The following is a 124,362-nucleotide window of genomic DNA, read 5'->3' on the forward strand; positions in this document are numbered from 1 at the left end:
ACGGAGATGAATTTACTTTTGCAATAGCTTCTTAGCTGCTATTGTTAAAATAAATGAAGGTGACTGGGCTTAAATCTGGAAAACATTTTTAACTTTATAAAATAATTTAACAAAAGTAACAAAGACTTCTGTTTTTTAAATCCAAACAACATGTTTTCAGGGAAATGTGTTTTGAAAACCAATAAAAAAAAAAGACAAAAAAAAAAACCAAACAAACCAAAAAAACCCTTTTCCATCTGAGGTTATAAAATAGCAGGCCACTTGGTTCTGTAAGTAGATTTCCTGCTTGTCTCTCCCTCTCTTTTTTTCTCCCTCTTTCCTTTCCTCCTGTTTTCCCATATTTTCTTCACCCTCCCTAATATCTTCCTTCCTTCCTTCCTTCCTTCCTTCCTTCCTTCCTTCCTTCCTTCCTCCTTCCTTCCTTCCTTCCTTCCTTCCTTCCTTCCTTCCTTCCTTCCTTCTTTCCTTCCTTTTTCCCTCCTTCCCTCCCTCTCTCCCTCCTTCCCTCCCTCCCTCCCTCCCTCCCTTCTTCCCTCCTTCCCTTTTTCTCCCTCCCTCTCTTCCTCTTTCCCTTTCTCTAGACAAAGCAGTCTAGAATGAATTTAATGAATTGAAAACTAAACAATTCTCTAGAGTTAAACTGTCTTAAAATGTTTGTGAAAATTTTGCTTTAGGGATAGATTTGAGAAATGGTTCAGAGTGTTGCATAATACAAGCTTAAGAAACCTGGGTCATATCCTCAGGCCTCTATACGGTGGAAGAAGAGAACTCATTCCCAAAGTTGCCCCCTGACCTCCACATACACACCATGGCAAATGCATTATCCCTACACTAGGATGTATACATGATATAAATAAATGAATCACAATAAAAAAAATCTAAGGAGGAAAAATGTTACAACAGCAAACGTTTAATGATACAATAAATGTATACAGCACTATGTGGGAAACCCCTGAAAATAAATGGCATAAAAAGATTAGTTTTGCAACACTTCTCCCTAAACTCTGGGTCTTACATTGTTTGTAACCATCCCTTTAGTATTTCCTGAGTTTTAGTGCGGATATGGGGAATTATATTATAAGGGTCCAAAAATCACTGAAGGAAGACCCCAGACTCAAATAGTATATAAAGACAAAGAGCATTTGTTTATTCTACAGAAACATGTAGCATGCAAAGGTTACCATTGTTCAGAATAGCAACATCCATGGAGACGTTAGAGTTCCTTTTATATTAGGACTGCTTAATTGCTTCTGAGAGAGCAGCAGACTTCTAAAACTTAGGGCATATTCCAAGGAGTTACAGAAACCATTAACTGAAGGTCATAAAGAAGATGTACACCACAGGCCTCCTCCCACTGTGTCTCTTTGAGGTGCTAACTGGAGACTGCAGAAGCCAGCCTTACAGCACTTAGTCAGGTGGATCAGCTGCAGAACTGCAGAAGCAGAGTACCTTTCACCCAAGACAGACAGCAAATGATCCATGGCCTGGTTTCTGAGTGGAGATAAAATAGGATATGAAAATTTGACTCCTCAATATATTTCCCACTTAAGGCCAAGAGATCCACAGCCATTTTATTCATTCACCACGTTCACCCATTAGCTATAAGTCTCTGTATTAAACTCCATCTGTTGCAAAAAGAAATTTCTTTGACAACAGTTGATATCAGCACTAATCTATGGGTATAGATGGAAATATTTAGACAGTTTGAAACCACATCCATTAAAAAAAAGCAATAAAGGTAGTAGCACCTCCCCTAGGGCCTTTGACCTTCTCATCCACAGTGTCTTGGCCAGGCATGAGTTTGCTTTTCTGAAACAGATCTCAAAGTCCGTCAGAAAGCACTTGGTTATTCCCACAATAGTTGCCACTATTGTGCTGCAACTCATGAGGTGCACAGCTCGGTGGAAGTCTAGATGATTTTTCAGCCCCAGCAGCTCACTTGGCACTTTCTGTCACCATGAAAACTGTCACCATGAAAACCGGCAAGCAGGGAGCAGAGTTCTAGTTCTCAATGTTTTGAAACTCAAGTATATAGTGTCTTCAACCATAAGGTTCTTAAGACCTCATTCTGGTGGGCAACCAGGAGCACTGACAATAGTTTATCATGTTTTGTAGCCTCTTGGGCCTTCCTGACCAATGAGTTAAAGGTAGGTATCCCACACCTGGCACTGGGATTTTCATTAAATGATCCTTCATTTGGAGGAGGAATATGCCAGGAGAAAGTACCTATGCAAGACACCTCCATTCAGAACCTTAAAAAATATATGTGGAGCTCTGAAGGAGCTGGTAGTTGCAGGCTGTTGGTGTTATTCCTTGCTGCTGTGCAGTGAGTCTTTTCTTGAAAATGAATCTGGAAATATAGCTTTGCTTACCACAATCCACCCCTCATAAATATAGATTTATTTTTCCTTATGCTTGGGAAGCAGTTTCTAAAGAATTTAAAGGGCCTTTTTTTTTTTTTTCTTGATGGGGACTTAGGAGGAGGATCCAAGGACCAGCTTCCATGCTGGGTGCTGCAGTCAGGATTGTGTACACACTAGAGGATGTGGAGCTTGGATTCCAGTGCTACCTCTGTAGTCAGGCTCAACGAGGCAGTTGGTCCCTCACTACACCATTAGTTGTTTGCTTCCCTCTCAGCATTAGTTCATTGTCTTCAGCTTCCGTTGGTGGCCACCGTGTAACTCACACCCTCCCTCCCTCAAAGGCCTGAGTGTCAGGCTACCGTGCCCTTTTCAGGATGGTGTTGTCATGCCAATGGATTATAATCCCTGCTCAAGTGCAACCTTTATTTCTTACTGTCCCCATTATGAACAAGACTCTAACCTCCTTGTGTTAAGGTTCAACCATCCCTGTTGTATTTGTCAGGGTTCTCTAGAGTAACAAAATTTATAGAGTGAATCTCTCTCTGTATATATAGAAAGGGGATTTATTAGAGTGACTTATAGGTTGTGGTCCAACTACTCCAATAATGGCTATGAATGGAAAGTCCAATAAGAAGTTTCTCAGTCCATGAAGCTGGATGTCTCAGCTGATCTTTGGTATATGCTGGAATCCTGAAGAAGTAGGCTCTAAAGCCAGTGAAGGATTGGACTTGGTACTGAGGTGAGAGCAAACAGACAAAGAGCAAAAGCTTCCTTTTTTCATTCCTTATATAGGCTTCCAGCAGAAGGTGTGGTCCTTGTTAGAGGTGGGTTTTACTAGCTCAAATGATCCAGATTAAAGATGTCTCTTCCCAGCTCAAAAGATATGGATTAAAGACTTCCTATCTCAAAGATCCAGATTAGAAATAGATCTTTCTACGTCAAATTAAGCAAAAGTCCCTCAGAGGTGTGGCCTCCGTTTTGGGGTTTGAGTTAGTTTCAAATGTAGTCAAGTTGACAAGCAAGAATACTCATCACATCTGTGAACATGGGGGGACACAGGTGGCAGGGGTCTTCTTTTCTTGTCTGCTGCTCTCTGGACACAAGGAACAAGTATCCAGGAAGGTGATGTAGCTTGCAGCTTTTTTTTTTTTTCAGAGTTTTGGCCTGTTGTCTAGCAAAAGTGTGTCTTCTTTGAGATCAAGCCCTTGCATTGTGCACAGTTCAAAGGTGGGGGCTTGCTCTGAGGTCATCACTCCCTTTATTCTGTTTAACATCAGGCCTCTGTTTAACCTGTTTATCCCCTTGAGCCCAGGACTTAACTCCTCCCACTTCTTGGTGCCCCTTTTCGCTCCAATCTGTACATTTTGTACTTTTACTTGCCCAGCTTGCTTTTTTTTTTCCATTATAGCTCTTCATAAGAGTAAAAAAAAAAGACCATGTGACCAGGCTGTTTCGAAATTTCCTGTGCCAATGGAATAAAAAAAAAATTCTTTGATTTAGCCTCAGGCAGATTTTTATTTTTTATTTTTTGGACAAGGGTAAAAAGCACCCAAATTCTTTGCCAAAATATCAGAAGAATAGTCTCTAGGCCACATACTAAAATTCTTCTCCTTTGAAACTTGAGCCAGGCCCCCATGGTTCAAATCACCCTCAGCATCACTGTCTCCCATGTTCCTACTAAGATGGCCCATTTCTTTCCTAATCTAAAGTCCTATCCACATTCCAACAAATAAAAATCATGCTCAGGCCTATCACAGCAATACATACCCTAAACAAGAACTTCAGTCTTATTTAGGGTTTCTATTGCTGTGAAGAGACACCATGACCACAACAACTCTTTAAAATAACAACATTTAATAGGGGTTGGCTTAGTTTTCAGGGGTTTAGTCATGGCGAGAAGCGTGGTAGTATGCAGTCAGACATGGAGCTGGAGAAGGAGCTGAAAGTTCTACATCTTGATCCATAGGCAGCAGAGATTGACTGGAGCTTCACTGGACATAGCTTGAGCATATAATACCTCAAAGCCTGCCTCCATGGTGACATATTTCCTCCAACAAGGCTACTGCCTCTTCTGCTGTGTTCTCTGAACTATAGATGCAGTAGATGTGTTATAAATATATGTTGGGGCTGGCCTTCCCAAGACCTGTTATCTCTGCATTGTACTCAGCTGTGTTTTTTGATGATGGACCCTACTTGCTGTAAAGAGAGGCTTCTTTAATGAGGGGGTGATAGCTACACTTAACTGTGGGTATATGGATAAGACTTAAAATGTTATTAGGAATTATGCTGGACTAGCAAGAATCTTTAGTAAGGTCCATGATCTCACTAGCCCCGGGAAGCTGGCTAGGTTTCCAGAACAGGTTTAACTTCCTTCCTGTTGAGTGATGTCTTTAAGTCCGTGTAAGCGCTATTTATTGCATCTTTATGCACATCTCTCCATGCTGGTAACTGCCATGGTTCATGCAGGACTGTTTAATTACTTTCATCCATTGGTTGGTTGCTGGAACCATAGAAGGTAGACTGCAGGAAAGGCTGTTAGGTCAGACCCAGTGCTAATCAGCCCAGTCCTCTTTCTTACATGGGTGTCATCATCAGCAATAGGGGTCCATCCTTAGCTCCAGGGAGGCATCTATTATCTATATTGTTTGGGGAGCCACTTGCACTACCTTGACTATTTGAAAGGCTTCCTGTACAAGGTACTGTGATTCTTGTGGAGAACATTGTCAGCCCAGTTGGTTTAACTCCCTTTAGGACAGGGCAGGCCTTGTGCACAGCAATAATTGGCAAACACAAAACTGGCTCATGTTTGCTGTTGTTGGCTTTTTGGAGGAAGGGAACATATGATAAAAATGTATTGTTTGTACCTGTCCAGCCACCAGCAACCTGCAGAGCTCTCCAGGGCTTCAGCTTCCTTCAGTTGTCACCTATGTTAGGATGAGTTTTTTGGTGATGTAGTTGCTTTTGAATCATCCCTGATCCTGTAGATAACCACCCATCCATGCTCTTATTAGTAATCCCAGTAAAAGTCATTTGCCCACCAAGACCACTTTGGTCTACCATGGTCTCTGTTGCCAAGACTTCTGTGATCTTCTGTTACTTTTCCATGGCACATGTTGTTCAAGTCTATTCTCAAATATGCTACATTGCAAATACCTCCAGAGAGATCTTGTGCGTTCCCTTTCTGTGGTTACTCAGCAGCAGCATGGTTCACCCACTTTTCATTTGGGCCCCTGGTCAGTGTTATTTTTCACAGGAGCATTCCTATTTAACCAGTATCTCTCATGTACTAGTTTACTAGTCAGTGTGTTCTTTTTGATTTGTTTCAGTACTTAGAATTCGGTATCCTATACTGATCACCTACATGAAACTTTAGCATATAGCAGGCACCCTATAGTTTTTGGAGAATGAATAAATCTCAAAACCTCCTTCCACTGCCCTGATTCTCTTCCTCCTTTTGGGATTTCTCTTTCATCTTTCTAAAATGTCCTCCAGATTTTCCTAAGCATCTTCATCTCAAGGATACATAAAACTTTGAGACTGTGTATATCCAAATCAATCGACTGCATGACTGAACATGAAATCCAAGTAAAACACTGTACACTTGAGTTCTGAAGACATCACTGTAGTCTTTTGGTTTGTATTGAGACCTTCCATGCATGCTGACTTTGCCCTGCCTGTGGCCTGCTGCTTGTTTAGGGTAAATTTAACTATGTTCTCAATCCTTGACTAAAATTCTTTGCCTTAGCTGCTGCTGCTGCTGCTTTCTTCCTCTTCCTCCTCCTCCTCCTCCTTCTTATTCTTCTCGTTCTCTTCTTCCTCCTCTCCTTTCTATCTTTTAAGGATTTGTGTAGTGTTTTAGGAATTTAAAATTGCCCCTTACAATCCCCATTCTCTAGAACACCATTATTCTAATGAACCTCCTGGATTAATCCTCCATCTTTTTTTCCTTCTGAGAGATCTCTTAAGTAGCAAAACAAAACAAAGCAAAACAAAAAAACCACCAACCTTGTACAAGATTTAGAAATGACCTTTAGAATTGAGTGTGCTGTCTCACACTTATAACCCCAGCACTGATGAGGCTAATGTAGAAAGACTGCTGATAGTTCAAGACTAAATGGTGAGTAGTGATTTCCAGGCTAGCTTTAGCTAGAGTGAGATCCCGTCTTACAAACGAACAAACAAACAAACAAACCAGCTATAGCAAAGAGAGCCAAAACTGTCTTGTTGACTAGTTAGTTAACTCTAGTGACAAAATTACTGAATAAAGATATTTATTGATTGACATTGATCAATCAACTGAGGGTATAAACATAGCATTCGAGTCAAATTTCTCCATGACACAATATCCCATCATAAATATGTAGTGACTACATAGTACTTACCATAACCAACATATAAAATAAAATTGTTTTCAGAGTCTCAAAGGATATGAAAATGTTATGGTTAAAAACAATTTGGAGGGCTGGTGACATAGCTCAATAGGTAAAGATGCTTGGAGTTCAAATCTGACTTCAATCCCCAGAATCCACATGAAAGTAGAACAGACTCCACAAGGGTATCCTCTGACCTCCAAGTACACATGCTAAGGAACATACCTTCACCCTTGCTAATCATACACATGCACACAATAATCATAAAGTTTTTTATTAAAAAAATTTGAGGGCTTTGGGTTCTCTCAACAATCTCAGGAAACTCAAATAACCTGAATATATGAACTGATTAACAGAGTATTTGGATTTTCCTACCACCTGATGTTGCTTATTTTTTGTAAACTTACCACTGTTGTGTATGTAGTCTCCAACCTTTTCCAACAAAGTGTTTAGCTAATCAAAGCACTGACCTCTTTACATTTCAGGTTGCTGTGTATGCTTAATTCAGTAATTTGCAGGTACTCCACGGTCTCAATTACAACTTGTAACAAGGCTAACATTAAATATTTAAAAATCAGAATTTTCTATTCTAATATTTTATCTTCTAACTTTTCTATTGAATTACTTCAGCAGTTCTTCAATTTCTAGGATTCTTTTTTAACTACATACTATCAAACTGTATTTTTAAATAAATCCGTTCTTTCTGAAGACAGCCAACTGTCTGTTTCCTTTGTTTGCCACCTGTCTTTTCCTCTGTATTCTGTGCTTTTCCTCCCGTTTTTCATGTGAGGACTGTATCCACTGTCTGCTGATAAATGAGTCTTACAAATGGGCAGTGACTGTTTTTAGCTGTGGTCTTCAATTAAAGTTTATCAAATGATTAGCAATACTTTTCATTGGAGCCAATTAACCATTAGTACCTGAGACCAAACTCTGATACATCATCCTTCCATAATGTGGAAGACATCAGTTTTCCTAGTGTATCTACTGTACTTGTGACATTTGGGGAGATCTGGAGGAGGCCAGCTGTTAGTCACTCCATCACATAAAGCACTGTAAGGACAGAGGCTCACAGAGATGGGTGGCATACAGGTGGAACTCAGTGGAAGGAGAGGACAGGATTTGGGATCAGAAATGAACTTTTTTTTATCAAATAAAATGTGATCATTAAAGATACAGCTGAGACAAAGACCAAATTAACATGGCATCAAAGAAGCAGCCAAGCAAAGTCTCTAATTCTTCTTTAAGGCTTTCAAATGGGTTGAGAAGGACCTGTCACTAAGCCAAGACATGTGAGAAAAGTGATGAAGAGGCTTATGAAGCTGAAGACTCACAGGGCTGCAGCCTCCCCCAGTAACTCCACCTTTAGGAAAGCCCCAGTTCCTTTATTGCACTTGTTTAAAGATTATGCTAACACTTTAAATGATGTCTGCTTTTCTGACCAAATCCCACCTAAACTAGCTGGCTTCCCTGGAAGAGTTGGAGGGTAGATTAAATTTGTAACTTTATTAGAATGCTCCTGGGTGGTAAAGCGGGAAGAAGAGAAACCAGCGAGGATGAAAATCAAATGCAAACTGACAAATTCCTGGAGAGCATCTGCTGTTGTGGCATGGAGGCCATGAAGAGACAGTGCCAGTCTCTTGGCAAGCGCACTTGCCTAACCAAGTGGTCATGTCAGGATGAGCAGGCTTAGTGCCTAGAAACAGTCTTCTGAAGGGAGAAGAGTTTATGAGACATGTCTAGGCCATTGATCTAGTTAGTTTCACTAATACTACAGATTACTTTCCAAAGCCCTTTAGGCAGCTGCAGGGAATCTTGCAAGCCTGCTGTGCAGAAGCCCTGCAAGTACAAAAAGGAGCTAGGACAGAGCCTAAGAAATAATGGGGCTAAAACCCTTCCTGGATGTTTGAGCTGCATCTGATTCGGTGCCCACAGATAGGCTGTCTACTGGCACAATAATGCTGTTCAACAGTTACATGCCAGTGCCATAATGCACTCTTTGCTCACACGTCAGGAATCAGGGAGGTGGCTGTCTTGTCAGTTGATGGTAAAGGCAATCTTGTATGCTCTGGCAGGCTAGCATAGTCGTGTATGTTTATATGTCAACAGCCAAACCACAAAAATAGAAATACAGCATCTTAGAAATGTTGATGATGCGAGTCAGAGTGAGAGGTACTTCAAAGTAACAAAAGGGTTCACGGGCCATGACACAGGGAGTCTATCACACCAAAGAGGAATAAGACAAGTACAGCCAATTCAGTATGTTTACAGGCATCCTCTGCTTTTAGGAAGGACTAGACTGACCACTCTCAGCTGAAGTATGTGGGCCTTCCTCCTTGTGACCGCCGTGGGACGTGCAAATGAGTAATAAGACTATTCCCTCCTCTTTTTCCTTCAACCTTGCAACCGTTTTGATGGTTTGAAGAGCTGGGTAAATGGCAACAGATCTGGCTCAGGAAAGTCTGACCTTAGCATACTCCTCACCCTGCCCTAATCCAGACTTTGCCCTACTTCAATCAATTCAAGCTTACCTTTATTTCTAGATGCATTTTAAACATGAATTTTAACCCCATATCACTCACTCTTGAAAAATAAATTCCATCTCCTACAGCATCCCTCATACATCAAAACAGACCTGGTCCTGTTGGGCCATGTGACCCCTTGCCAAACAGGGTCGTGCGTGGCAGGACCACGTGATGCCACAGTTCTCTCCTAGAGCAAAGGCCATGTAGCAGGAGAGACTGTGGACTTACAGAGACAGCACAGCACACTCACCTCTGCCAATTCTGTCACCAACTTTAAGCAAATTACGGTTTTTCCCCCGAAAAGATTCTAACTTCATTTAAGTCCAAAGGTAAGGGTGAGTATAACTAAAAAGATAAGATTCTCTTTAATCACATATAATTACAATCACATAAATGTAACACAGCATATTAAAAATGTATAGTAAAAATAAGATATGCCAAAACTGAGCAAACAGCTTCTGGTCTATGTCTTTCAATCAGGATCATCTCTTAAAAATTGCCAAAATTCAAATTTTCCTTTAAAAAAATATGATAAGATGAACAAGGCTGGGATCTTCCTGAGTCCTCTCGTGGGCATCACGCATGAGCAGTACCCCAGAGTGAACACGGCTCGGCGGCACGCTCAGCATCGGCAGAGCACCAGCGGGGTGTGCACAACTACTGGATGAGCTTCGCTCTGGCCTTCTCTCCAGAGCCTCTGGCATTCTTTATCAAACGGTGCATAAAAGAGTAGAAGAACAAAAGGTTGTCATACTGTCCTCGGTACTTCTCTTTCCGCATGGCACTATGGTAGTCTACTAGGAAGTAATAAATGGCTTCAATTGTGGAAAGGAAAGTATCTGGCTTTCCTTTTTGATGGCGCCAAAAGCAAGTTTTTCTTGTTTTCAGTTCAACTTGTAATAACTCTGCCAAACAAACAAAAAAGGGAACATTTAAATACTTCTCAATCACATTATTATTGAGAACAATTACAATAACTGGTACAATAATATGTGTTGATAAACAAGGATGACTTAATTGCTTCAAGGATTTTTTTAAAGTACAGTAAGTTCCTTCTATTCCAACTATAAACAGTATTATTTTAAATGCATGGAGGTACATACAGAAAGGACACATGCATGGCACAGAATGGGACTGTGTACATACCTCATCTCCCAGAGACTAAGACCTTATATGACACATTTAAAACTGAGCAGTCTGGAGAGGCTTCTACCTCACTGTTTCTCTTCTGCTATTTTCTATCTAACAGCTTCTTTTCAAGTTTGGACTTGTTGACAGAACTTCATTATCCATTTGCACAAAGGATTTAATTTATTGGATAAAATGGTTTTATTCCTGAAATTGTCATTTTTATTCACTCTTTTTTTTTCCTTTATATTTTGTTACAAGCTCTCACCAGAGAGGAGGAGGGAGATAAATGCAGACATGGAGGGAGGAAGGCGAAATGACTGTAAGGATGTCTAAACAAGTCAGTAGGTATATACATACATACTTGATATGAAATTTTCTTACCTGAGTTGATAATGCTCCCTCCGAGAGCCAAAGATCCTACAAAGCCCAACATCAGGCAGGAGAAGCCCACTTTTAAGTTGTTGTTGGTAAATGTGTCTTTGTTGGTAAATGTGTCTAAGAGACTCAAAAATGTTATAGGTATTGTTACTGCCTTTGGCGGCTCCCCAGAAGCGGAAGGTAAGGCACTATTGCTGAAGACACCATGCACTTCAGACACAGAGCAGGCCTAAAAGCTTCTTCCCTGAAGACTAGCTTTCATGGTACTAGGAGGCACCATACAAGCTTCCAAACGAGTGAGGCAACCAACAGTCCTACCCAGCTATGATGTCTACGAACTACAACAACAACCAGCATAGCACAATAATCCTAAAGGTACCGTGGTGGCACCCATATCCTGGTGGTAACTAATAGCTATCTAATCAGACTTAACTAAGCCCACTAAAGAATCATCCTGATACTTAAAACCTAGTCATCTTTCCAAGGCTAGTGAAGTCATGGATCTTGGAGGAAAATCTCTTTACTAAACCAGCATATCCCTTAACTATTTTCAACATGCCTTTATAATAAAAGTCCACAAGAAAGTAAGAACAGACAGAACATTCCACAATATGATAAAAGCTATATATGACAAACTAACCAACATACTAAACAAAGAAAAGCAGAGCAATTCCTTTAAAATCTTGGACTAGGGTACCCATTCTCCTGATTCCTATTCCATATGATTCTGGAAGTTTTAGCTAGAGCAGTTGAATTAGAGAAAGACGGAGAGGATGAGATTTGGAAAGAAGAAATTAACCTATTGCTTTTTACAGACAATGTGACTCTACACTTGAAACACTGCATGGACTCCACTAGAAAACTTCTGGGTCTGATAAATACACTCAGCAAAGGATACAAAACCTGGTAGCTTTAATATACACCGATAATGGACTTGCAGAGAAAGAAATCAGGGGAAAATATTCCACTGTAATTGTCTCAAAAACCACACCAAAGCAAAGCAACTCAGATATCTAGAAATAAATTAACTAACCAAGTGAGAGGTCTCCACAAGGTGAGGAGTTGAGGGGAAAACCTTTTATCCATTGCTGGTGAGAATGTAAACTGTGTAGTCACTCTGGAAATCACTGTGGAGGTTTCTCAAAACACTAACAATGGAACTAATGCACAGCCTCACTACAGCAGCCCTGGAAATAAACTCAGTAGGCCTCTTATCACACCAGAGTCTTTCGGCCACATTCATCACTGCTGTTTACACAACAGTGAGGAAATGAAGTCAGCCTACATGGTTATCAACAGATCAGTGGATAAGGAAAATACAGCAAGTATACCATGGAATTCTATTTGGCTATAAGGAAATAATAAAACTTTGAAAACTGTAGAAAAATACATGAAATTGGAAAACACTGTATGAAGTGAGTCCTCCAATTATTCCTGAGGAGGCAGAAACTTAATTAGGACCTGTAGGGACTTGCTTTTCATGGTTATGAATTAGCACAGAAGTAAAATGCACACTTTATGAGAATTAGGGAGGAACAACAAATCTTTTGTACAAATCTCATTTTAGGCAAACCTAAACAAGCTGACTTTGAATAGTAGCAGAATAATTCTATTTATAGAGTTTTCAAGGACTTTTACTTGCATTCTTTCATTTGAACTTAGTAATTACCATATAAGGTAGTAATAAGAAAACTATCCCAGACAAATCTTCAGACTGAGGAATGACTCGCTGTAGTAAGGGGGAGAGGGGCTGTGGCAGCTTGTGACTTCTTACTCATCCACAGCAGAGGGCAACACGGATCATCTAGTAGACAGCAACATTGAAGTCTTCAAAGTCTTAGGGCCCACAGGTACAGACTAATTAATGAGGTAACAAGTTAAGTAAGTCACTGAAATGTACTTTGTATTTCCTTTGTCTTGGAAGTGATTAATAAGTTGTGGTACCTCCTTTCTTGAGGGACCTTTTGGCAGCCATGCATTACTGAGTGCTTCTCTTGCCTTCTGATCATGAAGCTGTTCAATAACTGGAAAGATCTCAAAGCTTTTAGAGAAACCACGGAGAATGCTTGAAGCACAGAGGAAGTTACAAAGAGACAACAGTAACAGCATGAGCCCCTGGACTGCATATTACCAGCTGTGTTACTCGGGCGAGTAAAGGAACTTAAACTGTTACTGACAGCTCAGTTGTTACTCAAGTGGAAATGGCATCCAGGGCTAGAAGATGGCCCAGTGAGCAGCACAACAGCCTGGGGGCCTGAATCAATCCCAGAATCCAGGTAAAGGCAAAGGCAGAAACACCGCTACAATCCCTACCCCTTTGATGAGATGGAGGTAGTGACTGGAGGACACTCAGAAGCTGTGAGTCGGCTAGTCTGGTGCAGTGAGCTAGAGGCTCTGTCTGAAGCACAGTGGGAGGCAAGGGATGACATTCAACATTATTTATTCTCTGAGGATCACATAGAGTCAGTGGCATGCATATGCCTACATACACAAACACATGTACATACACATATGCACATGCATCATATATACATATAAACAAGTAGGCATGTGGAATTTTTTCTTATAAAAGACATAGAAATGGAAGTAAAACAAATGAAATTCCTGTAATATTAAAGGGAGTTGAAACTACCACTGTGACCTCACAATATGCACACCTATGTATTTCCTTGGCTCTGTCCCCTGAAGAAATGCCATATAGTAATCAACTGACATAACTCAGCTTCTAATATCAGATCCCAGTAAAATGAACCAGGGGTCTTTAAGAAAATGATGAACCCAAGTTTGTGGCAGGAAGAAAGTCAAAGTAGGTTTAAGATACCCTGCTGCATCTCCTAAGGCCAGTACTACTACAAACTCCTGAGGCCAGTGGTAAAAGGGCTAATTAACACATGAAGAAGTAACATGACTAAACTGTCACCATATTTTGCTTCTCAATTTAATGACTGATTGAAGCAATGATCCATAAATACAAAGCTCTGTTGAGAATGTCTTTACCCTGGAAGCATTATTCCTGTATATTAAAGGAATAGAGATTTTTATGGTGCAAAGATCTAGCCATCATCACACTAATAAAGTAGTTCTTGTTAAATCAAGTAATCCAGTTAAATAAGGGGACAGTTTGTTGTATGTCTCCTGACTGAATGCAACAGTAAGTATAAAACTTGAATTCAACATGCATGATGTGCTCGACTGAACAACTAATGAACTGACAGGGAAAGGACCTACTATCAGTAATGACAATAACAACAGATGCAAACTGGACAAACCTGGACATATTCTTACTTTAAAGTATCCTAACTATGAGGCTGGGGAAACGGCACAGTAGTCAACAGCACTTCCTGCTCATGCACAGACCCAAGTTTGGTTTCCAGTACCCACATTAGAAAGCTGATAACTGCCTGTAACTTTAGTTCCAAGGGATCCAATGGCCTCTTCTGCTCTCCATGGGCTCCTACATGCACATGTGCACACAGACACACATACATGCGTGAACATTTTACATAATCTAAAAAGTATATGAACCAAAATATCTAGACTGAGTTTATCATGACGAGACACTCAGTCAACCAATCTGACCATGTTACCAAAATTTAAATTAAAAAAAAAAGGAAACTGCTCTAGTTTAAGAAACTAAAGATATACAAGCATCGAAAAATCTGAGTTTAAATGCTGTGTCAGAGGGGAAAGTGCTACAAAAGCCATTATTATATTGATTGGAGAGATGTGAAGACAGGCTGTAGGTTAGATATTGTACAAGTTCTGCTAATTCTCTTAGAAGCGCCAATGGCATTGCATTTATTATGTAGGAGTGTCCTTATTTCTAACATATCTATTTAGTATTTAGAGAGCCGTTTTGCAAAGCCTACTGCTTACTTTAGAAGGGTTCCACCAGCAATGGACATAGATGCATAAACACACACACACACACACACACACACTACAGAAAGGGAGAAGAGGAATGGAGCAAATGTGAGCATTGAATAGAACTTTACTTTGAGGGAGTCATAGTTTTTCTAAATAAAGGTTGGCAGGTGAAGACACCATCCTTACCCCGTAGCCGCTCGTCAGAGGCGATCTGGTTTGTCTGGTTCCAGGTGCTGTCAATAAAGACAACTCTTTTCAACTCTGGCCCTTTGCACATGCTTTCACTCAAATCAGAGCCTTCCTCGGCCTTAGTCCTCTTGAGTTTACAAGGTGGCACATCAAGGTCGTCAGCTTTGTTTCTACCTTTGCTTTCAATCCTTTTTTGTAGATGGAAGGAGACTTCTTTTATTGAGATAGACTGAGGCCCAGGAAAAACAAGTACAACCTAAAACAAAGAAACTCAAGTTAGCTACATGCTACTGTGTTCTTCAACAAACTCTGACTTAAAACTCTAAGAAAAAGAGATGCTGAGTGTCTAAAGGAATAAGCATTAGGTTGACTCTGGAATTTGTTTTCTTACATATATGGTAGAGCTTTTGCTCATTCTTAATAGCATATAATCACATTATACTACCTGGAGAAGTTACTTCAAAACAAGTTTCTCACCAACTGCAAAGCCAAGTTAACAGTATGCCAAATTTAGAAACAGACAAACAAACAAATGAAGACTCACTTCTGTGACGTGGTGCTACACTCCTATAATTCTAGAGATGTAGGGACATATGATCAGGGCCAGTCAAACAGACAAAACACAAAATATACGATACTTTTTAAAAGCAACCACTGAAAACTGCTCAATGAATAAATACCATTTCCACTTGTATAAAGAAAAATAAAATGAATAGGCAGGAGAGGAAATGGTATGACAGCTTTCCCAGCCATTAGTGACGGTAGCATAAAATAGTACACTAGAGTTGGGTCTGTGAGCCGTGCTTGACGGCCATGCTTGACGGCCTAATATCTATAAGGCTGAGAAAACTAGTGTGGACCACACAGGAAAACTGTCTCAAATTACACAAGACTGTAACAGTGTGTTCTATTTAATTAAATAAATGGTATTTAACTGACCAGAGAAGGATACACGAACACATTACTAGACCAAACTCAGATATTACTTATAAATATGACTTTCTAAATAAATTTAAATGATATAGATATAAAGTAATATATATCAACATATATGTATATATTTGTGCATTTAAAATATTAAATAAAATATATTTTTAAAATATTAAATAAGAAATATATATATTTATATATTGTTCAAAAAAAGTAAAATGGGTTTACATGCTTGTTTTTGAAGCACCTAAAGACTAATTTTTTGAGATCTATTACAGTTAATTTTTTAATAAGAAGGCTACTAACATCCCACCAAAATGACAATTTTAACTAGAATATGAATTAAGAATCTAGGTACGCCCAAGGAAGACACATAAGCAACTATAAGAAATATCTCAATGGTGAGAAGTTCTAAAAACTCCTCTGAGGCGGTCTTTTTCTTCTTCTTTGCAGATATTCCAATAGTTAACTCAGATTCCCAGTCTGTATCAAATTAGACTATGTACAAGCAATAGAGACAGGAGAATTCTGAGGGGGGAAAAGGAAAAGCAAGATACTGGCAAACAATAGAAACCTATTTAAAGGTAAATAGCATTAAATACACACAGCAAGAGATTGCTAAGAAGATATTAAATCACGTTCAATTAAGTTCTCATGAGGAGGTAAGTGCTGAGGCGCCCACCTCGTGATCCTTCCCTTCGTACTCCGGAATGCATGGATATGTGTAAATGTTCACAGAGTCGGGCGCTAAGAGCTTTGCGTGCACAGCTGTGCTTTTGCCGTCTGTTTCATTTGGATGCTTGATGATATCAATCTTTAGTGGAAGCTAAAGTGAAGAGGCAAATGAACAAAGTAAGTATCACATTATGATGTCTTGTGCCAACATAACCTCTGAATAAGCACACCAAGCTCACACTGAGTTCCTGTGAGCACACTTACAGTTGAAGGCCACACTGTGTAGACCAGAGATAGTAAGTGATTCACCAAATGCCAATCACTCCCTCAATGTGGATCACGTACCCGAGCAATGACTTCACCCACACAACGTGCAACCCTCTCAGAGCACCGACCCAGGGATGCTTTACTTAAGTCATACACGTACTCAGTTCCTCACATCCATGCCAAGGACATTTTAAAAAAAATTCCTATGAACTCTCGATTTACTTTATGCTGTTTTCAAAAGAAATGAAAGCTTAAATGATACTTCAGACTTAAAATTCAAATTTAAATCCTGTTCCTCATACATTTTTTTAAAGTCAAAGTTACCTGAAATTTGGTGATCTTTGGCAATATATTTTCACAGCACAAATTAAGCTATCAACAGAGAAGCCAGAAACAGAATAAACCTTAAAGGGCTTTATCACAACAAATAACCCCACTCAAGTTATATTTGATACAAGTTGTATCTCGAAAATACCTGCCCAATATTTTCCTTACATATTATGTCTTACTTATGTTCAAAAATAACAATTATCTTGGATTTCTTGAGCTAAAATGTTTTTACTATTTAAGTTTCTTCAATTCAGACTCTGTTGTTTGGTAAGTACATCTACTATCTCCAAGACTCCCCACTTCATACAAAGAAGGTAAGATCTCCATGACCAGATCCTAGAAGGAAGCCATTTTACTCTGGAACATAAAAATGTTTTTCTTGTTTTAAACCACACATGTGCTTAGTCTACATTCTATTAGGGTTTAGCAGATATTATACCTGTGAACTAGCTACCACAATCAAGATAACGACCCACCACTATCCAAAGGTCGTCTAGTTTCCCATCTGCTTCCTTTCCCACAGGCTGGCTGTCACTTCAAGTTACTTTTTTTGCAGTGTGAAGAACAACAGAGGGCCTAAAGGAAGAGGCTGACCCTGCGGGTGCCCCAAGGCTATTTTTTAAAGGAGCAGTTGCTGTACACTAAAAAGTAAACCAAGTTTCCTTTCTTTTTCTTTCTGGACAATTCGAGGACAAGATGGTATAAACATTATACCTCAGAGGGATGCAGGCACAAAGGCACACCTCCAACAGCCCCTCCCGCCATCAGGACTGCAAACACCACCATTCTCCTTTCATCTCCACATACCCAGTCACCATTTAGGTCATAGGGCCAATGACATGAAACCAACATGACAACTTCTGAGGCCATAGAGCCAATCACATGAAACCAACATGACAATTTCTAACTGAGGCCATAGGGTCAATTACATGAAACCAACATGATAATTTCTGACTGTAGGAAATTTACCATTTAAATAGGCCGTTCGGGGATTATTTTGCACAGGTCTGCTCCTGAATGAGCACTGCCCTAGACTTTGCTTACAGCACTGCCTCAGATACCATTCTCTTCCCTTTCCCCTGGGCCTCTAAATAGCAGGTCAGCTTTATCTTAATCCCTGGGGAGCAGGAAAGAAGAATGACAAAGATCAGGACAGAGATTTCTACTCCTAAAATAACTATCTAACAAACTAATGAGTAGAGTTAGAGTATTGGCTAACATTAATACTTCGATCAACTTTACATCAAGAGCACAGAACTGATTTTAAAAAGAATAAAAAACAAACAAGACCAAAAAACACAGAATTAAATATTATTAATGAATTTTTCAAATCATGTAGACTAATTTTAAGTGTAATAAAAAGTAAGTTTTATGGACTAAAATCTCCAATTATAAGACAATTACACAAAATCCATTACCTCAGGACCCAACCTAGAATATCACCAGTCCTCAAGGAGTCTGAGGCTTCTGGCAGTGTGATACCAGAGCACACCAAACAATGGGAATTTACATTTGTGTACTGGTTCATATACATTTGACAGGAAAATCATATTAAATACTGACATGGGAGAGTAAACTCTACAGTACTGACTAGACCAGAGGGAAGTCTGGAAGATATTTTACTTTGAAATATACAACAGGATGACCATTTGTACTCTGATGGCCGAGTTCCTGCTAAGAGACTCAGCTATATTAAATCACCACTAGCTGGAAGGCACAAGTGCTTGCCCCAAAGCAAAGTCTTCAAACAGGGCTGCTGAGGCTGAGATTTTCTTTTCCCTTCTGATGTTTTCTTTTTTATCTTTATTCAAGTCTTATAGTTTTCAAATTCTGCATCAAATAAAGATATGTCTGATTTACTCTTGTCTTAGTTACTTTTTATTGCTGTGGCAATACACCATGACTTAGGCAACTTACAGAAAAAGTTTATTTGGGGTAACAGTTTTAGAGCATTAGACTCCATGACTATCATAGCAGGAAGCATGACAGCAGGCAGGCAGGCAGGCAGGCACAGTTCTGGTAGTTTAGTGCTTATATTCTGATACACAACCAGGATTCAGAAAGAGAGCACTGGTAATTGTTCTTTTGAAACTTCAGAGCCCACCCCACAGTGAAACATTTCCTCTGATAAGACCACACCTTCTAATCCTTCCCCAAAAGTTCCCTGGGGACCAAGTATTCAAATATATGAGTTGATGGGGCCATTTTCATTCAAATCACCACAATGCTCTAGACAATTTTAGGATTAAGAAGGACTTAATCCTTACTCCCAAGCAGGATATCTGAAAGCAAATGCTGAAAGTTTATTTAAAACTGAAGTAGAATTTAGAAACAACATTGTCTAGATTTCCTATTTCTCTTAATACATATTAACATGTCAAATTTTTATAGGCAGGCACTAAAATACACTTTAGGAAACTATACATTTGCTCAAATTCTTTCTTAAGTACTTCTAAAATGGTTGGCCTTGCCACTGATTTAGAAAATAATCCTGTTGTTAATTTTCTATCAAAATAGTAGCTCTATAAATACAACTCCTTTTTTTCTTTCTGATCTACATTCCTTTTTTTTTTCAGAACATTAGAGTCCGTGACCATCATAGCAGGGAGTATAACAGCAGGCAGGCAGACGTGGTGCTGGAACAGTATATATATATATATGTATACACACATATACATATACATATACATATACATATACATATACATATACATATACATATACATATACATATACATATACATATACGGTCTCTTCTTAAAATGCATTTTTTTACTTTACCTGCACGAATGGGATCTGCTCAGAGGGCACATTTTCCACTGGGACACAGCATGTGTAGCAGTAGAACATCCTTGAGCCACCACATTGGAGACACCGTGACCTCCCACTTTGCTGAGCCTTATGAAGAACTTCCTGAGACGCTAAGCATAAGTTCTGAAGGGGGTCTTCTGAAGCAATGGAAACAGTTTGTGACTGTTTTGTTTCTACACAGTTTGCATTATTTTCTTCACTTTCTTGAGGAACTACAGATGGACTGAGAGCCATTTTTTCTTTGAACTAAAACGTTCTGCTTCTAAAGCATGTATCATAGGTACACTGCAAAAATTAAAGTGAGAAGGAATAAAATGTCAACATTGTACTGTCATTACAAAGAAAATTGCCCAATATAAGTTATACTGTTAGGTTTAGTACTTATCAACAAATATTACTAAGTTCAAAACTCACTAAATTGATATGCTTGAGAATACAAAATTAAAAACAACCAACTCAAAAGAGCAATTTCAGTTATTCTTTCATTAAAAATGGAAATATCTATATTAAAAATTATTGCAAAAATAAAATTTAGACACTGATAGTACCCACTTTGATAGTACCCATTTTGTTCCAAATATAACAATTTTGATTTAAAAATATTAAGAATATAAGACTTTCTGTTATTATTATACAGAAATATATTCAACTATGGACTCTAGCTTTGAATTGGCATTCTATGACACTCTCATGGTGAATCTAAATAAAAATATGAAAGGCTGTAGTGGTATGAGTAAAATCAGTTGGGTATTATGAATACACACACACACACACATCTTTTCATTTTTCCCGATTTCTGGTTTGAAATTCCTTTCCTCAGGAGGGGTAGTAGAAAGTTCAATTTTTAAATTGTTCAACTATAATAATAGATGAACAAATACTCATTTCAAAACGGATTCTGCCTTATACCTTGGAGGGAGGAAAGCCAAAGAACCTAACAGGCCCTGATGATTCCCTTTCACTCTGTTAGCAATTAAGTCTATAAAACACTCTATAAAAACCCAAAGCAGGGCTTCCCAGAGCTTCTGGACAGTTTACTATGCAGGGGCTCACACAAAGACGAACTAATTCACACACTGTAAGGAAGCACACCTCAGCAGCACAGGGAGGAAGCACCTGTGCTTGAGTCCCTTCCCCATTTCTACCTGCCTGTATATTTAAATCTGTTAAAATATCCTTTATAATAACCATCAAATACAAGCATAGTGTTCCCTGAGATCTGTGGGCCACACAAGCAAGCCAAATGCATCTGAAGAAGGGATGAAGGAATCTCAGCTTGTAGCTAGTTGGAAGGGAATTCTGAAGGCTGAGCTTGTGACTGGGAAGAGGCTGGGACAATCTCTGTGACTGAACTGTCAGCCTGTGGATTCTGACACTGTCTCCAGTAGTGCCAGGACTGAATTTAATTAGAGGACATCAGCTGGTGTCCACCATACAATTACTTGCTTACTTCCTGCTGGGGAGAAAATCTCCTCACAAGTATTCTTTGTGAATATGGAGTGAGAGTAGAAGAAAATCAAGACATTCTTTCCTCCTAACATAGATATGTTCCACAAGGTATATTCCTCTCCAACTTAAACCAATAGTCAACCATAACACATCTGCTAATGCTGAGACAGCTACTGACAATTGTATTTGTAAAATATTCCATACAGTGAAATATTTGCTCTTAGACTTCTAAATGATTCAAAAGTATATACCCTTCAGATTCTTTCGTAAAGATAAAATCGTGTAAGAACTTTCACACTAAATATTTTATGTACAGGTTACATATGTGTTTGTGTGTATGACAACAATGAGAAGGAGGATACAGAAGCATGTAAGTATACCTATACTTAACATCAAATACATGCTGGGAGATGCAACTGGAGTTGGCGGGCAGGGGTTGGAAAAAATTATTAAACAATGGTGATTCCTAGGGAACTGACAAATAACTAGCATCTTGATGGTCTACTCTGCAACTTGGGCTGAAAAAATTTTTTTTTTCTACTCAATTTCTCTAAAAATAATGATATTCATGCAGCTTTATCCTGTCTACTTTGCACATAACAGCTATTTTAAGGCTCAAGGTCAGACTCTCAGTTCCTTATTAACTCACACAAAGACAATCTTTTACACTTCTGACTGATTATCACTGGGTCCACATATTTAGTAGACAAACGTGTTGATTTAGAGGCACTTTTCAATGGGGCTTTCCTCTGGCAAAAGTAGAATTCTTTTTGATTTACCTGTTCTTGATTTTTTTTTATACTTTTAGATAGATTCAAATACTTGTCAACTAAATTAAAACCATTCTGTAAAAGGCATCCAGGATTTATCTCTCTACTCAACTTTGGGGCTTTACACAGCATGACACAAGGCTACCTTTTCCACTACACTAAGCTGATTTGCCTTCCAATGGAACATTCCTTAAATTTCTCCTATCTTGAACTGTGGACCAGATAAGATTGCTTTCAATATTTGTTTGTGAAGTACTAAGAATTGATGAAGTACAATATCAAAAAAAAAAAAAAAAGCACCTTACAAGATACCACCGCCATTTTTTTTTTTTTTAACACAGAACCAGAATTCCTTCTCACAGAACACATTATATGACAAGCAGAATCTTGTAAAATTTTGCGTTTGGAGTTCAATCATTAAACAGCCCTGAAATGCTGCAATCTTAGGCATCACCATTCTTACCCAACCTCGTGGAACTAGCAATGCAAAGTGTTACTATACTTGTCTGACACTCCCAAGAAACAGACACAAGAAATGCTTCTGCTTATCGGCTGACGGTAACAGCACACATCTGTTTCCCTTCTTCGGCGACCACCCGGAAACCACTTCAAAGCCTGAATTACAGATCGGCGCTCACAAAGAGCTGGCTGTGCCAGAAGTAAGCAACGCCGACTTGGGAAGCCTAATAAGGATTCATTTAGGCCCCAGACCATTCGCATCTTTTTTCACAGGCACACCACACGCCGTGATCGTCCGCAGTAGGAATTCCGCTGGGTCGGTCGGGTCCCCGGCCCCAGCCACCCGACCCGAGGAAAGGCCGACCGTCACCACGCCGAACTCTCGGTCCGTAGCGCCTCTGCTCCACGCGCCCCGCCCGGAGCGCTTTCCGCAGGACACCAGAGGGCGGGCCCTGGCGGTTGCCAGGGCTACGGGGAAGCTGATCACGGCGCATGCTCAGAGGAAGAATCCCGTAGGCGAGCTAGAGGAACTCGTTTGGAAGTCCCGCCTTCGCTTCCTCTGAGAACAATCCTAAAGGAACCGTCCGCTTCCTGCTGTGCCGCCCGTTGTGGGCCTCTTGCGGAACTGGGAACAGTATTTTCGAAAGTAGTTTCTGTGAGTTAGTGAGGAGCTAGTAACTCCACTTTGCCTCCCCAAATATTATATTTAAGAGATCTCAGATTTGTAGCTTTAGGTGATTGTTAGTTCATGCTTGGTAGACTTCTTAGGAAAACCGTTTACGCATTGTTTGTTTTGCGTACAACACACAGACTTGGCACCCACTACATTTTTATGCTTTGAAGTCTAATATATGTGGATAAATGATTAGATTATTTTTCTATGCCCGCCTCAAAGAAGCCTAAACAATAGTTGTTAAATTAGAAACAAAACTGTCATATATCAAGCAATTTATTTAATGAGTGGAGAATTATGAAATTAGCTAATGGGAGAAAAAGAACAGCCTTGTGTGGAATCACAGATGACAAGCCAGTACACTGATATTTACCACACCAGAATTTATATAAAAGTTTTAATAGAACAGAAGACAATGGTCAACGTGAATTCTCCGGCTCACACCCTGAGGAGGGAGTAGGGCCCATTTCCAGCGGTTAAAAGGAAATGCCTGGGCATGAGTGGCACCTCATGCTTGAATGGAGCTTAAAGGGGGCTGGAGGCGAGCCTCATAACAACGCTTCCCCTCCTTTAGACTGCTTGTTTGAGGTGAGGTCCCAGAGGCTATTAGCACCAGCAGAAAGGGAACACGTGTGTCCAATGGTGCCCCCTACATACACACAGAGAGAGACAGAGACAGAGACAGAGACAGAGAAAGACTGAATAGTTCCCTTAATGTTTTAGAGACCTCAGCTCAAGCCAAACTGGTATTCCTGATTTGGATACAGAAAAGGAATTTCAGAACTAGTGAGAGTGAGGTAGAAGGAAGTCGTATTATAAATATTTGAATCTAGACTTTAAGCAAAAAGGTTGCAAGAAACAGGCATGCAGAACAAACACATTCTGAATGTCAGTAGTCCACCCTATACCTTCACTTATCAAAACAGAGAGGAAAAAAGCTACCAGCCTTTTGAAATGCAACGTGAGAGCCACCAGAATGATATTAATATATGTTGAATGCTAAAACAGTTGAGAGTCTCCTTTGAGACCCACATTGACATGTCTACCTGCCTTAGGGGTTAAGCTTTAGTTATGTGTGCACTATGTCACAGGTCACTAAGTTAGGCACCAAGCAGTGAGGGCCTGAACATCAGAAAAATGGGACATTTTACTTTTAATTATTAGCCCTTTCAATTTTTAGCATTGTTGTTGTTGTGGCCTTTACACCTTGCCTTGGAAGTGCTTACACTGTTAAGCGTGGGTAGTACAGGAAACATTATAACCAATTATAGGAACCTCGAGAGCCTGGGGGAGTCTATGAAGCCACATCCTGAAGGGTGGTTAGAGTACGGGAGGTATTTGCAATTGGGCAGGATGTTGCATAGGATATGTTGTTTCACATCTTGACCTATTTATAAACTTAAGTTGAATCTATACTTAAAATAAAAACTTAAGTTGAATCTATACTTTAGAGCTAGCAGTGATACCTCAGATCTGTACTGGGGAACCAAGAAAATCAAGAGATTGAGACCATCCTAGCATACATAGTAAGTTTAAGGCCACTCTGGACTGGGGAAGACACTGTCTAAAAACAAACAAAACCCCATACTTTTTAAATGAAACTACTTTTTAATGAAATTACTTTTCATTAATTTTTTTTTCATATCATACTTTTTAATGAAATTATTCGGGGCAGAAAGTCATTATACTTAGTAAAGTACTACACAATAGAACTTTCAGCTGCATGTATGTACATATATACATATGCTCATATATACATATATATGGCAAGCATTCCTATTTACCAATGTTCTAGGTTGCTATGTCTGTGTAACTAATTACTCCAAAGTACAGTAGTTTGAAACAACCATGTGGTCTAGTGCATAGTTGGCTTTTTCTCTTGTAACTCACATGGAATGACTGGGTATACTATCAGGATGCCTATTAATAAATTCACTATGCAGCCTCATCTTCCTCACAGTGAGGCAGGAGAGTAGCGACTTATTAGCTTAGGCTGGGAGTCTGTCTTAGAGTTTCTGTTGCTGTGATAAAACCATAACTAAAAGCAACTTGGGGAGGAAAAGAGTTTATTTGGCTCACATTCCAGTTCATAGTCCATTGATGGAAACCAAAGCAGAAACTCAAAGCAGTAACAAGACAGAAGCCGTGGAGGGGTACTGCTTCCTAGCTTGCTCCCTATTGCTTTCTCAGCCTGCTTTCTTATACAGCCAAGGACTGCCTATCTGGGGTGGGGGGGCAGTGCCACCTGTGCCTACCCACATCAATCACCAGTCAATAAAGTATACTACAGACTTGCCTACAGACAATCTGATAGAGGCATTTTCTCAGTTGATGTTCCCCCTTCCAGATAACTCTAATTGTGTCAAGCTGACAAAACCAAACCAACCAAAAATAAAACAACACAAAACAAAAAGCATCAACAACAAAAAACCCACAAAGAACAAAACAAATAAACAACAACAACAAAAACAACCAGGACAGACTCCAAATGGAATGCTGCAAAGCAGAGTGAAATTGGTTGTCCTTTTTGACCCATCCCCCCAAAATAAGTGTTACCTCTCTCCTATTCTTTTGCTTGCAAATGAGATTTTATGCCTGTTTAGATATTAGGAAAAGGAACATAATTCACACTTCCAAAAGGATTATCAAAGAATGTGTAGCCTGTAAGATAAACTAACATAGTGAACTTTCAGCTATCCCAGGAAACCACAAAATATCAATGGCTTAATATGACAAATCTTTCTGATAAAAGATCCATATAACTGTTCCTAGTTAGAAAAAAATAATAGGCTCTGAGTCACAGGCTTTTTATTTTCAGTTTTTTGAACACCTTTTGGATATGATCAAAATGCATTGTATGAGATTCTCAAAGTAATTAAAATGTTATACTTAGAAATGAGCTACCGAGGCATGAAAATCCTCTAATGCACGTTATTAGCTGAAGGAAGCCAATCTGAAAAGGCTGTACACGTGTGACTGTGTTATATCACCGTGTAAGCATTACTCGCATTTGTGATGATGACGGACCAGCCATGCACACATGCCACTTACCCAGTCAGTAATGTATGCCAAGTATATAGCAATAGTGTGTGCTAAGTACCATCCTATCTAGCTTTGTGTAAGCACATGCTGCTATTGGCATGACAGATTACTTAACTGGTGCATTTCACACAATGTCGCCCCATAATTAAGTGACTAATAATTGATGCCTGGCTCTTTCATGTGGTGATACATACCTGTAATCCCAGCTACTTAGGAGGCTGAGGCAGGAGGATCATGAGTTGAAGACCAGTTTGGGCAGCATAGTAAGTCCTTGTCTCAAACAATACAAAACAAAAAAACCAGATAACCAACAAACCAACCAACCAAACAAACCAAAAACCAAAAACCAAAACCAAACAAAAGGCAAAAAGGCAAAAGGCATTACTGAATCTACAGAGATATTTTTAAATGCTAGATTCTTAGCAAAAATGTAGTTTGTGAAACTTTCACACACTTCTGTAGAAAATAAAAATCAGTGTACAACCGTTTTTAGAAGTCTCTTTGGCAGTGTTCACTCCAGCAGACCTTGCCATCCCACTATGAGTTAGAGATTGTATGCCAGAAGACATTAACAAGAACGTTCATGTTGACATGAGGGGTAACATATGAGTGGGAATTGACTTGAGTTCCCCAAAAGTGGAACAGACAAATAAACTTTGAAAGTATTATACACTACAGTATTACTCAACAAGAATCATATTCTTTCATTACATGAGACATCATGGATAGATCTTATAGTTATAATGTCACATTCAGAAGCCCAAGGCTGTTTATTTTGGTTACTCCAGTTCCATAAGTCTATGAGGAAAAGTTTATTCAGGATGGTAGGAATTAGTATGACCATGATGCATAAAAGAAGAAAGGCTAACCATGTATCATTTGCCCAAGAGTAGAGCCTGAATTATTCAGAAGAGCTTTAATCTCTTATTCTAATCCAACAAAGCCTAATCTAAGAAATAGAGTCATAGTCCTGAGCAAAAGGTGTCCACTTTCTGTTTTGAGACAGTGTCTTACTAAATTGCCTAGGAAGACTTCAAACTTGGAATTTTCATGCTTCAACCTGCTAAGTAGCTGGGATTACTGTTCTTTACTACCAGATCTATCTGAAACACTCCATTTCGTCACGCACTGTTATTCAGCCTATACTATAACATCCTTAATATATTTGTACACTAGTTTTTACACCCTTGTCTGTTTACCAGATTTATATTGGCAGCATTTACCCTGGATTGTGGATCCTATTCTTCCTTAGGTTATTCTGTAATTTTGTACCATTGAACATTATGTAACAGTCATTGTGGAACACTGAGATTTAGTAGTTTTTATTTTGGAAAGCACCAGCCTTTTTCTTTCTTTGGCTTTTAGAATAAGGGGTTGAACAAAACTTTCTTAGAATGAAAGGCTGCTCTAGAATCTTCTTTGAGTTGAGTTGAGTTGAGTTGAGTTGAGTTGAGTTGAGTTGAGTTGAGTTGAGTTGAGTTTTAGGGTTAGCTCTAACTTTAACTGGATTGAGTTCATTTGGGATTTATTCAACCTCCAACCACTTCTAATTACTTCTAATATTTTCTTGATGTTTAAGCTAGAGGAAGTTTGAAGTGAAGTTTGATTTTTAAACTGTAAGAATCAATCAGTCTGTCTAGTTTTCCTCTGTGTACACTCTTCCTCCACTCTGGCTTTGTTGACAAAATTCACAAGTGAGGCTTGAAGGTGATATGGGGCGGGAGGGGGTGTTTAAGTCATCTGCCTTTGCATTGGGGTATCTTTCCAGTTTTTTTCCCTAAAAACATACTTAGATTTAAGGCACAGCAGATCTCTCTTCATCTCCACATTTATTTCATCATGGCAGGTCAAGGGAAGATTCAGTGGATGGAGACACCTGTCCCTCAGGTAAGGAAGCTGTTGTGGATCTGTGCTTATTTATAGAGTATGTTTTTTTCCAGATTTCAGGTCATCAGCTGGGCTGGCTTCATGGGCTTGCCCTGCTGTTGACCTGAGCCTGGTACTGATAAGCTGTGCATGGAGTTTAGAGCTTTAATAAGTTTGGAATGAAGCATTATAAACTTGCCCATCATTGTTATCAGTATCTGTGGACTTTCATTAACACCTAGAAAAGAATGCTTTTTATATGGTCTGGCTTTTCCTTATTATTTCCACAGAGAAGCTCTCCCCTTCTATGAGAACAGATGTATGTCTACCTCACATTTCTTAAGTCCTTTTCATATGAGGTAAATAGACTGTGAATTTCATATAGAGGTTGACTAAAAGTTCCCTACGCATGTTTCATGCCTTCCATTCATTTTCTCTTTCCTTCCAGTAAAATGTGATATTATTTTCAGGTTATAATTGAAATAGTGGGCTGGAGAGATGGCCATTAAAGGCTAGGTTCATAACCAAAAATTTAATTGAAATAGTTTGATAACCATTAAAAGAAAAGAAAACATTTAAATTTATTTCATTTATTTCTAAGCCTCTTGTATACCCTACTCCTCATGTCTCTTTCTTTATCTGCTTAGCCCCAGAGTTCCATTTTTCCTTAATATTTGACTTCATCTGTTCTTGATATTTTATATGTTTTACTATCATTGTTAAATGCATGTTTAATAATATTCATATATTTTAAATAATATTAAGAGAATGACATATTCTATTTAACTCCAAATGTGTAATTAGTTTTATAGAGTATACTCCTGTGATTTTATAAACTGGACCATTTAATAGGTGAATATACGTTAAGTGTTTTAGTAAACTAAAATATGACAATTCTTTCAGCCATTATCAATGTATGTTAATTAGTTATTAAGGACTTCCAAAGTTTTCTCTCTCCCTCTCTTTGGCTCCTCCTCACTACATTTTCATTATCTGGACATGTTATTATTTTTCAAATATCTAGATACTTCTCCCATTTATCTCCTTACCTATTCATAAAGTGACGCATACAACAAGACTTACATGCTTGGGACAGCTGCTGTGTATAACTTATGGGATTCAGTTCTGATGTACATAGTCTCTCTCTCCCTAGAGACAAGAATCTGCTCAATATTGCCATGAAGAAACTTGTAAATTTGGAGATTGAAGCCTTTTTAGAAAAAAAAAAAAAAGCACCTGTTTTTGTCTTTGTGGATGCTTTGTTTTAAAACAAGTCTTTCTGGGTAATCAGTTTGGTCTTCAATTTTCAATCTTCCAATTAAAAGTGACTTTTAATTTGATAGTTTTGAGAGCTAAATAGGCAAAGAAGGACTTGGGAAGAGAAAGTTTTAAACAGGGAACTATCTAAGCTGAAGGAGGATTGCGTGCAAAGTCTCCACGAAAAGGACTCAGATTTATCTTGATAAAATTCATCTATGGTTGAGTAGATTTTCAGTGCTCAGAGAAACTACTACACAATACAAATGGGACTATGAGTTGTTAGCCTGGAGCCTCCAGAGTATTCTCGAAATTTGACTACTGTGGCTTTTCTGTCACCAAGGTGAATATTTATTAAATTTCTGTTTCTGGGTTTATTATAGATACATTCCACAACAACTCAAAAATATCTTGGAACTTTTATTAGAATTGGAAATGAAAGCATTCAGCAAAATTACCTCTATCCCTTTTCAAAGTGTGTGGACTTTACGAAGTACATAAATGGATGTTTTAGAATATCTTACAAATTCTAAAAGTTCTAACTTAAATACCATATTTTGCTTTAGTGGGCTATGTGTACAATCAGATTTAATGCAATTGACTGATTTTGTTCATTAGAAAGTCCAGGAGCCCCCTACGAGCTTTGAAGAATTCTTAAAGTCTCAGAACTGGGTGAGTAGGACTTCCTGTTCTCATTTCTCTGCTGACACACATTTTAAAAATATCAAATGTGCAAAGAAAAATGAGATTCAAGACTGTTTCAATATGGGAAATGTTTGCACCTGTTTGTTTCCTTTCAGTGGGCTTTATGTCATGTCCAGTTTATCTCAACAACAGTGTTTGACTGTTAATCCTGTTAACCCTGTGCATACAGTTAGGTGAACTTCCGTAAGATTTCTGTCTTATTTATACCTTAGAAAAATCTGAGAAAGAGAAAAGAACTGATAAAGCCTTATTCAAATAAAATTTTATTTTGAAAAAAAAAAAAGAAAAAGAAAAATCTGACACACTATTTTATAGGAGAATGCTTTCAGTTTTTGGTTTTTTTTGTTTGTTTTTGTTTTTTTTACAGATACTAATATATTTAAAGGTAATGTGTCATCAAAGTAGTAACTTATGCAAGTGATTCTCAAAACGTGTTTTTAGAAATCTCTTGCAAATTTTGTGAGGTTTTTGATTATTTGAAATGTATTTTTCAAACATTTAATAAAAATAATGCTGTAGAATAAATTTCAATTTTAGATCATTAAACTCTTTGATTCGAATGTGTTCTAGATGATGTAAAATGTGTATTTCTGCAGGATTATTGGCCCAGGGATGTTCATTATAGAGATGATGATGCATGGGAAGACACTCTGAAAAAACTAGAAGAGGCTCTTTCATATACTTCTATTTATTCTTATTTGTGGACCAATGTTCCTCGACTCTATGAAATCGTTGACAGCCTGGAGTCAAAATTAAAGGAATCTTCACGTCTTTTGCAACACCATGCCTCCAGATTATTTGAAAGTGACAGAATGATTTCCAAGAAATGTAAGATTTATTTTTTATGTGAATAAGGTAAATGGTCAGTGATGTGTGTGTGTGTGTGTGTGTATGTGTGTGTCTGAGCGTGCGTGTGTGTGTTTGTGTGTGTGTGTCTGTCTGTCTATGAATGCTTCTTCTATGTATGTTCTCAGAAAGAATGAAATGCCAAAGTTTAAATATTTTAAAACTAAATGTTTAAAACTCTCATCATCCAACAGAACCTAGTAAATATTTTTAGATAGACCTGAGTATGAGGTTTGAAAGAAAGCATTACTAGAACAAGCCTAAGACAGTTAAAAACTTTGTTAAACTGGAAAAGAGGTAGCAAAACGTCAGGATTCAGAGAAGCAAGATGTACCAATTGATGATGTAAGAAGGAAGCTTCAATCAATAGCAAATGTAGAAACCAGAGCAACCAAGGGCTCATCCACATGGTCAAGGTTAACCCATGGGTATATGTAGTGTTCAGTGTAGTAACCGAGAGCTGATCCATATGGTCAAGGTCAGCCCATGGGCATGTTTAGTATTCCGTGTGGAAGAAATGAACTGTTAGATGTACGTCCTCAAGCAGTGGTCATTTTTCCATCCTTAGTATTTGTATAACATTTTTCCTATCCAATTGAAAATAAGAATTTTTTATTTCTCTTTTTTTCTATTTCTATGACTTTTATTTTTGTCTCTGTCTGCATTGTACTTCAAACACTGTATTGAGCAGAGAGAGTGGAAACTCTTGTCTTATTCCTGATTTTAATGGTAAGGAGTTTTTCTCCATTTAGCATTAGCTTTCCTCGTAGGACTGCCTTCATTGTGTCCCATAGATTTTGGCATGTTTTGTTTTCAATTCATTCATATCTATGATTCTTTTTCTTTGTGATCCTTTTCTTGTCTAATTATCATTCAGTAGTATTTTTTGAAGTTTTCTTGAGTTTGTGTACTTTCTTTGGTTTCTCTTGCTGTTGATATCTGGCTTTATTCCACTACAGGCAGATAAATACAGGATGTTATTTTAACATCCTTCTATTTGTTTGTTTGTTTTTTTTCTGATAGGATGTGTTTATATTTACATGGTACAGTTCAAAGCAATGGCTACATTGGTCATACATATTAGAAACCATAAAAAAAGTTAAGAACTAAAATGTACATCATACACTTGTATATATATTTTTTTACAGAGGTAAAAAGGCTTATTATAAAAAAAAATCAATACAACAGGGGTTTTAGTATACAGGTAAATGAGTTATGCTTCAGGCACTTTAATCTGTTAACGTGAGCGGATAGCTTGGGATGAGTCAGGGAAACTTCTGAACAGGAAACCTTTTGGTTAGGTTTTATTACCACGAATATAAAAATAAAATCTGAATAATTTCTCTTAAATGATTGACGTCAGTATGGCAAAGCTGACTGGGAAAATACTACACACCGTTCAGCTGCAGTGTGGCAATGAAACATATTTACATAAATGTCCCCATGGCTGTCTTTGTGCCCTTAACCGCTGCCTTCACAAACCAAAAAGACGATGATGCGCAGAGTAAGATCCACTAGAATAACTCTCAGGAGGGTGGGGACCAGCAAGGGAGGAAGGAAACGCAAACAAGGACAGAGGCAACGCCACTAGGCGGCCGGGACATGCATTCTCACTGAAATAAATAGGGGCTCTTGAACCGAGGTCTGAGGCAACAAAGATTAGTGTTGTGCTTAGTAGAGAGGCAAAAGGGCCCAAGGAGAGTGCCTCAGGCCGGGGACAGTCTCTCTACAGCACTGGAGGCTGGCTGGAGGCAGTCTAGAGTCTCCTAGCACAGAGACCCCCACCATCCGCCATGGTGGAGATGGCAGCTCTCCGCATCTTTTCTACAATAGATAGCCCCAACCAGTCATCCCAACGAAGAAAAACACCTCCCAATTAACGTATAAGCATGCTGATTATCTACACTGATGATCCGGCTAAAGAAACACGACAGGCTGTCAGGCGAGCAGAAAACACTGCCAGGAAGGTCTGCATGGCGAGCATTTTCCCAGTATGATTGACAGACTGGAAAAAGGCCTTTTCCTTTAAAGACTGAAGTCCATGTGCAATAAAGGGTGGTGGTGGGGATTAAAGGGGACCACCTCTGCCCTCCACCGTTAATCACCATGGGAAGAACAGCCAGTGGTGACAAATCTGTCCCCTACAGTCCCCATGGAGTTCTGATTGTACTGTGCTAGGTATAGATAGCCGCTTTCGCTTTTCTTTTCAATAGTAAGATCTGGCTATTCCATATATAGTCCCCCCTGCGTTATGCCTGTCGCTGAGCCATGCAAAAGGCTTCTATTTGTTTTGACTTGCTTTATGATTTGTCTTCTGATGAATCTTAGAGAGAGCTTGTGGGCTGCTGAGAAGAATCAGTACTCATAGTGTTGGGTTGAGTTGGTCTGTAGATGTCTGTGGGGTTCACGTTATTCGCCGTGTCATTTAACCCCAGTGTTTCTCTGTCTGGTTTTTCCTGGGGAGGCTTTCCACAGATGTTTGAATGTGGCTTACAGAGTTTTCCACTTGCAGCATTATTTCGATTTGAGTTTTCATCAGCAGTGTCCTCTTTATTAAATTCTGTATTCTCTTGTCTTGGGTTGGTTTCTGCATTTCATTCTTCTCTTTGTTTTGTTTTAAGTACCAAATCTAACTAGCTGAACTATTTGAAAAACAATGTGACTTGCTTGTTAGATATCAGTTAAGATAAAACATTAGACACAGAAGTATCACAGACATGTAAGATAGAGCTTGATATTTTGGAAAAACAAAAGGAGACATGATAATAGTTTCATTACTTATTAAGGGTGTGTGGCTTGTCAAAATTTCTAGTTCATTTTCAGCTAATGGTTTTGTATATGATTTATTGAAATTATCTAGAATGTCTTTGGTTTTTGTCTTGTTTTTTATTTCATTGTTGTCAATTTCTTTTTCTTAAAGGGCCATATCCAAACCTGGAACGCTACAAGGCATTTATAAAAGAACACTATAGACCAAAGAAGATAGCGGTATGAGCTTTGTGTTTTTACTATCCCTCAAAAGTGTACTTTCATAAAAAATATAAATGCCATAGTTTACAGTTAAGAACTGATAATGTTTTTATAAATGTCCTTTTAATCTTTTGTGAGTAACATTTCTGTCTTGAGAATCTAGAAATGTATTTTTTGACACACAATATTGGAGCCTTGATACTGTCATATCCTCCTAAGTCATTTGAGATTGATTTTAATGTATCTATATATTCATTCCTTTGATTATTTAATGAATGAAATATGTGAACTAATGCTTTATTAATTATTTTGAATTGTAAATATTTTATTGGGTTTATCAGAATTTTATATAAAAATCCTTTAATTTATAATTTTAAATAATTTGTTTTGAATTTTTCCAGCTTTCAGATCAAATGGAGACAGAGAAGAATATAGAGGTATTTCAATTTTTCTTACTGCTGGATTATATATCAAGTATACTATGTAGGGCCAAGAAAATGATTATAATGCTATAGATGTAGATATAACTATAAATTTGTGCTCTAAGAAAGAGACTTGGGAACAGGCTTTCTGTGCTACCCTATTCTTGTTTCTTTATGCATGGACAATCTAAAATATTTGATCTTATGATTATTTGCCAAAATATGTTCTGAAATATGATTCCATTATGTTTAAAATATTGGCTCACAAGTATGTAGAGAAATTTAATTTCTCAGAAACAAAATATATTAAAATAATTTTTCTAGGAGAAATACATGATTTTTAATGTAATAACATAAAATAGCATAATTGCATTGGTTAAGTAATAGTTAAATATTTATTTGTCTTCTAAAGTATATGTAACCACTATACTAAGAACAGAATTAATTTTTGTTAAACAACATTTTCTCTTTTTTTTCCCTAGGGTTGCACCTTTATATTCAAACAAAGTGAACCGACACAATTACCCAGACATTTGGATGCTAAACAGATTTATCTTTTTGTTTTAAGAACCTATAACTTTGAGGTATATAAGCATTATTTATTTTGAACCTATAGTAAAATTTGAGAATATGATTTTAATGGATCAGACCTTTAAACTATAAGAAGTTAGATGTTAAACAAAACTTGATTCTTTGAACATTAAATTTGAAAGGAAACATTAGTGATGTCTAACCCTCTTTCCCAGAAGAGAATGAGTTTGTGTCTTAGTTACTTTTCTATTTCTGTAACAAAACACTATAACCAAGCCAACTTATACAAGTGTTTAATTGGACTTATGGCTTCAGAGGGTTAGAGTTCATAATGACAGAGCAAAGACATGGCAGCAGGAAAAGTTGAAAGGTCACATCTTGATTTCCAAGCAGAAGGCAGAGAGAGCTAACTGGAAATGGTACCAAGCTTTTGAACCCAAAAGGCACTCCCAATGACACACTTCTCCAATAAGGCCACACCTCTTAATCCTTCACAAACAGTTCCACCAGCTGGGGACCATGTTTCAAAGATAAGGGCCTATGGGGACCATTCTCATTCAAACCACCACAATTGGTGTGCTGGTATCTCTAGGGTCTTGATGCTAGTGTCTACTGGCTGGGAATGTGACTATGAAAGGTCTTTCTTCTCTGTTTCCACTCTTATTAACTCAGGCACCTTAGCATTCTGTTTTTACTCTGAAATAACATATGAGAGCTCTAACAGATGTGACTTGTGTGTTCTTTTAAAGCCTAAAAAATGTCCTGGCATACTTTTGTGTTACATCCTATAGTATAACTGAATATAAAACAGAAAGTATAGGAGTGTGACTAGTTCAGTGGCCAGTGATCATCAGGGATGGAATGAACTTAGAGAGTAGGTATTAATAAAGCTGATCATTATTGCCTTTCTGTCTAAATTTCTATTTTCCATGTTTATATATACTATGTGTGTTCTTTGTAATAAAAAATTGCAAAGTATAAACTGAAGCTATTACCTGAAATATTATATTACTGAAATATCGTTAGTTCCCTGTGGAAAAGAAGTACTCTCATAGAAATAATTATAAATAATTTTCTTGTTAAAAAATTTGGAAGATTTCCTTGTTGTTGACTTGCATCTGAGGAACAAAAACCCCCAGTATTTATGGATTTTCCCAATGGAATTGTTGAATTATATTGAATCTAATATTTAAAAATTCTTGTGAGAATTGTAGATAGGTTTGGATGACATTGAAAAGCTTCTGCATGGCAAGAAAAATAATTAGTAGAATCAAGAGATAGTGTACAAGGATAGTAAAAATCTTTGCCAATTAAACATCTAAAACAGATAAATATCTAAGATCTATAATTAGCTTCAAGAATTAAACATAAAATATTAAAGTCATCCAATCAATAAAGCAACAAATGAATTAAATATATATGTCTCAAAAGAAGAAATACACATGGTCAATATATATTTGAGAAAGTATACAGTATCCTTAGTCACCAGGAAAATGCAAATTAAAATTACTTTGATATTCCATTGCCTTTCAGTCAGAATGGTTGTCAAATAAAGCAAATGACACCAGCATATCCAGTCATGGATGAGGGAAGTAAGAGCTTACATGCTCTTGGTGAGAATATAGCCTAGAGTAGACACTGTGAAAGTCAGTATGGATGTTCTTCAAAAATATAAAAATAAAACTTCCATATAATCTAGCTATGCCACTGCTGGGTACATCACGAAAGGATGTAATTACATTACCACACAGATATTTGCCATGCATGTTTATTACTGTACTATCCAAAATATCCAAGATGTAACTAGCCTAAATGCCTATCAATAGATGAATTAATAAATAAAATATTATAGATATACATATAACACACACTATGGGATTTTATTCAATAATAATAAAAACTGAATTTAAGTTATTTGCATGAAAATGGATTGAATTGGAGGTCATCATGTTAAGCTAAGCAAATAAAACCAAAAAATTGTTTCTCATATGTGGGGTGTGTGTGTGTGTGTGTGTGTGTGTGTGTGTAGAAAGGGTGACTGAGTTGAGTGGTATCCTAAATGGAAGAAAAGGAGGCAACAAGGGAGAGTATTGAGAGAGATCCAGATAAAATATTACTTGTTTTCTCACATATGCAGAATATAGATATATTTAGAAAAAGAAAAGGGACCAATGGGATGCGAGAGACTGGCTAGAGGGAAACTGTGTGGTGACTATGTGCAAGACACGTCTGTAAGGAAACATCTGTACATAATCTAAGAAATTCATTTAAAACCCTTGTGAATAAGAGCATAAAATGGTCTATTGAATCTACTTAACTAAGTAAAAATTTATAGTTTCTAGTATTGATGGTAAATACACTTAACTTTAGGTACCAGCTTTGGCGAATTGTCTGCTTATGGGAAATGTTTAGATAAATTCATGAGAAGATTTACTGAGTTAAAATTCCATGTCTAAGTGGATATTTATCTTAAGTTTTAAAAAAAGGTGAGAAATACAGTATGTTTCCTATATTGTGAGTGCGCTTAGTTTAGTCTACATCATCCTTGCATTAGGTACTAGCCATGTGTAGTTTGAGAGCAAATAAAATGTGGTTGGTATGACTGATAACTTAAAATTTTCATTCAATTTATTTTAGTAGACTTATATACAACTATAAAACTAATATTTAATCATTAAGATAGTTATATTTGGAATAAAATTGCAACATACATATTATGATTTTATTTTATGTAAACATTCCAGTCTACATTTATATTACATTTATTTTATGTAAACATTCCAAAATACATTCCATTGTTTTCAAATTTTAGCACTAAAGATGTAAAATATTTAATTAATATTATTAATTAATTAATTAATATTAATACTTTATCAATAGTAACACTTTAACTTGTTATCCGTAGGAGAAGGTGTTTAAAGTCTGGAGAACCCACGTTCTCTCAGACTGCTCCATTGCTCTTTTGCATGACTCCTTTTGGTGGTGGTTTCTACATAAATTCAAGGTAAATAGTATTTTAAAACTGTGTAAAACATTGATTTGTAACACAATTATTTTTTCAGTACTGTTATTGTTAATACAATTTTTTACACAGGTGATTTTTTAGCATTGCTCATAGACTAAAGATCCTATATAAACTTTCTTCTTTCACAGTGGTTAAGATTCCAATAAAGATTTCAAAGGACTCGGTTCTTCGTCAATCAGAAAAAATAAGGGAGACCCAATACCATAGTGATTAATAAAGTTGAAGCTTTACATGGTATTATATGTTGGTAACCTGAATGTAACATCTACTACAAGTCAGTAACATTGAGGATTTAGAAGAGAACCTGGTGGTCAGATAGACAGAGAGCCTTTATCTGATTAAGAACGGTGAGGATCTGAATCTAAGGGGGGGAACTAAAATTCTTGTAGTAGCACAAGAAGCACTGTTTGACCAGCTTAAAGTTTGTTTCCCCAAAGTGATGTAAAAAGCTAGAAGGTGGCCCACACTGTGACCCCCAAGCCACCATCATCTGAGGACAGTGTACATGACAGTACAAGCCCTTCACTGGTAATACCACCCCACTTCCAGGATCAAAGCTCATATCAGAGGACTGTGTACAGTATTCTGTTCATCACTCTTCATAGGTTGCACAATCATCCCTATCTAATTCCACCCTGGGAATCCAAATCACAGCTGTTTAAGTACCATATTCACAGCATGTGTAACACAAAAAGAACCTCCTACCAAGCTGCAGCTTTCCCTAACTAAGCCTGAACCACTTCTGATACCCCAATTACACATCCCCATGTGTCCCCAAGACTGAACCTCAGGCACCACTTAGCAAGTTCAAAGATGAGCCAGGTTTAGCTAAAAACAAATAGAAATTCTAATGTCTACTCAACAAAGGTGGATCAGATATTCAAACCACATAGTCAATAACACTACTCCATATATGCAATCCTAACACAAAAAAAATATGAAACCAAAAACAATGTGTTTCTTCAAAAAAAAAATGATACCTCACAGTAATGTTCCCCAGGGAAACAACTAAGATGACACACAAAATCAGGAACTGAAAGTAGCAATCTTAGATATGTTCAAGGAACGCAAATGGGGAAAAGAGTAAGTGCCAAAATGATGACTAGAAAACACAAGCTAATGGTTAAGTGAAATAATTAAGACAAAACAAGATATGAAAATAGAACAATAAAGAGATATAAATCCTGAAGAAAATCAAAATGAAATTTGAAATGAACAATTCATTAAGTCTAATAAGCTCAGAGGAACACCTCACCAAAGATATAAATTGAGTGGAAGAGAGAATATCAGAGCTTGAAGACAAGGGAGAAGAATTAGATCACTCAATCAAAAGAAAATGAAAAATCTTTCAAATGCCCTATGAAAGGGGCACTCAGGTACTGTGAAACATAAAAAGACCAAGGTTATGGACTATAGATAGAGAAGAAGGAAAAGAAATGTAGGTCGAAGGCACATCAAGTATTTCCAACAAAATCATAGAAGAAAATTAATCCATTCCACAAGATGGAAATTATGTCTGGTACCATTAACTAGGACAAGTACCCATGCCTGGGTATGTCATAGACCCTAGAAGAGAACTTAATACCATTACTTTGCTAAATGGACAAAGTATTAAACTGCTCAATAATGTATATCTTTATACCCATAGATTAGTGAAGCCTTCAACCTTCATCAGAGAAGCTTCTTTTTATAGTAGGTGACTGATATTTTGATTGGAATGGCCCCATACACTCATATGCTTGAATACCTGGTTGTCAGTTGCTGGAACTGTTTGGAAAGGATTAGGAGGTGTGGCCTTGGTGGAGGAGATGTGTCACTGGGTCGTTTTGGGTTTTCAAAAGACTGGTGCCATTCCCAGTGTTCTCTGCCATTCCCAGTGTTCTCTCTTCCTTATGGGTGAATTTCAGTATGTGAGTTCTCGGCTGCTACCTGCTGCCATGCTCCCTGTCATTATGATCATGAGCTCTAACCCTCGCAAACCGTGAGCCCCAAATTAAGCATTTTATTTTATAAGTGCACTGCACATATGAACTCAGAGAACTGTGACTGTGTGTACAAAATCAAGCTAGGCATTAATGGTTCACTGAAATAGATAGCCTTAAGGCGGATGATCTGGAAATTCATTTTAGGTTTAAGATCCTATGTATCTATAAATCTCTATTTGTTTTGTTTTCCTTCTTTTGATCCTGTCTGTTTTTCTTTTTTCTTTCTTTCTTTTTTTCAAAAATTTTTTCTCAAATCATAATTCACACGGGTACAAACACAGAAAGGCAGGATGTGGGGAAGGGAATGACACTGGAGTGTGGGTGTTCAGGGGGAATACAGATATCTTCAGAACCGGGTATCAGCTGGATGAAGGTTCAGGGGACAAGTTGTTTTGTTTTCTAATGCCATGAAAATTAGCAATTTTGTATTTTTACTTTTTATTGTTGTTTTTACAGCTTGTATTGTGTGTTTGGACTCCCTAATTCATCTCCTGTACAGTGAATTTAGATTCTGATTATTGTCATTACTTCATAGAGAAAGAAGCTAGGCTTGGAATTTTATTATGATATTGCTGATATTAAATCACTTTAATTATGCTCTTGTTACTGATAAGCAGAGTTTACATTTTTATGGACAGTAACTGAGTTGTTGATTGTTTCCAGCATAGTAGCTATTATCTTCACTCTACAGATGTCTGCATGCTTTCTGTGCTCTAGACACTATGCTGAGGGTTTGAAATACAGAATGATGTAAAATGTGGTCTTGGCCCTAGTATAATTTTACTACTCTTTTTTAGATATGACAGATATATATGACTGTCATCTAGGAAATTAGGCTGTAATCCTGTCCAACGTAGTGCAACTAATAAATGAAAGAGCTGCCATTAAAACACTACACTGTAATGCTGAAACAAATGGCCTCTCGCATTATACTACTTGAACTACCCTTTAAGAATAGTATATAACATATTCTCATATGTTATATACAGACTATATTACATGTAATAATATACACATAACTTTCTAATATAAATTGTAATTGGCACTAATTTCATACATGCATCTTCTTTAAGCCTGACAAAAGAGATCAAGATTTCTTGTTTGACAGAATCGCAGAAAATTATGTCATACTTTTCATAAAAATACCTCTAAGGAGAAAGGATGCATTCTTTCAGGTAAATGTAAAAACTTAACAGATACAATAATTACCTTCATAGTGTATGAAAAATATATTTTGTTTAAATATATGAACATATTTTGATTACCTTTCAACAAAAATTTGTCTTATGTAAGTAATGGAGATATTTTTAAGTTTTACCACCATGACCATTACCCCAAATACTGTGTTCTCTTGACTCGTAATCATAAAATCACAGTAGTTCCATAGTTACTTTATTAGGAAATTGGTGACTTCTTTGTATATTCTTGGTTTTGTTCTATTTACCTATAGACTATCATTTTTCTTTTACTTTATAATAAATCTTTTAGTCCATTTAAAAGAAACCAACTAGATTGTATTATACACAATGAATAAGCTATAAACTAAACATTTATTTTATATTATATTAATAAGTAAAGTTCATTGAAATAATGTTACTTTGGTAAATTGAGAAAATGTAGAGAATTTTAAAAAATATTAGTAATATCAAATACAAAGTAATATCCAAGTATCTTATTGCTTTAGCAATCTGTAAATCAGAAGTGTATAAGCATTTTAGAGTTTATACATGTTTTCACATTGTTGGACAGAACACAAAATATCATTAATGAAAATACCAATAACTCTAAATTTAAGGATTTTTCAAGTATTTACATTCAATGTTGGTTTATCTTACATATAAGTAAAGTGTGGTAGGGGAAAACTATAGTGGACTGGGAACTGAGTTTGAAAGACTTGTCCACTACTGGCAGCACTATCCTATTGGCTGCTATCCTAGAATCCATAAAGTGAAGAAAGGACCAACATTCATCTTTTACTTCTTGACTGTGGGTGCTATGTGACAAGTTCCCTGAAGCACCTGATGCCATGTTTCTTTTAAGTTGCTTTTATCAGAATATTTATCATAGCAACAGGGAAAGAAATTAAAGCCATCTTTTTGTAATCACTAGGAGGTAGCATAATTTTACATACACAAACACACAAAAGACTTGATAAGTCTCTTATTCTACATTGTTAACATTTTAATTTTAACTATTAATAAAACTTATGTTCCACTGATAATATGTGATCATTTGAGTAATGAAGATATTCATGGCTCACTGCATAAGACTGGATACACTGATATGTTACAGAATTCTTTGTCTCACACATCCATCTTCCTGCCACCACTACCCAAGTTAAGGATGCCCTAAAAGGAATGTGTACCAGCAAATTTGAGTAGTATTTGATTAAAATAAGCATATTAGTTTCCTACAAACATTATGTGTTATAATAAACTTAGTTACTGAAAGCAATAGAAACTCATTTTCTTAGTTACAGATGCCAGGAACTCAAGATGAATAGAATATGAGTCTAAAATGAAGGTATCAGCAATGTTGTTTTCTTTAGAAATCCCAGGGAGTTGATCCTCAATTTCTCTATGTTTCTGGTATCAGGACATGACCACATTCTCTGACCTACAGATCCATCACTGCACGCTTGCTTCTACTGTCACACTGCCTTCTCCTCGTCTGGAGTCAGTCTGCTCAGCTTTCCTCAGAATGATACTAGTAATTACAGTTAGAATCCCCTAGATAATCTAGAAAGCTCTAATCTGCCAAGCATCTTCAGCTCTGTCCTGACATTTACAGGTCCAGGGAGTAGAACGTGTGCATCTTTTGGGTCATTAGTTGGTGCACGACAATGATCACTAAGGACTTCTAGATTTCTAAAACTTTATAATCAAATGGAGTCTTAGTTTATGATTATCAATTGTTACCTGAATTCAGTGATATCACATGTCTTTAATATAAAAGTATGGTCTCTCTTGATGTTTAACTCTCAAGGAAAAAAATGTAATAGCTGGAGTATCTGAAAGCTAGGCTGTCAAGTAGGAGCATGGTTTGAGAGGGGCTGGCCAATGGATCATCTGAAATAGTAGAGAGAGGGAACAGTGCTGATTGACAAGATATAAATCAGTAGAGTCTCTTTGGATAAGCCAGCTCATTCGGACCCCAGCTGCAGGAAAAAGACACAATAGCTAATAACACTCCATGCTAGATAAGTCAGATCAAATCAACCATAGACTTCCATTCCAGAGAAGCATGTGTGGATTGGTGCTATCCTTCTTCCTAAGGAACTTTTCAACTTGAGGGGTGCCTAACCCTTTATAATAGTCTCACATTTTACCACCTTGTTTCTACATGTGTGTGTAAGAGTGTGGGTTCACATAGCTCATGCTGAAGTGAGAGGCTGTCTTTCAGAAATCAGCTCTTCCTCCCCCCCATGGCTTCCAAGGGTCAAATGCTGGTTTTCAGGATGTTACCCACTAACATATTTCACCAATCAATTATTCCTGCATATTGTACATATACCTGTAGCAGACTTAATTCTGGGTAAAATGGGCTTCCAAGCAAAGCATAGCCATTCCCTAGAAGTGCCAACCCTAGAGGAGGCACTAGGGAGGGAATAATAGGGAGAAGAAGCCCACGTATCCTACGCTTGCTAGGATCAGGTGGAACTGCTAGTCTCACTGTAGACTGCTCTTCTGAAGAGTATACCCTGGTTTCTGGTTTGCTCCAATTAAATCTTGACTGGTTTACTACCATGTCCCTTCTGACTTCTTCTATAGCACAAGAACTAAGAGAGCTGCTGGGGTTGCGACTAGAGGAAGATAGAGGCCTCCATAGAACCATGGAAATGTGATAGTGCTGGGATTTTGTTGATATCTGATTATAGTTTTAATATTTAATATTGATATGACATATAATCTTACAAATATTGAGTAACAAATATTTTAAAATATGCTTTTCATTATGCTCATAAGATTAAATGAAATCAATAGCTAGTGAAGACAGTTACTTATGACTGGAGTTCTCATAGACCCCTAAACCTACTAAAACTTCCTAAATCCATATAATTTCTAACTGTATTCTGAATATACCTCATACCCACAGATAAATGCAGCTCTCATTGCTCATCAAATTAGTTTCTTTTTGCAGCAAACAGAAACAATTACAGAGATAAACAACTGATCAAAAACAGACAGTAAGTGACCATGTAGTATCTACCCCTAATTGTTGCATCTGCAATGCAACCCTGCTCCTAAGGCACAAGGAAAGTTTGTAAAAGCCAGACGACCAGGATACCTGCTGTGAGACAGTGTCCTCTAGACATGACAGAGAAGGGAAAATGATGGAGTTTCACAAGTAGACATACCAGTGTGGACAGAGACATTCTTACAAGGCTCTACCCCTAGCAACAAATAATCAATGACTGTTGAAATGGAGAACCAGCATTCTCACGGATGCATCCCCTGTGATAGGTTATCCAATCCCAAGTGATTAGTCTTGAATACAAGTACGCATCAGCAGCACTAAACAGACTCAACAGGTAGTATGTATATTTGAGAGGGAATGGGAGGGGACACAGGAGGAGTTAGAAGAGAGGAAACAGTGATGGAGATTATGTAAATACATTACTCTGGTGATATTCTAGAAAAAATGTTGAAATTTACATTTTAAAAAAAGAAGTAGCTAGTCAAACTCTGCCCAGCTAACCTTACCCTTTAGTCAGGAATATCTGCAAAGTGCTACCAGACAGACTCAGTTTGTAACTGATTTTTGCTCATGTTCCTCAATTAGAATCACAAAAAAGCAATAAAATGACTAAAGGAAAGCCATAAGAAAAACAGAAAACATATATGTCACAAACTAATCATACTTTGACCTTGTTACATTTGTTATACATATATTTGTGTGTATGTGTGTGTGTATACATATACATATATATCTGCTAACATGGTTCTGTTGGGCAGATGTATCCTGACTGCTTGACTCAAGCTATCTACACAACCTTCCAGGAATCCTTTCCAGAATCCAGCAGCTTCTTCAATGATAACTTCAAAGAAGACCTAGGAAATACTATTTTTCTTTGGTTGTCAGGTATGCATATGTCATTTAAGTATGGATTATTTGATTATAAATTTTTTAGATTGCAGGATTTGCTCCAACCAAAACATTGGTGACATATAAAACATGCCATACCAATGTCTGTTTTTAAGTAATCATTACTTTATTCTTAAATTTTCATTGTCAAAATTGTTTATTAACCTTATAAGCCAAATCATTTTTTGCTTTGTTTTGTTTGAGATGGGGGTCTCTCTACATAGCTCTGACAGTTCTGTAACTACTATGTAAACCAAACTGACCTAGAACTCACAGAGATCTACCTGTGGGATCAAAGGTGTATGCTACCATACCTGGCAAGCCAAATCATTTTGAAGTGGTGGAATTATTATAAAAACAAGAATTTCCTTAAAACTGACATTTCCGTGTGTGAGGAGGCAGGGAAGAAATGATGTCAGCAAGATTGTAGAGAAGGAACTATTGCTATCATCTAACAACACAAAATAGCTCAGTTATGCAGTCATAAACAAAAGTAACCTGAGGAAAGGTTCAAGAGTCACATTAGAGCCTACAGTAAAACAGTAGAGAAAAGAAGAGGGAAGGAGGAGGAGGAGGAAGAGGAGGAGGAGGAGGAGGAGGGGAGGGAGAGGGATGGGGAGGGGGAGGGAAGGAGGGGAAGGGGGGAGGAGGAAGAATAAGGGGAGGGGGAAGGACGAAGAGGAGGAGGAGGAGGAGGAGGAGGGGGGAGGAAGAAGAGGAGGAAAAGGAGGAAGAGGAAGAGGAAAAAAAGAAAGCAGCAGCCTAAGAAGTCAGCATATGTAAAACATATGGAGTACTAAGAACCAATGAGAAGGGCAGAAGCCTTCAGAAGCATTATGTGGCAGCCAGGTAGTCCTGTGGTCCCCATGACCTGACTGGAGCAGTCTTTGTTGCCAGGCACCTCAGTAGCAGTCAAATTTTCCCAACAGCTCTCCCAGATGTTCCCTTAGTACTCACCAATACAGACCTCAGTAGCCTCTTGCACAGACGCATTAGTGACTTTTGCCATTGATGTACATGTTACTGTTGAGGACTTTCCAGAGAGACTTATGTTAAGCTGCCATTTTTAACGAGACACTATTGTGCTGCCCTGAACACCATCTCCCAAAAACCATACATGCCCTAGAAATTGGGATACTGCTTCTATGTTCTCACCATTACACCAGACCCCAGCTATGTCAGGCAGTGTGCTTCCACATACTTCAGACATAACAGACACAACTATAGAGAACTAACCACATTGGACCTTAGAGCCACTGATGAGTTAGCTGATGCTGTCGGTACCAGAGCCACTGCTAATAATAAATAGCAAATATATCTGCAATCCAGACTTCGGAGAAGCAATAAATCTATATAGCTATGGACTCTGGAATTTAAATCTTAGGGAACTCCAGAGGCAGTGTCACACTGATCCATAACCTTGATCTTAGGTATATAGTTCTTTATATATGTACACTCTAGACCTCATTTCTGTGTACTCCACAAGTAACCTGAATCACACACACACTATTACCAAAGTTGTACCAGGGCTATTGCTCCCACACACCCTGAGATCTCAGTTCCCTAGACTGCTACTATCCTTTGACATCTTGACCCAGAGCCAGTGCTGTAGTACATGGTCCTCTAGGGGTATACCTCGTAGTACACGGTTCTCAAGGGGTATACCTAACCATTGTATCTCTATAGTCCCAGGTTTTTCTATCACTGTGGCGTGCTAGACCTGAGCAATAAGTCCTGCTAGAACCTAACCCTGGACTGCTGAAGAGCCACTCCAGACTGCCTCCCAGTCAGTGGTGCACAGAGCCTTTGAGAACCTGAGAAGACCTCATAATCAGTTTCCTAACAACGAAGAGAGAAATGGTTACTAATGCAATAGTACTTCCTGGCACCTGTGCAGTGCATATGTTAACCACTTCTTGGGAATGTTAGCTAACCAGAGACATCACAAGGTTTGAGTCCGAGGTCAGCCAGTACCATGCTTCCCAAGAATCAAAGCCTTGCCTATAAACTATGCCACCCACTCTCCAGGCAAAACAGTTACAGATCCCCCACCCCTTCTGAACTAAAGTGGTACCCTCAGTCTGAAGTTTTAAGATACTCCACATTCCCAGTGAGTAGTGGCATTACTATTCTGCCAGAAAAGGCATCAATGAGGGGTGACATGTGTAAGAAGAGAAGGAAACATGACACCACTGAAGAAACAGAATGATTCTCTAGTAACTGGGTCCTGAAAAACTAGTAATATATTGCCAGAGAAGGAAGTACAGATGATCACCTTACAGAAATGCAGTGAGATTCAAGAGAGCACAAGGAGAGAAAATTTTTACATGATCACAGTTCAAGTTTGAGAAGGGGGATACAGGAGAAGAAAATATTCAATGAAATGGTTACGGAAAACATGCCAAGTCTTCTTACACTTGTATATGCATGAATCTCAAAGGTCCACTAACCGCTGACCCAAGCCAATGAAGATCAAGAGTGAAACAATGTATCAAATACAAGGAAATCTCCACTGGACTCCAGAAGCTTCTCAAAAGAAGTCTGTTTGCTAAGAAAGGGGTGATAAATTTCAAGCAATTGAAAAAAATTCAACCAAGAAGAGTTTACTTGGCAACACTGTCCTGCAATAATGGAGAAATAGCTCTTTAAAGACAAGCAATACCGAGGTCCTTTGTCACCCAAAGACCTGGCTCACAATAAATGCTTTAAGGAATGTCACCTGCAAAGTTGAAGGCATAGTGCGTCCCTCACAAGGACGAAATCCTGAACAGTGAACAACTTCCAGGAGTACGGATTTATTTTAGCACATGGTTTCACAGTGACAGAATACATGGTGGCTGAGGCCCTGGGCTTGATGAAGAAGCTTGTTGCTGGTCATCAGAGTGAGAAGACAGAAGCAGGGAAAGGCACAGGCTTGTAAGTTCACCCCCAGCCACTTACTTACACCAGCCAGGCCTCATTTCTTACAGATTCTACCTCCTAAGATAGTACTACCAGCTAGGGACTAAGTATTCAAAGATGTCAGCCTGAAGGGACAGTATATATTCACCCTATGAAATTCTGCCCCTACCTCCCATAGAATCATGGCTATCTCTTAATATGATAATGCATTCTGTTCAACCACAAAGGTTTTCCCTAGTCATATACTTCCAGAATTCTTCAAAGTCCACAGTTTAAAACCTCTTAAGACTTGGAGCCCTTATAAAATGAAACAATAGTTACGTGCATCCAACATATAATGGCACGAATGTCCCCTCCCTCAAGGGAAGAATGATGGCACAGTGAGAATGATCGTGCAAAAGCAATACTAAAGCTACTCAGGGAAAATGCTGCACTTCTCTATCTGACATCATCTGTTCTCCAGCAGCCTTGACTAGCCCCACTCTTCTATCTTATCTGTGGTGCATGTGGCCCCTCTCTTGAGTTGACTCCTCGCAGCTTTCCTAAGCAAACACCTAACATTTCAGCACTGCTAACATCCCAGCATCTCTGCTGCGGCTTAGGCTTCATCTTCACAGTTTTGTGTGATTGTCTCTTGGAGTCTCCTTGCAAGGAATCCAACCTGCCACACAGTAGCACACAAGCTGCCTCAGTAGCTTTCTGGGACACAGCACAAGTTTCCATGACCCCTCCCTCACTCTTGAATCTTGCATCCTAAAGAACCAGTCCCTTGTGGATACTCACTCCACGTGCTACTGACAGTTATGATGTAGACTGGCTCCCTTCTGCCATACCTACTGTGGTCTCTGCTTTTGTGGCTGGAAAAACACTTTCTTAATTGATCATTTTGAGCAGAAAACTGAGGTGTCATTCTCTGTTTGTGCTCTCTCAAATGAGTTTCATTTTTACAAGCTAGAACCTTAAATAGATAGAGTCTTGCCTACCTGTCAAGGCACTTTCCCCCTTGTCCTGGTGCAAACTGCAGCACTCCTCATCTCGTTTCCCAAGAATAGAAAAAAAATAGTTTATTAACAAACAATGGGCATAAGACCTTTCCTGCTGAAAGTTACTTTGCCTATAAGTTGATTGCATTCTCCATTCAGAACACACACACAGTGGCTTTTAAAAGAAAGAAGAAAAGGAGGAAAAGGAGCGAATAATAAGACTCTAGCTTATGCTACCTATGACACACCCTCTTCAGCTTTGTGGACAGACTGCTGAAAGCAGGATTGAACATATCTGTGTGAATGCAGGCAAAGGGAGCAGAGTTGGCTACACTTACATCAGATAAAGCAGAAGACAAAAGAGGTGAGTGTATCAACAGAACATAATAACCAAACTCAAAACCTCTAAATACATAAATCAAATATTAATGAATGTGAAAAGACAGCACTTCTAACACTGTGTATTACAGCCAGACAAAAGATTAACAGGGAAATGCCATGCTTGCATTATACCTTAGATCAGATGGGCCTAAATTGCTACCTTGTTCAGGAGTTCTACGGTGCCTGATCACGGTAGCCCATGATAGCTGAGCCTGGTGACTATTTAACCTTACTTCCTAAAAGAAGGGGATGGCTAGGGTTATGAGATACTTAGCTAAGTCCTCAGACACCCTTCCCAATCTGCCATATGCAATTCTGCCCTAATTGCATGAGGCCTTGGGGATCTGGGGGAGGAGCTAGAAGATACAGATAGGAAATGATGAGGGGAGGGGCGTCCCCCCTATGCAGCCAGGGAGAAGCCATCATCATTGTTGGGTGCAAACCTTCCCATGGGGCTGCTTTAAGGTCACCCACTCTTCCGTTTATAACTGCTCACCCATTGCTCTGTAAGCAAACCTGATACATCCTTTAGTCCCCTGAGTGAATTTTGGTAGAGTCCTACCTTAGCTTGTTGACAGACCTTTTCAAAGGCCCTTAGACACACCATATGTATCACCCAGGAAAGGAATGTTAGCAGCAAAAGCATAGACAGAAAAATTTGCACCTTAGATTGGGACATAGTTTCTCAGATGTGAATCAAAAATCTTAACTTATAAATGAAAATCTTGGTAAATTAGATTTTATCATAATTAAATTTTTGTCTATTCAGAAACTATTCTAATGGGATGGAAAAGCAAGCAATGCCTAGAAGAAATATTAATAAAACTCAGAGGGGAAAACTAACAAAAGAAAGAAAATCCCTCCTATTGAAAAGTTGGCAAGTCAAGTGAGCAACTGTGTACTGCCTGCAGTCTCAGCATGTGTGTGTCCCAGCAGAAATGAGCAATTGTGTCATTCCTGCAATCCCAGCACATGCGTGTCCCAGCAGAAAGATCTCAAGTTTAAGGTAGGAGGGCTACATGCTGGGATGTAGTCCAAAATAAATAAAATAGATGAAATATTCTAACAAAATGCAAAACCAAATCATTTACATGAACCAAGTTATTGGCATAGCTGCTGTAATAATTCAGAAAAAATAGACAGCTCTCCTAGTGATTGAGAGAAGAAACAAGCAAAAACCCAAACCAGGGAAAGGTATAGCACCATGATGAACAGTGTGGAGTAATGACTATACATAACACTGAAGATGAAAGATGAAGATTACTTTCAAATACAGAAAGCATTTATAAAATCTCTCTCTATAGTAAGCCAAAAAAATTAAATGTTTGTACTCACACGGGCTATAAATTAAGCAGAGCATGTTGAGTCTTTGGATAGAAGGCAATAAATTATACACATGACCAAGTCAAAATGCCTTTATGCATATAGAAAATAAGAAATATGTGCCCAATTTCACAATAGCTGAAGTAACACATCAATCATGATGAACCCCAATGGATGAATGGATAATAAAAATGTCATGTAGTTATAAAAAGAATCTATAAAAGAATCACAGCCATCCTTTCAAAAATGAAATGCTGCCATTTGCAGCAGCACAGAGGGAACTTGAAGTCAATAGGTTATTGAAACAAGCCAGATATAGAACAACAAATGCTATATGTTCTCATCCATTTACAATGTCTTTGGAGCAACACAATAGAATGATGGTGACAAAAGTCTGGTAAGGGTAGAGAGGGGCTGAATCAGGAGCATCAAAACCAGAATGAAGAAGTCATATCTAATTCCTCCTGGACTCAGTAGAGAAACTACTGGTTAAAACAACATATTATCTATTTCAAAATTACTAGAAAAATATGAAATTCTCAACATATAAAATTAACAGTTGATTAGAAAAAATGTTTTTAATCATGATTTATTATATATTGTATACATGTATTGAGTTATGATAATGTACCCCATAAATATTTCCAAATTCAAAAACAAAAGAAATATATACTTAAATAATCCACTGCTCAAGAAAAATAATGTAAAGGAAATTAGAAAATAACTGACCAGAGTTAAAAACAAAACTAAATATCAAAAAATATAGGAGAGCAAATTCCTATGGGGGTAATTTCTGGCCTTTGATGTATATTCTAAAGAAGAAAAGGAAGAGGAAGAGGAAGGAGAGGAAAAAGAGGAAGAGGAGGAGGAGGAAGAAGAGAAGGAGGAGAAGACAGAAGAATAAGGAGGAAGGGGAAGGGGAAGAGGAGGAGGAGGAAGAAGAGGAGGGAGAGGAGGAGGAGGAGGGAGAGGAGGAGGAGGAGGAGGAGGAGGAGGAGGAGGAGGACAATGTCGACGACAAGGAGGAGGAGAAAGCTGGAAAAAACCGCCATGATCTAACATCTATCTTCATGTGGAAAAACTGATCCTTCATCTCTTCTATTTTTAGATTCAGTTTCTATATTATATTCAAAAAGAGAATAGCAAAAAAAAAATCCAGAAAAGGTACATTTTAAAATTCTCATATTTTAAAAGACTTGACTTTCTATTTTGGAAGACATTAGGACAAGGAATGGAATAAAAACCCCAGAGTGTTGCAGATTTTACTGTGAACTCTCAAAACCTTGAAAACAAACAAACAAACAAATGCTCAAAACTTCCAGAAAACAGAGAGATCAAAACAGAATGTCAGTAAGCTGCTGGTGAGCAGCTCTGAATGCTGGGATACAGTAACAACTTAGCAACTTGGAGTGGAAATTACTCATAACTTAAACCCAAACAAACTGTCAAGTGAGGCTAAGAATGAAGTCCGGGCACTTTTCAGATGTGCAAATCATTTTAAGAAAGTTACTTTGAATTCACCTTTTTCTTATGAAGCTATTGTACAGATACCCAACAAAATATCAGATAAACTAAGAAAGAGGAAATGAAATTCAAGAAGCAACGGATCTAATTCGAGAGAGTGTCAGTTCTCAATATAACAGAGAAAGGAACTTCCGGGATAATGTCTGTCTGTTAAATCTAGTGAAAGATGTTCAGATGAGAGCACATCTGCTTTGGAGAAGAATCAACACACTAATTCCTTCTACATTTTACACACACACACACGCACACGCACACATGCACATGCGCGCACACACACACACACACACACATGCACATGCACACACGCACACACACATGCACATACATGGTAGTTTATCCCAGAAACAGAAGAGTAGTTTACCACTAGACTGCATTAACCATTAATTGTATATTTTACATTTTATATTTTAACACCTGAGGATTGTACCCTTTTTGGGGTCAGACCGTTTCTAGATACAGCAAATAGTTACAGGGATAATTATTAAATATAAACGAACCAACCTAGAGCCCTGGCTACAACCACCCTCTCCTTTACTGAATTCTTACCCCAAATTCTTACATCCTAGAAGCCAAGCAACTGGGGTGGGTGAGCCTTGAACCCTGGAACTTGCTGGAATAATTGAATGATTCCCTAAAAAAAAAAAAAATAGTAACAAAGCAGTTGCTGTCACCTTGGTGCTGTTTTCTCCTGGCCAGTGTCATTCTTCCTGATATGGTCCTCTGCAGTATGGCATTCTTCTCTTGAGAGCGCAGAAAGATAAACAACCCTACCTTAATCAGCTACCTGTTGGCCTTGCTATACAACATTCATACCTAATATTTTAAAACATAGGAAATCTGTCAAGAACACTAAGCAAATGAAGTACAAAGCATTATATTTTATGCAATGGAAACTAATAATTAAAAAAAACAACTGGTAGCTATATCTACAGAGATGTAGAAAATTCTCCTTTGTTGGTCAAAATCTGATTGGCTAATTATGCACATTACATTAACAGGTCTAAAACCTGACACTGGCTTTTGGACCCACTGGAAACTGCCAGACCTCTGCACAACTGCCATTCATGGCAGCAGGCGTGTACCTGTGAACTTGAAAAAGAGTATCATTTCTGACCAGGAGCACACATCAGCCTGTAAGTAATGTGACAGCTTAGGTGTGAGCAGGTAGCTACCATCAAGTATGCTAGGCCAGTTATTTGTCTGTTTTTCTAATTCAATTCAATTTAGGGATGATCCTAGAATGTTGTTTGATCTACAAATTGCTGTCATAGTGTGTCTTAAGGTTTTTTCCTGTCCACTGCTGGAACAGGCTTATGTCAATTTTTAGGACTACGTACGGATGTTCTCACTTAGGCTGTGTGGCTAACTAGATGGCAATGTGTCTTGCAACAGAGAAGTTTAAACTTTTTATTTGGTACACTCAAATCATATTTTCATTAGAGTTTAAGTCTTGTTGCATTTTGTCAAGTCTTAATAAGGATATCAAACTGCTTACCTGTGATTTTTTTTCCTAAGTGCTTTCTTCTTGCTTCTATATTTGACTGACTGACTGAATCTATTTGGAATTTATTTTGTGATAAGGAATATGATTATTTCCCCCACCTTTTCTTTTCAAAATGACGAATTTATTAAATAGGAAAGTTGAAATATCAATTTACTTTGATATATCTTTGTATTTTTTCCTGTCTTGAATTCTGTGCCTCAAACTGCTATACAAAAATCAAAACTCCTATAACTACTCTCAATTAATGAACTTTTAAAGGCAAGTTAATTTCTCTCCTATTTATACTTTGACTTACCAAACACAGCCTTGATATCCAGGTTTCATTTCTGACCAGCTCGATCAGAACGAAGGCTTTTCAATTGAGCACGATGTGGAGAGAACTGCCGTCCAGTGTTTCCTTTAGATGTGCCAGGCAAGAAGGGCTGACCTTTCGTCTACTTCTTGACTAATGTGTGATGCTACAATTATTTAACTAGTTCATTACAGCTTTTCAGATCTGTACACTTGGAAGTGATTGATCACAAATGGAGACATGGCTTCCTACTCTTAGCTGTATAAATTATCACAACACATGATTCCTATCCATTAGTAATTATAGGAAATTGCTTGTTTGCTACTGATATCCTTTAGTAAGCTTTCTAGAATGCCATACATAAACCAGAAAGGATCCTATATGCTAGAAGTCAAGGCACAAAAGATATGCTTTTTAAATATTGTGCTGTAGCGCTAGCAAGAATCTGCCATTCTACCAGGTAAGTGATATGAAAGCAGAGTTCCTTCAAATCGGGCAGCTGCTGTCATCTCACACTTCTACACAGCGTTCCCTTTCCAGGTAAGTTTTGCCACTGGAGAGTTAAAGAAGTCCATCAAGACTCTCTGTGTGCATTCCTATTGTCCATTTATTTGTCCATCAAAATTTTTCAATGTTTCTTCCATTTTACAGATTTTGGGGATAATAGGATTTTTTTATAATATGAATTTTTATAACATTCATTTTTTTGATGCTTAACAAATATCTAACTGGAAGAAGATAGGCCAGAACTAGCTGTGCTTCTCTTCTGGCATATTCTCTTTGCAATAGATAGTGATTAATACAGTGACCCACAAGCAGTCAGCATGCTGAGAGCAAGAGCCTGTGGCAAGCTCTAAATGAGATATCTGTGTCATGCCTCACTCAAAGCTCAGCAGCATCATGGAAGATGGGGAGGAAAGATCCCAAGAGCCAAAGAGAGGAGATGTCTGGCATGAAATGTATCTCATTCATGAACTCACAGTGACTAGGACTGTGTGCCCAAGACTTGCACAAGATCAAGCTAGCCAAAATTCCAGCAGGAATAGTGAGGAGCTATAGGAGAGGATATTGGCAACTGAGGGCTCCTGGGGAAGGCAGTGTCAGGTTTCTTCAGGGGTGTGGCCAGCAGATGATCCCAGGCCCATGCACCCATGGACTTACAGGCAGCACTAGATGCACTCTGTGGTTATTTAAAGAGGGATCAGGTAATGTTGGAATGAAAACGTTTTGGTGAGTAGGGTGAAGGGAGAGAATAAAATTATGGATTTTAGCAAAACATTATATATAAAATATTTTTAAATGTGGTTCAATATTTTTAAATAATGTAAACATAAAAATATTTAAAATCATATCTACAATTCTCTCAGATAATTAAGACAATCTATATCAACGTAGATAATACATAAACATGCAGAAGATAATTCACAATGGTAATAGATTACGAAAAATACAGCTCTGTAAAAGAAAAATTTAACCTTTTTATAGTTTGCTTTTATTTTATGTGTTATCAGTGGGGTTTTTTTCTGCATGTATGTATAAGTACCAAATGCATGCCTGGTGCCCTAAGGGACTCCTAGAACTGGAGTTACAGACAGTTGTGAGACCCGGTATAGGTGTGCAAATTGATCCTAGACCCTCTAGAAGAGCAGCCAGTGCTCTTAACCACCAACCCATCTCTCCAGTCCCCTAAAATTTCAAAAATTTAAAAGTATTTTTGAGACAGGACCTTACTATGTAGCCCTGCATACTGGAACTAGCTACATAGAGCAGGCTGTCGTTTAACTCAGAGGTCTGCCTGCTTTTGCCTTTGCTGGGTGCTGGAGTTAAAATTATGAGCCACCATGCCTACAGAGGCCTTGAAGAGGACATCAAATCCTCTGGAGCTAGTTTCATAAAGTTGTGAACTGTCCAGTGTGGGTGTCCTCTGCAAGAGCAGCAATTATTTTTAACCAGTGAGCAGCCTCTGTATTCTTTTTAACCACTCTCCAGCACCAGTATACTTTTTTAATATTATTTTTAGAGTTAATGGATATAGCTGACTGGGTTTTCTCTATCATGAAGCCAACACTTTCCTCTTTTCATCACTGGGAAACATCATAAACACTGGACAAATTAATAGTGAAGTCAGTGATATATACAGTACGTACTGTATAAAACACATCAACACTAAATAATGAGCATCACTAGCCAACAACATTTGAAGTAAAATTGTAAGAATAATTGTTGTCTAGCAACACACTGATAGAGAAGAGAACTGAGGAGGGGGAAAACTTGGGCAATATGAGATGATCTTGTGAAAGCCTATCAACAAGAAGTTCTGGGCCTAAGAGACATTCTTTGAAGCAGAGAGCACCATCGAGCAAACTGCTTCAAATGCTTGCTAATGGTTCTGTCTTTGCTGCCCTGGAGCAGAAGTGCTGCATGCTTTCTCACTGTGGCTCGCAGCACTTGATCAGAGGGTAGACATAATAGCTGCTGTGCTTGTTTGCAAATGTACTTTTTAAAACCAGGTGTAAGTGACAGACATGAGACACTGACCCTTGCACAGGAGAAGGTAAGAGTATTTTATATGATCGTGGTGACATGCCTAGAAAGAACTTTCCCAGACATGTTATCAACAGATAGCCCATAATAACTTTCTGGCAACTAAACTCAAAGTAAAAAAAAAAGAGAAACTTGATGAGGTGCCTGATAAGATATTCAAAGGATTGATTCTAAGCAAAGTCAGTGAAACATGAGCAACTACAAAGAGAAAATTAAATAAGAAAAATTTCCACTAATTAGAAGGAGAGATCTCCAGAGTAGCATGTAGAAGAACCAAATAGAAACCTTGGAACTGAAGGACTTAGCAAGCCAAATAAAAATACAGCTGAGAGACTTAACAGTGTAGTCTAAAGCAGAAAAAAAAACTGCACTTGAAGACAGCTTTTTTGAATATTCCAATCAGATGAAAGAAAAAACAGAAAATAGAAGAAAAAAGAGGAAAGACAAAGAACATCATCAAAAGCAAAAATAAAACCGGAGACATGTGGGCACCATTACACAAACAAATATCTGAGGCTTGGGGGTCTTAGAAGAAGGAAAGTGTGAAATATGTGTAAAACAATAACCCTAGACATTCCTAACCTTGAAAAAGATATAGCCATTAGGGTTCAGGAGTCCCAAAAGACCTAAGCCATTTTGGTATTTTTAATGAACTAGACAGTTTCTGCTCAGCAATCCAGATACATGCTTATGGATTTATAGTGTTTTGCCTGTTGTCTTGTCCTGCCTAACCAACAGCAACATTTTCTACCTTTGTTGCACTGCCACCATGATGACCTCCATGCAATTTAAGATTGTATTCTGTGTGGTGTGGAAACCAATCACAAATTTGAAAAGAGGGATTTTATCATATCTAATGCATGTTCTTTTTGAGAATGGACTTTTATGTACCTTATATTCCATAAGGACTTCATTGTCAGAATGATGACAGCTCCTTCTTTTGTTGGTGTTTCTTCTGGTGTTAACTGTAAATAGAAACATGGTGGAAACCTGGGCAGGCAAGGAGTAAGACCTGTCACTGTGTTAGAGGAGGCAATGAGCCAGGACTAGGTTAGAAAGGAGTTTACTTTGGTTTTTAACTCGTGTCTTGTTAGTTCTCATTGCAACAAGAGCATTAGAGATTTCTGGGGAATATAAAAATGACATCTCCCATACCCCATTCTATATTCACTGATAGAGCTGACCTAGGAAGAAGCCTGTGCCTCATTGTCTCAAGAGGAGAAGTAAACTCCCGAAGGTGACTCCAGTGCACATCCTGCATGGAAACCAATAGCTTTTGGTTCTTTTTAGGTTTTGTTTTGTTTAAAATAGTAGTTCTCAATCTTCCTACTGCTCCCTTTAATACAGCTCCTCATGTTGTAGTGAACTCCAACCACAAAATTATTTTGTTGCTACTTCATAACTGTAATTTTGCTACTGCTATGAATCATAATTTTAATATCTGTATTCTCGATGGTCATAGGTGACCCCTGTGAACAGGTCATTCAACCTAAAGGAGCAGAGAACCACTGACTTAGATGGTCATGAACAACTATGAATGCCTAAGCGCCTCTGTGCTCTGGGACAAAACTCTTAATGCCTTAAAGGAAATTCAAATGACATCTATGATCTTATTCTCTTAAGGTAGTGAAGTTAAGAGGAGAATTCTTTTCAGGTTGAGTCTCAAGACATGATGATGTCCTTCTTTGGAGGCCAGGTGACATTTTCAGTTTCCTCCCATGTTAGACCTACGAAAGCACAATGCAGGCTAAAAAAAAACAGGTATAATCCAAGCCTTCTCTCATTTTCCTGTGAAAGAAAGGACCAATTTTCCACAGGAAATATGCCTGCTTCATCTGTTTCTCTATGAATGCCTTGAATTGGTCTTATTAGACTGTAAAGCGTGTGGGTTTATAGTAAAGCCTTAAATGGTCATCTAATGAATGACTTGCAGTAGACACTTTACAATGGCCACCCTTTCTAGTGTGTACTGAAGGGGTAATACCTCCCCTTGTGTATGTACAGAAGTAGCATCATGCTGAAGATTGTTCCTTTTATAATGTTTATTAAATTTGTTTATTCACTGTATATCCTAATATCACCCCCTCTCATTCCCCCCATTCCTCATTCCCCTTCTCCTTTGAAAAGGGGAGCCCCCTCTAGGTATCACCCCACACCACCACCCTGCCCCAGAACATCAAATCACTGCAGGAGTAGGTGCATCCTCTCCAATTGAGGCCAGACAAGGCAGCCCAGTTAGAGAAACAGGATCACTGGAGATTGTTTCTTAAAACTATGGCTTCTATTCAGGAAATTTGATTCTCTGATTCACTGTTTTGTAGGAAATAATCTTCTTTTGAGAAACAGGGCTATGAAGAGGCCATAATAAGGAGCTGATATTCACAGCTACAGCCAGTGAAGGGTAGTTCTGGATTTCCCTCAGGACCGAGTATTGAGATCAGTGGCTTCCTGGTTAATACCTTGATTACAACTTTATGAGGGCTTGCAGACAGGGCACCCAGATAAGTATAAGATGAAAGTGTTAGGTTATTAAATTTTCATGTTATACACTACAATAACAAATATGTAGCTGCATCCAGATAGAAAAAGGAATAATTTCTGTTTATATAATGGCATAAGCTTTCAGAAGACTCAGGATGGTGATTTGGGAGATTGGACTGTCACAGCTAGAAAGCAAATGGGAAACTAAGAGATACCTTCTCATGAGAGGAATTATCTGGCTCCTTGGGATGTGTTGCTTTATAAAGAAGTCACAGTGTTAGTAAGATAGTAGGATTTTATTATTTCTTGCTTCCTGTCAAGTCTCAATTCAAGAGAAAATAAGTCGATAAAGTTTTCAAAATTGGAGAGCACATGAGAGTGTGATGGACTAAGCCACTGCCATTGAATACTCAAGTTTTGTTGACTGTGGTAGAATAACCAAAGAGTAACCTGACAATACCACTGAAAGAGCTGCACGTGAGGCCTTAACAGTACCACTGAAAGAGAAGCTTTAACAAGCTGCTCCATAGAAAGAACACTCTCAGAGCTCTAACCATCTGCTTTAAGGTTATCTTAGAAATGGCCACACATGGTAATAATCTGATGTTCATATAGACCCATTGTATACACACACACGCACGCACACACAAGCCTGAGGTTTAGTGTCTTCCTGTAGCACTCTCCACCTTATTTTTTGAAATAGGGTCTCTCTCTGGGACTGTAGCTCACCTGTTGTGCAGACTGGCTGGCAGGAAGACACCAGGAATCTGCCTCTCTCTGTCTCTCCCCAGCATTAGAATCAATTAAGTATTTTGACTGACTAATAACCATCTGCACTAGGTGTTAAATATTTTTAAGATCACAATTTTACAAAATGATCTTACTTAATTTTTGTTTGTTTATGCCTGTATTATTTGTATGTGAAGTTGAACGATGAAAGATAGAAACTCATTTGTCTCATCCATGTGACACAGGGTAAAGGTGAGAGAGAAGCTTTGCAGTAAGTCTCAGATAGCCACTGAAAACTTAAGTTTGGTTCACTGGTGTCAACTGGAGACATTTTCATATTAAAGCAAATACAAGTATTACCAGAGTAAGAGACAAAACTCACATGAACTGCAAGATTTTAAACTTAAATTTAAAGAGTTCTGTCTCTGGAGAGCTACCTTTTTTTCTTTCACTTCGTATTGACCCTTTGTCAATTTCACATCCGTTCCAACCCCACTCATCTCTTCATCCTTTCTGCCCTTGCCACCTCCCCTCCAAAAATAAAAAATAAAAAGAAATAATAAAAAACCAAAACCAAAATACTGTCACGGAAGGTTCAGTGTGTCATAGTGTGTCGCAGCACACCCTTTTGTCCACACATCTTTACTCGGAAATGTTCACTGCAGTGAGTCATCGGATTGGTTCGAGGCCTCTGGCTTCTGCTGCACCATCAGTGCTGGATCCTCACCGGGACTCCTCGCACACATCCTGTCATTGCCCTGTGTCATGGAGATCCTGCAGTTTTGGACCCACAGGACTGGCCCTTTCACATGCTCCAGCAGTTCATACGTGAGGTAGATGTTAGCGTGGGCCAACTTAAACCCCCGAATCTGGGCCTGGATGGTAGCTGAGTTGGTCAGCCTGGCAGCTCTCCTGAACTCACCATCACACCACCAGAGTGAGTTCCCCAGTACTCCCCCAGCTAGCTCACCCAATGCTGCAGCTGACAAGGAACAGGGCTGGCTCTTCTGCCTTCATGCCTTCAGGGCCAGCTCTCCTGCACCCACACCACCAAAGCTAGTTCTTATTGTGTTGCCCAGTTGAGGTGCAGGGCCAGCTCTCCCGAATGCTGAAGCCTGTGGGGATGGGGCCAGCTTTCTCATGATTACACCCTCTGAGGCTCACCTGTGCCCTCACTACCAGGGTCAGCAGAGCCACCTTGGAAAGCTATCTTTATCTGATTTCTTAGGATTTCATTCTACACTGTAACTGAACATTTGGAGATCATGGGTCAGAGTAATCACTCTTCGTGTTTTTGACACCCTAGAAACTAGAAAGAAACCCTGTAAGTGATAGAACCTCTAGCCTTCCTTCTCTTTCATATCTGAGTTGAATTTATAACAACGCAAAGGACTTACAGCTTGTCTGTTGGAGTGTTTTAGTTCACTTGTACTGAAAGTATCATTCTACTTATTGTGTTAACAAGTGATATTCTTTTACTTAGTCCTTTACCAGTTTGGGGAAACCCATGAGTTGATATGGTTTTCTTTTTAAAGAACACTTTAGAAAGGAAAATTCTGATTATGAAAATGTCTTATGTGATACTTTTCATTGATAAATAAAGAAGTTCACATAAAAGTTGCTTAGGAGTCAGAATTGGAAATCACATTCCTTTCTCCTTTAGAGTCAAATCATAATGGTATCATTCTGTACTGAGTGAAATAACAAGTAAGCCACAAGTATTCTCATATGAAAAGATGACATCTTGATAGAAATTAAAGTCAAGCAAAACAAAGAGATCACTGACAGTCTGAGAGTAAGACACAAAGCTAAGTGACTGAGACTCCAAGGCAAGCTGCATTCATCCAGCACCTAGTATGTGCTCATTTCAGTTTACTGATATGAAAGAGAAGAAAGATGAAAGGCCTCATAGACTTCCAAGACTCTAGAATTCTAAATGTTTTTGACTAAAGCAGATTTTTTGAAATTTACGTGTTAAAAACAGGCACTGGGCCAAGCGAGATGGGTCATGCTGCTCTTGCAAGGAACCCAAGTTCAGTTCCTAGAACCCTCTGCTCCAAGACTCTCCACACTCATATTTGCATACCTATAAACACATAGACAAGGGTACATAATTTAAAAATAACAATGAAACTTTTTTAAAAAAATTAATGTTTGTGGGCAGATTTTGTAAATGACTTATGTCACTAAGACATACTATTGGTTTTACTACCCAATATTGGTTCTATCTAATTCAAGTTCAATACTCTAATGGCTTTTTCTTAGTAACTAATTTGATGGTAACTATAGCCACCTTCTATGTGTGGTTACTACTTCTATTTAAACTTCTACAGGATTACGCTGCTTTGCTTTGAGATTTTGGACTTTAAGAATAATTGCATTTCATCTTTTCCTTGGAAAATACTATTGAATGGAGATATATACACATACACATATACAATACATATACATATATATGTATTTGTTGGTTATGGACTGGCATTCAGCTAGGCACCTATAAAACAACTATGAAAAACATAGTCTTCTCCTACCCTTGCTATGCTTACAAGACTCTAGCCTAGGCTAGAAAGCTAGATTACAAACATCCTTGAATTGGATGCTAATACAGAATATTCCCTCTTGATGTGTCTGTCCTTCAGTGTACATGGTGAAGGGCAACAGTTCTGACCTTCCAGTAGCCTGGATGCCTGGGCAAACACAAGAAAGTTAATTGATCCTTTTTTGTTGACAAGGCTTTATCATATAACCTCATATATAAACAAATTATCAAATAGTGTTGTATGTAATATAAACTTTCATAACAAGCACTATGAAATTGATATCACATTAATTAATATACCAACAATTTAAATAAATGTTGCCCTTCCCTTCATAAGCTTACATAAATTTTGTCAGCATCTACTGGTGGCAGAACTATGGAGTAAGTATTCATCTATTTATTAAGCCTGTTATCTGTGGCCTGACCTGAAGCCTCAAGATGTTTGGGGCCCCATACACTGACTACAACCTCTATTGGGGTTTTACTCTTACCATTTCAATGTTGGCATATTTTATATGGCAGAAACTTCTAAAGATTATCAAATTGCTAACTTTAAATATGCCTGTTTTCAAAAATACATTCTCACTAAATACTTGAATTTCTTTTACTTATATGATCCAAAGTCATTGGCATGAGCATTGTGTAAAATCTCTCCCACATATTTGTATTGTCTGCTGTGGGACATCTATTATAAGCATGGCTGCAGGCTGTCGTCTTTGTCTACCATCCAGCACTTGCTAGCCAAGTGTTGTGTGCTAGACTTGGTGTCAGCCACCAGGGGAGGAGACATCTGCAGTGCAGCCAGACGGGTTTGTTGTTCCCTTGAAATTAAAAGCATATGAAACAGATAGAGCTTCTTAAGGTTTTTTCTTTATAAATAACATAAACTTAAATAACAAAACAATAAAATTCAAATACAACTTAAAGTAGAGTTTAATGCTGTAATCACAGAGGGGAAATAAGCATGATTATTTGTGGGAAGAGCGTTACTAAAAGTCGTGTTCCCAAATGTGAATTATACAAAAGATAGATGTTACTTGAAAAAAATGTAAAGGTTTCTGAAATTTATTTTTAGGGATTATAAAATGTTATTTTGTGGTGAGATGAAATACAGTATTATCATCATTATTGCTATTTTATATACAGATTTTTAAAACGTCCTGTTAACAATACCTTTTCAATTTGAGTGGACTTTTTTTCATGTTAATCAGTACAGGCATGTTCCAAGCCTGTAATTTTGTAAAACCACCTGTAGATTCTATTCTATAATAAAATGTTGAGAACATTCATTCTTCTGAATAGAGCTGAAGTGGATTATAGTTCTTACTGGAAAGCTCATCGTCTACAGTTTGTGTGGCTTAATCATCTGACAAAGCAGCCCAGCAGCCGTTAGGTCTGACGTACCTTATCTAACATCATCTGCATTATTAATATCATTATAGCAGCCATTTTATAAGCAGAGAGTGATATTAAATATTCATTATCAGATAGTCAAATCTAACATACTCTTAAGGGTAAATTAATTTAAGAAAAATATCACGTCACTAACATCATGATTGTACAATCACTTTTACAACTTTTTACAACTTTTACTAAATCTGATTCTTGTGTATATTCTTCAAATCTTTCTTTAATGCAGTCTCTTAAAATAAACAAAAATGCGCAAGTCCAGCTTGATCAGTTTTTCAGTAGTTTTCCAGCCTTTCTTGGTTTCTGAGAGACAGAGAGAGAGAGAGAGAGAGAGAGAGAGAGAGAGAGAGAGAGAAGAAAAGTCCACTGGAAAGAAATCTCAAGAAATCTCCCTGCTGAATGAAACTGGTTTCTCAAACACCACGTACACTTAGGTTATTGCCATAGGAAGAAAATGGGCCGTTTTTTGTTCTTTCTTCGTTTTCTTCCCTTTGACAGGAATCCCCTTTTGATTTAAGGCAACAAACATTTCCCCTCCGCTGTGTGTCCATTTAGCTGATGCATAGGTGTTATAATGGTTTTCCAGAATCAGTTCTTTGAAGTTGCAATCCTCATTGCATTCTTTCTGATAAAAACAAGCCAAAAAATAAACACAATTATTAAAACGAGTAATTCTGGAGGAGGCTCAAACTAACAGCAAGCAGACGATGGTCTGTAGAGGTGATGTACATGTGATTTATTTTAAGCCTCAGACTGAGCAGACCTGATACAGTTTAGTAGTTTACTTATGGCATGTATTGCCATAGGCCAAAAGCATCTTAACAAAAAAATAATAATGTAAAACACATTTAGCTATGCCTCTTTGGGTAGTAAATTTCTACTCTTTAATGTTGGAGTGTGCAAATCATTCTCTACCTACCGGATATTTATTGTAGAGGAGGTAGCTCCTACCTCCTGCAGGTGAGGGACTATTTAATAAACTTCACTTTCTACTATGTTGCCCTCAATTGTAACAAAAGTAAACAGTTACTTAGTTTGTTCGTCCATGCAGGGATGTATGCTCATTTGATTGAGCCTCTGTTCTATACTTTGCCTGTGCAGGCATTATGCAGAGCTACAAGAATACAAAGGAAAATGACCTTTGCTCTCCTACAGTGGGATGAACTGTCACATTTCCCATCATACTAAAGTGCAAACGATGTGAATGTTTATAGTGCAAAGCCCATGGTTGGGAGACTCATGCGGATAAGTGAACTGAATACTTCAAAAATTTTCCCAAGAATTTTCATGTCAGCAGTGTGCAAATCAGGTGAATTCTAACAAAAAGAGCTTTAAACTCAGAGATGGAAATTTTAGGTTCCAAGTGTCAAGAGTGCACAAGGGCTTTAGAACTGGAAAGATCCCTAGAAATTAGTCATTCCAAGTCATCTTACAGATGAAGACTCTAACATCCAGGTAGCTTAAGAAATCTCAAGTCATACAGAAAATACTTTGCCTTAGTGCTGGAGTAAAGAGTGTTTTCATGGAATATTCAACTTGCACTAGTGGAATAAAATTAATTCCAGTTTTCAGAAAGGCGGATAATTTTGGCAGAGTGGGTTTGCATAATAACTATTACCAATTATTAATACCTTTGCATAGAGTTTCCCTTCCTTGTTCATGGCAAGATAGTATTCACTTTCCACCCCTTTGATTGCCACAATTCCAACTGCCACGGTCCTGATTTCCATGATGTCTGCAAGGAATCACACAAACATACATCATTATTCACTAATCTGGAGACATACTTCCCTAACACACAGCCACAAACATCAGAATAATCATTAAACACAGAAATGCAAACTGATAACTTTTTGTTGCATAGAGAAGGACATCTGCTTATAGAGCAATAGTTACATATTCAGACTTATCCCCTAGAATGATACTTCAAATCTGCTGTAATGACAATGTAGCTACTTTTGCTGAATTCATACCGTAAAAGAATCCCTCCTATGTATAAACTTGTTCAGTCATCACCACACACTGTGTGGGAGGCATCCTTGCTACAGCCACTGTATGATGAGGATTCTGATACACAGAGCAAGTAATCTACCAAAGCCTGACAGCTGCTAAGTGGAGAAATACAAAGAAAGGGAGGATACATCTAACAATGTCGCTCTTTGGTTTGGCTATATTCATCTTAAAAATTATTACTGATGGAATAGTTCTTAACTTCACTGAAAAGAAATACCTTTAAAATTACAACTTAAGCAATTATAAATTATGGCAAATAGAACCAACTGTCTTTTAAAATGATTATTTTCAATTCAGCATTTTAATGCACAGAGATGATTCAAAATTTAATTATTAAAAATCCTATTAATATAAAATTGTATACTTTGTAATTAACTTTTAAATCTGTGTGGAATTTATTTTACAAAATAGGTACTTTACAATGTTAACCAAGTATTTTCTTTTATTATATATGATATAGAGGATCAGAGCCTTGCTTAGCCATTATCAGAGAAGCTTCTCATAATAGATGGACATTAACCCAGAGATCACTATAAGGCAATGAGCAGAAAGTGAGAGACTTTGGAATACTTCATTAAACCCCTCCCTTCAGGGCTCAGGGCTCTATGATGAAGAAGATGTAGAAAGATTGTAAAGGCCCAAAGAGGATGAATGACTCCAAAGAAATAGTTTCTTCCAGACACAGCAGGACTGATACACATATGAACTCGCAGAGACTGTGAACAGGGCCTGTGCAGGTAAGCCAGATGGATTCCCAGCAACTGGGAGGCAGGAAATAAACACGGGCTCCCACCCCTAACTAAAAAGCTATCTACAATTGATACCCATTGCCAATGGAGCCTCACTAGGTATACAAACCGCACTTTAGGATACACCCCACCCCTGGAGCAGCTGGCCAACACAAAATGAACTCAGTGGTATTTTTGTAGATGTTTTGTCTTATTTTGCTTTGGTTTGTTTTCTTTTGCTGGTATATTTGGGTTTGTGGTTTTGTGGAGGGTGTGTGTGTGTGTGTGTGTGTGTGTGTGTGTGTGTGTGTTTCTTGGGTTTGTTTGCTTGCTTGTTTTTGTCTATTTTTAAAAGAGAAAAAGGACATGGAGTTGGTGGGTGGGCAGGTGAGAAGGCTCTGAGAGGAGTTGGGGGAAGGAAAAATGTGATCGTGAAATTAGCCTAGTCAGAATTTGTCTTGTGTGTGAACAGAAGTGGGCTTTCTGTAGTCAAAAGTAGTTAGAGGTACCTAGTACAGATGCACAGCTAAAACACTGGCATCTAAGAAGCAAAAGCAAAGGAATGTGTATTAGAAATATTTGTGAAGTGTTGTTAAATGCATAAAATCCTATAATTTTAGGAAACAAATTAAGAACCTGAAACTTCAAGCACTTCTGTAGAAACACCTTACTTTCTGAAACAGAATGCTTTCTGGAGAACACTGGCCTGAAGAGGCTATGGAAACTTTACACGTCATTGACAGGCTCATGACAGGTTATGATGCTGATGCTGACACAGTCACACAACAGTCAGCAGATCTTCACTGAGGGCCACTGCCATGCCAGGCTCAATTCAGAGACAAGCACCCGCCTCAGGCTCTTATGTAACAACTTTGTTTTCTCTAAAGAAGGTGCCAAGAGAAGCAATGTGAACAACAGAATCCTGTGGGGCTAAACTGGCACTCCTGCCATGGAGAACACTGAAGAAAGTAATGACTGCACCACGCTTCTTGCAATGCCTATGAAACAGAATAACTCTATTCAAGAATGTATTGAGCTTGGCTTCTAAAGACCCTGCCACAGAAGCCATTAATCCAGTATCGTTTCTGAGAGAGGAGGATGCTGATCCAAAGCCTGGTCAGCTGGAATTAGAGGATGAATCTGTAATATTGGCAGGGTGTTCCTTCATGGAACAATTCTCCACAAAATGTAACTGTTGGATGACAGTTACTGGTCCTGTGATATGTGGACTCCATGCCTTTTAGGGCCAGTCATATCACCTTGTCCCCAGAAGCTCCTCTACACCCTCCCCCAACTCTCTCTTGTCCACCTTTTTGCTATTGTTGCTCTTTGACACCAATCAGTGGTAAACACTGTTAATCTTATCAGGATAAAAGACACGAAAAAGAATTGTAAGGTTTTTTGCTTCAAATGGGATGAGATTATGCTTTAAATGGCTCAAGTTCCTGTATTTTTAATTGCCTGAAAATTTAAAAAATAACAAAGAAAGAAAGAAAGAAAGAAAGAAAGAAAGAAAGAAAGAAAGAAAGAAAGAAAGAAAGAGAAAATTTTCATACTAAGAAATGAACAGACCTAGAAGTCATTTGGGGGATAACATTAAGAAGCATGATGGGGAACCAACCCTGATTGTCTGGTCTGCTATACCCTGTCTGCTGGGCCCTTTGAAATCAAGAAACCTGGGAATGAAAGTATTAACACTGTCACATGTGTGTGCACAGGCAGAGTGGGGATGCTGTTCTTTTCAATAGTTTCAAAATCTGTGGAATCCTTAACTGTCTAAACTTAGTTTTGCCACCATCCTAAAAGAAGAGTTTGAGAGATTCTCAGCAAATATAAAAGCACATAACTTACAGATAATATTTTATCTACCAGAATAACTTAATTGTTCTTGACATTTTAATATACAATAAATAAAAAGTATATATGCTATCTTATAGAAGGCAAATATAAAATGATATCTTTCTGTGGATCTATATTTCTGTTTGCAAGTTAACTCATTCATCCCTAATGAGATGAAACACACTACATTACGTAGATGCACCAAACCTTTATAACGAGAGTGAAAGAGACAGAGAAATTGAAACGTAAAACCTAATATCTTATATCATGCATATCCCCCACTAGCCTAGCCAACTACACCTTCAGTAACAGCATGAGTTCATTATTTAGAGTGTCTAGTTTACACACCAGGGGGACACTAAGGCCTTTCTAGTTCCAGAATTCCACCATTCCACCTTTTTGCCTGTTTAATCTTGTGTCACACTTGAAATCAGAGGTGGAGAACCCTGGGATCAGTCGCTATACTTAAACAAAATTCTCCCACTATCTATTTGCGGAATTACAAGTACTCCCTTAATCCTGCACTCTTGATATTGATAGCCCCTATTGTTATCTTCAGTAGCTTCATGATTTAGAGTACTTTAACTTCCCTTTTCAAAATTATTTCCAATAACTACATAGAAACATGTCCTGTTCCTGTGTTAATGTTTATTTCCTAAGACTTTTTAAAGCATTATGCCAAAAGATTTCAAGGGGAGCACATATAAATATAGTAGGGATAATACACATTTTGAAGATGAAAAAAAGTGGTTTAATGATTAGGCTAATTAGAACATTTAAAGTTTATCTTTGATCAAGTATACCTTTTTGCACACATTAAAACTAAGAACTAAAATCATCATCATCAACAACAACAACAAACCTGTTTCTAATGTTAAATAACAAACTTTTAGGGTATTCTGTCAAGACTTTCTTGAGCAAGAAATCTTAACAACTGAGTGTTTACATTACATTTAAGAGTATAGACTTGATTTAACAATAAATTTTATTATTTAAATACATTATTGCAAAATGATATTTAGTATCTCTAATAGAACAAAGAAGTTTAAACAAAAATATCATAATAAAAGTCATTAAAAGTAGATAAGCTATCTGAAGAAATAATAGCAAAAGAGCAAATGAGAGAAAAGGTGCCATGTCCTGTCACTAAAGAATGAACGGTCTTGGGGGCCCCCTCATAGCTATTAGCATGACCAAGCCCGATAGCTCATGCACACCACTGGCAAAGATGCAGCCCAGCCCAGATTCCTCCTGGGTAGTGGGAACGCAAAGTGCAGCCAACTTGGAAGACACTTGGGCGGTTTCCTAGAAACTGAACACACAGATGTCATATGCCAAGGCAGTTACTTTACTGAGTGGAAGATATGTTCACACAGAAATCTGAACATAGATGTTTAAAGAGCTAGAAATGAGAAACAACCAACGTGTTCAAGAGGGGATGAATAGTCCAGCTATGCTCCATACATACAATGGAGTGTTGTTAAGTGTTTTTAGAACTCAAACATCAGGCCACAAACAAACAAAACAACAACAACAACAAAACTTTTCCATGAGCATTGATGTGAATGCAGAGAATTTTAATCAGTGGACAACTGGCTGGAACTGTAACAGCAAATACATTTTATTATGCATTTGTAAAATTCATGCAATTGCACGGGACAGCAAACTAATATATATTCAGATATTGTTTCATCAGCAGTATAAAGTATCCCTGTTCCAAGACATTAAACATAGTGGGACCTTAGTAACTCTGCTCTCTGGGCAAGTTGTCTGCAAATATATAGCTGTTGTGACTGAAAAATAATATAAGTTTATAAATTGCAATTTAAAATTTTAAAGTTGTACCCTAGACTTTCATTAATTGTATACAATTACTGACTGTAAGGAGACTCCTTACACAAACATCTCAGTTATTTATTCTTCTCCCAAATATACAGAGCATGAGGAGTTTGTTTTGAATATTGTCTTTGGTGAGTGATTAAGATCTGCCTATCAAATGAATTACTTCTTTTTGAAATGCATAAACAGCAGGGTCATAATGCAAAAGCAATCAGCAAGTGTGGAAAACACAAGTCCTCTGTGTATGTGAAGACCACTGTTACAGTTGTAAGTGTGCTTTTCTCTCGTGTAACAGGAGATTCGGTGACAGTGTAGAAACAAGCTAATGAGATTAATTATGCACTCATCAAGATACTTTGATATGAGTAGAGTTACTATCAAAATTCATTTTCAGATTTTCTCTTTCTGCAAAGATAATAAATGATACTCAACAACATATGCCAACAGCTTAAATTCATGGATGGAAAATCAATTTCATAGGAATTCAAAACCAAGAAATATTTTCTGTGGTAAAGCAGGGTAAAAGGATCTAAGTGATGATAGAGTTCAAATAAAACCTGAGTGATGGATAAGGTTAATGTGTAGACAAGATGACAATGCAGCACAGTGGAAGAAAGACCAGCATATTCAAGGTCATGAAAGGTAACTCAAATGTCATATTCGTAGAATTACCATTAGAACTATCTAAACTAGGAACTATAAACAGTAGAACTCAATACTAACGTGAGGAATTTGAGCTTGTATTTGCAAACAACGGGAACCCTCAGAGCTCCCAGGGACTAAGCCACCAGCCAAGAGTATACATGGGCCAGTCCATAGCTCCCACTACATATGTAGCAGAGGACTACCTCGTCTGGCATCAGTGGGAGGGGAGGTGCTTGGTCCTGTGGAGGCTTGATGCTCCAGAGGAGGATGCTAGAAAGGTGAGACAGGAGTAGGTGGGAGAGCACCCTCTTAGAGGCAAAGGGGAGGGGGAGGGAGTGGGATGGTTTGTGGAGGGGAGACAGGGAAGAGCAATAACATTTGAAATATAAACAAAATGATTAATACATAGAAAAATAACAATAGAAAAAGAAAACAATGGGAGTCCCTTCTGGTTTGTAAAAAGTGTCAGTGTGAGAGTGGGTGGGATGACTTAGCAAGGAAGGATGCTTACCTCCAGCTGACATCCATCCCAAGGTGGAGGGAGAGAAACAACTCCCAGCATGCCTCTGACCACCATACACATACAAGGCAAACTTGCTCCCACCCCTACACACAGATAGATAAATGTAGTAAAATATTTTTTAAAAACAAAAAATGTCAGGGTAGAGCTCCTCTGGAGGGAATCAGATGGGAGATGAATTTCAGCTGAGAAGCTAAAAGGTGCCTGCACTCAGGTGTCAATTGATGTCATTCTGACCCATGGGGGTTATTGTGATTGTTTTTTAATCTGTTCATTTCCCCAGAATGCCTTAGCCTAAATCTCAATGCACTAAATTTATGTAGTCATAGTTCACTTACACAACAGTTTTTTTGCTGTTCTCAATAATATTCTAGAGTGTAAAGTGGTATCAGGGCCAGAATCCTGTCTGAAGCCAGTCTTCCTGGATCCATTTTTATCTCTCCCAGAGTTTTTGGTTACAGTTTTTCAGTGTGTTGTAAGTCTCAAGCATTCTTGCTATGAATATCTCTGGCTAGATTATGAGCCTCTGTAAATGTGGTTTATAAATAGAAACTTCATGCACATGCATACAGAAATACTCAATGTGCTTCTAAATGCTCCGAGACTTGGCTAATGTGTTTCAAACTATTGAGTTTCAAATGACAAATTGCATACACAAATAATAAACTGTGAAGCAGTCTTTGTTTCATTAGGCCAACAGCTTTAATTAAAGAATCTAGCTATTAATAACTTGTAGTTTTATCCTGCTTTTTTGTTTTTTGAAAATGGACACAATTATAAAGATAGCAAAGAAGTTGTTAAACAAGTGCCCCTTTTGACATAAAAAATCCTGTGCCACAGGTTTATATTTTTGCCATATCTTGCATGCACTTTCTCCATTTACTGTTATAAACTTACATATGTGTTGCTATTGTGTCTTTAAAAAGCAGTTGACTCAACTTCGTCATCTCCCTTTCCTAGTCATCTGTGGGACTTCATCTCTTTGTTTTTTGGTTACAAAAATCCTCCTTTAAATGCATTCCCTTAACCAGAGCTACATTAAGATTTTCATGACACTATTTCCCAAGACTCCCCTACACAGTGGATCATATTAAATATGTGAATATTACCCAATAGAATTATTTTCAGTTTTTGTGCAATCTTTCTTTTGAAAGATTAGTCGTTCTATAATAAATCACTGAGCTTACCCTTTGATATACATATCACAGATACTATGCATTCCTGAGAATTCTTACAAAGTGAAAAATCCAGAACTGTTTTCAAATAATCTTAAAATTATTATATTTAACAACTAATGAAACAAGCATAACATTCTATGTGCTAAATATTTGCTAATCACTAGTTTTAAACTTTAATGCCAATATCTTAATTTTAAAGCTCTAAATGCATTCATTTTTAAGGACTTGTAATTTTCATAGACTGTAGGCTCCGTGTCTAGGAGCCAAAAGGATACAGTTTCTCCAGCCATCCCAAGGGATAGAGTGCCCCACCCTTCCTTAAGGCCTTCATTAAAAAGTATGTGGTTTCTTTCCACCAGTACCAAGTTTAACTGGTCCTCTCTTGTCAAGGCCACTGATGAGCAAGTTATAGTTATGTCAAGTCCAGGTCTTCTGAGACCATCATAATTCTGGCGCAAACCTTGGCACTTCATCCCTTACCCTAGTCTGACTGCTGCTCGTTTCTCAGCCTCGAATCCCCCCTTGTGTGAATTCACTCCACACTTGTTACTCTCTTACTTAGCAGGAATGACACATGACTATGATCCCAACTGCTTGGGAGACTGATACAGGAAAACCACAAGTGTGAGGCTTACCTAGGTAACATGGCAAGACCTCACTTTGGTTTTGTTTTTTGTTTTTGTTTTTTATTTTTTTTTTTAAGATTGGCACTTTATACTAACATGCAACCAGTGCTTCTTGGCAATTTCTTATATTGGTTTTGTTTTTGAGAGTGATTTTCATCCCACTGCCAGAAGTATATTCTATTCTAGATTTTTTTGGTTGGTTGGTTTCTATGTTTTGAATTTCAAACAGGAATTCACATTTCCTTAAAATCAGCTGGAAATGCTTTGAATTTATAAGGTGAGATTTGATCCAGAGTTGATATTAGATTCTTGGGAACAGTCGTCTCACTTTCCAGCATTATTTGTTGACTATTTTCAGACCCTTCTTTAGAGGTATGATGACTCTCAGCTGTTAGGGACTGTTTCCTCTCATTGATTTACTTATCACTCAGCTATGTGTCAACATATGTTGGCTGTAAGTCCTTGTAGCTTGCTTGTAGATTATAAACAGCTCTGGTTCTGGGTGTTGAAGATCTAATGAGCTAGTCTTTCCATACAGCTCTTCCCAGAGGTGAAGGCTCTGTCCGCGCACACACCACCTTGCAGCCTTTCTTTTGTCCTTCTTCATCCAGAATGACTCCCAGACTGTTTGCTAACTAGATTATTCACTTGAAACCAGCATTTTAGCATGAGCTAGATTGGGACCAAGAGCCTGTTGGTCATGGTTCCCCCAGTCATAGGCTATTAGCTTATCTCATATTAACACGCCATCACAGCCTCTTATGATTATCTTCATTGCTTCATTTCAGTTTTGAATAAAGAAAAAATTGATTGCCCACTCTAACTAATCATGAAATTTAATTTTCTTTAACAGTGTAAAACTCATGACTTATGAACAAATAAATCCTAAAATACTTTCTATGAGTTTTACACAATTAAAAGTTTATTAAAATATGAACATCATTGTACCAAAGATGACAAAATGTGCCTCTGATCTAATTAGCATGTTGATATGCTTTTTAAAAGCCAGCTCGATTCTTCTTGTATAGCTTCTCAATGATAAGATGACAATGTGGTTTCACCCGGCTTTTTGCAAGCCGCGATTCACAAGGAAAGCATTGCAGGTGTCGAGCTGCTTTACTCCCCAGATAACGCTGGCTGCTGTGCAACTGCCTCACAGCGCTATTTAAGAAAGAATTATGGTACAGTCATTGCCAGACCTCATTCTAGTCAGAGACTTTGCTGACACGAAGATTATCTACAAGTGAACTACACATTGTCAAATTTATCACAATCCAAAGTTTAAAAGTGGGTTATAAAGTTGTTTTACACTTGATTAGTTTATATTTAACTGAGAATGCTGTTAGCCAACAGTCATATTAAGGTTATAAATTTAACTACACATGACAGAGAAAGGACCTATTTATAAAATAGTGAAAGTCATCCTGTCTTGACTAAATGATGAAATAACAAGTAAGCCTGAAGCACAATCATCTCCTCTGTCTGATTGCCAGACAGCCATACTGGATGTTTGTGCAGACACTCAAACCATTACTTTCTAAACTAGAAAAATACCAAATTAAGGAATGATAAGTTGAATTATTTATTTCAACCTAAGATTGTGTTAATTGTTTTAGAATCAAAAACTGGGTAGCTTATTTTGAGACTGTAAAATGCCTAGGTCTTCATTCATAAAGAGTATTACAAAAGGGATGAAGAGTTGACTCAGAGGTTAAGAGCACTGGCTGTTCTTCTAGAGGTTCTAGGTTCAATTCCCTGTACCCACATGGCAGTTCACAACTGGCTACAACTCCAAGTCCAGGAGTTCCAGCACCCTTTTCTGGCCACTGAAGGCATTATGCATACATGTGGAACATGAGCATATACATGTGGGTAAATGCCTATACACGTCTGTCCTGGGGGGAGGGGTTGTTGGCTTCCTGGAAGCATCTCTCCTCACTGTTCCTGGCTAGTGCTCAGATTCCAGTTCCCATGCTTTACTAATCCACTAGGCTGCTGTACATGACACTGGGACATTACCCCTCCTGCTCCTCATCTAACTGCTTTCAGCAAATAAGAGAGAATGCAAATATTCTACCGATACCTGACAGCGAGGATCACATATATCTGGCACATTTATTCATTCCTCTTGCTGTGCCCATTCCCTCAACTCCCATGCCTAATGGTTATCCAAGGATAAAAAACATAAGACATTGAAGTCGAGAATCATTTAAATTCTAGTCATTTTGAAAATTGAGAAGGCAAGGGGGTGGTATTTTCACTGGAGAATGAGTGACATTGAGTTAGAGGAGTGTCACATGTTCTGGTCATGTGCTGTCACTGTTATCCCCTCCCACCCTCACCAGACCCCCTCCTTCCTCTCAGGCCTCATCTCAAGCTGATCATTTTCATTTTGTTCATGACTCACTAGGCTTAGACTGTTTGAAGCCTGTCCATGTGGGCATGGGCGTGGAGCTATCCAGGGATTGTTGAAAATTCATTAGTTGGTTCCACCCCTGAAGACAATGACTTCCTTCCAAAAGCCTTCAACTGCCATTAGCTCCGCTGGGCAGGGTTGGGCCCGTGACTATCTCCCCAGTTAGGGACTGGATGTTTGGGGGGTGTGGTCCTGTGCACATCCTATGGAAAGAGCTGCAGCTGCTTCACACTTCTGAGACCTGAGCCAAGTCACAAGACTGTCTCCCGGTTCTCCTCCCCGTTGTCCAGCTCTTACGCTCGTTCTGTCCCCTCTTCTGTGTATTCCTGTGTGAAACATAACTTCAGCTTTGTAAACTGTGTTTGACTGAGTTGGAGTGTTTAGTGAGGGTAATGAATGTGCTATGATATTTTATGGACTCTGTTCCTAAATTCACTTTGTGATGTAAGCCTACAATCACATTCCAGCTATAACATGGGACTAACAAAATTGTTTTTAGTAATAAAATATGTATGATCCAAAAAACTTTCAGAGGATCATCTCAATTTTTAAAATACAATTATGTTGGCATTTCTAATTTTAAAGGATTTAGTGTTTATTCATGTTTCCCAGTGTAAGAGAATTATATGTTGATGTCACTTAGAAAATCCTTATATGTAATCTTTAACCCCACTTCCCTCTCTAACATAGAATCATTTTTCATGCTTACATCATAATACTTAGGTCTTTAAAAGAGATGAAAATCAAAATTTCCCAGTTTTCCTGCTTCATGTTTTTGTTTGACGTCTTCAGCTGTAGCTCCCATGGGATCTAACTGGCACACCGTGGAGGTGGGACTTCCATGGTTTGAGGCAGAGCATGGCCTCTTTATTCTCTCCCTACTGTCAGTTTCCACTTTGAATCTGCTACTAAAGCTCCTGGTATCATTAAGACAGCATCTCAGTTCCCTTCACTCACTTTAAAGGGACAGCTTAGCTATGGTGAGTGCTTTGGTAGTGACGATGATTTCCTTCTGGGATGCCAGTTGTTACAGATGAGGTCTCATCTAATTTTCTTTTTGATAAAAAATTAAGAAACAGGGTATTTAGGTAATTTATGAATTATTTGTGGTGTCCAATAACCTGTAAACTGTTGCTATTATTTTGGCTATGGAAGAAAATTACTCTGTACTGTAAAGGGAATAAAATAATTTCATTACTAAAAGTTAATTTTTCTTGCTTTAAAGGCTTTAGAATTTAACAGTGGCAATGATGGTGCACACTTATTAGACTTGAATATAAAATTCTGATGATTGAACTAACGTGATCCCCCTACTCTTCTTAGATAAATGGGATTAATTAGGTGTGAACATTCCTAGAAGTACTAGTTTTATATTGACAGTATTCAGTGGATATTTATCTCTAGCCAAAAAGCCTTCTTCCAAGCAAACACGTTTGAAGGCAGAGGCATGCTCATAGTTCCCACTGAAGAGAAGTCACTTATAAGGAAGTCAGCAAGGCAAGGGCCCTTTTAAGTTTCTTTCACTTTTACATTGGTTTTAGGATGGCTTGGGTAGTTTCTTTTCTTAGGAACAACTTATATTAAGAAATGTCATGAACTGAGTTTGTTTTCTCAGTGTCAAATTATATGAACATGCAGTTTTCGCTATCTTGTGGTGTGAATATTATTTACATTGATTTCCTCAAAAGTTACAGTGAGTTAAACAGACTCAAAATCACAAGTAATTAGATTAAAATAAGTCAGGATCTCCACCTAAACAGTGACGGCATAACATAGAACAAGCTCTCTGTGAGGTTTGTGTCAGGGTCTGTCCATCAGAAAATGTGTGTGCTACACTGGCTTTGCTGCCTGGAGAGAACATGCCAGTGTCCACACTGAGAAAGAGGCCAGCCCACATTCCTCAAGTTTCTTTATTGATTAGGCTTGAAAGAAGTGTCACAAAGACCTTCATTAGACTAGAGAGGAAGCCTTCTGATTCTCTCCTCTGAGGTGGATAGAGCCCACTACTTCAGAGTAACAGAATTGATGTACATGCCAGATAATGTTAATCCTGTACTTGCACCATTTGATCTGAGGAAGCTTGCCCTGGAACTGTTAAATGGCAGAGCTAAGACACAGAACCTTGGAACACACCAAGTGTTCTGCAGCAGGGAGCTGACTCCCCACCATCACTCCACTGGGAACTGATAATCAACCCTGAATCTCTTTTTAGTGATGTCAAAAACAAAGTTCAGATAACTTGTTGGGTTGGCTAAAAATGATGATCCCGTCATTCATTGGGAGATTTATTAAGGAAACATGGAAACTGCCCATGGATTTTTAGAAGCACATCTGTGTGGTGCTGTTGGTACTGTATCTTTAAAACAACTGGAGCTGGTTTCAGCAGCCTTGCAACTATGACTGAATTAGAGGCAAATTTTTTTAGCTATGCAGTAAATAGGAGATATTTATCCAGTGGTATATTCTGAAGGTTGAGCTGTGTTTACAGACTAGCATTTCTACATCAATTTCCTAGCCCTTGCTTCCTTAAAGCAAGGAAGGTAGGGTACCCTTGCTTACTCTGAAATCACGGGAAGTTCTCCCACTTCAGAAAAAAAATGGTTTATCTGGCCATGTAGATACTCCACATCTGCTAAATACAAATCTTTGTTGTAATTCATTCCAAACAAACAGGAAATGTGGACACACAATCCCATAATCTTGTGCACAACTGAAGCAATAACTTCCTACCACCTAGAAAGGTTCTACGGGTTATTGGGTTATTTTTGTTTTTGTTTTTTCCTGAAGTCTAAAATCTCTGTGGAATACCAGGTTTTCATAACACAGGGATAGAGATAAGGTAAATACTGTGGTATCAGTGAATACCTAATTTCTGAAAGAGGACTCTGAATGCAAAGGGGCTGGGCACACCGGCAGCAGGAGTAGAACTGACAGGACAGGAGAGCATGGGACCGTTCTGCCATCCACACCGTAAGATAATTCAGACCATGCTGGCTGTTGGCACACAGACTCAAAAGCGGGACTTCCCCCGTTGGCTCTTAGAAAGGTTCAGGTGGAAGTCTTTGTCTAACAATGCCATTCTAAATGATAAATTGTTATGTGAAGTAGTTAATGTGCTTTTACAGAAATGAAAAAAATCAAAGAAAGGAAAAATGAAAATGTCTATTTACACAAGAAGATACTAAAAAAAAATTTAAGGGTGGATGGCACAGTGAGCTTTTGTGGGGGACTTTTGCACTCACTGCTGTGTCTGTCTCTCGGCTCCTCTGTGGAGGACTTCTGCGCTCACTGCTGTGTCTTCTCTCGGCTCCTCTGTGGAGGACTTCTGCGCTCACTGCTGTGTCTGTCTCTCGGCTCCTCTGTGGAGGACTTCTGCACTCACTGCTGTGTCTTCTCTCAGCTCCTCTGTGGAGGACTTCTGCACTCACTGCTGTGTCTTCTCTCGGCTCCGTACACATTTCTCTACTCTACCCATTGCCATCTCCATTATCCAAGGGATCCTTACACCTCACCTAGCAGCCCATCTCCAGCCCTTCTGACTTGGTATTTGCCCTTTCTTCGTAATAGTCTAGTGCTCCAGAGACTTTGGGTGTGCACTCTGTAAGAAGCAGAGTAAAACGAAACCTTTTGTACGTGGAATTCACAGCCTTTCAAAATCTGACCTCAGTCCACTCCTATCACTTTCTCCCATTGTTCCTTTACAAATTACTCTTTGGCTTCAACAAATGGGTCTGCTCATTTTCTGGTGCTACCACGAAATTTCCAGCACTTTCTCAGTTCTGCACCTCCATTCTCATAAAGGCATAGAGTTCTCTATGATAGTATTTCCCAAATGTTGCCATATGGACTGTACTGCCTTATGCTTGTGAAAATCAAATCCACATACTGTGTGTGAACCTCTACCTCATAGGCACCCAGCAAATGCTGAAAGACATAGAAAGATATAGAAACCCCTACCAACCAGTGTATCAAATTATGCATTAGCATAATTATTAATTATTAGTTGTTAGCTATTCCAGGAGTAAAGAACTAATGACTGCCTTAAGGGTCTATATAAAATGTGAGAAATGAAGTTAAAAGCTAAGTAGAAATAGTAGGTAAGTTTCCTTCAGATTTACTGACAGCCTTGGAGTTTACTTAATTAGATAAATACAAAATCCCACTATTAATTCAAATAATGTTTCATCTCAGATCACTTTTATGATACCAGCTCAAGTAAGTTGTGAGATAACTCCAAACATCCCCAGTTTTCCTTTTTTTTTATATAAAAATGAGAAAACGACTTTAATGGGCACTTTACAGAGGAAGATGTATAACGACCAGTAAACACATGAAAATGACTTCAACATATTGGCCAAGGAAAATGCACTTCAGAATATAATGTAGTACTGCTATGAAGCCTCCACAATGGCCAGAATGAAATAAAGCCAGACAGAGCCAAGTGCTACAGAAAATGTGGAGTAACCAAAGTGACTGTGTGCTGTTGGCGGGAATGTAAACGACCTCTTACTTTCAACTATAAAATTCTCTTTTTGGTTTTGGTTAAACCTACTTGCATTTTTAGCATAAAACTCTGATGTAGGTAATAACTTCCGTATGTTTCTATGGTAATGAAGCAAAACATATATTCACCTGTCTTCCTTCCAGCACATTGGAGCACATACACAAGCTCTCATACTTCATGAGTTAGCTAACATGTCTTTGTTATTATATATATTGTTATTATTCCAAAAATATTGGATGTAATCTATCTCAATGTTCATGTTAATAAATACTTTCTAGTCTAGATGAAAGCCCAAATTGTTTCTAGCTTGTACATATAGTATATAATCTACACCGTTCATTCATTAAAACATTCATTATTATTCATTCATTTTAATTTTAGAAGACTTTCCTGGTACCTTGTAGTATTCATTACTGCCGAGCAGGGAGAATGACGTCTGCACTCCACGTGTAGAGATGCGATGTTATTCACTCAGGGCTATTATAGTTTTGTGCTCTAACATCTCTCCTCATTGTGTCCATTATTTTGTTGGCCATTTTTGCTATAAATTCATGTTAAGATAGTATCTTTAGGGAAACATTCAAAGTGATTTTTTTTGGTGCCTTTTAATGAAGAGGTCCTTATTCAGTGCCTTTATCTCATAAGTATAATTTAAATTTTATTGCAAAGTTTATTACATGAGACCTGACAAGATGACCCAACAGATAAAGGCACTCTGGGCCAAGTCTGGTGACCTGAGTTTAATCCTTGAAAAGTGAGAGCTGGCCCTTGAAAGCCCTGTGACCTCCACATGCATGCTGTGCACATGCGCAAGCACATATTCACTACCAATAAATATAATTAAAACGTTAAAAGTGCACCTGTTAGGTTTTTGTCTGCCTGTTTACGAAAGTCCCATGTTCCAAAAGGTATTATCATTAGCTTAGTACATTGGTTTAAAGACAGTGGCATGATCTATAAACTCTGAATTTCACTATACACTCTTACTTTAAGAATATTTCTAAATATGTAAACCATGTCGGGTCATTTTTCTGTTACCTGAAGAATCTAGCCATTAAACATCATATTTATAATATTTTATTCAAATGTTTGCTTTTTTAAAAAAAGTCAGTGGTCCTTGGTATGATCTACTGAGAGTAGAGATAGCACAGGTTGGGCAAAGAGCACCCTCTTGTAAGACAGTATCAGAAACACAGAGGCTTCTCAAACTGTACACACTCAGGGCTATTCTGATGATCTTTTTATTTCTGCCTCATTCTGAAAAGCCATCCCCTCCTGCCCAGCCCATCATACTCAAGATTTATTGCAAGATTTAGCCAATAATGATAATACTGATTTATTCTCTAAGAGATAGTGTCTAGGGGTTAAAAACCTGATATGCAAATGTTTCTCCCATTTCCAGTGGAAAATTTTAATTCTACTTTAGGATCATAGAAACTCATTAAAAGTATAACCTTATTTCCTTTTTTTTGGTGTGTAAATAGGAGTATATTCCACAAATGTATAGAATTGTTAGTTAATAAATATTCAATATTTTAAAATATGAAAATGTCATTCGTGCAACAACATTGTAAAAAACAACAAATACGAAGATCATAGCAGAAGCAGTGTTTCCATTGTGCAATGGCTATTACTGATACATTTCCACAGGAAGTTAGGAATGTAAACTGAGGAATGGATTCAAAAAATGTGGTATATTTACACAATGGAGTATTACTCAGCTATTAAAAACAATGAATTCGAGAGGTTCCTAGGTAAATGGATGGAACTAGAAATTATCATCCTGAGTGAAGTAAGCCAATCACAAAAGAACACACATGGTATTCACTCACTGGTTATTGGATATTAGCCCAGAACCTTGAAATGCCCAAGACGCAACTCACAGGCCACATGAAGCTCATAAAAAAAGGAAGACCAAGTTGGGATGATTCAGTTCTTCTTAGAAGGAGCAACAAAATACTCAAGGGAGCAAATATGGAGACAAAGTGAGGGACAGAAACTGAAGGAGGGGCCATTTGAAGACCATTCCACCTGAGTATCTATCCCATGTGCAGTCACCAAAGGTAGATGCTGGTGTGGAAGTCAGGAAGTGCATGCCGATGACCTTATTTCTTAAACACATTATGCCATCTCAAAGGTTTAAAGTGCTGTTTATAGCTTAAGCCCCTCAAAACAATTCAGTAAGTAGGCAGAATATTTAGCTTGTAGAAACAGCATTGGCCTTTCTTGATGTCTAGCTCACAAACTTCAAGCAGCATAATGGTAACACCCAGAAAATCAGAGAAGAGATTGCAAGAACAAATGACATGTCAGACACAGCAACATTAGGGTTAGTCTCCTGTGCGTCTAGCACACGAGGTTCCAGGGCAAGAACCAAGAACAGTGGGCAAGGCTAGCTTGTGAAGAAACCGTATTTGGCTAGCTGGGTTTGGATTTTTATTCTGAGAAGGTAGGAGGGAGGCACTTTTGAAAGCCACCTCTAGCAGCAGTGCAGCAGGAAAGCTGACAGAAGACCAGGCCTGTGTAGGACACGATAGCACTGCTAGACAGAAGTGCACCTGCTCCAAGGAAGGGTGACCGGGACTTGATGTGAGGACACACTTCCTAAGAATAGGTCATATCTGTGTAAATGGGCAAACCCTCAGCCCTCAGTAGGAGTTGAGGTACCCTGAGGGTACCTGAGTAAGTTAGCATATACCTTTTAAAAATCTCAAGGTGATGTTGATACTTAGAGATATTTTCAAGCAATATTGATTATTTAGAGACAATGTCTAGAGACAGTCTAAAATGATGCTGATATTTAGAGAGAAGCTTTCAGCACACAAAACTGAATATATGTGTGTATTACAGACCTAAACTGGAACCTAGAGAAGAAAATATTCTTATTTACTCTGAATATAAAATTAATCTTATCATTTATCAACAGCCTTGGAGAACAGTCATCTCCTTTGACAGAGTCCTGTCAAGGACTCTGCTAGTCTACATTGCTTTCAGAGTTTGGTTCTTTAAGTCTTTCCAAGTTGTGTTTCTGGTAAATGTAAAACAAAACTGATGGAGAGAAGGGGAGAGGGCCAGGGAGAGCAGTGTTGGACTCACTGAGCAAGGAAAGCTTCGTCCATCCTTCTGGCCAGTCACCATGGCCAGCCCTTGCTTTTCTCCCACCATCTCCAGCTCTGTGCAGTGGAGAACAGATCATCATGACGCACATGACACAAAGCTAAAACGAACCAGAAAAAAACTTGTGAACTATGTGCTCACTTTGAGAGATAGAGGATTGTGAGTCTAAAGAAAAGTTTTTGGACAGAGCCTGGATCTGGGCAGTGTCCAAAAAGAAAGGATTACGAAGCAATGTCATTCTCAGCAATGGCACCTGATGTGGTCTAAATTAAGTGAAGCTCTAAAAGGAGCCTCTCTTTCATATGTGAATAAGGTAAAAAGAAAAGCCATCAAGTAACTACACACAAAGAGGTAAGGCAGGGACTAAACACAAAGAGAGGCCATTTAACTGTCTATTCCCAAACTATATACGCAGTAATTAAAATAAAACTAAAACTCTACATGAATTTTAAATATTATTTTAACAAGATATCAAAACTGTTCTCTGAAAACTCAAAGCTGACCTTACTACTTTTATAAAAACTATTAGTTTTCCATAAAACATGTTTTGACTCTATTCTCTGTCACTCACATTCTCCAGATCCGCCTCCCTCTTTCTCTACCCACCCAACTTTGTGTTCTCTCTTTGTTCTCACACCCACCAAATTTAACTTGTGCTGTCAGCATATTCTTGGATGAATGAGCATCTGCTGGAGTGTGCTCAATTTACCTGAAGCCAATTTACCTTAAGAGAAACTGACTCTCCCCCTCCCAGAATCCATTCATCAATGGCCCTAGGCCAAGGGTTGGAGATTGTGCCCAGCTCCCCTCTTCATGCTGGGATAGAATCTGGCCTGAGTTTGGCAGTCTTGTGCATGGGTAACAACTGCTGTGAGTTCAAATGTGCAGCTGCCTGTTATGTCTAGGACAGGTTCCTTGTTGTCATCTACCAGGAAGAGTGTACTGTGGCTCTTACCCACCCCCTCTTCCTCAATGCTTTCAGGGCATTGGGAAGGAGTTGTATGATACTAACATCCCATTTATGGTTGATCATTCCTTCATTTCTGGTTGGTCTTTTGTTCTCTGTACCTTGACCAGATGTGGGTCTGTGTTAATCGCCATCTACTGCAAATAGAAGCTTCTCTGATGAGGCCTGAGAGATGTAGTATTTTATAAGTATCACTAGAAGTCATTGGGTCAGTTTAATACTATGTCCATTTAGCAGATACAATGGTATAGGTTGCCCCCCTTGGGCCTAGGACCTGTCTAGCCACAGGTTCTTGGTCTGATAATGGTGCCAGGCATGGGTTTCTCTTGTGGGGCAGGTCTTAAATCCATCAGAAAGTGTTTGGTCACGCCATTGATATTCATGTCACCTTTTTACCAGAGGCCACGCAGGTGGCAGAGGTTTCAGCTAGACAAACTGATGACTTCCTTTCTCCTCTGGTGGCATTCATAGCACATTTAAGCACCAAAAGATAGCCAGTAGAGAAGAGACCTCCAGATCAGTATCATCTTCTGTGACTCAAGTACATGCTGTCCTCAGCAGCAGGGTCTTTCCATTGAGTTCTGGAGGAGAGCCAATAGCACTGGCAATATTCTGAATGTTTGGGAATCTGTGGCTCCCACAGCCAACAGCTCCAAAAGCCTGGCAGTGGGATTTTGATTTATTAGCTTGTGGTATCTAATAAGGCATTGTTGCCCTGTTATAGGAGAATTCAGTTTTACTCTTATTATACTTGAGTATAATACATACATATATCATACATACATACATACATACATACATACATACATACATACATACGGAAGCTTCTATAATAGTACCTTGGTTTCCATACAAGTTCTCTGAAGGGTCTTTACTGATATTTATCACTCTGTATTCCTTGCTGTCTTAGTTACATTCTTATTGCTGTGATAAGACACCATAGTCAAGCCACCTTAGAGAAGAAAATGTTTATTGGAGTTTGCAGCTTCAGAGGGTTGAGTGCGTGACCACCGTGTCGAGGCAGGCAGACATGGCACTGGAGCAGTAGCTAAAAGCTTACATTTTGAAACATAATGATGAGCCAAAGTAAGTTAACTTGGAATGGAATGGTGTGGCTTTTTAAATTTTCAAAGCTTGCTCCAAATGATAAACCTCCACCAACAAGGTCACACTTTCTAATCCTTCTAAACAATTCCACCAACTGGGGACCAAGTATTCAATGAGCCTATGGGACCATCCTTATTCAAATCACCACACATCTCTCTTCTGTTCTCTCATCCTACCCTAACTCAATCCATCCTGTTTTCTCAGATCCCTTTAAGCCATTGTCTCACTACATCCCCGATTTGAAAGCCATAGAGTGTAAGTCACATTCTTCATAGCTTTGATTCCAACCTTTTGATAAAAGGTTGCTGACACTGTATACCAATATCTAGCATTATACATGAGTCTTTTCTGTAATATGTGTAGACACAGAAGTAGGTTGCAAGCTCCTTTGAGGTAAGCTGTCTTTTGGAATAGAAGACCTACATTTTCCTTAAGTAGCAAAGGAGATCCTAATCAGCAGAGCACTTGAGGAAATGGGTCTTTGACTCTAGAACTGGCAATGAGAGCCTCTGAGGATAAGAAAGCCTTGAAGAAATCCATCAAGATGAACACTTGAATCAGGAAAAGTAAACTAAAGCAAAGGTGACCAAGTTAAATGGAAGAAACAGATGAGGAGCCCAGAGGAATGTCTGTGGTCCACATGCATGCCGGCTGTCTATGCTCGGGCTTGACATAGTACTATTGGAGTGGGCAATGTTTGGAAAATGTAAAACTGAAAGCAAAACGCCATAGAACAAACAACAGAGCCTCACCCTAGATATCTGAATCCCATACAGAGACCACACAGCTCTAACTTCTAATATATCTCAACTTGGGCCAAAGAATCATATTGCCAAGATAGAGAAACTGTACAAGTTTTATAAGTGCCAGGGGGCAAGGGGTTCAGGTTGTTGAATCATTATATACATGACTGGTATCAAGAGTCCTATTTTTTTTAGACTTTAATGAATACAATGTGTGGGTTAAAATATTTGTTTTATGACTTGGCTGTTGCTTGGACATTTTTGGAATTTGCTAGTACTCCCACCTCAGATGTTTAGTAATGATTGCTTAGACTGTGAGGAAATGTCAGAATATAAGGACAAAACACAATAGAGTCCCAGCACTGCAGATGTAGACTGTGTGTTGATTTCAATGCATGCATTCCAGAATTTGCATGGTCAGAGGTCATACTTAGACACTAGATACACACAACACAGACTGAAGTCAATGATATTACATCCCACTACATCAAGCTTTACCCTCCGCAGCATTAGCCTGTGTGTTTTGACATATCTGGACCTGTGTGTGTATCAGGTGTGCAATTCATTGCTATCTAGAGGCATTGAGTTTAGGGGTTAAGAGGCTTCAGCAAAGATCAGGGAAAAGATACCATTTTTCTTTGCCTTGTGAGAGCCCAAGGCCAGCCTCACCAATGACACATGATGCTCTGGCTGTATTTTCCTTGCAGTGGAGGCCACAGCAAACACAAAGTCTGTTCTTGGTAAAAACAGATGAGAGTCATGAAGTGCAGTGTCGGCGGAGGAGAGTGACAGCTGTGGAAATTGTATTGAGGGGCTAAGAATGTGGCCTAGGGGTAGGATGTTTGCTTAGCATTCCCTGGGCCTGAGGTTCACTCTCCAAAAATAACACTGCAGTGGATAAGCCAGTAAGAATTTAACAATGGCTCCTCCAGAAGAAAAGAAGAGGCTCTGATTTGTAGCTCTTTCCCGATTTCATCAGTGTCCAAAGTTTAAATAGCCCTGCCGTGGCCAGTTTCATGTCCATATTAAGCTACAAGCATGGCATTAAGGAAGACGTGAGTAAGAAGTTTGAAAGGATGCACACTGTTAGCTCCCAGGAGCCAGGAAAGCCCCTCTAGCACACTACCATGTCTTCCCTGCACAGTTCATGCCTGGCCATAGCCCTTGAAACTCCATGAGATCATTCTCTTAAAAGTAATAACAACACATGGTACCATACCAAAATAATTGTAAGTTTACATAAGAGTAAACTTTCCAAAGAAATAGAAGAGGGCCCTGAGATTGATTAGTTTTCTTTTTTTTTAAAGATTTATTTATTTTATGTAAATGAATACACTGTAGCTGGTCTTCAGACACATCAGCAGATCTCATTACAGATGGTCATGAGCCACCATATGGTTGCTGGGAATTGAACTCAGGACCTCTGGAAGAGCAGTCAGTGCTCTTAACCACTGAGCCATCTCCCCAGCCCCATTAGTTTTCATCAATGATAGGAAAGGAAGCACACTCAACACCACACCAAGGGAAGCTCCTGTATCACTTCCCCTCTTATCTAAAAGTGGTAACAGCACACAACACTACAGGAGTGTGCTGAGTGGAGGAGGGCTTCAGAAGACTCCTGCTGGCCTTACTAATTACAAACAGTGAGCTGCTAACACAGCCTTCAAGTTTGCTGGAGGCAAACAGTGGTTGTGCTGTTTGTGTGTAGGATCTAAGGGTCCCTAATGGGGACAATCCATATTTAGACTTGGGCATTGAGGTATGAACGGGTGGGTGGATGGGAGAGCACCCTCATAGAAGCAGGGGTGAGGTAGGAGTTTTGCCAAGGAAAAATCGAGAAGGGGGATAACATTTGAAATGTAAATAAATAACCAATAAAATTTTTTAAAAAAAGAAGTGATCAAACATGTTCAAATATCTGTCTAAGCCACTTACACATCTTGAAATTTTCCAGGAAATATATTCTACAATTTCTGTATTCACATCACCAAGAAGAAGTGGGGGAGGAAGAGAAGGAAGGAGGAGGAGGGGGAGAATAAAAAGAAAGATAAGACTGAATATTAACTAAATGGCAGTAGATTTTTAAAACTAGAAATAGGGCCAGTGAAATACCTCAGGAGGTAAAGGCAGTTGCCAAGGAAAAGAACCTGAGTTGTGTGGGCTGGCCAGATGTGGTGGGAGAAGGAAGTTGGCTCCCACAGGCTGCTTTCTGATTTTCATACCCATGCAACACACACTCACACATACACACACACACACACACACGTTCACACACAGTAGAAAAGGTAAAATCATTAAGTAGAAATTAAGGACAAATGCTAGTGTAAGGGGAAAGTACTTTGATGTTATCTGCAGTTCATACATTTTTTTCAACAGGTTAAATTTAAGGGATAATTTCAGAAAACCAAGATTTTAGGAAAACTGTCCACAGCTGTAACTAATCCTGTTGGTTTTATGAAGCATTATCAGAAAGTGGGTTTTATGTTTTATTTTCTCATGTATTACATTTTTATTTGTATGAAAGTCAGAAAATATGAGAACATAAAGTTCACTGTGCTTTCTATAAAGACAAGAGCTTGGCAGGGGTCAAAAGCAAGATTTAGTCATCCTGCTTTTAAAGAGCCTCTTCTAGTGAGCATTATCTTAAAATGCATGAAGTGTGTTGAGTCTTAAATTGGGAAAGAAGGAACAGGAAAATCTTGGATGAAAATAATCCAAATACAACTGAAGCCTTTAAATGATAATTAATTAGAAACACAAGTTTCCTGTGCTAGAAGTGAATGTTGGTGCATTTCAGTGACCTTTAAAGATGACTCGGTGCCAAGTAATAGCTTACTTGTGGATTATGATCATTTAAATGTTCTATTTTTTCTTGGTTCTTTCCCCCCCAAGAGAATATGTAGTTGATCATGGTAATGTAAGTATCTTGACTTTCTCATCTTATCAAGCGGAAGCCTCGCCTTAGAACCAAGCTCTCAGAATCTTTATGTGTTTTATCTGACTTGACCAGCCAGCAACACTCTAGCCATTAAGTAAGTTAGGGAAAAGGGGTATGAATTAAGAAAGTGCTTCCCAGCCCAAGATAAATAATATCAGTAGGGGTGTAAAACACTACATCTCACCATTAGTACAAAAGTTACAATATTTTGTTACATTTTACTATAAACCTATTATGAACCTTTCCCAAAACACATCATTTAGTGGACAACTACAAAACGTCCAGTGTTTCCTTAACATAATTCATCATAGCTCTGCTAATTTTAAAATAACATAATAAATACAGCACTGATTTGTCAGCTTGTCTCTAAATACTGGATTAATAGACACTGGATAGCTACTGTTGCTGGCACGATGGTCTCACTTCAATGAATCTCCAGGAAACCGGTCACCATTTTAACAGACTTCTTTTCCAAATCTACATTGTATCATTTCTCTCTTCTTGATACGTGGTTGTGTAAAAACAAAATTCAGTTGCTTGAGAAATTTAATAATATATGTACTCATAAAAAGTATTTGTGTATTTTTAAGAAAAAAATAATCAATTGGCTATATTTGCCAGAGTTTGTTGTTGTTGATTTTCCTGCTTTGTTTAATGGAATCCTTACTTTCCAAACCATTAAGCTTTGAAACTGAAAAATTTTTAAATATTCTCATTTCTCCTCTCCCACATGGAATTCTCACTTACCACAGATCCCATCTACTGGGTGGCACACGAGGCCCTCTCATTCCCGTTTCCATAATCAACACCATTCTTGAAATGCAGAGCTCAGGTTTTTTTAACCCTACTCACTCCCCAACTGCAATCCATCCACAAAAGGTTTCTGCTTTTCCCGGATCCCACGTCGGGCCTTAATTTTTGGAGCCCTCCTATTTGGACACCATAGCGTATATTAGTAAAAATGGTTATTGACTTCTAGGGGTGGCTTAAAAAAAATCTAGATTTGCCCATCCCCTCATACCTCACATCATGATGGAATGAAACTGGCTTTTCAAGTCCACGTTTCCACCTGCACGATGTAGGAACAAGTGTGTCCTTTGAAGATGAAATTAGACTGGGAAGTCACACATGGTCCACACTGCTCATCAACTGCCCAACTGCAGTTCGCCCGGTACAGCCCCCTCCCACCTAAGCTCACTGCCAGTATACTTTTCACCTCTCTAACCAGGCTCGCACTCCGGATCTTGTCTTGCCCTCTTAGGAAATCTGCTAACGTATCTCTCATTCTTTTCAGCAAGAGCTGGTCTCCCACTTTCCTTGGGTGTGGTTCTCACGTGGTTATGCCGTTCCCTTCTCCTTTTTGAGGGAAAAGGGGAGCCGCTTTCCTTCTTGAGGTAGAGACCAACAGACTTAATTCTTGCGTCTTAATTTTTTTGTATGTCTAGTTGAGTGCTTGCCCATGAAAAAAAAATGCTGTATTTGTTTAATGTACTGGAATACAAGATTTGAGAAATTTTACTTCCAGCATGTTCCTCATGCAGCAGTGCGTTTTACATTAGCCTCTCGTAACCCCTCCGAGCAACTAATTGGCAGAGTGGGCCTGTCATGTAAGACACTCTCCAGCTGCTTTCCTTCCCGTTATTTCTCTCAGCTTCCAAATAAAACTCTTTGCTTTCTGCTTCTTCCACAAAAGCATCTATTGTATTCATCAAGTACAGTAAAGCGATTGGAGTTATACTTTCGGGCACAGAGGAAAATTGGGTAACATGAAATTCTGAAGCGTTAACTCTGAAACATGTCATATTTGGAATAAGAACCTTTTTTTAAAAAAATCAATGAAATGTGTTCAACAAAAATAGAACTCTTTAATATGGAGTCTAGACTTACTTGGATGTTTTAGAATGCCTCTCAGGGATAGCTATAAAAGGCGGGAGTGGTGACCACGTGATCACATCAAGCCATGTGGCCACTCATTGAGCTAAGTTATTTATGTTAATGGAAATTTCTTCCAAAGTATTCCTGACACCCTCTTAAGAAACACAAGTATCATTCTGGGGCAATGTCCAACCCATTCTGAACTCTAGAGGAGTGTATTTCTGAGTCCTTTATCTGAACAGTTCTTTCTTCAATCTAAACTTTTCACAGCCTTTTCAAACGTGAAGGAATGAAGGCCCCCTGAGTATTACATTTCTTGTTCTAACTGTACAATGACTTGGGACAAAGTAGCTGCAAGCTCTGAGTCATTGCAGCATCTTTTCTGTGACTCCACATGGCCTCCTCAGCCATAACAACTTCCTAGATAGCAGCTGGGGGGCTGGGGGAGATGCAGGCCTGGAATCTCAACACTACTGAGGCTGAAACCAGAGCACAGTAAGTGCAGGGCCAGCCTGGGCTACACTGCAGGTTCAAAGCCCTTTACAAACTGAACAGCCTCTCCAGCCATACGTTCATTAGTTCAATAAACTCTCATAATTATACAAATGAGAAACGTTATCTTTGTCATTGTAATGAAGAAACAAAGATTTTAACATTTTAAATTCTATCCAATAAATCTATTTGTGAAAAATGTCAAGTAATAAAGTTGGCTATTATATTAAGAGAATTTTTCCTAATTCCTATTTCTTCTTTACTTATTAAACCCAAACTCTCATTTTCTGAATGAGTCTTACCTACCAAATGTTGAACTCATAAATTGCAACTGGAAAATCTACATGTTATTACCTTAATGCAAAATGTATTTTAGCTTTTCCCCCTAGTCAAGAGGCTTTCTTAACCACTACTAACTGCCATACAACTGTGAGATTGAAACGTTGTTTAAAATAATTTGAAGTAAAAATTAGTATCAATCTTCAGGAAAGCCTTGAGAGTTTTGTAATAAACTTTGCCAACTCTGCCTGAGGGCTCTCCTTCTCACATCCCCCCACCACTGTCAGTAACTTTGTTCACCTTAGCCATTCTAAGTGGGTTAGGATGAAACCTCAGAGTAGTTGCATTTCCTTGATTGTTAAGAGTGTTTAACAATTATTAAGGTCATTCTTTTATTGCTGTAGCTCTGTAATATTGCTTATAATCTGGGATGGTAATTTCTCCAGCATTCTTCTTTTTGCTAGGATCAGTCTGGCTGTCCAGGACCTTTTGCAGTTCCACATGGATTTTAGTATGTTTTCTTCTGTTGCTGTGAAGAGTTATATGGGGATTAGATTGCATTGAATCTGTAAATTGCCTTGGGTGGGGCAATCATTTACACAATGTTAATTCTTCCAATGGACATGGGAGTCTTTTCATCTCCTAATGTCTCACAATCTTTCTTTAGTGTATTAAAGTTTTCATTTCATAGGTCTTTCGCTTTCTTGGTTATGATACTCCCAGGCATTCCTTGAGGCTGCTGTGAGTGGGAGCATCGCCATGCTCTCTTTCCAGCATGTTTGCAACTGACACATATAAGGCTACAGATTTTGCTAAGTTGATTTTGTATCCTGCCACATTTCTGAAAGTGTCGATCATTTCTAGGAGTTTGCTGGTGGAATTTTCAGATCTCTTATGTGTGATACTATCACACACAGGGATAATTGACTTCTTTTCCTATTAACTCCTTTTAATTATCTTCTCTAGTCTTGTTGCTCTAGCTAGTGTTTCAAGCCTTTTATTGAAATAGAGTAGTAATAATAAACAGCCGTTTCTTATTCCAGATTTTAATTCAACACATGGAAACCAGTGTGAAAATTTATCAAAAAAACATTAAAAGTAGATCTACTGTATAACTCTGTCATAGCACTCCTCAACATAATCCCAAAGGACTTGGCATCCTACTCCATAGAAGTTTGCTCAGCCACGCTCATTGCCACTCTGCTTACAATAACTAGGAAAGGAACAACCTAAGTGTTGTTCAGCTGGTGAGTGAATAATAAAACTATAGTACATATTCATAATAGGATACTGTTCATCTTTAAAGAAAAATGAAATCATGGAGTTTATAGGTAAATGAATGAAACAAGAAAGCATTATACTGAATGAGATAACCCAGACACAAAAAAGCAAACACCACATGTTCTTTCTCATCTGTGGTTTCTAACTTCAAATCTTCAGATGTGCATAGCAAGCCTTGAGTAACTGTAGAAACCATGGAAGCAAGAAGGGACCCTGATATGAGGAAGAAGGATCTCCAGAGAGGAGCACAGTAGGCCACAGGTGCTACTAAGGGGGGAATGGAAAAAGTTAGTGGGGGAGGTTCACTGGAAAGGGAGGAAAGAGAATAATGCAAAGTTAGGGGAGCAAAGAGGGAGAACTAATACTAAGGATATTTGAAAAGCCATCATAAAACATTATACTTTATAAAAAATATGTAGCATAAGTGACAACACACACATATGTGTGAATATATTATACATGTATGATATAAAATAATTTAAATTCAGTTATACCACTATAGTCATAATGTTCCTTCCAAGAGCTATTGACTAACCAAACCCCCAGTGCCAGGCATAGGAAGCCTCCCTTCCAATTGTTGGTCACAGTAGTCCAAGAGACCACCAAGAAGAATCGAGGCTATTGCCATTGCCTTTAGTTTCTTCCTCAAAGTTGAGAGTTAAGACTTTATTGTTGAAGACATCCTTGAAACACAGGACTTGGAGGAATAGAGATGGAACTGACCTGGAATCCTACACTTGAGAACTAGTTCTCATAGTATCCAAAAGCATTATCCAAGATGCCCAGGAAGCAAAGCAATCGATAGGCATATCCAACTGTAAAGCCCATGGACCACAACAATGGCCATTCTGCCACAATATCCCCAGTGGTTCAATAGTGGCTCTTATATCTTGGGAGTAGCCAACAGCTGACTGCTGGGACTTAAGACCCACTTAGTAGGAGAGATCATGAATTTGATAGGGAGTCCCATGACATGAGGGTCTGCAATGGGGGGTGGAGATGGTGTGAACAAAGTACACGTTAGGAAAGTCTCAAAATCATTTTAATTTGAATTTTTAAAAGATGTCACATACTAAATTGGCTAGAAATCAATAACACTACTATTTCATACATAAATAATATTGTCTTAATATTTTGGAGGCAAATGCATGTAAACTCACCGAAGGTTGTTTCTGACATACATTTTCTATATGTCAGAAACTCACATCTGACTTAAACTTTTATTTGAATTAAACTGTTTCTTAAGGATGGTTTTGCAGACATTAACCATGTACACGTACACACATTGCAGATGATAGTGACCAGGGCAAAACATAGCTCTGGAGATGCTAACCAGATCTACAGTTCACACGTACTTCCCATACAAGTTCACATATGGAAGAAAATGACAAGGCAGCCACAAAGAACCCTGGCTGTCTAACTGGAACAGAGTATATAGGAAACAGAGGCTTGGTCTGTAAATGAATTTCCAGAGCAAGTTCTGTTGTATTGAGTTCTTGTAGAATTATGTTTGATGATCAAGAAAGTAACTGAAAGTCTGTAGCATGATAATCAAACATTATAAAGACGTTTTTCTTCTCCAGTGAATCTCTTACTCCAGTTCTGAAATTGAGTCACTGGAACTAACTGTTAAACAGTTAGTTAAACGTATCTCCACAAGCTACAACTAAACCTCAACATTCCCTAGAGCATTTATGTATTAAACTACTTTATGGTTCCATATGTAAACTTGCAAGGGAAGTACATGTGAACTATAGATTCAGTTAGCTATTTCCAGAACCACTTCTGGAAATAGATAATAAAATGGGTCATCATCTGCTCCAAACTATTTTCATGGCAGGTTGGATGTCCTAGCACAGCTACGATGATACCAAGGAAGCAATAACCTTGTTGCTTCTAGCCTCACCCTGTTGAATTTGGAGCATTGTGTTCTGGGTACCCAGTTGTTGATGGTAGTCACAGAGGACTGGTGAGCAATGAACAGCCGAGAGACCATACTTGTGGGTAATGCCCAAGGGAGTCCACGTTGTTTAGCTTAGTAAGGATCATCTTACATGGAAACGTAGCTGCCTTGATGTATTACTACCACATAAGTCATATGTGTGTCATATAAGGATGATTCTATCAAGTAAAAAAGTTTGTTAATTCAATCTCATTTTAAAGTATATATAGGTTTATTTCAATATAGTTTGTTCTGTGCAAAAATAAGCAACCAGAACAAGTAGGGGCCTATATGATCCTATGTAAATTGAAAGTAAGTAGCAAGAAAAAACATGGAGTTCTTGCAGCCTGAGATTTAGAGGTATACATATGTATGGAGTGGGAATGTCATTCAAGACATTCTTCAGGTCTCTATTAGCCAGCCAAGCATTTTAAGTAGCTTAAAATCATTATGGACACTCTAAAACAAATGATCCTAGTTGTCAGTTGGTTTAAACTTCTCACCAAAGAAGCAAACCTCAGGAAATGAAATGACTTTTGTAAACTTCATAACAAAAATAATTACGGTGAAGAGCAGAACACTGCTTGGTGTTCAGCAGTGCAAGTAAGTTTATTAGTGATGCTGGTTAGGTCATCATCTACGTGGTACTGGACCACACAGTTTTCTCTTCAGTATGTGCAACACTGATTATCTGAATCCCTCAGCATCTCTACTTACGGACTCTCACCAGAAAGCATCCATGGAGACACAAGTCCTGACCACTTCTATAATAAACCTGCCACCCTACTAGAAGTCCACGCAAGCCATTTTTCCTGACGTTGTCTTTACTAAGAGTCACTCATTCTTTCTGAGACTTTTTTCTCATTTGTAAATCAAAAAATAGCAATGCTGACATCATTGGATTCTTCTAAGATTTTAATTAGATACTGTGTATGAGTTGCTAGTGTTTGTGCCTGGTACAAGAAAAGCTCCACAGTTGTCAGCCAGCACTGCCATGTATTGGTCATGTTTTGGAAAATACAACATCTCTGCTTGTAGCTTCTGTCAGAAAACAGGAAAGGACTTTTTCTCCAGCAGTACAGGAACACAGTAAAGTCCCAAACCAGTTCATGGGCAGATAGCGCTCCTTTTACATCATGGGCAGTGAAGAGTGGTCCCTGCTCCCATAATCCAGAGTGTAAGTTGCTCATCCTAGTATGCCACAAGTAAAGATCTACTCACATAAAAGGGAAATAAAGAACTTACATGGATTTTGAGGTCGGTTTTAACCATCTTATATAGTCATAGTAAGATGCCAGAGCTAAGGGTGGAGTCAGGCCTGGCTCTGCCACTGATGGACTCTAGAGCCTTGATCCATTGTTTTGTCCTGTTTTCTAACCTTCATTCCTGGTCCAGTGCCAAATACAATAGTCAGTGACTATGTATAGAATTTACAGCCTTGGCTAATAATTCCATTCCCCAAACTCAGTAGTGCATATGTGACAGCGAATAAAGCAGACAAGAGTGTCCTGCTTCCTCCTCCTAGCTGGGGAAAGAGAGTACATATAAGATAAAGGTATAGTGTGTGTTGGAGAATAACAACCACCAAGAATGGAAGTATATAGACTGGGTAGCGAAGATATGGATGTTCTCAGTGTGGGGGAAAAAATGTAACAACCCTGTAAAGACTGGGAAGAAGTGGGAGAGCAAACTACCTGTATATCTAATAGAAGGAATAATTCAGAGAGAGGAGAGGAGGAGAGGAGGGGAGGGGAGGGGAAGGGAGGGGAGGGGAGGGGGAGGGGGAAGGGGAGGGGGAGGGGAAGAGAGAGAGAGAGAGAGAGAGAGAGAGAGAGAGAGAGAGCAGGTGAGCAGGCTGGGGGAAGGCCACAATGTGAGCACCATGCTCTAGGAATGAGGAGGACTGGGAGAAAGCAGTATGAGCAAGGGAGGTGGCCATGCTGAGTGAGGGCACAGGTGCAGGTCTCCTGAGCTTCTGAAGACCACAAGGAAGACTTTAAGCTGAGTAGTAGCAGGCTCTAAAGGTTCCCTTCTTGGAAAGGTTCGAGGGACATTTCGTTGGTTATGTCTTGGCATGCTTAGACACTGGGCATTTGGGTAGGGCCTTTCTGGTCCTGTGACAGTGTGCCTAAAATAGGAAATGACAGCTGCATGTGTCCGACAGGAAGAGTTTATGTGAGTGTATAAATACAGATAGATATATGTGCATGTCCATCAACAGTTTCATATGTGTACATCAGCTACTATATGAAATCACTTTAAAAAGTAAAGAGAAAAAACAAAACATGTCAAAATTGTAAACCAGTATATTTTTTTCTATCCGTTTCCTATGTGGTTGTATAAAGCTATGATTGCTCTAAGTATACAATTATTATATGTGTCGATTTTAAATTAGGAAAAGCAACAAAGTGCATAACAACTCACGGGAGGCTTTTGGATTCTGCCTTGGCACTTTGTCCACAAAACTTATTTTCTAAGAGTTTTGTACCAGTGTAAGAATGACAAATACATCTGACTTTGAGATAATTTCTCCTGGTCCATAATAAGGCATTCACCAGAGCGCAGGCTGTCTGCTGGGTGGAGAGCCTGTGCTCCTTTGTCCTGGACCTCTCCTGCTCACTTGATGTGTCTGATTCCCTTTCTTTCTCTCTTGAGATCACTCCGTCACTGCTCACTGCCTGTATTTCTTTGTACTTCTTTCCTGACACCATTCCCTCAACTGGTTACTACCTTACTCTGTTCTTTTCCTCCCTCTTTATAATTGGAAGTTAAAGGCAAAAACGCTGAAGTACATTGTCTGTGTCCACCCTCTGTATTGCAACTTTCCCTTCGCCATAATTATTCTGCAGATTGACACAGTGCAGCTGCCCTCCACTTGGGCCTTCCTAAATGGCATCTACATCTTTTTCCCACTTTTCTGCCCTTAGAGAGAAGTCCGATATCAAGGTCTAACACCAACACCCCTCCTCCACCCACCCCCACCTTTCTATAGCGATCCTACTTTCCCAGAAAGTGCTAACTCTTTCCATCTGTCCCCTTTCACCCCTTTGGGTACAGTCTGAGACACTCAACATTAACCCACTGCGCTCTGCTTTTCCTAGGAAACTCATGGATAGTGGTCACAAATTACTTCCTGGAGAAGCCCATTAGTCAGTCATTTTTTTTAATCTCTGTACACTTTATTAGCCAGTGTCACCTCTACAGGTGATAAATAAGAGCATTCCATAAGGCATTGGTATTTAGAAATCTACCCAGTTTTTATGAAAAAGAAAATTTAAAAGAAAAGCTAATGTCCTTATTAGGAAAACTTTATAAGTCATATAAAGTTTTAAGAGGCATGAAGAAGTCTGGTATAGTTGCCTACTGGTGCTACTGTCAGACTTCTAATGATATAACTTAATTTGACTATAAAAGCAATTGGAATTTGTTTCATGATAAAAAGCTTCAAATACATTATGTATTATTTTATTTTCTCTGAAGACATGAAGATAGCTATCTGTAGATAGTTGTATATAATTTTTTAAAACTAGACAGCTGTTATCATCTGAATTTAATAGATCTTAGACATTTAATATAAACTAAAATATTAGAAAAGTTAACAAACCATAAACAGAGCTGAAGTAAAATCCCCATTTGTTTTAGATTAAAATACCATGAAGGAAAAAAACTAATTTCAAGTGGGAAAAGTGTCTAAATTTGGAATAATGCTACTTAGGTTTTCAAATTAAGTTTAATCTGAAAAGAAAAGGGATTGCAGAAAATGTGCCTGAACCAATTCATGACCTGCAAGGACTTGAACCAGGGGAATATGAGTCTGTTGGTCAAAATGATGGAAGCTTGGAGTGTTTTTTATACATCTGACAGTTTAAAACCACTAACATCGAGAGACACAGGTCAGCTTTCTGAATTAAGCTGTCAACTTTCCCCTTCTTTAATTAAAGAGTGCCTTAGATTTTATGGTTTTTCTTTTCTGTTTTCTCTCTTAGTTTTCAAAGCAGCCTCACCCCATAGCTCATGTTGCTTTAAACTCATGGCAATCTCCCTGCCTCAGCCAAGCCTCCAAACTGCTGGAATTACAAATATGAGCCACTATGTTCATATTTAATTGATTCTTGAATTACAGATGTGTGGAAAGTGTTACAAGAGCTGGGAATATTTGAAAGTTTTTCTAGCCCTTGGGAGCGACACAGCAGATAAGCACAGTGATGTATTAACAATGCCGTGGGGTTCCCGGTCCTGCGCAGACCTGCGTGGGTGTGCTGCACTGGGGCTTGGCCTAAACGTAAACTCTCTACAATAGATGATGTCATTCTGAGGGACACAGACCCCCACAGAACAAGTTTTGATGATCTTAAAGTTCTTGTCCCTCCCATTGGTCTCTGCCATTTCCGACCTCTTTCTTCTAAGTCAGCCTGTTGTGTGGAAGGAGCAGCACATACCTAATCAATGTCAAGAGATGAGTAAAGATGACATACATTACGTAGAAGTCCAAACGGCACGCTAAGATATAGAGAGGAAAACAGTTGAACAGGTTAAGTGTCTGACCTAAATAGCAACAAGTTAAAGCTGAGTCTGTTCTCTAGAATACGTAAATATCCATGCTAATAGATTTTCCTTTTATAAATTTTAATTTATTTTTTTATTCACTTTATATCCCAATATCAGCTCCCCTCACACACATCCTCTCCCCACACCTCTCTCCCCTTCTCTTCTGAGGAGGGAGAGCCTCCCCCCACCCCCGCTTCTCACACCCCTCCCCCAACCCCACACCCGTCAAGTCAAGTCACTGCAGGACTGGGAGCATTGTCTCCCACTGTTCTTAATAAATGGAGTAAGTCTAGAGAATGTTGAATAAAATAATCAGTAACTGCTATCACTACATGTGCAGCACTGGCCTTCACTGAGGTAGGACTACATGTGCAGCACTGGCCTTCGCTGAGGTAGGAGGTGAGGGTAGGGAAGGAAGGCAACAGGAGAAGACATGCTATACACGTAGCTCTTAGAACTCTTTAAATCCAAGAGAAATACAATGACTTTTAAAGGAAGAACCGCAGTAATGCCTCCTATATGCATGGTATTTTATACTTTGCACATTTTACCATCACAAAGTACCAAGCAGTGTGGAAGGGTAGAAGTAAAAGGCCAGGGAGACTCTTTAGAGCAGTTGATACTCCAGGAACCAACAAATGGGTAAATTTGCACTAAAATGGAAAACATATAGTTAACATGATCATGCAAATAATACAAAGGATGAGTTTCCAAAGCTTCCAAAGAGACAGAATAAATTAGCTGAACACAATAGCATCTTTACATTGCCAAGTAGAAACTAAGTTGAAAGAAAAATGCAGACAAGTAAAAGTTTCTTGAGCTGAGTTGAGGGAAGCTGTTCAGTGCTTTGACTGACTCCTGTGTTTGACTCTTTCTTGCTTAATTCAAGTTCCTCTACTATCTTGACACTGTACTGGCTCTAAAGATAAAAAGATGAATGAGAAAACATCCCCAGTGTCAAGGACAGCTGCCCAGCAATTCAAACACATCATATTAACTATGCCTAAACTCCACTTAAAAATAAGTACATTAGCTGTTTCTCCTACAACTTGCTGAGAATCACTGTATGCAATTAGACAGAAATTTAACTGATAGGAGTTTCAGTGAGACATGTTTCTTTCAAAGCTTCACATTGGTCTGTGACCAATACAGCTCATTAAGAATTAAAATTATAAATCACTCCATGCCCTGCTTTTTAATTAAATTGGTTTATACTTTATATTGTAGTTTCTTATGTTTTGCATATTCTAGGCAATACTCTTCTGTCAGATATATAGCTGGTAAAGATTTCTTCCATCCTGTAGGCTGCCTCTTCATTGGGTTGATGGTGTCCTTTGCTGTACAGAAACTTTGCAGCATTTTTAGGTTCCACTTACTAATTGTTGATCTGATTGCCCATGCTATCCGTGTCCTGTTTAGGAAGTCCTTGCAGTGTCTATGAGTTGAAGCATTCTCTGTTGTTTCTCCTATAACTGAATTGGGGTGGTACATCAGGGCTTTGTGTTGAGACCTTGATCCATTTAGAGTTCAGTTTTGTGCAGGGTGAGATATATAACTCTAGTTTCGTTCTTATATCCAGCTTGCCCAGCTTACCCATAAGGTAAATGAAGATTAGAACAACTTTGGAATTTCATATTACCCTAGTCAGAATGGCTAAAACCCAAAAACCAAATTACAGAAATTACTGGTGTGGATATGGAGAAAGGGGAGCACTTACTCATTACTGGAGTGAACACTGGCACACACATTTGGGGGACTATTCTAGAAGTTCCTCGAAACCTAGAAATAGATCTGCCATGTGGCCCAGCTATACCACTCCTGGGCATATTCACAAAGAATTCTGTATTCTAATGCAAAGCTACTTGCTAGTCCATATTTTTTGCTCATCCATTATTTATTGCTGCTCTATTTGCAATAGTCATGACCTATGTACCTATGTTCCTATACACAATAGAATTTTATTCAGCTATAAAGAAAAATGAAATTGGTGTGCAAATGGATGATGCTGGAAATAAACATTGTGAGTGAGGTAACCTAGGCCCAGAAAGACAAATGCCACCTGATCCACCTCATATATGGATGCTAGCTTTGAATCTTTACATATGTGTGCTAAAATAGGAGAATCCTTAAAAGTCACAAAGTCAGAAAGAGGGTATGGGGGAAGGAATGTCAAAAGACAGACAGAACACGGGTGGTACAAATGGGAAAAATGGAGCAGGAAGAATCAAGTGTAGTGGGGGATGGGAGGACAAGGTAAAGAATGCAGTATGGACAGGGATAACTAACACTGAAGATGGTTGAGCAAGCCAAATGGAAACCTTCTGATGCACAAGCTTCCTAAGCTTGCTCTCTCTCTCTCGGCGTACCTGTGTGCTGTTGCCTTAGCCCTTGGTTACCTTCCAGAACTCAAAATATTGTAGTTCTGGAGATACCGCATATTTGAGTCATGGAGCGTGAGGAATGCAAGCTTCATTCATCCCTGATGGCTATCTCTCATGTGATGGAAGGAACAATAGTTGAGGAGAAAGATAATGAACAATGCTACCCCACTGTGAATGAGCTACAGTAACAACTGGTCTGGCAAAATATGTCTAAGGGATGCAGTGAAGCATGGCTGACTTAGAGGTAGCATTTTCTGATTGAAGACCCACTTCACAATACAGATTCATGTCTATTACTATTAAAAGGGCCAAGAGCCTGTGGACAGGTAGGTCATAAGATGTAAGGATTCCTTTACACAGTACTTAATATTCTTTGTGGAGCTGCTATCTCCAAATGGGCTGAAATTTTCCTCATAGTAAATTTTTTATGTATCATTGCAGTCACAGTATACTATATAACATATACTCTAAATCTATTTCAACAAACACTACTCTTAATTATTAGAAAGAACCTTTGTAACTTTGAGAACACAGAACTTCTAAACTGTTTTTGTAAGCCACTAGAATCACTTAATGTCAATCATATCACAATACCTATGTAATGTATCAGAACTGCACTAACACTCTTAACAACAGGACCCCAAAAGAAGGTTGCTTAGTCCTGCTATGACTAGATGTCCCAGGTCTGTATCTACCCCTAAAACTGACTGCTTTAATTTCAGAAATTAATGTGTGTGTGTGTGTTCTATAAATTATGCAGACACTAATGAGCAGAGTACAAACATATCAATAAATTTTGGAAACACATTCAAAGTCTGTTTTTTGTTTCTGCATTTTTAGCAATCTTTAAGCAAAAAAAACCTGAAATTACTGTACCAACGCAAGGAAACGAGCAACAGATGGAGATGTTTTAAAGGAGGAAATTGGAGTAAAGCATTAACTTAATAGAAGATAATGCTAAAGACTCATTAGACCATATGACAAGAAAGAAGATTTTATGTTTATATATTTTAGATGCAAATTACACTACAGCATGGTACATATTGATATGTGGAATTTTAATGATAGCAGTCAGAGTATAGTGATACAAGTAGTGGAAACTAGAAGTCTGTTTCTGAGTTAAGCTTATGTGAGTTCACATCACACTCTACCCATTTGCTTCCCTTAGGAGCTCAGAGCCAATCTCCACTTACAAAGCATGGCTATGTCTGCCAGCCCATCCACACTTTGTGAAATGAGTCAAGTCATGTGAGCAAAGTATTGCACACTTACACTGTTTGGGAGAAACATTGTCCCTTTTTGTAGCTCCATATATGCATACACACACACATATAGACTTGTTATAGTAGAAAGTTTAATTATTATCTTAATATTGATGACCTGTGCTTTTACTGGGGGAAAGATATTACTTGAGATACCTCCTTTTTCCCCGTTTCCATGAAAAGAGGTATTGATGAAGGGGGCTGGCAGTAGAATATATGTGACAGGAAAGTGTGCAGCAGACCACACTGTACATGCTATCATAATGCTCACGTACGGGAATTCCCTACACTCTCACACGCAATGCCACTAAATGCCACACAGCAAAGCCATAAGACCTACTTCTCGGTCTTGCCCTCTGTAAACATGCTAACACCGGAAAACTTCCAGGAAACCATCCATCAGTTCAGAGAGAGGATATTTCTTGAGTTGAGTCATCCACAAGTTTTGAACACACCAAAATGTCATAATTAAAGTGAATGACACCTGAGTATGATACAAACAGGATCGTGTATAATTTTAAAATTAAAATTGATGTAGCAATGAGCCAAATGGCCTGGCCATGAGGAATGCTGGCTCATGTTTATGGTAGGAGAAATCCTTACACCACAGGGAAATATTTCACCAGTTCCAGTATTGACATTTATTTTTTAAAAGAATTAACCTATTTTAGCTATATTCTTTAGTCACTCAAAAAAATGTTTCCTGTTATATGTCACAATTTTTTTGTTGGTTTTTTTGTTTGTTTGTTTGTTTTTCGAGACAGGGTTTCTCCGTATAGTCCTGGCTGTCCCGGAACTCACTCTGTAGACCAGGCTGGCCTCAAACTCAGAAATCCACCTGCCTCTGCCTCCCAAGTGCTGGGATTAAAGGCGTGTGCCACCACTGCCTGGCCACAGATTTTTTTTTTCACAGACTAAATTCAAAGATTTACAAGAGCAGAAAACAAATTTATTTCTCTGCAATGTAATGATTTTAATGAGAATGCCTAATAAACTATTAAAATACTTTAAAAGATCATAAATGTTAAAGTAAATCTTAAAAGCTGAGATACAGATTCGTGCCAGTTTTCTCTGGGATCAATAACCATGATTCAATGTCTGACCAAATTGAAGCAAGCAAGAGAGACGTGAAGAGGAAAGTTGGCTGGAGTTTTTCCAGGTAGAGTCCATCCACGAGGCCATGGAATAGCCACATTATGATCGGTGCACCATTCATAGAAGGGAGTCACCTCTCACTTCTCACACACAGACTCCTCTGATCTACAGGGGGCAGCAGTTCATCTCTACAATTCTACCTAAAATGTTAACCATGTGTCTGAAAACCACCACATCCCTGGCTTCCTGGGAAGTACTACGGGAAAAAGGATTCCCTTCATAACGACAAGGTAGCCTTTATAGCCATCATTTGTATGCCCTGACTCAAGCATCAAAGTTAGAATCGAAGACTGAAAACCCAAAAAGAGAAATATATGCTGCTGTACATGTGAAAAATAGGTTGTTTTCAAGCTAGCATAACTTGAATTATGACTTCCAAAAAAGTTTCTCTTCATAGAAAGTCATCATATGAAATGGAGTGGCCTCCCTATTCAATTCATTTATTAATTAAAAAAAGCAGTCTTTGATAGCTCTCTATGGCATGCTGAGAGTACAGTAGTGAAGACCTTCCCAGAGTGTGTTTCTAAGAGAATTAACATTTTAGTTGGAGATAGTCATATTTTTAGTAAATACTCCAACCAGATAAAATCTGATCATCTATTAACAAGCAAATGTTCTCATGGAGACTTTTTAAGGTTTTATTTTTAATTATTATGTGCACGGATGGGATTTTTAATTATGTGCATGAGTAGGGGAACAATGCCCACAGAGACCAAACGAAGATGCTGGGTCCCCCTGGAGCTAGTTACACACGTGCTTGTGAGCTGCCTAATATGGGTTCCGAGAACTACACTCTGGTCCTATACAAGAGAAGTATGTACTCTTAACTGCTGAACCATCTCTCAATCCTAAAGATTTATATTTTCTAGTGTGTGTGTGTGTGCGCGCGTGTATGCGTGCGCACGTGCTTATTTTTTTTTGAAATAAAGGAAAAATCAGGATTGCCTTTGATGAGCTCAATACCGATAGCTTGAGAGATGCTGAATTGTTCTCATTTCCTATCAAACTTCACACTGTGATAACTAGCAAGCATCTTAAAAGGCTCAGAGGATAGTACACCTGAGCTTCTCTCTTGTTGTGTTCTCTAAACTCGCCCCCTCTGGCCTGTAACCCTCCTCCCACCCCCACCCCCCAACTAAACTGTTAATTCTCTAAAAATCCAGGCTGTGGAATTGTTTACTATCCTTTAGTCTCTCAAAGGGAGGCATTGGAACTATTGAATTTAACAAAAGAATGAAAACAGAAAAGTAGCCTCAATCTTTCAAATGTCTTTCTTATTAATGCAAAGTAAGGAATAAAGGGTGCATCCTCCACAGACGACCTCCCATGACTCTGTGCCTCCCTTCCTCGAACCAGACCAACCAGGGATGTGATCAGAAAAATATCTAGAAACTCTATAAGACACAAGAGACGCACTGCTTATCAGGCCTGTTACAAACCAGTAAGAACAGATCCAACCTCCCTGTTCTCAGTTATCTCTCACAGAGCACATGTCCGTGCTCAGATCACTGCATTCAGGATTCCTCTGCTTTGCCTTTATTTCTCTGATTAAAAACTGACCAAAAGTAACTTGAGAAACGCCCGGGGTCACCGTGTGTCACTAAGGGAAGTCAGGGAAGGAACTTGGAGGCAAGAACTGAAGGGAAGACCGATCAGCAATGCAGCCTACTGGCTTTCTCAGTTTTTGCTTTCCAATACGGTCCAGGACCACCTGCCATGGGGGCACCACTCACAATGAACTGGGCCCTCCTACATCAATCATTAATCAAGAAAATGCCCCTATGGACATGCCCACAGCCAATCAGATAGAGGCAGTTCCTCAGCTGGTATTCTCTCTTCCCTGATGACCCTAGGTGTGTGTCAAATTGACACAAAACCGGTCAATACCAGGACCTCCCTCACTAACAGGCAGATTCCCACCCTAAAATAACCACTCTGCAGCTTGTTTTCTGCAGCACAACTTATTTTAATTCTTAAAGGTTTTCTTAGTTTTCTCTCTGTCTCCTTTTGATACAGATGTTCCTTAAGCCAGTATCAACTATGAATTATTTCTTCTGGGTATACTTCTTGATAAAAATAAGAACGAATACTGAAACAGACCACAGCTCTTTGAGGCTTGGTCTTCAGGTTGCCCTGATACCAAATCCCCCAGTCACCAATACTATCTGTGCCTGGCTATGCAGTCGACCTTGATAACAAACAAACTTCCATTGGCCCCTTCAAATTACATAGAAAAAAACTTAGCCAAATTGCTTCTGGGGAATAATTTTATTTCTGAAGGATAGAAAATAAGAAAAAATGAGATGAGTTTTTCTTTTCTTTTAGCAAGGCTTTTAGTTCCTATTTACATCAATTTTCTTGATGATTTGACATATTTTTACTTATACCTGATTTTAAATATGTAATCAGTTAAATGAAATATGTATGTTAAAGATTTATTTATTTATTTATTTATTACATGAGTACACTGTAGCTGTCTTCAAACATATCAGAAGAGGGCATCAGATCCCATTACAGATGGTTGTGAGCCACCATGTGGTTGCTGGGAATTGAACTCAGGACCTCTGGAAGAGTAGCCAGTGCTCTTAACTGCTGAGCCATCTCTCCAGCCCCCATGAAAAATATATTTAATGACTATAAATCTTTCTGCCTTCTTCCACTGGCTGAATGCAGCACCCTGGAGCAGAGGGATTAAAAAGGAGGCTGAGAACACTCTAGCATGAGTGCAGCTACACATAGAAAGAACCAGCAATGAGCAGGTGTCCCAGTGTCCAGCTCCTAAAACACCTGAGGTGTGGAGACGATAGATGAGCCTCTGGCCCTTTTCGCTTTAAAAACCTCAGATGACTGGCCCTACCATAGTTTTCCTATAAGAGCCTATAATTTAGATTTCTAAAAATACCTATTGGTCAGTTAATAAAACTTGTTACTTGATAAAACTGAAATAACGACAGCTTTTGCTTGAACCACTTTTTTGATAAGTAAAATAAAAGTCTGTTGTTTGTACATGAGTACATGTGATAAGAATTTTTCAATCACCTTGAAATCATGATGCATTTTAGGTGAGTGTATGAGAAATAGTTCTGTAGTTTGTTGGTTGCCTGGGCATAGCTATAGGCATCCTTTCCTATCAGGAAAACAGCCCATAATGCTGACTAGAGCTCAGACAGCACTTCCAATCAGGCTTAAATCCCACTGGAAATCTCTGGATCTAGACCTCCATCATTGTGCAAAGTACTGTCTTAATGCAGACTAACAAGCAAGCTTGAGTATGGACATAGCTGCTGGGCTCCAGTGGTTCTGCAATCATGGGGCAGTTCTGGATAGTTGTGTGGCTTTTTTTATTTCAGACAAACAGCTGAATAATAGGTTGGTTTAGTTCTTGACTACTCCAAAGATGGATTCCAGTTTGTTCTCAAGTTGCAAATTAATGAAATTTAAATGTTCTACCAAGAGTAAGAGCAGGGAGATTGATGGGGGGGGGAGGGGGACAAAGGAGTGTTCTGTTGTCAAGTCAATGTGGAAACCCCCATAGAGTGTTTCCTTGACGTTGAGGCTGACCATAATGTAACATAGACTCAGAGAGTTCTGCTGCAAGAGACTTAATACAGCGTTATTAACGGAGTAGTTCCCAGTCAGCAAGCCAGAGAAACGGCTTGAGGAAACACCATTAATATCTCAAGGGACACCAGTGTTCTAAGAAATACAATTTGGAAACACTGCCTTAAGGAAAGTGTGCCGACTGAGTTGATTCTGAGTTTCGTCTCAAATTTTTCTGTCAACATATCCATAATTGCATCCAAAACTTAAAAACAAACATAAAATAAGAAGTATAATGGAAAATGAAAAATATACCACTTAAGAAAACTGAAGGTATTTTTCTGTCAACATATCCATAATTGCATCCAAAACTCAAAAACAAACATAAAATGAGAAGTATAATGGAAAATGAAAAATATGCCACTTAAGAAAGTTGAAGGTATTTAAAAAATATTGAATTATTTTGCTACTTAGGGTAGGTCTACAGATAAGTTCAAATGCAAAGATGAACCTTGGTCAATAATTATTTAAATGTTCAGTGACTTTTTATTTTTAATAATGTGTACGTGGTGAAGGAGACAAGCGTGCACGTGAGTACAGGTGCCTAGCGATCCAGAGGAGGCTGTTGGAGCTCCTGGAGCTGGAGGTTCCTGGCATGGGTGCTGAGAACTGAGTTCAGGTCCTCTGCAGAAAGCAGTGCTTGCTAGGAACTACTGAGCCATCTCTCCATTGCTGTTCAGTGAACACAGCTTTTCAGAGCATGTGCTCAGAAGAGGGGTTTTATTTTCAACCTGCTTGAAGTGTAGGAATTAGCTATTGCCCTGACTTTTCTCCTATGTGTTCTGTGCCAGATGTGAAATTTAAATGTAGAGATTCTGTGTTGTTCCATAGTGGTGCTCCAGATGTTACCATGCTACCAAAATATTTACTCCAAAAACAAAATGAAACCCGAAGTAACTAAAGTACAACCTTCATGCTGTATATAATCCCAGTCTCCAGTCCTTTCCACTGGACTGGAAACATCCTTTGGGGACCTGTGATTCTGTGCCCACTGGGTTTTCTAGGTTAGTCACTGTCTTTTTCAGTCTCTTACCTTTCAATTTAGTAGCATGGCTATGAGAAATGAAAGCCTAATTTAGAAGTGTCTAAGTTCACAGTCAGAAGCAGACAGACACTGATGTCTGTACCTCCCTTGGCCCCCTGCTCCAGCACCTGTCATGAAGCAGCTGTGTCATCCAATTAAGCAACCTTCTTATATCATGCCCAGGGCTGTCCTTACATGCATGTCTAGGCCTGTCCAGCACATGTTGACGCCATTGAGATTAGTCCAAGTGGCCTAGAAGAAGTCCTTGATTCATAATTCAGAGATGCATTCCTCCAGTCCATTGGTGAGTGGGAGGGAAACGGTTAACTTTGAAACCCTCTAAAATCCAAGGGCTCCAAAATGTTTACAAGCATCCTCGAGATGGCTCAGTCTGTATCCCATACCCCACCTATCAACTCTACCCACCACCCTAAGTAACAGGTTGCAACCCTAGCGATAAATTTTTCTCTAGTTGGAAAACTGTAAGGAATGCTGATTTCCTGTCTCTACTCTCCTGGTGAGATTCTGATTCAATTGTGCTGCAATTCTTCTAGTGTTCTAATGTGATTCCCATAGTATAGTAGTTCTCAGCCTTGAAAGCAGCTCGGAATCATCTAGAGAGCTTTTAAAATTCCTGATGCCCAGACTGCACCCTAGATCAACTTAATGAGTCTTTGTGGATGGGATCTGGCATCAGTAAGTTTTACAGGCCCCAGATGAATACAATATTCAGCCAAGATTGAGAAATAGAAGAAAAAAATTAGAAAGAGCAGCTCCTTCCACATGTCTAAAATCCTCCTTCCCTCCCCTGCTCCCTCGGGTCACTCTGTCACTCGGGCCTGTAGTTCTCCTAACCCACAGGCTGCAGAGATCTTACACGGCTTAGCGGTCGGAAAAGACGGTCGGATCTAGATCAATGCAGCAATGACTGTAACGCAGACATGGTCAGTGTGGATCTGGAGAGATGGCTCTGTAGCTATGAGCATGGACTGCTCTTGCAGAGACCTGAGTTCGATTTTTAAAGCCCATATCGGGCAACTCACAACCTTCCTGTTACTCTGCCTTGAGGGGTTCTTAACACCTGTGTCCTCACTAGACATCTGCACAGACACACATAGAATTAAAACTAAGAAAAGTAAATATGAACAACTGGTTATTTTAAGTGAAGAGATGTTAAGAGAACATATTTGAGCTAGTGAAGTGAGTAGCATTTAGTAAGTTTCAGATACTTGCCATAAGTAAATAAAATTAGAACATGGAAAAAATTAATATAAGAGTTTTCAGAGTAGCCAACATTTCTAAATCTGCCCCCCCAGCAGTTTATTCATCTTTCATATTTTAAAGACTTGAAATTCTTTTAATAAGGAATCCCAGTTACCAGTTCTAGAAGATTCCAGCTTGTCTATCATGTCTAGGATTTTGTTTTGTACATGTCCCCCATGTTCCACAAGTGTGGCATGATCCTTATCTTTTTTTTTCAAAGGCAGTTGTTACATTTTTAATTTTGTTTATTTTGACAGTGTATGTTGTTCTTTCACAAAAATTACTAAGAACTCTTTGGGATACAAGCACATTTACACTCCTGGTGTTCTAAGATGTTGAGTGAACTTGGGGGGACGATAGAGACTAGCCAGACAGGAACCCACCCAAAGAATTGTTGACAATTGAGTTGCTGGAGATTCTGTGGCCAAAGTCAAATCCAACAATGCTGTGTTTATTTGTATTCCTCCAACTGGGAGGCCACATCCCATCACAGCCTACCAATCCAAAGGAGAATGTTGCCAAGTCATTGGCCAACTCTCAGAACAAATAACCCTTTCTTACAATGGACTAACAATGCTCAAAAGGGCAGATGAGTTTCCTCCAGAATCAGAAGCTCTGGTCATCAAGGAGTTCCCCAGAAGAATGGATGGTGTTAATTATTGTTGGGAACACAATATTTTAGTTACTGAATACAAACAAAGCAGGAAAATGATCCTAAGGGGCTAGGTCCTCCGTCCCACATCTGTCTCTCACTGCTGCCATCTCTCACTCAGCACCTCAGCTCCCAGCTAAACAGCAGCGTTATTCTTGTCAGGTGTGGAGTGATTGCCTCTGTCTGCTGATGAACTGGCCACTCCAATAATTATCTAAATCCAGCCTCTGGCTTTGTTTCCAAGGGACAGTCCTTACAACACAAGCACTTGAAGCATTGACCATGCATTCCCTCTCCCTCCGTGAGGCTGCCTACCAATGCTTTCCTTGTGTACAAATTTCTCCTGTGTCTCTTCTTCTTGTTATATCCCAGTTTTGTCGATAGAGTGGAATGAAAATGAGGGGCCACCAGAGAGAAGGGAGCAGAGATCTGTTCCTCTCTGGCTGTCCTAAAGAGTTGAAACTGTGGTCTACTTCTCTTGGCTCCTCCCAAATTCTCAAATCCTGGGTGAACTGTTTGGAAGATTTTGTTTGTTTGTTCGTTTGTTTGTTGTCTTTTTGCTATACAATTTACTTACTCTGATCTAAACTCAATGCTCTGGGCAAGATAATCTAGCATGGAGGAGACTAAAGCAGGGGCTGCAAATACCACGATACCTGAAGTGAAGTTTCAATTCCCCTGAAGATTTGAGACATGAGTGATAATGCCAACCCCCCCCCACTCCTCTCTCTTCCTCTCTGCTCTAGGTCCACCCAGCCCAGCCCAACACCTTGGAAGCACATTACACTCCCAGATCTTTCACCTATTTCTGTCATGCCTGTCCATATCTACCAGTGTTTTATAAAGCATATTCCCAGGAGGTTCGTATGTGCTTCAATGGGTAGCAGGTGTGCCTAGCATGTGCAGGCCCCAGGGTTCCATGCTTCACTGAGGAGGCAAGCAGCCTGTCAAATCTCATCCATATCCTCAGGTCAAGTTTCCGTTCACTCAGACAAAAGCTAACAAGGAGAAAATGAAAACCAATGCCACTGTAAAGGGCCTCCTGAGAAGTTCAAGGACCTGCTTAAAAGTGGAAGGCACAGAACCATGAGAAGGAAGTCTGGGGTTCAATGTTGAGCCTTATTTCTTTCTGAACCCTACTCATTTGAATCCAGTCACTCTAATGACAGCTACATGGGGGCTTCCTCTGTCAGATCATCAAGCTAACTCTGAAAACTGTGAAACCACCCTAAGCTTTTGTGGTTGCATTTCTCATGCTGTTTGATCACTGTGAACCAGTTCTTCTGGGCACACCATTTGGATCTGGGGTCCCTGACTCAGTAGCTCCAGCCTCACATACTTCTATCTGCTTAGGTTCATTCTTAAAATGAGCAAGTCTGTCTCAACAAACAGGCAATTATTATCAGAATTTTCTCCCAGTACATTATTCTCCTTTATTCTTCTGACTCTTGGATTTCCTGCACACAAAAGTACCTTCATGTCTGTCTAACTTGGGGGAAATCTTGTCTTTTCAGTAGAATGGCAGGGCAACCATTTGGTAACCATTGAGGTAACCATTTTACAGTTTACCTGAGAGATTCTCACGAGGCTTTTCTCTCTCCTGGAGATCGTACTATATCAAGAAAGTGTATAACTCTAGACTTAAAAGGCTTGTAAGAAACTTATTTGCATAAACGATGTCAAGTCTTTCTGAGTACAAGACACTCTGATATTCCAACACCATGATGAAGGATGAGACTTTTGTCTTTCTTATTACTATAGAGTTTGCTTCAGGGGAATGAGGTTTGCCAAACAGGATTTAGGGCTTCTCAGGTTTAGCACTATACCATGTTTCAAATTATAAAGTGATTTTTACCAGTTTGTCAATGTGTACAAATACCTGAAATTCATGAGCTCCCAGAATTTAACACAAACAAAATAAAATTCACATATATGTATGTATTTCAATTGTAACTACTTTAATCTCAAATAATCATAGTACTCATTTTCACTGAATGTTCCCACCTATTTATTTTTTTACCTTTTTTATGAGTTAGTAAAAAGCATTCAAAGGTAATAGTCATTAAGTTTAAAAAAAAAAGTCTACAGTTGAGCTATGATAATAACCTTGTTATAAAGTTTGAAATTAGCCCTGACTGCATGGTTATTGTGGAGGAGGACAGGCGCTTTACCTCACTTTGGGGTGACATTTAGGTAGTGAGTACTGAGGCTTTATATTGTGTAGTACATTCCCAGATTTAGAACAGAATAGACTGTGAGAAGAAGAAAGTGTTTTGAAAAACACATTCATGTTTACAAGTTGAAGATTGGGAACACTAAGGAAGTGCCCCAAAGTCATTAACAGGGGACAGGACACCTGCTGTAACTCCCCACGAACAGATTCTATTATTCACAATAAGGTTCACTGATTTTCAAATCAAATGAAAAGGCCACATAGAAGTGTCTATCAGCAAATCCTCCTCCAGTGGCCATTTGTTGAGCTGAATCCCATAGAATCAGTCCTCTAGAGCAGGCATGTTTCTTTACTCAGTTTGTATGAGTTATGGCTGAAATGAAGGGCCCTCATTTTCATTTTAAAAACAGAGTCACCAAACTCTTATTTATTGGTCAGTGAGTTTAGAGCCAACAGGGTATTTCAGAAACAGATAAGAACTTGAGGTGATCCTGTCACAGATACTATTGTCTCCAACTATACTGCCACACATACTATCAAACATACAGTGTCAACTTACCCATGTGTTACCAGTGCTAATAAACCTATTTCCATGTGTGGGTTTTAAATACCTAAGGTAAATGTTGAGTGTGTGTTTTATGTCATTGAATTTAATGCTACTGAGATTAGTTACTAATTGTAACCATTAAATGAAAACCCAAGCCCTAGCATTTTAAGGCAAAAGCACAACTGAGTCTTGAGGGGAAAGTGGGGTGCTCCAGGTGAAAGTCTGGACACAACCTGTCTTCCAACTCAGCTCTGCTTCCTCAGATTTATCTTCCTCTTAAATTAACAACAAAGACCTTTCATGACAAAGACTCTTGATAAAGAAACTGCTAGAAAGATCTGTTACCTGTTGGATGGGGAGTTAAGGACTCTAATACAAACTCATTAGAAAAGATGGTTGAGGGCATTACAGACACTTGTCTGTTTCAGAAGCACACATTTGAAGGTGCTCAGAAAGTAGATTCTTAACCAGTTAGTACCATGGCAGAGTCCTTTCAAAGACAACACAACTAATAAAAACAGATACATTCTCTGCTCCTCAAACTAAGGGCTGGTAGTTTGGTGACCACCCACTGAGAACTCTATACAAACTGCTACTGAGCTTTGCTAGGGAAACAAGCTGATAGCTTTGCCTATCAGCGTGAGTGCTCACTGACATGTCTTCTTACTAAAGAGTAGTTTGGATTTAAGCCACACAGGATTTTCCAATCATATCAGTTCCAACCATAAGGTAAGTACACTTGCCCTTATACCAGAGATATTTTAGGGATTTAGTGCAGAAATCTCAAGGTAGAAAAATTAGGACTTGATATAGTACACTGATTTTTGCCCCCGTAGGAAAAGAGAACATGGCACCAGAAAGTGAATCTTAGACAAACCATAAAGAGCTCAGCAGGGCTGTGATAAAGGCATCACTTACTGTAGCTGTTCTTCATCTCCTGGGTCCCTTTCACTTTGCCTCGTTTGTCAATCCGCAGATACCACTGGGTGCGACAGAACAGTCTTCTCACCCTTATATCCCCTCCTTCCATGTAGTCATAACTTCTGGTGTGTCGCTCGGGGCTAGAACAGTTCACACTCGTAGCCGTTTGCTCCGGACTCATGTCATTGCAAGCTAGAGATATAGTGCCCACTAGACAGACAAGGTGGAAGCAAGATCTGTAGAGCAGAGTTGGCAGGATCCGTGTCAGTATCCATTTGCGCATTATAGTGTAGTGCCCCGGGTGTTCATGAATAACATAATGAGAACTGAATCTTGCGTTGATTGCTACTCCTAGGTCATGGGCCTCCTCCTCTCTGTGAACTGGAGATTAATTTGAGAAAAAGTGGTCGCTCTTTCCAAATTGTTAACCTTAACTTTCAGCTTCTGATAACAGTAACAGGATTCCTCCTTCAGGGACACAGTTGATAGGTATATCCTTTTAGAAACAGGTTGCCACAAGGCCAGTTGCTGCAGTGCATTTGCTACTTGACTTCTGTTTGCAATGAGAGATTAGGAATGGGGAGGGGGAGGAGAGAGGGAGATAAAAAAAATGTATGTATAAATTTCAGCAGGTAAATAGTCTAACGTCTCAGTGTAGTTAAATATTGAAAGCACATTTAAAACAGCTTCCACAGAGGATGTTAACATCTTTGCCACTCTGCGCATAGATTCAGAAGAGCTATGCATTAGTGGAGAAGCATCACAAGAAAACTGTACCATTCATTCCAGTTACTATCTTGTTAAGAAACACCACGTACTTACAGCTATTGAATTAAATCGAGTTTTACAGCTGCTATCAACAAAGTTGGAGCACTCTCCCTGGGATTCATTAATATACGCTTTTACATTTGCGCTTCATAATTATTTTCCCTTAAACTGCCCAGATTTTTCAAGTTAAGTGTCAGGGTTGCCCTGGAGAACTCCAAGCGTCTCTTTCCATACGTACTACAGCACAATTACTGTAGATATTTACACAGCTCAAAAGTCTTCCCCCCACAGTACAATAACCACAGAAAGAGAAAATCTTTCAGAAAAGACTGAGCTTTGTTTTAAAGACAAATAACAGTAACTTACTTGTTCTGTTTGGAACAGCTGGGTACACAAGAGTTCCGTGTCTGCTGTCTGCCTCCTGCAACTTGAGCCTCTCTACTGTAGCAACAAACTATTTCTCAGCTGAGAAATCCTCCAGCAGAATCATAATTGTTTCCATAAATCAACAGGCAAAAGGATTTTCTCCGCGTGTAAGCGCGTGCGCTTGTGTGAGTGTGTGGAGCCTTTTATTCAGAGATTTTCAATAAATACCTTTGCTGACCTCATTGGAAGCAATTAAAACTTAACCAGTGAGCTGGTCGTTGTCTAAAACAGCAGGACTGGAAGGAGGCTTGTGTATTGTTGAGTGGTCATAAGGGGGAGCTATGGACACAGCTTTGGTTTAAATCCACACGTGGGCATCCACTGTGTGGAAACAGACCTCTGATTCTCAAGCAGTTACAAAGAGAAAGGGAAATGTTAGATCTTTTAAACACAGAGGTTGTACAGTCTGTGAAAAAAAATCCTAGAACTTATATAAGGGCTTTTTAATAGTTAGATGATCTTTAGAATACATTGGGGCAGGGGAAGTTGGTAGGTGAGGGTATGTTGTTAGTCTTTCATATTCCAAGTGCTAGAGCAACCCAAGGCTCAGGAGCTGAAAGCAGGTATTCCTAGGCAAGGACATATCCTTTCACAGATATTGCACCATTGTGCGTGAGTCTTTAGGCTAAGAAGACCTGGTTTCTTTTGGATTGGGATCCTAACAAACACTGTGGCCTTGGATCAGTCACTTACTTCCCTGTGGCTCAGCTGCTGCTTCAGCTATCAAATCAATGGCCATGCCTAATCAGACCAGGGCTCTGCTGACATTTTAACATCGTGTCTTGTGATTTATTTCAACAGATGACCCACAGAAGCAAAGGACGCATGATTTGCAAAACTATCATTCTTTTAGAAAAATGGTTTCACCTTGGTTTTTGACTTGTGCCTCCCTAAGAGCAATAGCATAAAAAATAACTGACAAATCCAGGAATTATAAGGCCAATAGCTAATGGATAAAGGAGAGTCCTTTTGCCTTCCAAAATGAGTTTGTGCCTCTCCTGTACTGAGCAAGATTGCCACTGTATTTTATATTTAGTATGGAGCCATTGTATCACCAATCTAAATGAGTATTTAAGAATGCATATGTTAAAATTCTCTTTTCCATGTACCTGCAACACACACATATGCACACAAGTACACACACAGAGAAACACAAACAAACTTTGCACTTAACATACACTACCACCAGGTGGTGCAGGTAGACCAAATAGAGACAGAGAACTAAATTGAATCACTTGGATGCAATTGTGCTTCCCTTTCCAATTGTGCTTACAGGGGACAGAGTCAGCAGCACACCATATTTCAAACATGCGCAGTTGTCTTCAATTCATGAAATATTGAAGCACTAAGTTTTCAAAGCCGTGGAGGATTGCTGTTCTATAACTGCATCTATTGAAAGCTAGAGGGTTCAGAACATCCCATCACTTTTCTCCCAAGGAGGAAGAGGAAAGGATAGAAGATATGATGATGTTCTTAGTGATATCCCACAGTCTGGAGGGTATTAGTAATGAGCAGATTCAGAATTCTTACAAGTTGACGTTCTGTCTAGAAAAATGGAGGTGATGCAGTCAGTTCTCGGTGGACACTGCAAAATGCTCGGTCTCTCTTTATGGTGTGCTACAGGGGAGGGAGTGCTCTCAACATTGAAAATAAGATATAAAATGACTCTCTGAGGAATGTCACTGAGCAGGTTACAATCAGCAAGGAAATTGTATCAGTAGTTTAAATTCCTTTCAAAGTTATTGATTACTTTCCAGTGACAGGCCCAAGATGAATTGGGGAATTCCTGTCCTTGAGATCCTTACTTGTTAGAAATGGTTCTCCTTAGGCTAGCAGTTCCGTTCTCTGTAGTACAGCTGCTCTGTTTGTCTTTTTGAGTTGCACAGTGGCAGACATCTTCTGCCCTTGTAATGCACATACAGAGCAGAGAGACAGAGATCTCTGTCCTTTACTCTTTCCAGGTAAAGGTAGCTTCATCCTTAGCTGGAAATATCTCCACCTTGTGCATTTTAAATCTATAAGAAAAAGATCTACATCTATTCTTCAAATATTGACTTTTAAAGATTAGTGTTATCACCTGAAAAGCTTCAAATAGAAATGGTATCTCTAAAAAACAAGTGATATCTCATACTTGTCTCGTGTGCCTTGGGATTTGTATTTAAAATACATTATTTGTTTTGAAAATACAAAAAAATAAGGTACTTAAAATACATTTAAAATACATTTGCATTGAAAACACATTGAAAAATTCAAAGAACTTCTTTCATATAGTCAGCTGCTGTGTGAACTTCCTACTTTTCCTAAGCAGTCTTCATCACAGCCTTCATTCTGTGGAGAGACAAATGATAGAAACTTGGACTTAGAGAATTTTATATTTCAATTTCCATTTTTACTATGCTTAAACACAAAAGCTGTACACATATACACGGGAGATCTTTATACCCAGCTCTTTTACATACAAAGAAGTATTATGACATACACACACATTGTTATACATGTTGCTTTTATTTTCATTTAGTAAAAATATGAAATTTCCCATCTCAGCATTTAGAAAGCTCACTCACTACAGTGCATGCTATCCCATTGAAAGGATATTATCTCAATGTACCATTTTTACCCATATATTTTACTGTGGAAATATTATAATGAGTGCAGTTATAAATATGTCATTTTATGTTATATGAATATAGATGTAGGTCTATTTTCCAAAAGCTGTTTAGACATCTGTTGCCTGGTTCCAGGTAGGATAGAGACTCTTGAAATTTAGACAAGGTTGATTTCTACGTATAAAAGAGACTGTATGTACGTTGTGCCTTACATCTGACACTGTTCCAAACTATCCCATCCACATTACTACAACTAACCCACACTGGATTTGTCTTCATCATTTCCTGTGTGGTTTCAATATAAAAATTCAGCCTTGACGCTGGATCATACTGTGCAACCAGTCTTACTTATCATCTTGATTCATCTATTGAACAAATATTTATCCAATAACTATGTGCTGCCAGATGCTGGGTTAGCCCTCTGAAGACACAATGGTGAGCATTTTGGAAGTGATCTCTGCCTTTGCAAAGCGTGCATTCCAGTGAGAGCACAGCATAAACAGGGATCTGGGGATGGTACAGGGCAGAGAAGCCAAGATCTTACATTCCAAGAACTGAAAGAAGGCCCATGCTAATGATCACAAGCAAGAGGCCGAGCAAAGAGAGAGGCATAGAGCTGGCAGACAGGGACTTGACACTAGGAACTGTGTGTGCTACAGAAGAAAGAAACTTAGGCTCATTTTAAAAAGAATAGGACACAGGAAGACAGACCTGTCTTTCCAAACGTGATGGACCTGGTCAAAGATAGTAACTTAAACTCAGAAGGGAAACCATGATGGAGCAATCCCTGAGGTCCTTGATCCTGTAAACACCTCGTTTGCCTTTGGCACAATGCCGTAGCATCTAAACACTAACAGCACATAAGATGTAAAGTGTGAGTCATATGTTCAGTATTGCGGTGAGCCTGTGACTCAACTTGTAAATATCTCAGTATACAAATGCCATTTGAGTCTTTCTATCCAAGTCTACAACAAAATGGCTTTGTTTAATTTTTTACTTAAAAAAAACCCTCTGAAATACTAATCTAAATTTAAAATTCTTCAAACTATGTTATGAATTTACTGTAGTTTGATGATTATAGCAAATGACAGAAAGGAGAAAAGTGAGTGGAATGGGGTCACAGAAAGTCTTTGGAAAGAGACATTATGTAAGCCAGGAGCTGAGCAGTAAGAAGAACTCAGAAGGCAGAGCATTCTAGATGAAGGTTCCAAAGAAAACCAAAGTTCTGAGGTGAAAGTGAGCTTATTGTGTCCTGGAAATGGAAATAAAATGGATCACAGTGACTAAGAAGGAAGTCCCGTGGTGAAATCAACGTGGCTTTGGGATTTATCCCTACCTGTTATAGCTTCAACTCATGTATGAGTGTGAGACACCATTCTGAAACCCTCATGAGATGTCTCTTTTGGTCATCTGGAAAATGACTAAAATGTAAGCCACCTACTGCGGTGACTATGGTTGAAACCCAAGTCAGAGATCACTCCTTGGACTCGGATTGTAGCAGCAGGGATGGAAACAAAGGTGCAGACACACGTTGGAAGCAAAGCTGGGTGGTGGGTAATACAAGAGTAAGAATGGGTCCAGAGGCTTGACCTGTGAAAATGGATGCACAGTGCTATCTTTTGTTGACCTAGGGAAGATGGTGTGAGGAAGGCCATAGCCCAGATCCAAGGCAGTGTAGATGCCCCCTCTCTACACTGACTGGGAACTTTTGACTTCCTTAAAATGAACTGGATACACAAGGGTGTAGAAAGTGAAAGCAGAAATACATTTTAACAATATCTGGCAGTATTTAGTACAAAAGGGAAATTGTTCCAGTGTTGCATTATGCATTTTGTTTAAGATGTTAAGAGTGGGGCCTTGGTGATGGTTCTGTGGGTAAAGGGCTACCTGCATAGATGTGAAGACATGGTTTCAGATGTAAAAGCCAAATAAGGCAGAAAGAGACAGTAACCACACACTAGTATGGATACAGGAGGATCCCTGGAGTTTGCTGCCAGCTAGTCTAGCAAAAATGGCTTCTTCAACCTCTGGTTCAAGAAAAGAAGACCCTGTCTCAAAAATAAGATAGACAGTCATAGAAGACAATACTTTACATCAACCTCTGTCTCCATACACACAGGGACAACAGGCATGCACACCACTCACACAGCAAACATACACACACTCACACATACTCACACAGACACTCACACACACTACATTAAAACCAGTCTTCTTTCACTTTAATAATTAAGAATGCTTCTGATGACAAGAGTATGATAGGTCCTGGTATTAAAGCAAATGGAATATATGAACAGTCCAGATGATGCTATATGGCTTTAATATAAAAGACGAAAGTTGTATAGCCCTTTGATTGGAAGCCATCATTGAGTCTTGGAGCTGTTGTCAGATGTTGAGCGAGTGCTCAGCTCAATCCTGTAATACTGAAAGTCAAATTCCTTTAAAAAGAAATGTTGGAATGTTTAAGAAATGCCTAATATCCTCTGGTCATTTTTCCTAAAATAAACGTGCTTTTATTTTTACAGTTCCTTCCAAATAAGAAAATATATTCATCGAGAAACACAATAGTAAAATAATACATATAGGCATGCAAAACCAAAATAGGTCACACAATGAAAAGAACATTCTAAAAACTAAAAAATCTTCTCCATCTAATGCCAAAACATGGCTCACTTGAAAAAAAATCATTTTATGTGAACCAGGGCAAGGCCAGCCTGACCGAGGCGGTAGAAAGTGGGAGCTGCACATGGCTGTTGTCCATTTCTCAGTCTAAGTGACTTTGTTGATGTACAAAGTTATAGAATATTTTAAAAGAAATAGGGCTGGAGAGATGGCTCAGTTGTTAAGAGCACATATTATTCATGCAAAGGGCTGGAGCTCAATTCTCAGCACCCACATCAAGAAAGGCAGCTGTAACTCCAGCCTCAAGGGATCCAGCTCAATCCTGTAACACTGAAAGTCAAATTCCTTTAAAAAGAAATGTTGGAATTTTTAAGAAATGCCTAATATCTGGTCTCAGTCAACACATGCACATGTGTACATACATACCACCCACTACACACACACACAAAGCATACAGACATGCATGCATGTACATACTTAAAAGTAAAATAAATATTTTTAAGTTATTGTTATCATCATTATTATTATGCATGTATGGTTGTTTTGCTTGCATGTATGTCTGTGCACCACATATTTGTTCAGTGCCTGTGGAAGCCAGGGGTGTTGAATCTTCTAGAATTGGAGTTACAGATGTTTGTGAGTAGCCATGCGGGTTCCGAGAGTCTAATCCAGGTCCTCTGGAAGAGCAGCCAGTACTCTTAACTGCTGAACCATCTCTCCAGCCCCCAAATGAGGTAAAGTAGTAATTTTTTTTTAAGGATTGCTATTCACTAATGCCAAATACTATACATATAGTAAATTATAATACATCATACTTAACCAAATCTGTAAAAGAATTCAGAAAGCATACATTCAATTTATAACATAGATGCAAAACTACTAAAAGATGGTTTGAAAAATTATTTCCCTGTTAGGCAGTTTTAAATTTCCTATGGCAAAGGGTACATTATATTACTTTGCATAACCTTGGAAACATCAACAAAGCAAAAGGCAAATTTCAACCCAAACTCAATTTGAATGGTAACAAATGCCAAACTGAGAAACTCTTTTTTCTTATTATTTAAAAAGTAATGTTTTCATTTGTGTTTTTATTTTCATTCAATTCTTAAAAGTTTCTAATTTACTTCTTGGTTTCTGTCTTGACCCAGTTTTCATTCAGCAGTAAGTTACTCAGCTTGCATGGGTTTGTATGCTTTCTGCTGTCCCTACTGTGATACTCAGCCTTCCTCCGTGGTGGTCATGTAGACTGCAGGAGGTATTTCAGTTTTCTTGAATCTGTTGAGATTCGGCTTGTGTCCTAATATGCGCCCAATTCTGGAGAAAATACAATGAGCTACTGAGGGGAAAGTTTATTCTTTATTGTTTGGGTGAAATATTTTGTAGATGTCTGTCGCGTCCATTTGGTTTATGGTGTTATGTAACTCCAGCATTTCCTCAGGATGACCTCTCTGTTGGTTAGAACATGGTACTGAAGTCATCCACTATCAATGTGGCAAAGCCAGTTTGTGATTTTAGCTGTAGTAGGATTTCTTTCATGGACTTGTGTGCCTTTGGGTTTGGTATATAAATGTTTTGAATAGTAACATCCTCTTAGTGAATTTTTCTTTTAATGAATATTTAGTGTCCTCTTATATATTCTGATTAATTTTGGCTTGAAGCCTATTTTTTCAAATATTAAGATAGCTCTATACCTACTTCCTTCTTGGGCCCATTTAATTGTAATATGTTTCTATCCTTTTACTCTAAGCTGATATCGGTTTTTGATGGTGAGGTGTGCTTCTTGATTGCAAGAGAAAGACGGATCCTGTTCTCTAGTCCAATCTGTTACTCTGTGTCTTTCTGTTATGGGACCGGGACCCTTCATACTGAGAGTTATAAATGAGCAATATTTGTTGATTTCTAGTATTTTGTCCGTCTCCCTTTTGATGAACCACTCTGGGATTGTTTATTTCTTGTGTCCTATTGGATTGGTAGACATTAATTTGTTTTCATCAAGTGTTTTTCTTTCTCTGCCAATTGTGGTTAATAGTTTTGCAGGGCGTGGGAGTCTGAGCTGGCATCTGTGGTCCCTTAGAGCTTGTAGAGCATCTATCCAGACCCTCCTGGCTTTCAGAATCTCCACTGAAAACATCATGTTATTATAATGGGCCTACATTTAAAGATGACTTGGTCTTTATTTACTGGAAGCTTTTAATATCCTTACTTTGTTCTGTATATTTAGCATCTTGATTATTATGCACCACGGGGAATTTCTTTTCTGGTCCTGTTTGGTGTTCTGCATGCTTCCTGTACCTAGGAACCTCCTTCTTAAGATTGGGGTAATTTTCTTCTACAGTTTTGTTTTAAATATTTTCTGTGCCTTTGATCTGGGTTTTGTTATCTTCCTCTCTATATATTTTTGTAGATTTGGTCTTTTCATGGTTTCCCGTATTTCCTGGATGCTTTGTGTGAACACTTAGATTTCATATTTTCTTTGACTGAGCTATCTATTACTTCTACCTTATTTTTCAAGACTTGAAATTGTCTCTTCTGTGTCTTCTGGTCTGTTAAGGAAGCTTACCTCCAGGGAGTTTCTTGACTTTTTTTACTTCCAGCTTTATTTCAGCTTGGGGTTTCTTTAGTGATTCAATTTCTTTGTTAAATTCTATTTCTGTGAATTATTTTCATTATTTCGTTCAACTATTTGTGTTTTCATGGTCTTCATTAAGGTATTTATTCAGATCCTCATTAAGGTCCTGCTACACGTATTTACAATTGCTATTTTGAAGTCCTTGGCTGCTGCTCGAGCTGAATTGCTTTTCTCAGAGCTGATTGCAATTGGGCTGCTGGCTTCTGGAGAGGGCATATTGTTATGGTTGTTCATGTTTGTGTTTTTGCACTGGGATCTAGGCATCTGGAGTTATGATATTTGAGGTGTTTTTTGGTGTAGATATCTGGTCTTGTCTTTGTTGGATGGGTACTGTTTTTTTGTTTTGTTGTTGTTATTGTTGTTGTTGCTGCTACACACTGCGGTTGCTGGCCAAGTATGGTTGTTGGAAGGTCCCTGATTACTAGCCTAGTTTGGACAATGTAGGTTCCTGGTAGAGAGTAGTTCTACAGTTTTGTAAGAGTCACAAAGGAATGGAGATGGGTTAGAAGAAAAGGCTGAAACAGACTGAAATCAAGAGACCCTAGTACTTGAAACTTCAGTATATTTTAAATGCTTTAAAATGAAACATTTGTGGTAATAGCCATCATGTTGCTTATGCCTTGGATCAGTAAAATTCAAGTCAATAATTCTAGTTTTTAGTATACCTAAAGAGTTCAGTTACAGACTAATTAAAATGATAATTATCTATGCTGCATTCTTCCCTGGTTTTCCCATTCCTTATATTCCATTTCATTCCACTCAGCAAGCTGATAGATCATGGTATATTGATATTGTTTATTTCTAAAGCAAATATCAAATATAAAACAAAGAAGCAGACTCAAAAATATCAAAATATCATTATTTTTCTTCAAAAAAGTAATTATTCAGAGATGCAATGTGTAAAATTCCAAGCTACTTTACCATTATCTAAAACGCTTCATAAAGTTTTGTTGAGTTCTCATGCCCTTAGATTTAGCTTGTGTCTTCTAAACTGAGAGGCTATCTCTTTTTCCTGTTTTCTACTTCCTTGATATTCTAGATATAATTTAAGTTCTGGCACATATTTGTGATACCAAATATTTACAAAGGCTAGCAGTCTTCCTTGTTACTGCTCAGCAAGTTCACCTCTTCCTTCCCTCTGCATTTTAAAATTCTGATCTCTCTCTCTCTCTCTCTCTCTCTCTCTCTCTCACACACACACACA

The 124,362-nt window shown here is 38.6% G+C and overlaps 3 protein-coding genes across 5 annotated transcripts; 1 reads left to right on the plus strand and 2 right to left on the minus strand.

The window, feature by feature from the left end:
- Positions 1-6,617: 6,617 nt before the first annotated feature.
- Dtwd1 (DTW domain containing 1) lies at positions 6,618-22,951 on the minus strand. Of its 3 annotated transcripts, none has more exons than XM_028756692.1 (5): positions 22,519-22,951; positions 19,807-20,121; positions 16,436-16,579; positions 14,821-15,079; positions 6,618-10,163 (listed from the first exon to the last, which is right to left on the minus strand). In XM_028756692.1, the coding sequence occupies exons 2-5, from the start codon at positions 20,068-20,070 to the stop codon at positions 9,916-9,918; spliced, it is 915 nt and encodes a 304-aa protein (XP_028612525.1). In that variant the 5' UTR covers positions 20,071-20,121; positions 22,519-22,951; the 3' UTR covers positions 6,618-9,915. The 3 variants fall into 3 exon arrangements, with proteins under 3 accessions (XP_028612525.1, XP_028612517.1, XP_028612533.1); XM_028756684.1 differs by having other exon boundaries at positions 22,767-22,899; XM_028756700.1 differs by having other exon boundaries at positions 22,694-22,736.
- A 5,136-nt stretch (positions 22,952-28,087) lies between these two features.
- Fam227b (family with sequence similarity 227 member B) lies at positions 28,088-57,910 on the plus strand. The gene is made up of 12 exons (XM_028755483.1): positions 28,088-28,116; positions 29,971-30,024; positions 30,654-30,885; positions 33,824-33,891; positions 34,275-34,310; positions 34,778-34,879; positions 37,732-37,830; positions 40,910-41,011; positions 44,792-44,918; positions 53,032-53,166; positions 56,340-56,383; positions 57,836-57,910. The coding sequence occupies exons 1-12, from the start codon at positions 28,096-28,098 to the stop codon at positions 57,908-57,910; spliced, it is 1,095 nt and encodes a 364-aa protein (XP_028611316.1). The 5' UTR covers positions 28,088-28,095.
- A 5,062-nt stretch (positions 57,911-62,972) lies between these two features.
- Positions 62,973-115,433, minus strand: Fgf7 (fibroblast growth factor 7). The gene is made up of 4 exons (XM_028756477.1): positions 115,242-115,433; positions 114,105-114,660; positions 65,164-65,267; positions 62,973-64,157 (listed from the first exon to the last, which is right to left on the minus strand). Exons 2-4 carry the CDS (start codon positions 114,388-114,390, stop codon positions 63,963-63,965), a joined length of 585 nt encoding a protein of 194 aa, XP_028612310.1. The 5' UTR covers positions 114,391-114,660; positions 115,242-115,433; the 3' UTR covers positions 62,973-63,962.
- Between the last annotated feature and the right edge of the window lie 8,929 nt (positions 115,434-124,362).

This window comes from Grammomys surdaster, unplaced genomic scaffold (assembly GCF_004785775.1).
Source record: "Grammomys surdaster isolate TR1022 unplaced genomic scaffold, NIH_TR_1.0 129, whole genome shotgun sequence".
In the NCBI taxonomy this organism is placed as follows: domain Eukaryota; kingdom Metazoa; phylum Chordata; class Mammalia; order Rodentia; family Muridae; genus Grammomys; species Grammomys surdaster.

What these genes read in the sequence shown, in the direction of transcription:
- Dtwd1 (XM_028756692.1), bottom strand. Translation starts at nt 20,070, where the DNA reads ATGGCTCTCAGTCCATCTGTAGTTCCTCAAGAAAGTGAAGAAAATAAT. An exon ending in ACGAAGGGAAGGATCACGAG is followed by an intron (nt 15,080 to 16,435) that starts GTGGGCGCCTCA and finishes TCTTTGTTTTAG; the next exon opens with GTTGTACTTGTTTTTCCTGG. An exon ending in CTCTGACGAGCGGCTACGGG is followed by an intron (nt 10,164 to 14,820) that starts GTAAGGATGGTG and finishes TTTGTTTGGCAG; the next exon opens with AGTTATTACAAGTTGAACTG.
- Fam227b (XM_028755483.1), top strand. Translation starts at nt 28,096, where the DNA reads ATGGAGACACCTGTCCCTCAG. An exon ending in ATAGACCAAAGAAGATAGCG is followed by an intron (nt 33,892 to 34,274) that starts GTATGAGCTTTG and finishes GAATTTTTCCAG; the next exon opens with CTTTCAGATCAAATGGAGAC. An exon ending in TGACCCTTGCACAGGAGAAG is followed by an intron (nt 56,384 to 57,835) that starts GTAAGAGTATTT and finishes CGATGGTCATAG; the next exon opens with GTGACCCCTGTGAACAGGTC.
- Fgf7 (XM_028756477.1), bottom strand. Translation starts at nt 114,390, where the DNA reads ATGCGCAAATGGATACTGACACGGATCCTGCCAACTCTGCTCTACAGA. An exon ending in GGAGATGAAGAACAGCTACA is followed by an intron (nt 65,268 to 114,104) that starts GTAAGTGATGCC and finishes GATTCCTTGCAG; the next exon opens with ACATCATGGAAATCAGGACC. An exon ending in AAGGGAAACTCTATGCAAAG is followed by an intron (nt 64,158 to 65,163) that starts GTATTAATAATT and finishes TGTTTTTATCAG; the next exon opens with AAAGAATGCAATGAGGATTG.